Below are 144,179 nucleotides of genomic sequence, written 5' to 3'. Positions count from 1 at the left end.
CAATCTTTAAAAAAAAACGGGATTGAAGCAGTGAGCTAACATCTGTCCCAGGTTAAATGGCAGAAAATATTTAAACTGTAGCTGACACCCAAGAGAACAAGTGTAGATAAGGACAAATCAGCATGACTTTTCCCAGTCAAGGTGCTGTTTCCCCAGTCTCTTAAAATGCTTTGAAATAATGTCAACACACATTTAGCTATTGGTGACTCAATAGACACTATATAATCAGATGTCTGAAGTTCTTTACAACATCCTTTACTAAGTACCCATAGCAATCTCAGGACAAGAGGACAGGTCCTTTTATGAATTAGTAACCAGTTAAGAAGCAAAGGAACAGTTTTTATAATAGAAAGAAATAAAAAGTGGGATGATATTGGGATCAGCCCAAGGGCTGGTTCCAATGTCGCCCCCACTGTTTGTTTCCTTCCATTATGAAAACTGTTCCTTTGCTTCTGGGGTAACCAGTGAAGGAGCCAGAGTGGCAAATGGTACCAAACAATTCAGGGAGATGAATTCTGAAACAGCCTGAGAAGAACGCAAGAGACCCCTCTTAAAATGGGCCAGTGACCTCCAACTGGGTCTGATCTGGTTGCGACTACTTAGGATAGAGAAAATGGAAAAGTTAAGTTAGGGTCAAACTAGACGAGCTGTTGGGTGACTGGCACTCCCTGAAGTTTTTTTTTTTTTTTTAAGGTGACTACACAACCAACTATTGATTAAAATCAGCACTGTGGCTCATCATATTCTTGATGCAACTGTGTTTGAATACTGTATGGGCAGTTTCAAAACATTTTAGTTAAAAGACAGCATTGGACAAGGCAAAAAAACAAACAAACCTGAGTTAAAATGGTCAGCTCTGATTGGGGGGAGCATCTATGTGGAAAAGGCTTTTTGTTTCAATGGAAGATGATGAGGCAACATGCCCAAGGTCTCTACAATAACGAATAGCTAGGGATAAGATCACACCTTCGGATTAACGTCTGGGTACATTTGAGTTCCCTTCCCCTTGATTTTTTAAGCTCTCACGATATTTTCCTTTATTATGTACTGACAATATGCATGCGCTGTTCTTTTACACAACAGTTCACGAAGAGCTTCACGTTAAACGTTTAAACAATTCTTCTCCTTTTACAAAATGACGGCAAACGTTTAGATGTCTGTGAAATGAGGGACACGGAGGGCTTGCTGAGCACTTTAAAGATGGGTGGGTGACAGTGACGGACACTACTGCGTTGTGTGGTGTCATTTCATACAGTTCAGTTCCACGGCATTACGGCAACACTGGCTACTTCATCGGAGATCACAGAGGAGACACACTGCCCCCCCCCCCCCAGACACGCTGCTGGGAGTCTCACAGGTTACCTTTGTGATGAAAGTGCTCTTGAGGGACGTCCCCAGACCGTGTGGCCCTGTCTGCTTTTGCAGCTGCTGCTGCTGCAGGTTCCGCCAGCCACAACTATTGGCAAAACAATAGTTAAAAGCCCTTTGCAGTTTTCCACCAGCATGGCTGTAGCTGTAATTGGCATGGATATTGATTTCCTGCCCGCCTGCCCACACACAAACATACACAAACACACACACACTTTGCAACTATCTCTGGGGTACCCGAACAGTAAGGCTTTTGCAATTCTGGCATCCCGGAGCATTGTGACAACGCTGCCGAGCTGTAAGAAATGAGATTCGATTTCTTCCTGCCTCCTCCTCCCTTCCCCTCCTGCTCGCTGTAATCGTTTCATTTGGGGGCAGAGCAGAGGGAGACACACTTGTCCTGACGTAGTCATGAATATTGCATTGGCCGAGAAATGATGCCGTGTTTTACAAGCCTGTCTACACAAAACCTATCTACCAGCTTCCACTGTGATGACCGATGAGGCATTATGGGATTGTTTCAGAGGCTTCCTTTCCAGAAATAAAGAATTGTTCTAACCTAGAGCACACTGAAGGCATTCTGTGCTGTCGAGACCTTAGGAAACCACATGAAACCAAGCCTTAGATACATATACTTTAGCACCAGAATTAGGGACTTAAATGCACAATATGCACAAAGCAACCACAGATGGTAGGGAAATAGCGGCAGTAGTATATTTGTAAAGTATATATCTCTAGAGTGGAAATTACAGTTTTAACTGATATAGATCAGTATCATTAGTACATACCACTAAAAATAATCAGGTAGGTCCAGCTGCCTTTGCTACTCAGTCTCATCCAAAACATTCCCCATCCCATGTATTTTTCTTTTTGGTAAAGGCAGTTCTCATGATTTTAGCACGTCAGAAAAGTTGACTGGCTGTATCTGTACATATTAGGTAGGAATCAAACAGTGGAGTCTTTCTCCACTGCAATGAAACTTTACCCAGAAGAAAAGGTGAGTTCCACTACAACTTGGCTCCACCAATAGAGAAACCCGCCAATGTTGGTTTCTTCTTCTTTGGAATATTCAAAATGAAGCTGGCATAGGATCTGTACCTTTTAGCAAGGTTGCCGATTTGCAAGCATTTATTTATATACACTTCATGCTCTGATTTTGCTCAAATTTAATATTACGTCCCATATTGTAAACCTACATCATATGTAATTAACCACTTAAACCACATCCTTTTAATTAAATGTAACTACTTTTAAAGATTTTTAATTTTCTGTGCATCCCTGCAATTATGTTAGCTGGGGATGCGATATAAAAGAAATGAAACGAGGGATTAATACAAGATGACATTTTATTTATTTATTTATTTATTTATTTATTTATTTATTTATTTATTTATTTATTTATTTATTTATTTATTTATTTATTTATTTATTTGCCAACCACCCCTGAGGCTCAGGGTGGTTTACATAGAACAATACAAGGATGGTCTGTATTGAAGAATTCTAAACAAAGTGAAACAAACAATGCATAGGGAGAATGGGAGATCCATAAAATAAGAGGATCTGATTGCCTGTTCAACATTTCGCCATCTGGACATATAGAAATAGAGTCCAGTCTGTATTCATGATATGCATTGTAAAACCATAACATTCTGTTGATTGTTTTCCTTTATACTTCCATGACTCCTTGCTAATAGGAAAAACTCAAGACTGCGCTTCAGGGAATAATCACACTTCGTGAACGATTGTCTTATTGAAATAAGTGGTTTTAAATTAAAGTAAGACACTGCATTGCTTTTTTAAAGTGAATTTTCAAGGTCGCTTGCAGAATAATCCTGAAAGCACTTTTTTTTTTGATTAAACACCAAAACAGGAGTAGAATTCTGAGTAGACCTGTTTATGATTCGTCTCCTAATGTGTGGACTCATCCTCTTTGTCTTACAAAACCCTCTATTTATAGCTTTCCCTTAATTTATGGGAGAAATTGGGATGTTAATCCACTTGATTACGAATGTGTAAATCAGGAAATGGTGCAAGAGTGTAAATCAGAAAGGATTCCAAACGTGATCTTGTGCATTTTATATAAGCACAGGATCATAACCTTTTTAAAGATGTGGTAACACATGTCATTGAAGCAAGACTTCTTGTTAAAGGGCAGGAGTTGAGGTATCTGGTTTTGCACATCAGTTACTGAATCGTGGTTACTGAATCATGATTTTGAGTACTCTGTTGCAAGATTCTACAAATGCTTCATCCTGCATCACCAACATAGTTTGGAGGTAAAGAGAATTCTTGATTTCTCTGATTTATAGTACCATCCTGTTGATGGCTGGACAGTGTGCTGCTTCTTTTTGGGTTCAGTCAGATCAGGTGACTTGAAGAGCCAATAAGATCCCAGCCCCATCTGGCCTAATATAACTTCTAACACAGATCTAGCATCTTCTTACAGCTGCTATACACAGTCTGAACTTGCTAACCCAACTACCGTGATCTGTCTCAATGCATTAAAAAAAGAATGCTTTTTTAAAGAAAAGGAAACCAACACTGCAACTATTTTTATACTATGAAATACCCAGGACTAGGGTTGCCATGTCCCCGCCAGCCACCAGCAGGGGAGGATGGAGGGGAGGGTGGCCAGATCCAGGTGGGGAAACTCTTGGAGATATAGGGATGGAGCTTAGGGAACACAGGGGCTTCAGTGGAGCAGAATGTCATAGAATCCATCCTCCAAACTATCAATTCTCTCCAGGAAGATTTATCTCTGTAGTCTGGAGATGAGCTGTAATTCTGGAGAATGCCCAGGTCCCACTGGGAGACTGTAATCCATACCTGATCTCAAACTTGTTACACAAAGGACAACTGGTATGCAAAATCCTATAATCATGGTTTAACAACCATAACACATAGAATTTGGCCATTAATGAGCAAGGTTTATCTAATTGTAGCATATACCTGTGCCTGTTCATGTGGATTATGTTAGAAGTTCTTTTGCAGTCCATCTAAAAACCTTTCCTTCTCCAGTCCTCAAAACCACCTGATTTTATGTAAATCAGAGAGCCTCGATATTACCACCCTTGCATTCTGTATTTTACTTAGTATGTACACTATACCTGCCCCCTCCCCTTACAGATATGGCCTACATCTTCACTCAGATATGCAATGCACAGTACCTGTGTCGTTAGACATCACGATCATTCCAATTTGGGCATGTCTGCAGTTGTCATCCTAATTCTTGTCCGAGCGGTATTGCAGAAATTGATTTTAATGCCTAATAGCACTCTGTCTGCTCTCATCTTTGTGATCTGAGTACCATAAGAATTCCACACAAGTTCTTCAAGAAAAATTGGGGATCCTCCAGGCTCCAGCAGAGACATAATATGTACTATGCCAAGACAGGATCAGATTACAAGTTGGGCTTCTCTGTTAAGGACTGAGAAAGAAAGGTTATCATCTAAGGAAGGTACAACCCAATCCTATGCATGCTGGCTCTGAAATTTCTTGCTAAATGGAACGGGGCTTAGTCTCATGCAAATGTGCTTCTCATTGCAACTGATACATCCCTTTAAATATTACCTCCTATTCTAAGATTATCCTGTTTTCCTGTTTTTTGAAACATATTTTTGAATCTGAACATTTATTGTACAGTAGCATTTTGTGATGGTTTAGGGGGTTCTCCTGAAAAGCAGGGTCCAAATTTTAAAATAAACCAAATAACATAATAATAAATTGTAGGACAAATCGTAACAGGAGACTAGGAGAGGAAACTGGAATTCCTGTAGGATTCTGTTTTGGAAGATGCTCTTTGGAAAACAAGCACCTTATGCTTGTAAATGTTCTCTTATTTGAACTGGCACTGGTGCCCTTATTGCAAAGTATATTCAGTGAAGATTCTGATTCTTGCTTATTTCAGTGCAATTGTTCTTAATTAGGTATTATCAGCTCAATATATCTTCTTAATAAGAGACCTACGAAAGGCTATTCTCTGCCCTGTTTACAAGAAAGAATCTTGCTCAATGTGTATATATGCTCCTGAGTTCAGAGAATTTGGTATTAAAACATTCCCTTCCCCCCTTCTCCACTTTTAAAATAACAAACAGAAATGTTTCCTGACCTAAAATCTTGCAAAACAGGTAATTCCCCTGTACAATATATTTCACGCTTCCCTGGTCTCTGACAGATTAGGGTAAATTAAATTTCATGCTAACCCATCTGAGCTGGGAAAGCTCTATTAAGTTTCACTGAATACAGATAATTACTACAATTTTTAAACCCTAATTGCACAATGCACAAATATGGTGGGGGAAGGGGGAATCAGACCAAGAGTTCATCGGATATAGACTCAAGATATATTACATTTTCAGTAAAGAAGCAAGTGGGCATCTGGCAAGATTTTCTTTATGGACAGTTCGTATATATGGGTATAATCATTAAGTGGAGGGAATACAAATAAAAACAGGCTTTAATGTTTTTAAAAGCTGGAGGGAGATTCATAAACCCATTAATTTTTTACCAAGGCGGTATTTGCTATAGCCCAGCTCTTTCTCTGCAATAAATTCAATTGTCATACGCAAGCTATATGTAGCCAGATGCTGAATATGCTGTATCCTATTGCCCAAGTTAGCTTTTTCCCCCCTTAGCATCTTTTTAATATAGTCTATAAATTGATTGTAAAACAAAATCCACCCCTTGCACACAAGGAGACCACTTCCCATACAGTTATGGGATTAAATATGAACTAACATTTCATTAAATATGAACTTACATTTCTTTGAAATATTCAAGTACTGAATTCAGGGCTGCTTAAAAAGAATGCGTGTGAATTCAGCACTAATTATGAAGGCAATTTCTGCTTGCGGCTTCCGTTCTGCTACCTCATTCCGCTGCATGTGTTGACAGGCCTCAGTTTACAAAACAGGACAATGTTGGAATAGATTCTGGGACAGAAAACAGTCAAGTCCTTTCATCTTTGCAACTCCATCTAGGTTTCCTGACTCCCGATGCAACTTCTTGAAAAAGCCCAGTTATGGGAGGGTGTGTGTGTTAATGACAACAAGTTTATTAATAATGTATAGGTGTAAATTAATCCAGCTCTGCTTTGCAAATTGTTCTTTTGCTGAGCCTCTTGCCATCCCCCCCCCCCCCCCCCAATCCTGTGGGCTACAGAACTGCCTTGACTGCACCAACGTCCTTGTATTCTTGTGTGTCAGACACAAGTCTCAGCTACACAATCTCCTCTCAGGCCTTGCTTCTGGGCCCTCTTTTTATTTTGGTTTCCTTCCATCAACTGCCATCCTTCTGGACCCTCTGTCCCTTAGCTCTCTGGGCCTGCTGCTTTCTCAACTGCCCATCTGTCATTCCCCAGAATAGCCCACAGTTTAGGGCCAAGCAAGAAACTGGCTTTTTTAGTGAGCATAGTTCTGCTTCATGCAGCAGCCTAACTGGAGAAGCAGCAGACACATGTGCAATTTCCAAATGTCAGTCCAGTGGCTCCTTTAAAAAGAAAAAGAGTTGGTTCTTATATGCCAATTTCAATACCTGAAGGAGTCTCAAAGCGGCTTACATTCACCTTCCCTTTATTCTCCCCACAACAGACACCCTGTGAGGGAGGTGAGGCTGAGTGAGCCCTGATATTATTGCTCAGTCAGAACAGCTTTATCAGCACTGTGGAAAGCCCAAGGTCACCGAGCTGGCTGCATGTGGGGGAGTGGGGAATCAAACCCGACTCGCCAGATTAGAAGTCCGCACTCCTAACCACTACATCAAGTTTTATTCAAGGTATAAGCGTTTGTGACATGCACACTTCTTACATCTTCAGTAAAGAGTCTTAAAGGTGGATTCAAACTTTGTTCTGTTTCTTCAGACCAATATGGTTCCCCCACCTCAATGTGCTATTTCCGATCAGGAGGCTGAAGCCCCTCCTCCCCTGTGCCATCGCTGAGGCCCAGTGGTGCTTGGGAACTTATATCTCAGCAGCTGCCCCCCAACCTGTTAGAAAGGTAACACCTAGTTTGCCCTTGAGACCCTCTTGGCTAAGGACTCAGTGATCTGGGCTTCTTCCCATTGACAAGCATCCTTAATTCTGTTCCATAAATCACACTTGCTTCTTACATTTGTTAGAATATTTATTCCTACTCCCCCGCCCACCATGCGACTTAAAGCAGCTTACAGCAGGGGAGGGGGGGAAACCCTATGCGAATACAAGAGAAAAAGAGAACAAGTAAAACAAAACAAACTTCTGCATGCCACATGTGTCCTTCAGATAGCTCTAGAACAGGGGTGGCTAAACTATGGCTCTCCAGATGTCCAAGGACTACAAGAGTAATCCTTAGAGCAGGGGTAGTCAAACTGCAGCCCTCCAGACATCTGGAGGGCCACAGTTTGACTACCCCTGCCTTAGAGTATGCCTAGCAACAGTGTTGCCATGAAAGGAATTGCTAGGAAATCTATCTCATGTTGCCTAAAAACCTTGTATGTAACCTTCAGACGGGGGAGAGGAGAATGGGTCATTGTTGGCAAGTCTTGAGGCTAAGATGCTGAAAGGAAAGTAAGCCTAGGAGGTAGTTGAAAGGAAATAGCCTTTTCAGAAAGGAAACTGGCTGCCCACCCCCAATCAGGATACTTCCAATCCTGGTGGAAAGCACTCTTCTGTCCCCAGCCTTCCCGCCAGCCAACAGTCTTTCTTCATTTTGCTTACAGTCAGTTTCTGGATTGGAGAGGAGACAACCCATCTTGGACACCTTGTCACCTCCCTTCCTTGCCTCTATCAAAGTGAGTTTCTGGGTTTGGGGGCTGGGGGAGATAATGCATTGAGGAAGTGTTCCATGCTGTCTGTCAGATGTCGCCTTCTTCCTCCCTCCCCTCCCAGCAAACCAACGAATGGGTCAGGGCCAGGAGCCAGCTTCTGGGTTCCTATCTTTGTCACACTCGGAACCTCCACAGTTAAGAATGAGACCCAAGGAGAGAACCACAGTTACACTCTTGCATGTCTTCTTGTTTGTTTAAATCAAAGAAGCAAAACAGAAGTCTGAAAACTAAATAAAACCAGAACAAGCTAATCACAAATCGGCACCTACCATAAGACATGAAATCTGGTGTACTGTGCCACCTCCCGCATCATCAGTAATTCTAGCCTCACAATAACTAAGCAGTATTTCCGCCATAAACACATAATGAGAAGGAGGGGGAGGGAGGAGGAGAGCCCATTACAGTTTGTCTTGTACAGAAACAGCAACACTTCTGTGGTAATCAGTACAGACCACCTACTGTGTCAATAAGATCCTGCATATTTTAAAACATTTCTTTTAAAGAGCAGAATGCATGAATAGCTGACTAGAAGTCCCTCTAAACACACAAACGCTCTGTGAGCGTGTGCCATAGCTGGATGTAGTGAAAACAACAACACCAATTCTTTCTAGAGCAAAAGTGACACCTTTGAAAATTGCAATGGAAAAAGAAATCCAGGGAAGTATCATTTCATGGCCTTACTTCATTCCTTTTTGTAACGGAAGCAGCAAGTCAATTAGAGGCACTCGGCCATTCTGTTTGGTCTTCTGGCGGGTGATTCCAGTTGACTGGAACAACCTTTCACAAGCAATTTTTTAAAAATGTGTACATTGAAGAACTCTCTCCTCCTGCTACCAGCTCTTGAGAGTTGTTGAGGTATCGTTAAAATGGCAGCCTTCAGCTCTTCTGTTTAAAACAGAATAACCTTGCTAGCCTCAGGTCAGTTATTCCCACCTGCAGGACAGATTGGCACAGGAAAAGGTTACAAAGATGTCTCTCTCATAAAATGAGGGTTCATGGATACAGTTTTGACTTTGCAAAGGAATTATAAAAAATTAACAGTGACAGTTTTCAAAGGACTTACATCTGGGAGTCTGAACTTCCAAAACACAAGCCCATCACTTTGGTTTTTAGATGCAACCTGCCCAATAACGAAAGACAAAGGAAAGGAGGGATAGGAAACATAGGATGGACCAAGTGTTTTACGCCATTTACCTCTAAGCAGCATTAAAGCTGTCCTTAGAAGAGAAAGCCATTCTCTATCCATGGCCAGAGACCTCATTAATGGCATTTTGTAAAAGGACATTGACAGATTAACAAATATTACTTATGGCACATTTTAATACCCTGACTAGTGATCAGTCTCTCTCTCTCTCTCTCTCTCTCTCTCTCTCTCTCTCTCTCTCTCTCTCTCTCTGCATAAGATTCCTCCTCCCCCCTTCATTTTGTTTCCATTGTATGGCAGTTGCGGTTGCCATGCTGTCAGTTGTGTTGCTATGGAGGTTGGAGGGTGTGTGTGTGTTTGCGTGTATCAAAAGGTGATTGGTTCACTTGCCAGACTCATGTTGAGGTATTTCTATGGTGAATGATAAAGATAAATAGGTACATATTCATAGGGAACCTCATGTACAGAAGGAATGCATTTGATGCATATAATGGGACTGACATTGGTGCGTGCAAGGGTGGGGGAGAAATTTGCACCTTTGTATATGGAAAGCCTTTCTAAATATAGATTTCTATTCTTTAAGCATGAGAAAATTTCCTATAGCGGCAAAATAACAATTGCATGGTCTGCTAAATTACATTGCGTCTGCAGGATAACGACAGAGTCATGTGCCTCATTCCGCAAGCTCGCCTGTGGACTGCGTTTCCCTTCGTCTCTTAATCCAATCATTCTGCTTCCAGATACCAAGAAACCCTCTTCTCAGGTGCAAAAAGGCCTTGATATCCAAGCTATAGCTAGGTGTATTTTGCATACATTATTCCTGTCTGCCAAATGACTGAGATGTTTAGCAGAATTATGTTAGGCTTAATATTAAAACCAATCAATCTATAATTGAACCAATTAAATCAATTGCGATATTTGAGTGCAGGAGATATATCATAGATATTTAATGCTAATAACAATACCTCATGCTATAGGACAAATCGCAGCTATGAACTCCCCCAGATGGCAAGGGAGCCATGTTTTCCCTCTCTTTGGACTCCTTTTGTGACTGCAAAATAAAGATTAAAGCAGGCCTTGTGGAACTTATTCTGTGGGGCATGCAAGATCTCTTTCACTTGGCTTTTAGTCAGTTGGTTTATGTGGGCTGCCTTCTAGTTGTATTTGGATTATATTCTGTTAGTCACCTCAAGGCTGCCTGGTAGCAAGAGGTGGCATATAAAGCTCATAAATAGCGATACCTGTTTCCCATGCTGCTCAATGTGATATGTGATGAGGCCTCTATACATTTTAAAAATTATATTGCATAAGCATTGTAGTGACTGTCTTTTGGGTCTGGAATACAAGAACTGTCCTAAACATGCCTCATCAATAATTACCTTATCTACAGCAGGTATAGCTAACTTCTGTTTTCTAGGCAAACCACTGTTTTCCAGGCTGAGGGCCCGAAATATGTTTTGACACACAGAGAAATGCACAAAACCTTTATGGGTATTCAGGCTCAATAACAAAGTCAGTGCAGTCTAAGAAATAAGAAGGATGTGTCGCCGGGCGCAGCTGGGCATTACGTACAAGACACAAGGGGGGAAAGAGAAAAAGATGGTTGACCATTCTCTCTCTCTCTCTCTCTCTCTCTCTCTCTCTCTCTCTCTCTCTCTCTCATACAACATGAAAAATTTCTTCTGATTTCTCCTTATGAGTGAAATTTTGAGAGTTTTTTTTTAAATCACAACTTAACTTTAGTAGAGCTACCAGATACCAGATAATACTTGTTTCAGAGGCCAGGCTGCAAATGTGGCCTAGACTGCTGATGGAATGGCCACCCCCAACCTATAGATCTGGTTGACAGTGAAGGAGTGTGAAGCAACAGCCTCATGCAACAATATTAAGATGGAGACTGTTTCCCAGACTTAAGGAGCTGTTTTTGCACATCATTCCAAAAGACGAGCCGCCATCCAAAGTTGGAGGGAGGTATTCAGTTTTAGCTTCAGGCATGGAAATAGCTGAAGCCAAGAGATCCTATCTCCACTTCAAATTCCGACTGATAGGGGATAGCCAAGTTGTGCAGAGTCCAACGGGTTACATCAAAAAGAGGAAGGAGTTGATGAGAAAACCAGGACAAGAACAAGGGAGAAAAGCAATGTGAGCCTCACCTCTACTATCATGTAAAGGACTAGTAGGAGTCTCTGGGTTGCAACTTGACAAATCTAAGGTGGTTGAGTTGCAGGAGAAGGATGTATCATATCAGCTTCTACACATTTTAAACAAAGCTGAGATACAACACAGGAAGGAGGAAGTATACCTGTACGCACCTCCAAAGGGCTATCCATAAGATCATAGAAGCCTTAATGGATCAGACCAGTAGTCCAGCATCCTGGCTCACACAGAAGTCACCCAATTCCTCTGGAGGGCCAATAATCATAGAGGCTGAGGCTTTTTGGATGTTGCCTGGCTCTGGGATTCAGAGATTTAATGCTTCTGAATATGGAGGTGCTCCTTAGTCATCCACTGATGGACCAATTCCCCATGAAACTATTTAATCCCCTTTTCAAGATGTTTATTCCTGTGGCCATCACTATATCCTTTAGAACTGAATTCCACACTTTTAATCACTAGATAGCTACCAGGGAACCATTCAAGGGAACAGATTAAGATGATGCTACAAATATCTCTAGTCTTCCATCTTGGAATCTATTTTAAAGGCTCCATTGTGACAACACGGGGCGTATTTATATGGTGATTAGGAATCCAAGGCCCAGTTTCATAGCAGCAGAGATGGGTTAGACTATTCAGGTCATTAATATTAAGGATAAAGTACAAATTACACAGTTAATATTCATCAGATGCTTGTGAAATTGTATAGCACATAATTACAATGGAAGTTGTAAGAAATGGAAATGAATCTTTAATCTGAAAAAACCCTAATTGTTTCATTAAATATTTAAAGTGCACATTTTGTACCACATTTCAATTTATACATATACTAATTCAAGTTGTATTATTGTATTCCCTTTGTTAGATTAGTATAAAATCCATGTTAATAGCTATTAAAGAATGACTCTTAGATTCAGCCTCTTGATTAAAAGCTTCCATTTTATTTATCATCAAGCTGCATTTATGGCTTTCATTACAATTTACAATAGTTGCCCAGATAATGCAGTTACAAATATGGTTAATTTTAATAGAAGCTATTGATTACGGGGGTGGGGAGGAGTAGGAAAAATATTATTTGCTCCAAAGCACCATTTCATTTAAATTACATTCTGCGTTTTCTAATTGGTAACTTTTTGGTGCTTATTTCCATTTTTCTATTTCTATTGTCACATCTTAATTCCTTTCTCCACATCACCCTGCCACCTCATTTTTCGGCACTGTATCTGCTTCCTTTTTGATATTTTATGGGTTTTACATGGCCTTGGGAAAAAGCAGGAATTGTTTCTGATGCAACATTTCTCAAATTCTAAACAAGCATATAAGGAAGGAGCTGAAAAATGTAATGTGTGAATACCCAATGCAGGTTCAGAATGCCTAGTAAAGCTTCTTGGAAATTCGCTGCTTTCCGGGCATCTAATTTTAAGAACCTCGCAGGAAGTGCCTTGCTGATTCAGACCAAAGCTCCATCCAGTTCAGTGCAGTTTCAAACAGCTGCCAGCCACAGTTCACAGAACGGAACAGAGACGGTCGTCTCCTGGGATATTTTCTCTAAACATGAACTGTGGTCGTGGACCACGGTTACGACTTGCAGTGGCTCTCCAGGATCTTGCATAAAGGTCTGACACATCAATAGCGACTGGAGATGTCAGGAATTGAACCCGAGACAATCTGCATAAAAAAACAAATTCTCTCCTACTGATCCATGGCCCCATTCATAAATTTGGAAGGGATGCTGAGAATCTGGATGCAGTCAATTCACAAACTGATTAAAGGGGATAATACAAACTGGTGGGCTGGGGAATGATTAAATCCAGTCAAAATAGTTTCTGATGTGTGCAGTGTATGATAACTGTCTTCATCTTATATACATGTCCCTCCCCCTCTGGAGTACTGATAGCCAAGCTTCCATTGATAAAACACTGTTCACGAAAACAAGCCGAATACAGTTGTACCTATAGTTGTATTTTTTCACGTTGTTTTCATCAAAGTGCAGGGACACATGAGCACACAAAAAGACTCATGATTCAACCACATACATGATCATATCAACATTGGTTTTTTGCATTGTTCTCTCAATAGACACAAAAGAGCCTCTTGTGGTGCAGGGTGGTAAGGCAGCAGAAATGCTGTCTGAAGTTCTGCCCATGAGGCTAGGAGTTCAATCCCAGAAACCGGCTCAAGGTTGACTCAGCCTTCCATCCTTCCGAGGTCGGTAAAATGAGTACCCAGCTTGCTGGGGGGTAAATGGTAATGACTGGGGAAGGGAATGGCAAACCACCCCATATTGAGTCTGCCATGAAAATGCTAGAGAGTGTCACCCCAAGGGTCAGACATGACTCAGTGCTTGCACAGGGGATACCTTTACCTTTACCTTTATCAATAGGCACATATGTACTGGTAATATATGTATGCATTCATTTATTGTATTTGTGTATTTATGCTCTGCCCTGCCCTTCCAGAGGCTCCAGGCATCTTACATAAGCAGGGATGGCAGTTTTTTAAGGAAAGGAAAACTGGAAGATGTGGAATTTGCTGTGGTTCGGGGGGGGGAGGAATATTTTGTAGGAATTATAAAAAATTCAAGAAGTTTTGACCCAGATGAAAACATTATACTGAAAAACGAAAAGAATGCAAGGTTAAACCTTTATGTAAACATCATCATCAGAAGGTATAAAAAACAAATAAACTAAACCCATCAGCTGGTTCCAGCTCTATCTATCTACATGCAACACTCTGCAATATGAGCATGTAGTTAGTTCTCAGGGCAAATTCCCCCACCCCCAGGATGACAGAACCAGCTGTGACAGCAAAGAGATTAAATAGCTGCCTTTAAGCAGCAGCAGAAGAAAAAATGTGCTGTGCAACTACAACTCCCCAAATGCTTTATAGCAGAGCTCTGAGAATGAGCAGCATATCCGCCAGCAGAACCCAGAGGAAATAAATTAAATGCTGCTGTCCCGTTGACAGACAGACAAGCCTCCATAAGAGTGAGAGAGAGAGAGGAAGAAGTCCAGGTGTAGTCCAATTTGTATCCCTGTGTTCCCAGAGCAGATTACAATTTGCAGTCTATTGACAACCAGGAGCATCTTGAGCTGGGTGTGGACCAGTGCCTTTCAGATTCAATTAACCCTTAAGCCTGCTGGCATTTCCCAGACGATCTGTCAAATGTACGTTTAGGAAGATATGATTGCAGGATCCCAAAAAAGGGGTAAGTAGCCAAGGTTTGCTAACGTGTTGTGAATTTATATCTTTTATAACCTTGAAAGAACAGCCGGTGGCTGCATAAATATTTCCGCACATCATTCAAAGCAGGTTGGATCAGGATGTCTGCGGTGTCCTTAGAGAGGTGCCATGTTGCAGGGTCAGTCTTTGGATCCATATCCACCCCTCCACCTCACTGGGCGTAATGCATGGTTGCTTATTTCTGCAACACCCAAATGTAGGATGTTTTTTTAAAGTCTTAGGAATCCTCTGATCCAGGAACACCAGATATTGTTTTCTAGGTGACTGGGTGTATGGAAAGAATTCCCAAGGGGGGGAGGAGATTCTTTCCATATGCTGTGAAAATTAGGGTTGCTTCACACACCAGCAGGTGTCCAGCTACATGGTTACTCCAGTGTAAAAACATTTCCAGTTGCAGAAGAAGGTGAGGTTTACTGCTGATTCCTCCCTCCCACTACCAACCCCACCCCTTTGTCCCTTATGCTGTTCCCAACTGTCCAGGAGATCTAGCAAACTGCAGGAGGAGGTGGATGTGGGAAAGTCCACAAAATCCATGGTCAGATGGCTACAAGCCACTGGGTCAGTTTCCACATATCTAACACTACAGTACTGTGTAGAGTGCAAAGGATTCTACCAAAAGCACCATGCTGACATGCTCTCTCCTCCTTTATCCCCTTCACAAACGCCACTTGAACACTGCGATGTCCTCTTTAATGCAAACCATAATTTGTCATTACTTCCCCACGAGACAGCTATGGCATCTAACTGTGCTGCAAGGTGGTTAGGAGTGTAGACTTCTAATCTGGTGAGCTGGGTTTGATTCTCTGCTCCTCCTCCACAAGCAGCCAGCTGGGTGACTTTGGGCTTGCCACAGCACTGATAAAGCTGTTCTGACTGAGCAGTAATATCAGGGCTCTTTCAGCCTCACTTACTTCACAGGGTGTCTGTTGTGAGGAGAAGAAAGTGAAGTGAATGTAAGCCGCGTTGAGACTCCTTTGGGTAGAGAAAAGCGGCATAGAAAAACCAACTCTTCTTCAAATGTGGGTTCCAAATTCTAGTGGCTTTAGCTGATGACCTCCACCTGAACGTAGACAAAGGTCATGCTTCTTTGTTGCTCCTCCTGGATCTGTCTGATGCCTTTCATACAGTGGACCATGCTGCCCTACTGAGGCTTTTGGAGGCAGAAGTAAGGGATGTACCTTAGACTAATTTTAATCATTCCTCATGAATTGGACTCAAAGGGTTGCTTCTTGTGACCAGCTATCTTCAGTTTGGGAGGTATCTTGCGGAATTCCTGAGGGCACGATCTTATCTCCCATATTATTCAACCTCTATGTAAAACTTTTGAGAAAAATATTTCATAGCTTTGGAACTGGATGTCATCTATATATAGTTGACACCCAGCTTTACAACTATCTAAACCCCCTGGTTATGCAGTAGGTTGACTCAGCCTTCCATCCTTCCAAGGTGGGTAAAATGAGTACCCAGCTTGCTGGGGGGTAAACGGTAATGACTGGGGAAGGCACAGGCAAACCACCCCGTATTGAGTCTGCCATGAAAACGCTAGAGGGTTTCACCCCAAGGGTCAGACATGCTTGCACAGGGGATACCTTTACCTTTATGCAGTAGAGGTCTTGAGCCATTGCCTGACTGCTACAGTCGAACAGATGAAGGCAAATAAATCAAAACTAAACCCAGACAAGGGGAAGTGATGCTGGTTGAAAAGACAGATGTCTTGAAGGATCTTCTGCTTCCCACTTTTGATGGGGTTCAGCTAACACTTGCTCAGTAAAATGCCTGGGAACAATACTGGATCCAGCATTGCTGCAGAAGGAACATGGCTGCAAAAAATGCTCTCTTCCAGCTCAGTCTAGCCTGCATAATGAACTGATTTTTTAAAGTGAAGGTAACAGCTTTTATTTATTTATTTATCATACTTATGATCTTTTCCCTCTTTGAAAAAGTGCTTAGATTACAAAACTTTCTGTGATCCTCAATATGAGCTTGTGTCCCAAATGCTTCTATTCTTTTAAATACAAAATTGGACAGGCCCTGGAATTAGATCTATTATTGCTGTTGTTGTTGTTATTATTATTTGTATTTATTACTTGCTCTTTCTCTTTGGACTCAGGGCAGACTCATCTCTTGCCCTGCTGGGGAATCCCCCTCCTACACAGCAAGAATTCTTTCCCCTGAACTTGGTGCGTAGCCCCCTCCCCCAAATCACAAGCTCTAGCAGAAGAATGACTTCACCCTCACTGGGTATTGCTATAGGCCTCCTTTAGATAACTTAAATGAATCACCTGTGAGAAATTAACACTAGTATACAGATCCCTTGGAGAAAGAAGTTAGCTATCCCTGATCAAACAAGCTTATGATTTCTCGGGCTCTGTATTTTGAGACAGATACTCCATTATGAAAACTGTATCAAACTTGGTACTCTGCAAAATGCTGAGATCTCTTTTCCAGTCAGGCTCCATCAACGGTTATTATTCGATGGCAGTTTTCAACCAGTTGTTTTTCCATCTAGGGTCACTGTTTCTAGATTGAGCGAGATGCCACACATAAATAGGTTGCAAACTTGGCTGAATTGTAGACATGTTGTGCCCGTGGCGTTCTCCTCGGTTAGTAAACAAAGCTTTATCCAAGAAGGTTGACTTGCCATGCTCTGGATAGCGTTTCGCTCTTTGGCTTTATCAAGGGACTTCAATTTTCATATTTTGAAAAACAACTTCAGTATAGAGAAGTAATCTCCTAACAGAGAGTAAGATAGTTTCAACAATTGCTATTCGTAGGTAAGGGCGTTCCAGACGCGATAAAGCCAAAGAGCAAAACACATTGGGATTTATATAAAAGAATAAAGAAGAATGGAAGTTTGAAGACTCCATAAAAGTCATTTTTGTGTATTTGATTGGCCATATTGGTATCCCAGTGCCACTGTACTTGCCCTGCATCTGGTCCTTCACTCGGTCCTACCCCTCTTACTTTATTCATGCTCTGGATAGCGGCAAACCTAGTTTTGGGGAATCATGGGGTAAGATACATTGGACTGGCCTTGCACCTTACTCGTATACAAAGCAAATACATTATTTCAAATTGTGTTTGCATGTAATTCGTGCCCAGTCTTCCTTTCTTCCTTCCTCTGCTTCATATTTTCTCAGTTGCCTTTTCTGGTACCCAGATTTGGGGTCAGCAATGTCAGACTTGCATAAAGTGCATGCATAAAAATGAGAAAGCCAAAGCTGCAAAGCCTTCTATCTCCTTTATTACATTATCTTACTATATGCAAAATGGAATCAAATCCAAAGTTACAAAGCCTCCTTCAGTACACCGTTGACTGTATTACAGAGAGAGGATTACACTTTACAAAACAGAAAAACGTAATCAAATACTTCCACAATGCGTTTGCTTATACAACCAAATAGCAATTGGTACTTATGTGATAGGTGGCTCAGACCCCCTTGCATCTGGGGCGAGACCCTAAATAGACTGTGGACTTGTCAGATGCTGCCTGAATCACCCTCCCAATAGTGCCATCCTAAGCAGAGTTAGGCAGTCCATTGAAGTCAACATGTTTACAGGGCTTTCACTATAATTCCAGTTGCTGCTGCATTACCACTTTGGCTGTCAGGACCAGTCAAGGATGGTGGAGAAGGGTAATTGTAAGGCAGAGATGAGGATTCTCTACCAGACTATTGCATCTCCAGACAGAGAGAACATGAATTACCTGAATACCGATAGCAGAAAGCTCCACCGGGGAAAGCTAGCCTTGGCCCTGTGGGTCCTGGGGCTTGCTGTCTGAATGCACCACCATTGGCTACAGTGCAAGGCACAGTTTTCCATTTCCATCACTGGCTACTAAAACCATCCTGCAGTGGCATCAAGATGTCTGAAGCAGGATTTCATGAAATGGTCCAAGGAGAATGCTGCCAGCAGTTCACCTTTCCTGAGTAAACTCTGAGTCCACAGGGTCAGTTATCTAAGTTATCATTCCCATTATATTGTTGTTGATTAAGATTCAGAACCACTGTTGGATTATTGTTGATGCTATTTTTGACTGTTATATGTTAGGTCGTTCCATGTATTGCTCTGTGACGTTATATGTAAACCGCCTTGAGCCGTATGGAAGGGCGGTATAAAAATCTGAATGAATGAATGAATGCTGCACATCTTAAATATAGATTTTTACAACAGAAACTGTAAGGGCTATAAATGTTATCTCCACCCAGAGGGAGAGACATTCCTTCGTTCTATCTTGGCATTTCACAAAGGAGGGGCATGCATGTGTGAACCTGCCCTGCAGCTGCATAACCACATCCAGCCTGCACACATTCAAGGGAGTTCACAGCATTCCACATTCCATCAATTCTAGGAGAGATTCTCTCCCACACATCAGGGACGGCAAGACAATGCTTTTGCCAAGGGCTGCCTAGCCTGCTCATGCTGTAGGTGGAATCTGAATCAGGGACTTCCCACTATCCCTCAAAGGGATTCTTAACAGGAAAGGCAATCTACCAATGGGGAGGGGGGGAGAGAATTAAGAACTGGAGAGGCCAAATGGACCCCTGCCCACCACTTGAAAGGGCTCCTGACAACCGGGGGATTGTTGCTTGAGCCCATTTGCCCTCTGCCCAAAGGGTACAATCTTAGATTTCATCCTCCTCTGGCCCTTAAGGAAGTGATACACCCTAACAGTTTAGATCAGGGGTAGTCAAACTGCGGCTCTCCATATGTTCATGGACTACAATTCTCATGAGCCACTGCCAGCATTTTCTGGCAGGGGCTCATGGGAATTGTAGTCCATGGACATATGGAGGGCTGCAGTTTGACTACCCTGGTTTAGATCCATACCGCATATAGCCCACTGGGAAACTTGGGACCGTTTGCAGTTCTCTCGGCCCAGCCCCATCTACCTTCCCCTGGGGTGTCCGTCCTGGGGAGAGCCTCTTTGAGACCCCTTTGGATCGTAACAAGCAGGGTATTAAAAAACCAACTCTTCTTCCTAGATGCCTGATGTCTGACGAAGGGTGCTTGCACTCGAAAGCTCACGCCTTGAATAAATCTTTGTTGGTCTTAAAGGTGCTTCTGGACTCTGATTTTATTGTCCTAGATGCCAGGATCTCACTGAGTGGCCAGTTGAGATCTGTGTACGAAATGCAGAGCAGCCTATGCACACCTTCACACACCTACTTTTAAAAAGTTGCCTGGTGGAGAGCATTGTTGTTGTGCTCTGAATCTTTGTTCCACTAGTGGCGTTGGGGGCATTTTTGGGTGACAATGTTGCCTATTTGATGGGTGGCAGGGGATCAAAGGTCCAGAGCCACTGGTCTCTCAAGCAGGTATAGGTGCCAACTGCATTTGTGTCCACCTCGCCTCGCCGCCCACCCCCCGCGCTCCCCCACCAAGCTTATTCCGAGGGCAGAGCGGAGACCCCGCCTCTTGGGCGCCAAGAGTGCTTAAGTCCGCAAACCCGGGTGGGCGGGGAGCTCGCCAGGGGGCGCTCTTTGGGCGTGGCCTCGCAGCCTCCGAGCAAGCCGCTCTTGAGAAAGCGCCGCGCGCGCGCTCCGGGATCCGTAGCCAGTCCATCAAAGGGCAAGCAGAAAAGCGGATTTGCGCGGCCGGCCCCTTTCAGTGTCTAGCTGCCCATAAGCCTCGCTTGTTATTGTTGTTATTTTGAACAACAGGCACCCCGAGAGAGGGCGTGGATCAAAAAAGAAGTTGGCCCCAGGTTGTTCGTACAACCACCTAACCTCGAAACAGGGCGATACGGCTGCACCGCTTTGGGCAAAGGCGTTCTTCAAGCAGCTGGGCGAGGGCTCTGAAGGAACCGCGGTCGAAAGTGAAGAAGTCGCCATCTGCGCGTTTCCCGGAAAACGCAGGAGAACAGACTAGTCGATAGTTTTATTTAAAGGAGCCCCCCCCCCCCCGGTTCCTGTTTCAGCGCTGGATTTTGTGAGCCTTTGGTTTCCTTTTGCAACATCAAAGCTAGTTTTCTTTTTCAACAGACGCAGGTCCGGCCGCGTCCAAGTTGCGGCTCTTCCCTGGCGTCGCAGCGCAATGAAGCAGGAGCCCGTGTCCGGCAGGAGGGCGCAGGCTGCCTGCGAGCCAATCTTTTGCGACCCGTGACTTTGGGCGCCTCCATCGTAGGCAACTTTCTGCAGTTTCGGGGGAGGGAGAGCGGGCACTCTCCCGGCAGGGCGCTGGAGTGGGCGTCAGAGCGTTTTTCAGCCCCGCAAACGAATTTCACCCTAAAACCCTCTTGGGCTGGATTCCCTATTTGCTGGGCTGGTGGGCTCGCCACCGCCTTATCTCCCCTCCGCACCCCTGCATCGCCCAGGCTAAATGCAATTCTATATGCTTGCTGTTTCATCATGCCAGTCGGTGAACACCCTTTTTAAACACGCAGCAGGGCAATGCTAAGATTATGACACCGACTGGTCAAAAGCACATCGAAGAGCGACAGGCGTGACAGTCCCTTCAGAGCTCCTTTGCCAGACTTCAGAGCTGCTGACCAGTTCGGGTTTCTGCAAAGGCCGCCTATTGATCCGCCGGGCCAAGCTGATTTCTGGCTTGGAGTTGGTCTCGGCCGCTCACAATGTCGACTCGACATCAGCCATCGATTGCAATAAAAACGGAGGCGCTGCCAGCTTTTCCTCGCTCCGCATTAGTTTCTTCCCTCCGACTGTTTCACGTGTTCCGATGGGCCTCCCGCTTCCCCACCCGACTCTTCCCCCTTTTAACAAAATATAACCTGGGAAACATACATGCCTGTCCTTGTTTCTACAGGCACAAAGGCTATGGATAGGAACCCGTCCACGTTTTCTCGGAACTGGCCAGGAAAAAGGAGAGTGGGGTGGGGTGGGGGTCTCCTGTGCCCACCCCATTGAAATGAACGGCCGTGCTCCCGCACAGGTCTCGTTCCTCTGAAGGAGACTACGCAGGAACTGTCCACCGGATCGTGGCCTAACATTTTCATAGCTTTTAAACGAGGCTCAAAACCTCATAGGACGCCTCTTTCCTCTATCCTCCTCTTGGTCGGAAGAAAAGTTTCCGCAGAATTTTTCTTTCCCGGCAGACCCATTGGGGGGCGGGGCGGGGCGGTGTGCGTGCCGCCCTCCTGCAAGGCCGGGTGCTAAATCGTCCACCCTCCTGATCCGGGGCGCTTTTAATTGGCCTCGAGGCCTCCCTGGGCATTGGCACCCTCCTTGCAGCAAAGCCCTACACAGCCAAAACATTATTGCTACAGAATTGAAATGGGAGTCACAGCAGTAAGGGCTTGGCGTCGATGGAGGGCGCGAAACGCCTCGAGGTCCGGGCGGGGAGACCCGTTCGCGCAATCTTTCTTTTTCTTGACTGAAACCCAAACAAAACCATCCGAGAGGGAAGGGGAAGCCTCCTTTTCCCTTCGCGCAGGGAAAGCAATTATGCTTGCGATGATGAATGGCGAGAGTCCCCCGCCCATGCAGGCCCTTGTCGCGCCACCAGCGCCAATGCTTTTCATGTGACCTTTATCACTCGCTCGCCAGCGCCACGAGAAACCCGACCCGACCGGCGCAGCCTGGGCGCCCTTCGGCCTCAGGAGGAAGCCGGCCTCTCCGGCCGCGCGTTCCATTCCCGCCTTCCCTGGCCCGGCGGCGTTTCTGGCCGGCCGTCGGGCGAGCTCCAGGGCGGCTGCAGCCAGGAACGGCCCTTGCATTCCCGGCTGTGTCTTTCGCACGTTAAGGGCTGCCTGCCTTATTTGCTATTAAATCGTGATCCTACAACGCTGGGCGCTAATCGTCCAACCTCGTGAGCCTTTCCCTGCGCCGCCGCCACTGGCCTTTCCGATCTCTCCCGTGGAGGAGCACGGCAAGGGAAGAGGGCGAATGCAATCGGAGTTGGGCGCCTGGCGACGCCTAGGCCGCTTGGAACCTCGCCTCGCTGGGCTGGCGCGCCAGGCAAAACAAGGCCCAGGCCTACCCGCCAGGGAGCCTCGCAACAGCCAGGTTCTCAGCCCTCCACGCAGGCCTCCTGACCGCCCTTGACCCCAGTCTTTGGTCGTAGGGCCTTTCCTTTGGCTCTGGACCCGGCCACAGCGTTGCCTAACAGCCCCGGGGGAGGCAGAGTCGCCTACCGACCAGAAAGTAGGCCAGGGAACAACATGGCACTCAGCCTCTTCGGAAGAAGGGCTTAGAAAAACCCCTTTTCAGCCAAAAGGACTGTGCCCCAAGGCCAGTTTCCTCTGACAGGGAACTGTGAAGTAAAACAAGTGGGTGGAATTTTTAGTCTGCCTGGGCGACAGAAGCCTGGTGGCACCTCCAAAAAACACATTTCAGCAACAAGCATCTCCGAGCCAGAGTTCCCGTCTTAAAAACCCCCAAATGTGGCTAGACTTTGAGGTGCCAACGAAGACCTAAGTAAAGCAGTGCCAGTAAGCATAAATAGAGCGTGCTTCTGTCACCAGTCATTTACAACTATAGCCCCTCCTCTAACACGGCTGGGAAGGGTATTTTTGTGTGTCTCTGTGTGTGTGTGTGTCTTCCTCTTCTACAAACTGAACACGGAATTCCCAAAGGGGCAATTCTTCTAGAACAAGTTTAGCTTTGAGTGCCTTCCAAACCTTTTGGTCCTTGCCTGCTCAAATCTCTCAATTTACATAGCCATTTTCCTCCCACACCCAAGGTCAAAGAATACACATTCCAAGGGGGCAAAGTCTTGGGCTATCCTATTCGTATATGACATGACCAATTTAAAACTGCAACAGCCAAAAAGATGAATTCAGAAGCTTCAAGAGGAATGTGTAGGGGATCAGATATTTAAAAAATGCTACCCTTTGTCAGTGACCTTGTTAAATCTTCCTTCCAAGTCTTGCATAGGGATGGCTAATAGTCAAACATACTGTGCTACTTCAGACGAACAGGGCTATCCACTTGAATCTATACCCCACGAAGGCAAGGAGAAGAAATGGTGGTAGGTCCATTATGGGAAGTGACTTGCTGGCCTGTGCTCTTCTTGCTTAAGCGTGAGATCTATCCTAAGGAGTGATAAACCTTCAAGGGTATAATTCTGCTCTGCATTATTAGAGAAGTTATACCCTTTGATCAAGGGAAGGAATCTCGGGTTTTGGACAAGTCGCTCTTGACCTTACTTAGGAAGTTCTGTACAAGCATAGCAAATGACAGTGCAGTATTGAAAGAGGGTGAAATGCGATGTTAAATGCTAATCTGGTGATGTTTGCATTTTTATCTTGGATGGATACGTGGATGGGTCTCTTTTGGGCGGAGTGCTATAAGGGGGCATGCAGCGTTATGCTCGATGCAGGCAAATGGATGTATAGGAGAGGCACACGCATTTGTGCACCACATCCTGCTCCTGGTTTGTCTCAGCTGCGGCCAAGGAGGGGCAGCACAGCACGCTCTTGCAAGGGCTGGCTCTGCTGAATTTTGCCCCCCATGCTGGCCAGCAGCTGGAGCCTGACACGCGTCTCCTCTGAAATCCCCAAGGGATCCCCCACCCCCGCGGACCGATTCGGAAGCCAAGGCGCATTGGCTCGGAGTCGCGGCTTCCTTGGCGTCGCGGGGTTCACCCAGCCACGCCCGCTCCCATCTAATCCAGGGAGCAGACCCGCAGCTCGCAGGCACCGCATTTCCTCTCCCCCGAGGCGCCATTGGGGTCAAGCGACGGGCCACCGAGCTGAAAACCCTCCACGCTCCCCCAAAAGACCCGGGGGTTGGTGGGCTCTGAAATCCCGTGTGGGTGGGTGCTCAGCGGAGGGCCGGGCTCCAAGACCCTGCCCTGGGGTCCCTGCATGCCCCTTGCCCCCCTCCGGGAAATCTTGGCCGTCGCTCCCCCGGAGGTGCCCTTCTCGGCCCGCAGCATGCTCGGGTCCCCCCTCCGACCCCCGTCCGCCAAGGGACACACGGAGGGCGGGAAGAAGGAGCTGGCATGTCACAGGCAGCCGGGCTTGCAAGCCAGCCATGCGGCCGGCCGCCGCCCTTGCATTAGCCGCCCCTCCACCCTGAGCAGCCGGGGAGTTCCGGAGCCGGCTGCGGCGTGGCTTGGGGGGGGGGACGACGGGAGGGGGCCGCTCTTCCTCCGCCCGCCGGGGGAACCACCCGGTCTGCAGCGGAGGGCGCAGCGCTGTCACCTGATCTCCCGGCGCGCCGCCCCTCCCTTCCCCCATAAGTAAGGAGGCAAGGGAAGAGTCTGGTCTATGACACCGCAGCCCCTCCCTGGCTGGAGCGCCGCCGCGGGGCACCCTCCGCTGCTCGCCCTGGCTGCCGCCGTCAGAGACGCAGGAGCTCCCGGGCGCTGCAGCCGCCGCCCCTGGACAGGTGAGTCCGTCCAGCATCGCCGGGCGGGAGGGAGGGGGGGTAGGAAGAGCCCCCTCGCTCTGCAGCTCGGCATCCCGCAGAAGCGGCGGCGGCGGCTGCTGCGCGCTAGGAGCTTGCTTGTCCCCTCCCCACTCCGCTGTTGAGGCCGGGGTCCTGAAAATCCGGTTCCCGAGGGACTCCAGAGCCTTCCCCTCCGCGGATGAATGAGGCCAGGCCAATATTGTGCTGGAGAGCAGCCCGCCTCGTCTCCCTGGAGCTCGACTTGGCTTCTGAATTGAAACGCTCACTTCCTTGTCAACGAAGGTGAGGTCTCCATCTCCAGTCATTCTGCAGGCAAAAAATACCACAGGGGGTTGTGTCGCTTGGCTAAACAAAAGTTTTTGATGCCCGTTCAGAAACTGGTATTGTTTGAAATAATATCTAAAATATATACTGTGAAGAGCCCCACTCGTGTTTTCTTGTGCATTTCATAATTACTTGATGGATGATTTTGAGGGGCACTGCACCAGTTTTTAATGGAAATGTTTGAAGATTGGGGAGAGGCAACAGGAAGCGTTCCTTTCTAATGAGTCCCCAGATAGTCAGTTGCGATTGTGCTCCAGAACTGTCCTTTAAGTAATGACAATGCAGAATAGCATGAAAGAGAAGCCTCATCTTTCATACAAGGAAGGAAAGTGGAATGAAGTTGACTTATCCGTGAAGAAGCACTGAAGGCACACAGTAAATAAGCTAGAGGCGACTCCAGTAGCAATTGAAGAAACTAACAAGATTTTTCAGGGCATAAGCTGTTGCCAGTCAAAGCTCTCTTTGTCTGAGAAAGCTTTTCGCTCTTCTCCTTTGAGAAACAATCCATAAAAATCATAGCTTGGCTAGGAACTGAAGTTCTGCAGGCAGTATCTGCAGAGTGTACATGGGCGAGTGAAATCTAGGGATCCTTGGGTGTGCCCACAAGACTCTCTTTCACCAAGACTGTCTGATGGTTACCCTGTCTGGGCTGCACGTTTAATGACTCCCAAATGAAGCTACGAATGGCCCAGGTTCCATTCTTTGCCTAGCCAACATTTGAAGCCTGTAGAACAAACTTATGGGGTGAGGTGACACCCCGTACCTGTGACCTTCATAGTGATGAAGTTAAAGCGTTGCTGTCATCAAGAACTGTTTAAGTTCAATAGAAAATATGGAACCCTTTTAAAGATTTCCCCCCAAAATTGGGAGCAAAAGGAAGCATAGACCTAGGGACCCTAAATTCGATTGAGTTGTGTTATGACCATCACATTTAAGTCAGAGAGAAGAAGGGATGTGAGGTGTTTATTGTCCTCTTGATTTCATTGGGATGCTGAAAATCACAGAGCTATAGTTATTGGTGTGAAGAAGGCTTGGCTTTGCTTCAGCGATGCTTGCAAAAAAGTAAAAAGGGATCAGGCTCGAAATTGGTATACTAGGTTGTTAATAGTATTATTATTATTAGTAGTAGTAGTAGTAGATTTATTCCCCGCCACTCCCTTGCGGGGGTCATTTTTATGTTAATCTTTTAAGAGTGTGAATGTTGCATCGGAATGATTCTGTTGGGCTGTGATGCCCAATCTATTCACCGAAGAAAAGCTACAGGTTTTGAACAGCAGTGGCTTGGTTGGTATCAAAGGTATCAGGGCAATTTAATGCGCTGCATTATAGATGTTTTTTTTATTGCAGCTTCACTATGGATTGTACTGTTTTATTCATCTCATCCCAATTTGTATGAGAAAGAAAGCCAATGTGGGCTGGCCTGCTTAGCATGCACTTAGCAGGAAGGAAATAACATTGAACATGCACTGGGTAGACTTTCTTGGCCTGTTAAGTGCAGAGTGACTCCACAAAACCATAATTACCTGTGTCAAGCATCCAATCCTGTAATTATGGCTGTGTATGCAGGGTGAATACAGTGCAAAGGCTAGGTGTCATGAGAAGTTAGGCATTAATTGGGTAAAACTCACATTGCAGTTGGCTTTCAGTCTTTTGTTCTTTGAAGGAAAGCTTTTCAAAAGTCCCTTGACCACATTTTAAGAAAGCAGATCTGAAGGTATTTATTTTGCAGGACTTTAAGCGACCCATTTTCTAAAGACTCTTTAACAACGTTCTAATCCTGGATATAATTGCTCTGAAGCCTGAATCTGTGTGTCTAAATCATGTGTGAAAAGATATATCATGAATATAAATTTCAGTATTTACATAGAACATCAGAAAACCCCTTTGACTGAGAATAAATCACCACCAGAGGGAAATGATTGGGAGGGGTGATGCTTTAAGGGTGCTGATGTCAAAAGGATGAAGTTCCCGTAAAAAATATTCCTCTATTTCAAGATTTACAGAATAGTCCTAAACAGAGTTAACCATCTTCTAATCTAAGCCCCCTCACTTTTATGGATTTCGAGCAGTGTAATTCTTCTTAGAACTGGCCGGTTTAGAGCCCTTGGGAGTATTCTGTCTCTGTAGGCCTGCTGCTTTAGAATGTTCCAGAACAGAACGGCTCCTCATGTTGTCTTAGTGAATAACACTGGGTTATGGATCGAGGCATTCCAAAACACCCACCTATTTCTAAGAGGTAATTCCAGCTGAATAAACAATTAGCTCCTCAAGCTGACACAGCAAATCCAGGCAGTGGTATTCCTGATGCAGTGGAGCTCCTGTAGTACAGAGATGGAAGCTGTCTTCCTTATTGAACTGGATAGAACAGGAGAAGGTATCAAGCCATGTAAAATTATACTGGCTTTTCTGGGGAGCTATGAAAAACTGTAGGTATATTTGATGATTTTTGGAAAACGGCAGCTTCTTGGCTTTATTTCCCTTCTTTAATTGATGTTGGGAAGCGTAACTATCTTGAATACCAGTTAGCAAATTCTGTACAGGAATACTGTTAGGACCAACCCAGAAGAGCAGTTTTTGAGTTTGCCAGAATTTGGTTGAGAAGCTGTTGGAGTGCAAAGAGAGGAAGAAGAAGAAAAATGGCTCCGACAGAAGCTCCGCTTTCCTGTAGGATCAGAAGACATGTTCTTGCACTTTTGATTGTACCCAGTGCATAAACAGTCTTGTCACATCATGCTGTACGGGAACAAAGAAACAATGGCTGCTGTTTCCTATGGAAATAAAAATGCTGGCAGTTGTGTAGACATTTTTGTGGGGCCTGATAAGAGATAACACTTGCTTTTTGAGATCCGTTGATATGTAACTAATATGTAATCCGTTGATATGTAATCCGTTGATATGTAACTAGTATATGCATACTAGTAGTGTGTGTGTGTGAGTGGCTAGGTACCTTTTGGGGATTTATTTCCTAGACTGATTTGAAATATGATGCATTATGGTCTGACTATGAACACTGGTTTAAGTGATCTCAAAGGCGTGGTTATGCCTAGTGTGATAGTTTTTGACTTTGAAGCCACGGTGTCAAAAACAGCATTTGAAAGAAATGTGGGAGAACTTCATTTATTGAGATGCAAGCCCCTAGGGTGCATGGAGCTAGTTGTGCTTTGGAATTCTCAATCAGCTAGCTCTATTTTTTAGAATAAAAAACAAGTAGCTTATTGTGCCTTAATTGTAATTGTCATAGGTCCCTAGAAATGAACAAATGGAATTCAGTAGTCTCTGCTGGACTCTGTGGTGTCCATCATGCCCACTTTCACCAAAGTCAACGGGGTTAATCTGGAAATATGAGTGCAGCAAGAATTAGCATATATTCTACCATCTGCCTTTAGCTAGTGATGTTACCAAATTTTGAAGCTCTGCCATTTTGACTCCTTTGTGCAAATTGCACACAGAATTGTTGCACCATTTCCCCACATCAGATTTTTCTCATTAAAATTTGTTCCTCATTTAAATTTGACGTTATTTTTGTATGTTGCCACTGAAACAGGCATAACCACCTAAAGAAAGAAACAAATTGGAACACCGGGAATAAAAATGATCCAGACCTTACAACAACATAGAAAGACTATTAGAAATGAAAAAGACTCATTCTTTACCTATTCTTCATGGAATCTCTCCGAAGAGCCCTGGGAAGTTCCCAGTGGGAACTATAACTCTCTGAATAGCTGAGAATTTTATGATGGACATCTGCAGGACCCTCTTAGAAATTTATTTCCAGAGTTATTTTACATTCATACTACAACGTCCACCCAGAGAACCACGCTATATGCACAGCCACTGTTTGATCTAAAACACATATCTAGAAGTGGAAGTTGGAATTTAGGCTGAAATTAGTTTGTGTGAATACGTATTTTTCATATGAGGGCTGCCAGCTTTCAGATGCAGCCTGGAGATATCCTAGAATTACAGTGGATCCCCAGACTACAGAGGCCGATTCCACTGGAGAAATGCCTACTGCGGGGGTGGGGGGGAGGCAGGTCCTGTGGCATTATATCCTGCTGATGTCCCTTCCCAGACTCACCCCCCCCCCCAATCTCCAGTTTTCCAACCCAGTAGAGTTGACCCTTTTTCGTATTGAAAATTGCACATTTTCACACAGAGGTGTGGGACTCTGCTGTCTGGAACTGTGAACCCGGTAGCTCTTAAGTACTGTCTGTTTGGTATTGTTATTGGACAGCATCATGAATCAGACACATTAGTATGTTGTTTTAATTACATGGTAATTGGAATGCCAAATCTGAGTTTATAGTTGAAAAGAATACACACTAAAACCATGATTCCCATTCTGAGCTACCCAGGAAGAGAAAGCTACAAAATTATTATTTAAATTATAGCACTTTTGGAAAACATCTGCCTTTATGAGCATTTGATTTGGTTAAGAGTTCTTCTACTCATTTTCACTTTTACGCCTGTTATCTATGATGATTACATAGTTGGTTTCTATTGTTGTTTAAGTTGGCAAGATAGAGATGAGTGGGCCTTATTTTCATTGTGTGTCGCAATTCAACTTTGGTGGTTTGTTTGTTTTTAAAGATGAGAGTTTTTTTCCAGGACATTGTCAGTGTTTCAATACTTGTCAGCACCATATTATTTAATAGCAAAGATAAGACCGGTCTGTTTGTGTTGTTTTAATTGTCTGTTTGTGCATGTGTAATTTGTTGACTTTTAAAGAATTATAAATAGCTAATGAAGTATTTTCTAAATTTTTCGGGTCTTTAGATTTAGAATCCTATGTGCAGAAGTAGAAATGCAGTCAGAACAACGTACTGGTCTTATCACTGCAGTAAGAGCTGAAAGGCTCTCTTTGACCATTTATAGAGGGGTCTCTGTTCCTCTTCATCTGTGTTTCACTAAAAACATGAATGGTTCATAATACACCTTTTTTGGAATGCTAAGCAATGCTTATTCTCACAAAAATGAATTAATGCACTTCATGCATGGTTACTATATGAAGAATTTGCGTCTCCCATTATTTTTTGCAAACACACTGTTCTGTTCTCAGATAACAGCATTCATTTTCAAAAGCACCCAAATAGTTAGAATCCTTAAACCATTAACTTGCATTCATCAACACTGATGTGTTTTCCGCAGTGACAAAGAACCAACGTTGTCTGCCTTTGCTTGCGTCTGTTTTTTAAAACTTTTGCTGTTTTTGCTGTTGTTGCGGAAGATTGGGTAACAAGTGACGGATCTGTGCATGTGGCTATACTAACAAAAATGGTAAGCAAGTGGACAATTTAGTTAGCAAATGGTAACAGCAGCACCAGAAGAAAATACGACCTGGCTTGGAGAGAGCTGGGCGTGGCACAATGTCTGGCAAAATGGCTGAGATCAAATTATTGTCCACAAATCATCGTTTTGCGTGACCTTTTAAAAGGCTGAGGAACTACATCTTTCTGTTGCTTTGCGATATGCTGAAATACTAATGTTGCTTTAGTTTGTATCGTTCCCTGATTGATGATACGTCTTCTTTCATGCAATGCAAATTAATCGTGTTATTACAAGTGGGATGGGGGGGGGAGATTTCATGTATGCTTGGCTTCCAGTGCAATCCTAAATAGACTTACACCCTTGTAAGATAGTGCAAAAGTCCCATGGCATCTTAAACATTTATTGAAATGTGGTGTAACTCTCTTTAGGGTCACCAGGCTAGTAGACTGTGCATAACAGTGGAATAGGCTGCCTAAGGAGGTGGTGAGCTCCCCCTCACTGGAAGTCTTCAAGCAAAGGTTGGATACACACTTTTCTTGGATGCTTTAGGATGCTTAGGGCTAATCCTGCGTTGAGCAGGGGGTTGGACTAGATGGCCTGTATGGCCCCTTCCAACTCTATGATTCTATGATTCTAACTAATAGTCTCAAATTAATTAAAAATTTAAAATGTTCTCTGTTTGGAAATCTGGTTCGGAGAGTTCTGGCATTGCCAAAAGGTTATGAGACATCTATGCAATTAAAATAAGTACCTTTCCCTAAGTATTATATGATAATGTGTTCAGAATGAAATGTTACCTATGATAAAAAATGAAGGTTTCTGCATTCACTTGTGTTGCAACAAAACTTGTGCTTGCAGGCCCTATTTGGGAAGCGACTCAAATTTCAATCCATTTTTAATTTTAAAAGACCTTGGTTGGAAGTACTAGTGTGACTATGCAAAATAATAAAACTAGAACAAATTATTGGAGTACTACAGTAGTAGTAGTAGTTGTTGTACTAGAAGAAGAAGAGTTGGCTCTTATATGCCACTTTTCTCTACCTGAAGGAGGTTCAAAGCAGCTTACATTCGCCTTCCCTTTCCTCTCCCCACGATAGACATCCTGTGAGGTGGGTGAGGCTGAGAGAACCCTGATATTACTGGTCAGTCAGAACAGCTTTATCAATGCTGTAGCGAGCCCAAGGTCACCCAGCCGGCTGCATGTGGGGGGGGGGGATCAAACCTGGTTTACCAGATTAGAAGTCGACGCTCCTAACCACTATACCAAGCTGGCTCTTGTATCCAATATGTGTGCCTTTCTGCTAGTTCTTGTGAATCACCAGCTGTCTCTTCATAATAGTGAACCTTCACAGCCCTGCCTAAGGTAATGTATAGTCCTCATTTTGGAATAACACAGCTGGCTCTGTAGAACTCCTAAAGAAAGGATAAGAATTATGCAATGGGGAAGTTCTGTTTATAATTCCTCAGTCTTGTAATTCCAAGTTTCACACAGCCAGAATGGTACGAACAGATTTTAGAAGAGAAGAACGTTAGATAACATTGGAGAAAAACAGAGTCATTTATGATTCTGAGGCACCAAGGAAGCTAAGACGGAATTCTCAACAACTTGATCAAAATACTGATCCCAGAATTCTTTGAGAGAACCAAATACCACACACATCACAAGACTTTATTAGCGTGATAAAAGGGACAATAGAACGAATAAAACCATTATGTAGAAGTCAAAGGACGACAATCAAATTATTAGAACCATTGTACTAACATGTTAATTATGGAAGTAAACAATTCTCAACTTTGAAGTTTAATAGCTGACAAAAACACTGCCTCCCCCCTCAATCAATACAGGGTTCTGGCTATCCATTTAAAAAAGTACTTTAGCCTGGTCAGAAGACCTGGCACACCTAGTTAAAAAGGAGGATGAAAATTTGACTCAAATCCTTTCATAAAATGGACAATACAAGACAATACAAGACAGATTCAATACAACATGCAAGACAGATTCAATACAATTCAATTCACATGGACAAATTCCATTTTCATAGGGAACATTATTGAATCTCCCAGTTAGCAAGGCAGAGGGTAAAACAAACCAAATACCAACAGACTATATCAGTCTATTGGTATAGGTTTGTAGCATAGATGGAGACTTCCTGAGTTCCGCCCATTCAAGAAAAAGACTGGATGCTGTGTTTAGAACACTCTTGGCCCTGTTCATCATAAAAATGCAAAACTCTGTAAATTTTTAAATATAACTTGGAAAGGAACATGAGCTGGACTTCTATTAAAATATATTTGCCTGTAGCCACTAGAATGAGCTGCTTTCACACTTTAGGTGGAGTTGCCCTTGAAGGTGACTTCAGTCGATATAAACCACTGCAATCTTTTGCTAACTGGTATGAGTCGCTGGTATGAGTAACTGGGAAGGGAATGGCAAACCATCCTGTATTGAGTCTGCCAAGAAAACGCTAGAGGGCGTCACCCCAAGGGTCAGATGTGACTCGGTGCTTGCACAGGGGATACCTTTATGAGTCGCCATGAGTTTTTTGTGCCCCTTTTGAAACTACTTCATTGACTTTCTGTTAGTTTCTCAACTTACCTATGAAGCCTTACAGGACCTGAGGTTATCCTGTCTGAAGGACCACTTCTCCATCTATGCACCCACAGCCTTCTTCTAGCTGTGTCATTGACTGCCAGTTTCCATAGCCAGGCTGATGGCCTTCCCCAAATACTCTGGAGTAAGCTTTTTAAGAGTCAAAGATCCCTGATGTCGCAGGAGACTTGACTTCTGAAAACTCATAACCCAGAAATCTTGTTGGAGTCTAAGATGCTGCTAGAGTCAAAAGAAGCTGTTTGGCTGCAAGCCAGCATGTAACTCTGATCTAGGGAATCGTGGAAGAACCTGGGCTGTACTTTGTCCATTTTTAATCATATTTTTTTAATGATCTGATAGCTGCCTCAAACATATGGAAAGGTGGGGATGTTGCTTATGCTGCCCACGAGGAAGCCCAAAGAATCTGCACAGGGCACTGCACAGGTGCTTCCTCACCACTGAAAGTTTTGCTTATCTTCTTTCCCCTGTCTTGTAGAACAGAGGTAGTCAACCTGTGGTCCTCCAGCTGTTCATGGACTACAATTCCCATGAGCCAGCAAATTGTAGTTCATGAACATCTGGAGGACCACAGGTTGACTACCCCTGTTCTAGAACACCCCTTTCCTAGCATTTCAGAACTGCATTCTAGTGTTTTGATCCATTTGGCTAGCTTCTGTTCTAAAATCTATTTCCCTGCCTGCCTTGGTCTTAAGTGAAACCATTGGCTGGTCTCAGCATGGATTTTTCTGGGAACAAAAAACGTATTAATTTTTTTTTCAATTCATAGAATACTTTTCAAAAGTAACAGTGTGTTCATTTACTGGCCCTTCCATCTCAGTGGTGCACTTGTAAACCATGTGACCCGTCTTGAGCTACCCAGGAAGAGAAAACTACAAAGATGTTGTTGTTGTTGTTCGATTTATTGCCCGCCACTCTTGGATATGCCAGCTCATGACGGGTTGCATACAAAATTCAGTATAATAGTACAATCCCCAATTTAACCCCCCCCCGTTAAAACCCCATAAAATTACAAAAATAAAAAACCATATGGCAGAAACCATATGGTTGTGGTTAGATCAAGAAGCTTGAGGAAGTTGACAACAGCTCTGAGTAGTAGCAGCATGTTCCTTTGCTCATTCATCCTCTGCCTCCAACAATTTGAGTTCTAAGGCCTCCATATTTAATTTCCACACTGAGCAGCCATGCACTCCCCTGAGTCAAGAATCCATTTGGGGATTTGCTTCATTGGAATGGTTGATTCTGCACAAGAGAACAGTAGTCATCACCTCTTCCCTCCTTACACTGTAAGCCCAAGGAAACCCAGCTGGACATGGCTTCAGTGTCTTTAAAGGTGATTGGGGAATGAGGAGGGAAGGAGCGCTAGCTTGTCCAGTTCCTGGATGGCAGGCCCCACAGAAGATTGTGGTCGAGGGCATTATATGAGACCCAGCCAAAGCAGATAGTCCTTGGCTACATGGCTAAATTGATTGACTTGGAAAACACCACTTCATCAGTTCAAAACTGTGTATGATATGAAAAGATACATTTGCTACACTTTTAAAGATTTAAAGAGAATTTAAAATTCGTAAATCAGCTACAGTACGGGGTCTCTTTATCTTGGCTTGGAACGAACCGAGTTTCACATATGCAAGTCTACGTCTTGAAATTAAAGCATGGCCATCTTCTATCCAGTGCAGAATTAAAGACTCTCCTATGTAATGGGGAGAGTCAGATGGAATTAACACGGCAGAATTAAGGTTAACTCCACCAATGCTGAAAGGATTATTTGAGTGCGGCTCTTTGACCGCAACAGAGAGTCATGTCAGCACACCAGTGGTTGTGGGCGGAGACCAAGTACTGTTACCACTGAAGGGTCTGAATGAAGTGGCCCTTCAGGGTTCTGGCTTACAGCCCTGCAGAGGCAACTCAGCTTGGTTTGTTTCCGGGCTAGTGAAACATCACAGTCTGTTCCTCATAACCCTATTGCTCATCCACTGTAACCTGCCACCCCTTTGCCTTCACAGAATCAGCCTCTCGGTCAGATGGCTATCCAGCCTTTGTTTAAAAATTTCCAAAGATGGAGAACCCACCACCTCCCGAGGAAGCCTGTTCCACCGAGAAACCGCTTTGACTGTCAGGAACTTCTTCCTGATGTTTAGACAGAATTTCTTTTGAATTAATTTCATCTCATTGATTCTGGTCAGTCCCTCTGTGGCAAGAGAGAACAACTCTGCTTCATCCTGTACATGACACCCTTTTAAATACTTTAAGATGGTTATCAAATCCCATCTCAGTCGTCTCCTCTCCAGGCTAAATAGACCAAGCTCCCCCAACCTTTTCTCATATGTCTTCGTCTTGGTCTTATTGTGAGAATAAAATGGAGAGGAGGAGGAGGAGGATGGAAACTGATTTGGGTCTCCACTGGGGAGAGAGCTCGGGTATAAATGAAGTAAATACATACAACTCCAAAGTGTTTTTGTTTAGTTTGAAGATTGTCTCAGTTCAAGGGGACTTGCGTCCAAATAAGAGTACGTCTATATAAGTCAATGTACTTTTGCCCTACAATTCATAGATCAGTCCTAAGCAAAGTTGTGCCTTTCTAAGTCTGTCCTTCTGCTTAAAAGGATGCAGTTCTGTTTAGGATTTGCACACTTTTCTGACTGAATTCACAAGCACTCTTCAGCTTCTCTCTCTCACTATTGGTGAAAAATAGGCAGTTTTAAACATGCTTCTGCTAGGTTTCTGAATATATAGGAAGGTTGATTGAGTAACCTTTTCTGTACTTTAACAACAGATTTATAAATTTGGATGGGAAGTCAAACAGGAAACTGCTCTGCAGAGTCATGTTGGAGATTTATGGACTGTTCTATAAAGTCTCTATTAATTACAGAGGGATATATTATTGTTACGGCAACCAGTTAATATACCCATTTCTTCAAGAAATGCACAGACTTCAAAATGGGAAACTTGATCTAATTCTGTGTTTCTTTGTGATTTTTGGAAGCAGTCCACTCTGATGCCCTGAAGTTTTAGAGCGATAACTTCATTATTGCTGTTTTATTTATTGATATGGTATAAGCACCCTGAGCCTGCTCACAGGGATGGATGGCCTATAAATGAAATAATAATAATAGTAATAATTTCTCCCAAAGTAATAATCTCTCCCAAAGATCTGTGGTTGGCTGGAGGGCCTGTAATTTGTCTACCTCAGCCTTCTCCAACCTTTTGACCATGGAGGAGCCCCCTGGAATAATTTTTCAGGCTTTGAGGAGTCCCGGAAGTGGTGTCAGTTAGCCCTGCCTTCCTGCTATGCCCCTGGAAGTAAAACGTCATCGGAAGTAACGTCACCAGCCATGTTAACAGGCAAGCTCAAGGAGGACTGAGGGTGGAGAGCCAGGAGGTAGTTTAAAGAGGGAGAAGGTGTGCAGACATTGCAAGGGGCTGGTTCCCTAGCTTGTGGTCAAGTCTATTAAGGTAGGAGGGAAAAGGCCATGGACCCCCTCTGGAGCGCCTAAGGACCACTGGGGAACCATGAACTCTTGGTTGGGAATCCGTGGTCTAGCTAATCAGCTCCTCCATATTGGGTAGTGGCAGTTCTTGGAAAATTTCCTTAATCTGTTATGTATCCTGAGATTAAGCCGCAAGACATTCGGCTGCACTCTCAACTCATAGCAGCCTGCGCCTGTGAAATCAAAAGGCCATTGCTGGTTCATTTAGATGTTGCATGAAAACAGCATCTGAGTGTACAAAACTCTACTTGTTCTGCTGTGATGAATTGATAACTGCCTGTTCACCTGATCTCCCTTCAGCTAACCTTCACTGTGGGCAGCTCCACTCTCTGCCACAGTTGGTGCGAAAAGAAGAAGAGTTGGTTTTTAAACCCTGCTTTTCACTGCCCAAAAGAGACTCAAAGCGACCTACAATCGCCTTCCCTTCCTCTCCCCGCAACAGTCATCCCGTGAATAGCTGGGGCTGAGACAGCTCTGACACGACTGCTCAGTAAGAACGGCACTACCGGGACTGTGACAAATCCAGGGTCACCTAGCTGGCTGCATGTGGAAGAGCGGGGACTCAAACTTGGCTCGCCAGAGTAGAAGCCACCGCTCTACTTGATAGTGGTATAGTTCTGGGCCACCCAAATCCATCCCTGCTCACCTGCAACTTTAGCATCAGATATGTTGCTTATTTATGATATTTTTAGATATCTGAGCAGTGGGAACAGCTCTACCCACCAGGCCAGAGTGACAAAATTCTAATCTATGCATGTGCTATAGCATTGCAAATTGAAAGTGGAAAACATGTCCTCTTTGAAAACAAATGCGATTTTGAGTGCAGGACACGGCGGTTGCACCCAAGTGTTGCCAGCACAAGTGCAGGAGATGGAGAGCATTATAGTTAGCATAAATGCTCTAATCCAAACTTTAGCAGGGGCTCATGGGAATTGTAGTCCATGGACATCTGGAGGACCACCGGTTGACTACCCCTCCTCTAATTAACCTGATGTCCACCAATGTGTTTCCTGATGCCATTTGCTGTCCTGCTTCCTGAATCATTCCATAGTCTTTCCTTTTCACTTTCCAGGTTTCCTTTCTCCTTTCTTTGCTTCCTTTTCTCTCTGTGTCTCTGTCAGTCACTCCTACTCCCCAATATAGTGTGAAAGTCCAAAGAAATGGGGTGTGTGTGTGGGGAAAACAGGATTTACACCTCCTCTGCCAGAAATCCTACTCTAACTTGTTGTAGATATTCTCACTCATACTCACACATCCAGGTGTACTTATGGACTACAATTTATTTAAGTTGGGTAAATATTAGTAAGCTCAAGCCAAATATATTATTACTTGAAAGTTGTCTGGGACTATTTAAAAAAATCCTGACCCTTCCCCCATTTCATTTGATTGAAACATAAATTTTAAAATTCATGTGGGGAGGTGGACTGGGAAAAATCAATACCTAACCCCCTCAAAATGCATGCTCAAATATATTGAAATATTATATTTTCCCTACCCTTCGAGATACAAAAACACTGAAATGTTTTACCCATGTTAGCCTTTCTTTCAAAATTCCAAACTAATGCACAGTAAATTACTTTTATAGATAGATAATCAATAGTAATCTCTCTTTGTTCCACAAGGAACTTTTTAGCAGTGGAATAGAGTATACTGTTTTTAATTATGCCTCCTCCCCAAAATTAAATCTGTTTTGAATAAGTTATGTGAATCTGCTACTTATTTTTTGCTAACACATTATATGTAGATGACCTAGAAGCTTCAATTTTTACACAATATGGCAGCTGGGATTCTGTCTGGAATTAGCCATGTTGGAATGATACACACGTACACGGAGCTGGTCCAGCAGACTCCTGACTCCCGACTCCCCCGAGAGCCCGTTTTTTTCAATTGAAACATAAAAATTACCATTGCGCATGCACATAGTTATATACGTCTGCTTTTTGTGCAGCTGTCAGCTGATACATTGCTAATGATACATTGTTAGCTACGAGCCCCCTATTGTCTAATATTTGAAGGTTAGACTCACAGTAATCACATCATGCTCAGTGATGGACATGGGCCAGGAGGGTGTGCTCTCACTGTAGCCTTCGTCAGCACAAAGACAAATGAACCCTACAAGCCATATATAAACTCTGTGCTCTGGCATCTCACTTGTTATCCATTTGCTTCTGGGCTCAATTCAAGAAGAAAAGTTGGCTGCTTTTCTCTAACTTAAGGAGTCTCAATCACCTTCCTTTCCTCTCACTGCGACACGCACTTTGTGAAGTAGGTGGAAGTGAGAGCTGAGTGAACTGTAAGTGGCCCCAGGTGCCTTCGGATTGGGCCCTTACCTGGACCGGCCCTGCCCACTCTCTGCCCACTTAACCCTTAACCAATTATTTATACTGCTCCCTGAGCAGTTTAAAGATATGATCATGTAGACCTACCTCCCTTCCCAAAATGGCCAATAATGGGCCTGGAGGGGGTGGGAAAGGGAGGGGCTCTGGGTGGGCATGTACACAGCTATGCTTCTCAACAATATTCTACACAGTCGCAAGACTAATGGGGTTTCTTGAAGCCTGAAGAATGTTTCAGGGGTTTCTCAACGGTAAAATAGCTGAGAAAGGCTGATTCAGATAGTGTCTTGTGAGAGAACCTGACCTGGTTGGCTCAGGCTAGGCTCATCTTGTGAGAACTCAGAAGCTAAGCAGGGTGGCCCTGGTCAGTATTTGGATGGAAGGAGGGAAATTCAATGGCCACTATGCAGAATCGAGCAATGGCAAACCACGTCTGAATGACTCTTGCCTTGAAAAACCTACAAGCTCATTGCAAGCCGGCTGCAACTTGATTGCACTTCCCTCCACCATTTTGTAGGACATGTTTGTTCTTGAGGGCTGCTGTGTGTGATCCTTGTATGATTGGCTGATGGTGTTAGTTATGGTGGTGTTGTGTTTAATCTTATTGAAAACTGGCGTTGCATTTGTAAACTGCCTTGGATCCATAGAGACAGAGAGAGACATAAATAAATTGCAAGACAGAGATACAAATACCTGCTTAGCCAGCTATTCGGCAGTCTTTCTGAAGCCCCTCAGACTTCTGAGACAATTTAGTCAGACATTGATGGGCTTCAGACAACCATGGTTTGGAATCCTGACCTGCAAGGAAGAGGGCCAATCATAGTTTGTGCTTCAGTCACAGCAGTAAACTGCGGGTTGCTATAAAAGTGGAGCACTTAAATCTAACTTGAATCTGACTTGTATCTGAGGGGGTGGGGGGAGGGAACACACAGATCACCCTTTCCCCGGATCACCCACAGCGTCAAAGGAAGGTTTGCCATAAACTGCCCACTTCGAAGCCTGTAATTGCAGTTCTAAGGACTAGTTACTTAAAAAAAATAAAACCTGTGTGCTCAGGATTCTGAATTTGGCATCCAGTACTATTTCTGAATATATAGTAATCTGGTACTGTAGAATATATAGAGCTTTTTGCTTCTTCTGTTCAGCTATAGATGTATTGGTCAAGACATGCATTTAAAATGTCTGAAAAATAAAATGGGAAAGGCTAAGAAATGCATAAGATTGCTCAGTCCAGTGTGGTCCTAAGGCCATTCAGGCCAGTGTGAAGTTAGTGCACATTGTTGAAAATAAAATGCTCCATATTAATAGACAAATTTCGAAGTTGACCTTTGAAAGATGTTGCTATAGAATTTGAAGCATTTATTTTTGGGGGGTGGGGGAATATGTCACTGTTGGAGACTTTGACAGTTTTTGCAAAAATAAATCATAAACTTCAAGCATTCTTTGGTTCTAACTAATCAGACAACATTTTAAGGGCAGGTTCCTAATGCAATTTCTCTTAGTATTAAACTCTGGTAATATATCAAGCGGAACTGAAATTGAAATAAGCTTCCACAATGCCACTGGACTGTTTACATATTGGAATCCTTGGCCTTTTGCAGCAAGTTCCTACCATGGGAGGTGGGGGATCAAGGCTAACGCCATGATATACTGACTCAGTCCTTCACTGATCCCTCCTGGGACTCTTGACCTCACGCCCAGGCCATTGTGGACTTGACTCTTGGTCAGCAGAACAGGCCTCACAGACTTGAGCTGCAGCCACAGCTACCACCAGGACTGCAGCCACTGCCAACGCTGTGTTCTTGTAGACCCCCACAATAGATGAGCTGCCCAAGGGTAAGTCTTAGGGTAAGTCAAGTTGCCACTCCTGGACAGCCTCTGTAGTTGAAAATTAAGTGGGACAAGGCACATCACCTTCAAATAATGAAATAGTGCTGACTTTCTCTGGAATGAAAATATGAGTGTATGCACGTGTCATAGTGTATGACACGTGCTTTCCATGTGTAGCTTTGTAGCTTTCCATGGTAGCTTTCCATGGTACAAACTGTGTAGCTTTCCATGGTACAAACCCAGAAGCATTATTATGTCTCCCTTGGTTTTATTCTGCTACTCTGCTCAGAGAATAAATCATCGATTAGGAAGGCGCTGGTGATCATTCCCCTCCCTACAGTGGTCCAGTTCAATTCCTAGAGATACAAGCTGTGTCATACAAAGTAAAGGGGGATAAAGTCCGTTGTCTGAATTGTCCTACGCAGTGGCAGGGAGTCTGTTGCCCCATCACTGCATCTGATCCAAAGTCCAGGGGCATGGTAAGATTCTCCACACTATTGATGATGCATTTTCAATGGACTTTAGAAGTAGATTTTCCTGGTTTGTGTAGGAAAATCCAAATGCAAAAGCACATTGAAAGTGCACTATCTAACATGTGCGGAATGGGCACCATCTTTCCAAGTAGTACATATACGCTGCGGTAAATTGCCACTTGGCGTATAATCATCTGTATCCATTCATAATCTGCTGCAGTCAGTAGGTAGCAAATTCGAGACCTTTATGTGGGGAGGCATTTCTTACTAAGTCATTATAGATTATTGACTCTGTCTGTGTGTTTTGGAATTAAGCCTTAAGTACACATGCTGGATGCTTGACAGATAACACATTTTCTGTTTAATCTGTGGACAGCACAGCATGCATTACCTGCTCAATAGCCCATCTCTTTTCTTAACTGTAGCCGATCGGTATCACCAGAACTCTCTGCCTACCGTGCTCCATTTTCTATCCCTAGAGCTAAGATGGTAGCTACTTGTGGCAGATCTCCCAGGAAGTACTCAGAATCAAATTTTTCTACAGCTACAGTCTTGTGTGATTCCCAACCGGCTCTCTTCCCCAGTTCCGTATTACTTGTAACAGAGCAATTGAAGGCCAGCTGAAGATGCTTGCACATGCTTTAAACAACGGCGCAATGATCAACACAGCAACTGATCCATCCCTACTGTGTCACTTCCTCCATCTCAGTGGCTCTTGGCAGGTATCTCCATAGTACGATACAAAACAGGAGCTACTCTTCCCTATTTGCTAAGGCAGTGTTGGGAACTCCAGGGGAGCTGTTGAAATCCAAGCCTTCTCATCTACTCTTCCCTCAAATCCACTTTAGGTATGATCTTCCCAGAACAATGGGACCCAAGCAGATTTAGGGAAACCTGTCGCAGAACTGGGGAAAACCCAGAAGGTGGGTTCATTCGTTAATATGTTATGCAAAAGCACAAATAAACACTGCAAGCCCTTGGGTCTGTGGGAGGGGGGAGGAGCAAGATCTCTGTATGGAAGGAAATGAAGTTGCATTTTCGTTTGCTTAAATGTGCTGAATTGAAGTATCCCTTTGCGGGGGTGGGAGTTGCGGGGTACGCTGAGCCACTTGGAATGTGTGAGGATCAGTTGTGTGTATCTACTGCCAGCCTCTTTTTGACAAGTCCCAGAAAATGAATTAGCTCAGTATGTGGAATCAGATGACTGCTCAGTCTGTTTCTGCCTTGTTCACGTGACTCCACTTCAATCAGCTCTTGCCACGAGATGGCCGCTAATGTCACGTTGTGGCAGCAAACAAACAACCGTGTGCCATGGTGTGCTTCTAGAAGTCAGAAAGAAGGGAAAGAGGCGTGTTCTAGTGGGGTGTTGTAAAACTGCAGCAGAAGTTTGACTTCGTTTTCTTTTCATTCATGATAGGTATGTTCTAGCAATAGCTAGAAGATCTGATGTTTGTGAGGAGCGAGTGTCTTTTGTGAAGAACACGTAGCCGCGTCAGCCACAAAAATGCCAGTGCTGAACATTCCAGTGCTGAAATCACCTTGTTTACCAAGAATATTTCCATAAACACAGGCACTAGAAATGTTCTGTCTCTCTTTTTCTTTAAAAAAGATTGCTAATGCATCCTAGATGTTCCATACCATACTGAAATATTCATGTGCACACTAGACTAAATATTGGAATAATGATATTGCCAGAGGCTTGGGAAATAGCTGGAAGGTCCAAAACTCCAAACTTGGTTGCCAAGCAATTTGATGTATGTTGAATTAGAGACCATGTCATCCCATCTGTGGTAGTCTTTGGCTCAGGGACAAACAAAACATTACTGTTAAAGAATTGGATTCTGGGAACCCGTGATACTTATAGTAGCCCTGTGGAATGGCTTCTTGCAAAACAAACAAAAAACAAAAGGGGAGGAGAAACCTAATTTGAAATGGAGTTGAGAACCTGAGAAGGTTGAGAAAACTACTACTTTGTATAATAAAAACATATTTGTTTGAATTTTATTTATAGAGTTCAAATATATAAAAGTATTTCTTGCTAGGTGCGAAGTCGTGTCTGACCCATCGTGACCCCATGGACAATGATCCTCCAGCCCTTCCTGTCCTCTGCCATTCCCTGGAGTCCATTTAAGTTTGCACCTACTGCTTCAGTGACTCCATCCAGCCACCTCATTCTCTGTCGTCCCCTTCTTCTTTTGCCCTCTATCGCTCCCAGCATTAGGCTCTTCTCCAGGGAGTCCTTCCTTCTCATGAGGTGGCCAAAGTATTTGAGTTTCATCTTCAGGATCTGGCCTTCTAAGGAGCAGTCAGGGCTGATCTCCTCTAGGACTGACCGTTTTGTTCGCCTTGCAGTCCAAGGGACTCGCAAGAGTCTTCTCCAGCACCAGAGTTCAAAAGCCTCAATTCTTTGATGCTCGGCCTTTCTTGTTGTCCAACTTTCATAGCCATATATTGCAACTGGGAAGACCATAGCCTTGACTAGACGCACTTTTGTTGGCAGGGTGATGTTTCTGCTTTTTAGGATGCTGTCTAGATTTGCCATAGCTTTCTTCCCTAGGAGCAAGCGTCTTTTAATTTCTTTGCTGCAGTCCCCATCTGCAGTGATCTTGGAGCCCAGGAAAATAAAATCTGTCACTACCTTCATTTCTTCCCCATCTATTTGCCAGGAACTGAGACGGCCGGATACCATGATCTTTGTTTTCTTGATGTTGAGTTTCAAGCCAATTTTTGCACTCTCCTCCTTCACCCGCATCAACAGGCTTTTTAGTTCCTCTTCACTTTCTGCCATTAGAGTTGTATCATCTGCATACCTGAGGTTGTTGATATTTCTCTCTGCAATTTTGATCCCAATTTGTATAAAAGTATAAAAAGTATAAAAGGATAAAAACAGCAGGGTCACACATGACACATGAGTCACACATATAGAAGTTAGTTCTGTCCTAACATCCAAAGGCCTAATGCACTTCAACCTCTAGAGGTCTTCCTCAGAGGTCAATATGAAGTACACAATTGTTTTAGAAAAACACATCATCTAGCATCTAGTGAGATGAACAGGACCATCGTAAATCTGAAAGCCTCTGATAGGGAATGTCCTATTTCTAGGCACAGTGTAATTTTTACTGTCAATCCCTCCAGTACCCCAGTATTTGTTTTGGCCACCTAAAAAGCCACAAATCTTGCTTTCGCCAACAAACAGAGAGTTTGTAACCTCCTTCATCTTTTCGGAAACTTCCATCACTGGCAAAGGTCAGGCCTATCCCACTGTCAGCAAATCCAGAGTTCTGGATGATGATGTCCCCTCCTCTGACCCAAGCCCCATGGTCATTGTTTTTGTAAGCTGTTAGCCTATCTATCAAAGCAGCAACACAAGGCTTCTCAGGATCTGCATCTTGATGGGGCCAGAACCTTGCATTGTTGTCCAAACAGAGATACTCGGATCTTCAGCACTCGCATCGGTGGTTTTGCCAGCTTTATCAATTAATAAACCAGCCTTAAAATTGGAACGAACTTTATTGTTATAGACAATTCCTAGTGGTGTGAGTTCAGCTTTGGTTTGAAGAAACAATCCCTGAGATTCTCCTGTAGGCACCTTGTGAAATAAATACAATATTCCAGCATCCTGTGAACCTGCAGCTACATTATTTATAAGGCGATTGTTGGGATGAGCAATCCAAAAGGTTGAAACAGCCATGCAGTCTGTCACTGGCAAGTATTTTCCATACACTCGATCCCTGATAGCCAGGTGCATTGTGCTGTTCCCGTCTGTGGGAAGCAGCGTGCCTGGTTTGCTGACTAGTCCTAAGTTATGAAAAAGTATATTTCTCTGTTCGATGCCATCCTCCATGAAAAAAACAATGGCCTAGTATATCATAGCCAATGCATAGATATACATAAAATATGTTTTTATATTTTTATAAATGTATATATACAGATAAGGGTATTTCAAGGGGCTGTCTTCAATAACCTTCCGTGGTTTTGAACACCTGCTATGTGTTCTTACGTGCCATTTGACATCCAGTGGATATGCATGTGCTATTTGACATAAAGACGCCTATGCATATAATCATAGATGCATAGTGCTTTTTAAAATGCTAACCCTTTTGCAATCATGAGCCTTGATCCTTTAAAAATTAATCTCAAACCTGATTTTTTTTTGGGGGGGGGCTTTAGAGAGTCATGCTTTGTGTGTTAACTGAGAAGGATTTTTTTTTTTTGCTTTGCCTGGACGATTTAACACATATTCATTGCTCCAGGCAATTTGCTTTTATAAAATTTAAAAATCCCATTCCCGGGAGAAGGGAGAGGGAGATGGGTGTGAGGGCAGGCACTGCAGGCGGAGATAGTGCTACTTCGGCTCCACACATTTCCTTGGTGTGTGGCTTGTTGGTTCCTCTCCTCTCACTTGTGCTACAGAATTTGGGGAATCCACTTTATGCGATTCCCCAACTAGCACTTTAAAATGGAGGATGTAGCTACCAGTTTGCTGTTGGGATGCAGGATGTTGACCACATTGTGAGAAAATATGGTGTCTTCAAATGGTAATCATTTCGCTATATATTTCGGGTGCAGAATGGCCCTAGGAGTTCCTGTTCCTGTGCAATGACTGCTCATTTGTGGGGGGTTTTGGTAGTTGCTCTGATACTTTGGCACAGTCTTCCAGAGGACATCAGAAGTACCATGTCCCTTCTGCAGTCTTGAAAGGGATGTAAAACTAAACATTTTATAAGGGTTTTTGGTTTCTCTAGATGAGTGCATTCAACACTCTGTTTTTAAGGGCACTTCTTGGACTCTATTTTAAATGTATTTATTGCTGAGTATTTTAATAGTCATTCTTTGAAAAAAAATTGGTTAATGATGTATTGCCTTTATAATTGTCACCTGCCTTGGGCTTTAGTTTTGTGGAGACAAGCATGTCTATAAATACATTTTAAACCTATGCTTTTCTTCCATTGTGGCTGAAACTGTCTGTTGTATGCCAGCTAAGGGTGCTTTTCTGTCTCCTTGGGAAGGTTTTTGGTGTTGAAGTTTCACAAAGCTCCCCCCAAACAAACTTGTATTTTTAGAAACGCCACAAGACACATTCGGTGGAAATCTGCCCCATACACAGCCTTTGCACATAAGATGTACATTTTGTGAGGAAGGGTGTCAGACCTCTAGTTTTCACGCCATCTCTTGCAACACATGTTCGGCAATCTTTTCTATGAATTTTTGCAGATAATTCGAACTGGCAGAATTCATGCCGCAGTCAACCCATCCCCCAGAAATAACTCAATCCACCCCAAAACAGCCACTCTCCACAGCCCCGTCCCAAATTATGGAGAAGGAGAGGGGCTGGGAAGGGAAGGGGAAGTTGCTGAGCCAATGGGTCCTACTAGCTGAAGAATGCAGTGTGAGGAGTGGTGACAGGAGCAGGATGGAGGAATAGCTATCCTAGCCACCTATTAACATGCACAGTTGGGGTGAGACGGGGGACCCTTTGCACCATCCTCATGTCAGGCATGCCTGTGGCAGCGCACAGAGCTGCCAGCACTTAGTTGCAGTTACAGTTTTGTTTCACAAGGTGTACCTGGTTAGAACGAGCACAAAACCCAAGTACTTCATATTTGTCACTCTCCCACTCACCAAGGAAGCAATGATTCCTAGGAGCCATATAAATAAACAAGAAAATAAGCAGGGTTCAGTGTCCCAGTGTCCCAGTTTCCATTATTTGGACTCAAAAAGGCTATTTTGCACTGTATGTATTTTGGTTTGTCCAATGGTCACCACAATGCCTTGGAAGCCATTTTAGCTGAAAGGTTGCCTGTAAACATCAGTAAATTTGTGTGCATCGTCTTGTTTTACGCACAGTGCAGGTACTCCCATGCACAGGAATTTTTTTCTCCAACTGTAAGCTCTGCAAAGGTAGACTGTGACCTACTGATAGTGCATGCGTACTTGCGCAGTTAACTCTTAGATGCAGATTTGACCACGTTTTTTTGTAATGCCTAGAAAGGAGAACCATGCCGGTTACAAAATGGCTGTGAAAGTGCTTGTTGCCACCGGGGAGTAGGGGAGACAGTATCGACAGAGCCGGTTCTTTGTATGGACGAAAGGGTGTGGTTTAGGAGCCAAAGGATGGGCGAAGAAATTGCTCTTTGTTCTGCAGTCAGGTAATGCAGGTGGCTTGTGAGAACTACCCTCGTTGTATGATTGAAAATATAAATGCCATTAAAAACATACCCCAGATTTAAAATAAAAAGTGCTGCAGATTTCAACGAAAGAATGACTCACCCCGTAAAAATGCAGCAATTGCTCTTCATGACAATTTCTATCGGGGCTTGAATACGTTACTGTTCTACAGGTTTTTCTTTCAATCAGTTTTGTTGCTGTTTTTCGTACTAGTTATATATTTTTTTTCCATGGGAATCTCAGTTCCTTGATATAATTCTAGATTCCAGAGTAATATTTGTTAGTTGTGTCATGATTTGGGTTTAACTGGGCGGCAGCGGGAGGGGGGAATTATGTATTTTTTTGCTATGCTTTCTATATGCTGTGGAAATACAATCTGGGTAATATTTATCCTCCACTGACACAGGAGAAAAAAAAATAGGTGGAAAGCAAATTGGTTGCACCTAAGACACTGGATGTGAGGAAGAAACGAACAGATTTTCATCTGTTTGTCAAATATGAGAGTAGGGAATCCAAATGTGTCCAATTAATATATTTCATGTAGTTTAAGGAAAGTGCCAGAAGTCTCTACACCCTCCCGGATCTTTTCTGGGGTTGCATTTTACTCTAAAATGCAGTTTAAGTTCTATCTACTGAATAAACAGAAGAGGAAACAATGCTCTCTTAAAAAATAAAAGAGGGTATTGCTTCCATTGTAAATTCCCTGTGTAAACCAGGACAACAAATCACCTTTGTTTGCACAAGCCAACACAAATGCCCTGAAACACAAATAAGTTCTTTGGAACTAGCATTCCTCCTTGTCTGCTTCCATGAAGCCTTCTCAAGTCAGATTCCATGGTTTAGAAAACCTTGAGTTGGGGGTCACTTTCCAATTATTGTTTGCACTCCTGGTTATCATTTTGGGAGTGAAAGAAGGCACGCCATTTTCTAACAAATTTATCTTTCATTGGTGTGTGCAGTGACTTCCTGGCCTGTGTAGCACGGGCCGTTCATCATTTCTCAGTCTAAAAGAACCTTTCAGATCAGTAACCTCCTGTCGAGAGCTAATTTTCTAGCAGTCAAGTTCTATCTGGATAAATAATTAGAGAGCGAAATGAAGGCCATCGTGCTGAGGCTGTTTTGTCAGTAATTCAGTTAATACAGTCGATCCCTGTGAGATTTTGTTCCTGCCGGATACTTGTGGTGACAAGCACCCTCCAAAAATCTATAGAGGCAATGGGCAACAAAGCCCATTGGCTTGCATTTGTCTTGGAAGAATTAATGACATTTCTCACGCATTCGTCAGAAGTGAACCAACAGCTGCATCTTACATCTGCAGTAGGGAGATGCAGGCTGGCTCATGCCAGGGCCTCCTGCTCAGCCATAAACAGCCACAGTGTAAATACATTAATAGCCTGGAAGATGCATTGTCTGCTTGCATAAGAACGTGCAACATTTAAAAAATATATATATATATTGGATGTGCAGGGTTAAACGTAAATATTTGTCTTTCCTCCATAGGATTAAAAAAACGCTTTACTACCAATTCATGCATGCTAAATTTGGCTGCAAATTATTTAGCGCAGCACTAGTGATGCACACATGCACGTTCCCTTTAACAAGGAGATGGTCTTGTGAAATATCTTCCACTGTAGCTGTCCCCTTGCACAGAGATCGAGTAATTAAGCTGCATTATGGATGCAAAGCCCTGAGGAATATGCAGTAGTATATTGACAAGCGGCAACCCTTCCGCGGACTGCTATCAAAGGGGTGTTTAAAAACCCTTTAGTACACTTGTATTCCCCAGTGCTGACTTCAGAACATTCTTAGAAGGATCTGAGTTTAAAAAGGGTCTAGTTTGTGGGATGGGTACAGAGCATGTATGTCTTGGTGGGCTTTAAAGCGTGCTTGTCTTACAACACCCTCCCGGGAGCATGCCAGCTACCTCAGAAAATCCAAACGTTAAGAAAAACGCTGCCTAGGAATATTTCACAATCACATTCTCTTATACATCGGTGACATTGGAAGCCTTTTGTCACTGGGTCACTCAAAATATATTCTTCTTTGACTGTCCTTACCATGTCGCTCCCCGCCCTTCCGTTTTTTTTCTTAAGCAGTATGCAGAAAAGACATTCCTGCTGAAGTTTCGTTTAATTCTAGATTCTTTGCCCCCCCCCCGTTTATACAAGGAAATGCTCTCGATGGAACATTGCAGACCTGATACAAAAGAGATGGACTTATTCCCCAATAGCTGTGTGACAGGAAGTTGTTGCCTGCTTGTCTGTTCCATGGCCGTTGTTTGCTGCCCAGAATCGATTCCTGGTGACCCGATCGGTGGTATAGATAATGCTGGGGTGGGGTACCGGTGGCAAGTACGAGAGGCGGTGGTGGTATCCGATCTGCCGGTGGGAGGACTGCACAAAGCAGTTGCCACCCCGAGAATGTTTCCGAATGCCGAATTTCCACGTTATTGGAAAGGGGAAAGATTTCTTTTCGATATAATGGAGCCATTAACATCTATTAATAATGCAGACAGGGTAAGTAGCTGGAGTTGGAGCTCCCGAGGGGCTTCTTGAAACAGATGTGCACTGTATCTTCCTGGATTTGATGGCTGCTAGGGTCGAGGGGGTCGCTGTGGTTCCTGTTTATTTCCTCTGGCAGTGGTTTTCTAATTTAAGCACCTCTGTCTCCTGGCTACAGTAGCCAGCTGTGATGCAGAGGCAAGGGGGTGTGTGTGGAGGAGGGAGGGCTGGTGTTCAGGCACTGTCAGCCTGGTACCTAAAAAAGGGCATCTGTACAATCGGCAGCCCCTCCGCGTGCCACTCGCAAGCTGACTTCCCTCTTTGCATTTTTTTTTCCAGAGGCATTTTCTGCGGAAGCAGCAGAGCGGCTTTTCTTTTGTTACCCGTCACAGAAAAAGGTAAGCGCCTTTCTGCTACTGACTTGCACTATTACTGCGGTGTGTGTGTGTGTGTGTGTGTGTGTTTGCTGGAGACGGGAGATAATTCAGCTTGTAAAGGGAGCCTGTGCCCGTACGGTATCATTTGACACACAGTCTCTAGGAAGGCTCAGAATGGAAATTTCCTTGTCTGCCTTTTCTTCCTTTTTCCAAGACTCTGCATTTCACTTTGAATCAACTCTCATCTTGGCAGCTGTTCGGAACAGACAAGGAGAATTGGGGGAACCAGTTCTTTTGGAGCTACTCCTTCCGAGTGGGGGTAGTGGTGGAGGTGGTGGGGGTGGAGGTAGATATTTTATTTCCCTTAAAGTTCCCGTAAAGGTTTCTTTGTGTATTCTCAATCTAGAATTTGCCTGTCTTGGAATCACAGAACTGTCACTGTGGCTAAACAAAGGCTTTTGTCACGAGCGTGCCTTGCTAATATGGTTTGGGTACCGGCAGTGTTATTTGCTTGATTCAGGGGTTAGACTTGATGTCAGGCAAAGAGCAGATGTAAATGTCCCCACTTGGACACAGCTGGGTTGCAGCATTGTCTCATGCGCTCCCCGTACAACGCAGAGGAATGCATTTCTGGAGAGAGTGTCAAGAGGCATGTTTTAAACCCTGCTACTATTGCTGTCGCTCGTTCAGTCCCCCGGAGCAACCAAATAGTGCTGGAAGTTCAGGACTGTATAGAGTAATAACATAACTTCGGTGATAAGAGCAGCGTGATTTCTGTTATAATCAGACAACCGAACACAAGTCTTTTGTTGCAAAGAATACTACAGTATAGAAGGGAGGTCTTCTGTCTACCGAGTTAATTTCATGGTCTTGAAGCAATCTATGCTTATATTTCGTTCGTAGGAGCATATGTTATTTCAGGTTGTGTGGAATGATAGGATTTTTCTTTCTTTAGGCGATATACCAGTTAATTATATTTGCATTGTTGTCTACAAAAGGTTGTTAATTGGAACTATAAGCATGCTGTCGAGGGACTAAAAAAGACCTAGGCTCCCTCTTTCTCTGCATCTATACATTCTCTTTCTCCTTAAGCATCACTAGGCGAAAATTGTTCCCACATGTCCCAGTAAAAAAACAATATGCTGCATCATCATCAACAAATGTGTTCAATGAACGCATTCTCTGAAAAGTTCTTCTTTACTTTGCAATTTGTTCATGTCTTTAATTTACAGATGTATGCGTTTTCCTAAACCTAGAAGAGTTCTGGAGTTCTCTCCATGCTGTATGTGCTTTGTTTAATTTGCAGATATCGCCAGTGCATGCAATTCATGTCTGTAACGGTCTCGTATTTATACTTTGGGAGCATAACAAAGAAATGCAAGGAAAATATATGCATTAATATATTTGAAGGGCGGTCTTCAGAAATCACATTATGCACTCATTTCAGACTTTAAAAAAATAACATGGATAGTAATGTAATGAAAACAAACCTTTTAGATACATGTCAACTAAGCAATAAAATATGCACTTGTTTTAAATTGGTCCAGCGACTCCATGTTATTACATGTCTCTGATTGCTAGCTAAATTAAACACTGAATCACAAAGATCAAACGCCATTTTTTTTTACTGGGAACCTTTGCTATACTAAGCTGGACTTTCAAGAATAGTAAAGCTGAGCTGTATGACTAAAAATGAGATGTAACAATTTGGGTAACAGAACCACTGGGCACAGACCAAAGGTTGTTCTTACCATAAAGGGTGAAGTCAATGGTACATTTTATTGACACATTCAAAAGGCAAAATGCTGTCATCTACTTTGAATGGCAAATGAGTTTTAGAATGAGGTGCTATTTTGGAAGAATAGCCTATAAAGGATAAGATTAGATAAGCATTTATTTTTAAAGCATTAAAGGTGCTTTGTGTGTTATACCTAACATTATGCCCCTAAAAGTTTTTTTTGTTTGTTTCTAGTGGAATGGACCACAGTTAATGACCTTTGGGGTAGGGGTAAGGAAGAACTGGGCCTCAAGAAATAGATGATTTGATTGTAAATTCTTGTTTGTTATTTGATGCAAAACCAACACCCACTCTCCACATTTTGTCCTACTCTGAATTTACAGACCAATGTTATCAATAATACTCCAAATAATACTCCAAAACTGATTGCTGAAGGATTGACCCAATTTTCAGAACTGCTCAGACTTTTCAGAGCATTTTATTAATGTTGTAATTTTTAGCAACGTTGGCTTTCTGAGAGAGAGTTAGGATCAAATTCCTGTGCTTTTAAGATGGATGGATCTTTCTATATAAAGTATGTGCAAAATGTTACAGAGTGATGCATATGAAAAAATCTAATTTTTAAGGGGAAATTATGCATAAAGTCCTAAAATGCAATAAAGTAGTAATGTTTGCCTCAGTCTTCTTTTCAGCATGTAGAAAATTTAACTGAGATAAAGAATAAATAAATCTAGGAATTATAAGTCATTCCTTTTGAGACGTCTATTACTGGAAAAATACCTTCTATAGGAAACAAAGGAAAGATCCCTTTTCCTTTGTTAATATCATTTATCATCTTTAATTCATTAGCTGCTGGAGATGGTAATTAAGACATTTGGATGTTGTAACTTCTGTAGACGGATAACACATAAAATGTATTATATATGTAACAGTGTTTACAGTGGGTAGAGCATTATGCTATAATATTTTTTCTATCCCAAGTAAAACTAGATTCCTATTCCTAACACACCCTGTTCCACGAAAGCACGACCACACGTAAAGAAAGGGGTTTGTTTGTCTTCAGCTTTGTAAAAACACATTATGATAGGAGAAGAAAGAATAGAATGGGGCCACCTGAAAGAGTGATAGTGTAAGAGGGGAACCAGCAGTCACTGAGAGAAGAACAAATTGTTTTTCAGAAGCAACAAATGATACATGGAAACCAATTCCATTTTACTGCATGAAATGCAAACAGTGCTTTCTTTTTAATATGGTGCCACCAGCTGATATTTAGTTTAGGGGGGGGAAATATGTTTTTCTTTCATGAAACGAATTTCTGGCAAATTTCTTGGTGAATGTCTTTCCAATTTTAAAATATGATAACCAATACTGCATTCTTGTATATCTGCCTCCCTCCCCGCCCCTCTGGGTTTCTTTCTTGCAAGACCCATCATTTCCAGGAACAAAACAAGTAAAACATTGCATTTTATAGTCTCTGATGTTTAAATTTTTATTCCTCCCCTCCCAGTTCTTATTTAACCAGCATTTCAAAAATAAGTCACAGGCCCCTTAACAAAATTAACAAAATGTGTAATGTGCTAATATTTGTCTTTGAATGGGGGGGGGGGTCAGTGGAAAACAAAATAGTTTTGCCTTTAAATGTGAACAACTAAAGTCTCTTGCCATCACTAGAAACCTTCCCTTTACAAGCTAAAGAGAATCAAGAACCTTTTCCACTTTCAACTGGATCCTAAATTCCGAGTTCACCAAATTAACATAAATCAATCATTTGTGGACATTCTCTTGTTGTAAAGCTGCCATATTGCAGGCACCTCCCAGCTGCAATATTCAGAGTAGCCTTTATTTGGTTAAACAGTGCCTTCATCATCCCTTTAAACCTTCCAAAAGTGGCTAGTTTATCTGTATCTGGAATAGCTTTTTAGTTGTACCCAAGGAATTACTCAAGATATTACTCAAGAGAATACTGCTACAATAATTCCTAAATGAGAATACTGCTTCAGTCCTGCAAATTAGTTTTTTTCTTATGGTACGCCTTGCATAGGTAAAGGTATCTGGTGCTGGCTGGAGATCTGTGGCCACTTTACAATTTCAACTCCATTTTATCAATACTCTTCACATAAGCACACTCTTTACTATCAAGGGATATCTTACATGTGCAAATGATCCATAAAAAATATTACAGAATATACAGGAGCTTTCAAGTCTCTTCAAACAATGATGTTCAACAATGAAATGATTAACTCAAGAATTGAGGTGTATCCTGTTTTGGATGGAGTCTCAGTTTCTCTCAAGGAGGCAGGCTTGTAGGCTGGGATGCCTCTGGGTGTCATGCCTGCAGTTGGATAAGTAAGTGGCAGGAGTACCTTTTACCAGCTTTGGTCTTTCCTAGACGAAAAAAAAAAGATCTTACTACATTGGTGCATACCCAGGTAACATCTGGGTAAGATTATTGCAATGCTCTCTGTTACCATTTACACACTGGGAACTTCACTGCCCCAGCTCCCATGCAGGAGCACAAATCAGGGATGGATGAGGCGCACAGGGCCAAATGCTCCCCCGTGTGGGTGCAGGAAGAGGTGGGGCATCCTGCCATGACTAAAACTCCGGCCTGATATGAACCCTCCAGTGCACAAACGGTAAATATGGGGCTATCCTAAAAGAGTATTTGGAAGTTACAGTTGGTACAGAATACATGGCCAGAGCACTGACTGGAGTGGTTGTAGGGACCATGTCACTCCAGTCTTGCTCCATCTGCAGTGATTCCCAGTTTGCTTATGGACCCAACTCAAGGTACTGGCATTGACCTTAAAGCTCTATATGGCTTGGGACCAGCATATCTTAATGCCTTCTCCCATATGAACCTACCTAGCCACTAGAATTATCTTCAGGGGTCCTGCTTTGCAAGTCCCCTCATCTGATGGCTGACAATTGGCAACCCAAGAAATGGCCTTCTTGGTCATGAAAGCAAAATTTTGGAATTCCCTTCCTAGGAAGCTTTGTCTATCCCCTTCTATCATTGTCTTCTACCAGAAAGTGAAACATTTTCTGTTTTGTTTGCATTCCTTCACTGACTCTCCTGCCTAGGGATGGGCATGAATCAGCCCACAAACTAAAGTTCATGACTAATTGTGTCCGGTTTGTGAAGTGAAGGTCATGACAGGTCAACCAGCATGAACTGTCCACAAACTTTCAAGCTGTTTGTAGAGGTTGGTGCCAGTTTGTGAACAGACCCATCTTCAGATTGACAGTCTGTTCAATCTCAGAGCAACAGTGGGGTTAGAACTTGGAGGTCATGTAGAGGAGTATCTGTGGTAGGTCCTCTGAGACCTTGATGTCTGTAGCTTACACAGGATCCATTCTATACACTCCTGAACCTACACCTTTTAGTAGGACTTCCTGTCAATGATAGGCAGTCATTTTGGCATGTGCAGGTTCAGGAGTGCATAGAACTGATCCTGTGCATGCTAGAGACCCATTATGCACGGGGGTTTTAGCGCACATTCGGGGTGGAATAGCGGCGACTAAAATCACGGATAACGCACGGAGCCGGCTGCAACCGGCTGCAGCTTCGGTGCATGCCACCGAAAAAGCCACGTCAGTGAAACGCGGAAGAAAGCGCAGCTTCCGGGTGAGCGGGGCGCAACCAGAAGCGGCGCCCGGATCGGCGCGTGCATAATCGGTTACTCTGGGTTTTGCCGCCGTCGCGCCCCGCCCCGTGTATAACCGGTATGCGTCGCGTCTTCCCCCTCCGCGTTTTCCATGTGACCCGAAATCGCCGTTTCGGCGGCCGTGCATAATGGGCCAGAGACAGGCATTTCCAGTTGACTCTCCTCTATCTGTTCACCAAGTTTGGTGAGAATTGAATTTATGGGGTCCAAGCTACACCCCCCCCCAGAAGGTGCCTCTAGGATAGTGCTTTCTGGGGAAATGACAGGCATCCCCTAAAAGTTTGTGATAGCTCGTGGTTCGCGAACCAGGTATGCTACAAACCATGAACCAAACCAAACCATGTTTTTCCAGTTTGTACCCATCCCTAATCCTGCCTGTTTATGTGTTTTATTTAATTGTTAGTTGTTATTTTAAAAGCTGTTATTAGTGGTTGACCTTGGGAAACTTAAATTGGGTGGAAGGGTAGCATAAAAATGTTGTAAATCAAGATAACTCACACATTCAACTGAAAATCTCAGTCCATCAAGAAATGACTTCCATATATGAAATGATTATTCCTAAATGAAATCTCAGCACTATTACTTTTATTTTACCATTAGTGTCAAGCTGCTAGTCTCATCGTAGAATGTCTAGGAAGGTACATGCATGCATGAATTGAACCATTATATGGATGTCAGTGTACATGGTCCTGTACAGAAAAGTACAAGGGAACAAAAGAAAAGGTCCCTGTGTTGGGGAACATCCAGGGTACATTTTGACAGGACAAATGAAAACTAACTCTACCGTATGTATTTAGTCTGTCTTTTAAATAGGGATTAGGACTGTGGTGTCTAAAGAGAGCTTTTGAGAAAGGAACTGTATAGTGAGAGGAGTGGCACCAGTGATGAATCTTGGTGAGATATTTATATGGGAGTGGAAACTTGGAAAATGACATGGCTTCTAGTCTGTTGCACCTAAGATCAGATAAAAGTTCCATTTAGTCTAGCAATCTGTATTACTGTTGCCCTGGATGGCCAACCAACATTTTTGAAGCCAAAGCCTTCCTCTGAGACTGTAGTGGCCTCCTGTCATCAGTATTCAGAAGTTTTGTGCTTTGGAATATGGAAGTTCTCTTTAACAACTTGGCTAGTGGCCTATGATGACTTAAGGGCCAGAGGAAGAGAACGAAGTGGGGCTATAGCTGTGTCAGTGAAGGCAAAAGTCTTGATCCTAAATCAAGTAACTGAACATCTATAATAAGTTATATAAAGAAGAGAAGCAGAGATGGGACCAGTTAAACAGATCTGGAACTTTGCTACCCTCAAGTCATTGTAGATTTGATCAAATGAAAGCTCTATTTAAAAATGAATTTGCTCCATTTTTAAAGAAACAGATTTGAGTAAAAAACAAAAGATCTTTTTCTTCTTAAACTTGGATAATGGGAAGAAGACAAAGAAGATGGATCAGGCATGTCTCCTTATTTAAAGAAAGGAAAGGGTGGTTCTGACTCCTGTGAATCTTTCCAAATATGGAACTAGAGGAAGGTAAGAGGACAAACTTTGTCTGATCCATGTGACTTTGGCCAATACTTCTAATAGCCTTAATCTTGTGGATCATTCAGGCCATTTTGTGGGAAAGTAAGACAAAGGAACGGTCCTTTCTTTGATTGAATGCTAATATGGCTGGATCCATTTGTCTCTAAACTTGCACTGATTAATTGCTAAGAGGCTTTATTATTGGTCATAACCAAATGATGGGTGAAGCTCAGCTGTATCTGATGTGTTTTCCTCAGTAATTGTAATGAGACTTGGTGTGGCCCTGCTTGCTTTGACATTTCGTCTGTCTTTAGTAATGATAAGTCAAGGACAAGAAAAATAATTGTTTTGTAATGATGTTATTGCAGTCCCTCATTGAGACTGTAGAAGGGGAGACAATCCAAAATGAAAGGTGTGTGTTACAGAAGTATCACATGGCCTCAAGTGCCAGCCTCTTACTCTCCTGCTGTGTACTTTCTAGACCAGGGGTAGTCAAACTGTGGCCCTCCAGATGACCATGGACTACAATTCCCAGAGAATTGTAGTCCATGGACATCTGGAGGGCTGCAGTTTGACTACCCCTGGTCTAGACCCAACCATCATTCCCTGTATTCCTAGGCAGCTGTGAATGAGTTGTACATGCCTTGCTGGGTGTACATAGAAAGACCACCAAGTAGCACCATGAAATGTAAAAGAAAGTATAAGAATTTACCTTGTTGCCAGAAAGTTTTCCAGAGTGACAGTGAAAAAAGAAAAGAAAATTTCTGTTTTTTCCTCTTATTACTGTATAACAACACACAATGGAAGTCAAATTGGATTGTATAACACATGTAGATCATTACTAGTTAAGAGTACTTCTTCTGTAGATAAGTCACAGACATTCTAAGAACTGCCATAATTTTTAAAAAGCAATACAATAAACTCTTTCGTTTGCCTAGTCATACATATTGAGGAAAGAATGCTAGCAGATCATTGAACTATGGCATGATGTAAGCCACATGTACCCCACTCAAGGTGTTTGACCTCGTTGCCACCAGTCTAGCTTCTGTCCTTATCCCTTATGAGAGGAAAACCAGATGATACACTGAATTTGTGATCAGCTCTCATGACATTTGTATGAAAAGCAATAACAAAGAAGGATTGAATTGGATTGGGACCACCGTGCTAGGGGATGGAAATGAATAACCCTCCTTCTTGGTGATTTCCTCAGTGTACATGTTCCCAAGCTGCGGTTTGATCCATGAGGAAAATGTATGCATTACACTCACCCAACCCCATCACAGACTTGACCCAATGTGGAAGACTTAAAAGGCAGTTGTTGTGCCAGGCTGTATTATTTGGGTAAGGCAAGCAGCATTGAGCATTTCCATGGCTTTTGTCATCTTCTCCTTCCTGCTTAACTGATTACTTCCTGTGCCCTCCCTCAGTCTGTCATTTCTCTTGAGGAACCCAGAATTAATAATCACATTTTAATAATTAAACTAGATTCAAAGCCCGTTTGTGAGAATGGGCTTTGAAGACCCCCCCCCCCGCTGCCGCCGCGGGCTCTTTCCCCCCTCCCCCACCCCGGGCGCAGGAGTGCCACCGCAGGAGGCTCCCTTTGGCCCGGGAAGCTCTCTCGCTGCGGAGAGCGAGCTGCCAGACGTAAAGGGAGTGGGTAGCCCTCCCCCTGCATCAGCACCGCTGCGGGAGGCTCCCTTTAGGCCCAGAAGCTCTCTCGCAGCAGCGAGAGAGCTGCTAAGCCTAAAAGGAGTGGGAAGGTCCCTCCCCCGTGGCAGCGCTGCTGTGGGATCCTCCCAAGAGGCCAACTGCTGAAAATAGCAGCAGAAAGCCACTAGCGGGCTGGGTGTGCGGAACCAGTCTGGGTGAGGGCCCAATTGGGCCAATTTGGCCCTCACCCAGACTGGCCATGCCCACTCTCCACCCACTAAGGCCTTAGCTTTTTATGTAAACAGTGAATGCTGTTTACAGATGATTTGTTTTTAAAATTGTCAACAATGACTTTTGGCTTGCTGCTCAGTAAATAGCAGTCCTTCCTCATGCATGGAACAAGAGCTGATAATGGCCCATTGATTCAGAAGTGCCAGGAAAATGGCCAGTCAGGAGATAACAAGTAATTAATTAGGAACAGTGCCTTTTCTTAAGGGAAGTTATTTCTGAGTAGTAGGATCTTGTTTGAGGTGCTATGTAGAGCTCCTGTTTTAATGTGACTTCTAGCTGAATGTGAAAAGGGGATCTTTTAGCAGTTTAGTAAGTATGGAAGCTTTCTAGTTTGCCCATTCAGATTTATCTTCATACTATTTTGATGCTAAATACTGTGGTTTTATACAAAAGTGCTCCTGTAAATACATCAGTTCCCTCTTATATAAAAGTCCATAACTGGTTGCCTGTCAAGGGGGCAGCAAAAATGGGTAGAGGAGTTTGTGCATATTTTGGGAGAGGATATGCAGAAAAGGTATCCCTCTCATAAGAGCCCAGCATGTATTGGACATGCTGATTTCTTTCCAAGACACATGGGATGTTGGAAAGTGACTATCAAATGAAGGGGAGAGGGGAACTGATATCCTCAATTAAATATTCTAAGCCTTAAGAGACCCTAGCTTTATGGAGAGGGAGATGGGGGTTGGAGAGAGTTCCCAGTTGCTTTTTTTTCACCTCCTTTGTCATATGTTGTTTGTGGGCACATGTCTGTCCAAGTCTGCTCAAAAACTAAAGCAGAAGAATTCATCAGTATATCAGTATATCCAATTCTCAGCATAGCCTAGTCTGTGGATACTAAGGGCATTTTCGCACCCGTTAAATGTAGTGTAATGTTTGCCAAAAGAAGTCGCAATAATCCAGCCCCTCCATATGATATCGCCGATTGGTTTCCTGGATTGATTGACAGGCAGAAGCGAGATGCATATAAGGCATGTTGCTCTTTTCCGCCATTTACAGCACCAGATGTGGAGGGTAAGACAGACAAAGGCGAGACAGCAAATAGAGAGGAGGGGCTGGGAGGTGCAATAAACTTTAGCGCTTTGCCATTTAGCTGGTGTAACACTGTTTTTACTGATGTGCGGAAATTGCCTAAAATCCAGAGACCGGTGCCATGAACAGACAACGAAGATCTTTCTATAAATCTTAAAAGCCCAGGTTTGCATAAAAATCTGAAACTTAAACAAAAATGAATTGGGAGATTAATCCCCCCATTATAGAAGCAGTATGAAACAACTTTAAGAAATGATAGGATTGTGCACAATAGATATATTTTAAAAATTGCATAAAATATCAGTGTACAGAGAATTGCACAAACTGGCAAATTATCTGAAAGCCTATTCAGATTGATGATAACACATTTCAGTGACTTGCCACTTTTTTTTTCTCAGCGGAATATCTAGAAGATAGCTTAGAAGTCTCAAATTGAACATAAGGCCATTTTGAATTCATACTGAAATACATGATGGGCAGAGATTTCCCTGTTAAAAGCAGATTCAGACTATGAGGAGACTTAAGTACTGTGAAGTCAAACAGGCTTAGACAGGTGTTACTGTTGAGTTTTGTACTGTAGAATTAGAGTAAGTGACATTAGAACCTGTACCCCAGTCACATGTTACATATAGGACCTAGTAAATATTGTCTTGCTGGATAAGGCTGATCCAGTGTATAAGGACAGCAAGCAACCAGTGGCATCTGTCTGCCAATATGAGGAAATGGTACGCCGAGTATGAAATACTGGGTCTGACCCGTCTGAAGTCCATGCAGGGGGATTACCAAGGCATCCTTCAGGTAAAAATGCACAGTTCAGGAATGGCACTTGACAGACCTGTTAATGGACTTCTGGAAGGTTTCCTTTATGTTCATAGCTGTATAAAATGTATGTTGAAAAACACAGCAAGACAAAAATGATGGGGAAAAGCACCATTGGGTTGGGGGGGGGGGGGAAATGACCAGTGGAAATTGCAACAGATGGAAGGGGGGAGGGTCTAGTTCAGCATTCCTGTAGTTCCTGGGATGGGGTGGGGGTAATTCTTGTTCCTCAAGAGCAGCATTTCCATGGTGGTGTTTAGGCTTGCAGAAGGAGTGGGGAAAGCAGGAGCATTATTGTTATTGTTATTTCATTTTACCACATTTATAGCCAGCCTTGCTCACTAAGACTTAAGACCCAAAATATGAAAAGTAGATCTTGCTTCACTGGTGGTAATCCCTTCCATCAATAGAAGGCATTCTGCTGTATCCAAGTCAGTGAGTCACTACTGCCCCAAGGGGTAGGGAACTCTATCGTGGTAATGCCTTTCATAAGAAACAACCCAAAGAACTCTTTATCAGGGCACATACTACCCAAAACAAATTAAAATGAGAGAAGGAAAACAAAATCAGATTTTTTTCAGTTCACATACTTAAGACCTGGTTATGCTGCATTTGCTATGGGCACTGTACTGGCTTATAAGGTGCTTATTGTTTTGAATGGCCGGTTGTGTCAGAATACAGCACAGGGCATGCTCTTTGTTGTAGCTTGTGTAGTGGCTATAGAACGTTCACCCTGGCCACCAGTGTATAGAAAGGATCTACAGTCTGATGTGAAACAGGCAAGAAGCCATGTTAACAGCTGTATTTCACTCCTATTGCTGCTCTGCTTCCCAACTTTCCTTTTGTATCTGTGCCTCAGTGGACATGTTTGAGAAGCTATACTTCATTTTTAATAAGTTTAACCTGGTTCAGTGGAAACGTTTTGTCTTCATTGTTAGAAATCCTACTTGCCTCTCTACCAACACGTGGACATAGTTCTCCCTCCTAATTATTGTTACAAAACAGCTGGCTTGGCCAAAGAACCGGAAAGCATTTTTATTTATTATTTTTATAATATTTTATATTTAACAATATTTTAATAATAATAATAATTAATAAAGTAACATATCCATCAAGTTTTAGATGCTAATTTGGCATGCCTAATGGTCATGTCCCTGTATTACCTGACTGCCCATATAACTTATGTAAGGAATTGTTTGTAACATGTGATTATAAAAGATCAAATTGTGGCTAGAACTGCTGGAGAACTTTAAAAAAACCCTCTGTTTTCTAAGTGATGTAAAAGTTCAGGGCAAGTTTACTGGATCAGTTTCCTTTGGAGGCAGGATCTCTGTCAACCTCTTAGATCAAGGATCCCCAACCTTGGAATTCAGAAAAAGTATGGTAGGTGCCCCCACAAAATGGCCGCTGCAGGTGGCAGAGCCAGCCACAGAACTGCTGCCAAGGATTACCTTCAGTCACACAGTGATGTGTTGGGAGCTGCTGCCAAAGTAATAGTTTGAAAAATCTGAACAGCCAATCAGAAGCCTTGCTGGGCAAAAGTTTTACCTGGCCTCTCCCACCTTCTAAAGATGCTTGGTGGGTACCAGGAAACGATTTGGTAGGCAGTGCTAATTCCAAAGCAACATCAATAGCACTGAAATCTCAAGATTGATTTTGGCTGTGAAGACCCAACATGTTAAATCTGTATCCTTGGCCAAATTGAAGCTGCATACCTTGTTCCCTTCATCATGCTACTATAGGGAAATGGTTGTGTCATATTCCAGCTATTCCAACAGGGGTAGTCAACCTGTGGTCCTCCAGATGTCCATGGACTACAATTCCCATGAGCCCCTGCCAGCAAACGCTACCCCTGGCTTAGAATACCCAGAGCTTATTAAATGGGACCAAATTTTCACCATCAAATACCCGGCTAGACAAAGAAACTAGACCACAGACCTTTTTCTCAAAGCATAATGTAACAAAAAAGCTATAATGCTAAAACCAGTAGCTTAGGTACTGCTCAGGATGGTAGAATGACTTTATAAATGTGTGTTCAAGGTTACAGGACATCTGCTGTTTCTGTGACTGGAGAAATAAAACTGGTTCAACAGTGGACAGAAGACATATCAGTGTAGAGAAGTGTTTGCTAATGATTGTGGAGCACTTTTGTTATTTGCCGAGGAATCCTAAATATTAGTCTTTGCAGGTGTGGCCATAATAATGGTATTGGCAAGATGAAGTGAAATGTGACTTGGAATGGTATTTCTGTGCAACAGAAAAATGACACTGGTGGTGATCTGTGTAATTATGTACTGTCCAGCGCACTTGACAAAAGGCTCCTATAGTACCATCACCTTGACTGACAGGTTTGGCTATGTAATTTTTTTCTTGATAGCTACTTTTATTGTAAATGGAAATGCCTTCAAAATGGGATCTAAAATTTATAAATCAATAAAATGAGATTGCCACTGGAGCATGGTCCACATTGAGGTCAGCTGTCCACTGAGGTCAACAGAAGGTGTCTACATTGAGATCAGCAGAAGGCAAAGGACATGTTTAACCTTCAGTTATATTGGGGAAGGTCAAACTGGTGGAGCTGAAATACCTGCTTCTGTGATCCCAAGGTAAGAGCCAGAAACAAGTTTTGCCTGTTCTAAACTACCTTAGAGCTGCTTTGGTTCAATTCCTTCTTTACTTTCAGAAATTATTAAGAAACAAAGCCATTTGTATAACTTGAACTTTTAAAATGCCACCCTTCCTGCAAGGAGCTCTAAGAACTGTACCTGGTACCCTTTCCCCATTTTTGATGTCATAATCCTGGGCAATAGCTTAGGCTAAGAGTGATGGGCCCAATGGCATCCAATGAGCTTCATGGCAGCATGTACCTGACAGTGCCATCCTAAGCAGAGTTACACCTTTCTAAGACTGTTATAGTCCATGTAAGTCCACAATCCTAGTCTATTATATCATGCTGGCTGTGCATTGTCCCACCCTCGTTTCTGTTTGTTGGTCACAATAGTGCAGCAGTTCTCAACCTTCCTGCCGCCGTGACCCCCACCACTGCTGCGATGGCGGCAGCAACCCAAAGGGGGTTGTAGAGTTGCGCGCACGCTGGCAATCGTGGAAGGCCTCGGCACACACATAACCCTACGACCCCCCTTTGAGTCACCGAGGCCACCACCACAGAAGCAGATAAACCAGCGGTTCTCAACCTTCCCCTTTGGGTCACCGAGGCTGCTGCCACTGCCACCTCAGCGACCCTGCTGAAAGGGTCAATTGACCCCCCCTGGGGGTCGTGACCCCCAGGTTGAGAACCGCTGCAGTAGAGTGTGACAGGATAGCAGAGACTTTTGTTTGTAGAAATCCGGGTCGTGATTCAAGGCCAACAAAGGAGAGTTTGGCTTCAAGCAATGGGTAGTTGGTCTGTGGAACGTGCTGCCATGAAAACAGTGGCAAGGTCCACTGGCTTTAATCGGAGACTGAACAGGTTTACAGAGGATTGCCCAGTGGATGCTGGAGAGCAGTCAGTGGACGTGGGCTCTTGCCAGTGGGTTCTGCTTGTTGCTTTCCCTGTGGCCCCATTGGAAACATGCTGCTGGACCAGTTCGACCATTGCTCTAATCCAGGAAGGCTACTGGTATGTTCTTATGACCTGAACCTAGTGCTTGGCATGTCTACAGACGGTGCATTTGGAGATTGTGTCCTTTCGCCATTCAGTTTGTTCCTAGACACTTTGCTTCGATTTCCTCCTTAGGAGCTGTATTGAAAATGGCTTTCCTTTTGTTCGTTTGTATTGAAGTTATTAATTATGCTTCTCTTAAAGCACAATCAGGTCATCACATGCCAAAATTATCCTGCATTTGAACTCAAAGAAAATAACATGTCTTGAAAAAAATACACACAGAGCTATCCGTTTAAGGTCAAAATGCCTGGTGGTTGTATTTGCGTGGGAAGAATAAAGAAAGGAAAATTGAATACACACAGCCTTTCCCCCTGCTTGCTGCTGCTGACTGTGTGTACTTTGAGCTTTTTTTTTTTCATTCTGTGTTCAGACGATCAGATTTTGCAACTGGTTTGAATTATGCAAACTGAGCACACTTGCATTTTGTTTCTTCCTTTGCATAGTTTTTCCATTTTTAAACATAATTTAATCTGGGTTTTTTTATAAGTGTATGAGGACCCTGCAGCCAGCAGTAAAACTTATTATGTCGCTCTTCCGGCTTCAGAGATCTTTACAGAGGATTAGCACACAACTGAAAGCATCCTATGCAGCAAAGAGGACTAGACACTTAATTAGTTCATATTAAAAGCTGAGATTCTGAGAAAGGAAATCGACATAACACTGTGCTTTTGCTTTGAACTTATTCTGTCATAGTATAGGCACAACCTTCACCATTGCTGATGCTCTGTGTTATGGATTCGTGCTGGGTGATGCCTAGAGTTGTCATCTGATTGGTAGCCCACCATCCTCATCACAGTAAGTTACAGAAGTAATTGGCCAGAATGGGGACCCGCAGAAGCCTGTGGAATAATTGGGGTGGGGGGGAGAGGTTGGCCAGCATTTCTCAGCATTGCTGACTAGAGATGCTGTGAGAGCTACACTGAGAAATTTGAGTTCTCCTACCAGCCTTATTTAGAACCTCTTGTGGCGCAGGGTGGTAAGGCAGCAGAAATGCTGTCTGAAGCTGTCTGCCCATGAGGCTGGGAGTTCAATCCCAGCAGCCGGCTCAAGGTTGACTCAGCCTTCCATCCTTCCGAGGTCGGTAAAATGAGTACCCAACTTGCTGGGGGGTAAACGATAATGACTGGGGAAGGCACTGGCAAACCACCCCGTATTGAGTCTGCCATGAAAACACTAGAGGGCGTCACCCCAAGGGTCAGCCATGACCCGGTGCTTGCACAGGGGATACCTTTACCTTTTTTTTACCAGCCTTATTTATTTATTGAGATGGAACTATTGCTGCTGGAGTGACTCTTCCATTTATCTATGGCAGGGGTAGTCAACCTGTGGTCCTCCAGATGTTCATGGACTGCAATTCCCATGAGCCTCTGCCAACTGGCAGGGGCTCATGGGAATTGCAGTCCATGAACATCTGGAGGACCACAGGTTGACTACCCTTGATCTATGGGGAAAGTGCTCTTCCCAATAGCAAATGGAATGAAACCACCTGACAAAGTTTTGCTCTTCTCCTTTGCTGTCCTTAGGTGCTGTTCCCAAAAGGAAATGGCTGTCCACCTCAATTATCCTGCAAGGATGCAGGGAAAGTTAGGAATTGCCGAGGCTAACCCAGTCTATTTATTTCCCCTCCACAAGTTACTTGCATAATTGAAAAGGAAATGGCCTGGTGCATTTTCCCAACCCCCACCTCTTCCACGCCCAGAAAGATCCATACTAATCAGCAAGGTTTTGATGGTGGCGGATGTTTTGATTTGGAGATGTAAGGTGCTTTGAAGTACATCAAAGAGTTACTGAGATCCTGACAGCCCTCTGTTTTCTCAGGCAAGAGAGCCATAAAATGCACCAAGAGGTGAGAGAGCAGAGATGTATTTCCACAGAGAGATAACCATTTGCCGGCCTTCCAGGGAAGGCAAGATGGATAACGGTTGTAAAACATGAGTTTTATTCAACATGCAAGCCTTCGCGTGCACAACATACTTTGTCTGATGTAGTGTGCTGTGCACCTGAAAGCTTACCCCTTGAATAAAACTTAGTTGGTCTCAAAGCTTCCATGGGACTCAGACTTCGTTCTGTTGTTTCAGACCAGCATGGATACCCACTTGAATCTGTCGTAAAACATGATCTGGTTATTGAGATGTGTAGGACATGTACCCTAGGTTGATTAGGGCTCACTTCCCCACATGAGCAATTTCTTAAAACTGAATTTGGGGAGGCTTCCCACCAGCAAATTTGGGAAGGGTTAGAAGGTTGAAACATCCATTATTCAAATGCTAGAGGTCGAAATCCCTTTCTTGGAGGAGGTGAGGTCATGATGTGCATTGGTTCATTGAGGGAGGGCCACTGGAAGTAAATCTTCTGTACTGTTCAGTTCAGTTTAGCTTAGTGTTATGTTCTCCTGTTCTTTTCAGTAGATCTGTAACCCAACAGACACAATGGTATTATCCTGTTTAGTGCAGTCTATAGTGATTAAGCCTTTTCTTGTTTAAGAGAACAGAGTGTGACTCTCCTTGTGTGCCTTAGATCACTTGCACATGCCAAATACAGACATACACAAGAGAATGGATGAATCAACTGGGAACAGTGTCCTTTCTAGTTGCTCAGAGGCAGTCTTTATTAGCGTCTCCCCCAAATCACTGGTCATGGGGGAGACTGGATTTATAACTTGCAGTGATGGCATGCTTTACATGCACACAAACTCGCAGCATGTGGGTAAAAATATAAAGACCCAACAAAAACCCTTGACTGCCTGTATAAATTGATTAAATGACTTGTAGCCCATACCTAGGATTTCAGCTCTGTCACCATGCTGGACACAAACACCTGCAGTACTACATTCTGTCTGAGCCTTTAAGTCTATACCAAAGAAACAAATGTTATTGATATATTGATGATTCATCATTTGCCTTTCTCGTTGACACTCAAAGCAAATAACCAAATAATTTTTAAAAACTGATAAAGACCAGTATAATACATGCAATAAGCAATGCTATAAAACTGGATTACATCATTAGAAAAGAATGAAATAAAACCAGGATTATCTATGCAGTTAAAGAAGAGAGAAGGTGGGGGCGGGGAGGGGGTGGAAGAAAACTGTCAAAGAATTTTCACAGGCAGTTAAAACTACAGCCTCATTCCCAAGTCAAATGTTATACTTATCCAACAAATTGTGGAAGAGAAGGAGGTCCAGCCTTTGGCCTTTGATGGGCCTGGTGCCAAGAACATCTGGGGCCTGCCAGAGTATGAGAGAGACTGGCTAAGCTGAGACTCTCTTTACCAAGAGTCTGTCCACTTTGACCTCATTGACAGGAAATAAACACATTTGGAGGCATGACAGGAGCAAGCCTGTGTTACATATTTTGAAATAATTGCTTGCTGTTGCTTTCCAGTCTGGTCAGAGTTCACTGGTATGCATCTCCCAAGAACTGTTCCATCTCACCCTTAGTGGAAAAATGCATGTACTTTAAGTGCTTCCCTGAACCGGGGTCACTATTTGCATTTCAAATTAAAAAGTCACCCTTTTCCCCATCTTTTCTTGTCTTTGACAACATATATTTAAATTTTTGAAAGCCCCTCCCTGCACATGCACGCACGCGCACGCACGCACACACGCACACACTGTCCAGCATGGAGTATAGCAGTATCCAGTTACAAACACATTCCCTAGACTGTATTAAGGGGCATATCTGAGCTTTAGTCACAGAAAGTATATGATGTCCAGGATCTTAAGAACAGTCTGAATGGATTTGCAGGAATCCACAGGTTTGGGCTGGCCTACTGGGCAGCCACTGCAGCTGGCCAGTACCTGTTTCTGCCTGATAGATGCAAAGAACTGAAAGCCGAAGAAAGTCTCCATTGCTGCTTTTGGCCTGTATTGTTGGCAGGGGTTCATGGGAATTGTAGTCCATGGACATCTGGAGGGCCGCAATTTGACTACCCCTGTTCTACACAATGGAAACGGTAAATGATCAATTAATTGACTGATTGGCTGGCTCTTGCATCTTGCTTCTGCACCCACTGCTCTGAAGGGACATGTCACCTCTTCCAAGGTTCCTTGAAGCCTGAAAAATACTTCAGGGGTTCCATCACAGTCAAACAGTTGAAAAAGGCTGGCCCATATGCTTAGAAAATTCTTCTGCCTGTAGATTCCCATCCCCTGCCCACTGAGGTTTTGGGAGTACTGTCTTTGTCTGAGTACTGTCTTTGTCAGAGTTTAGATCGGTGTAAGGCGCAGGGCCTTTTCTGCAGGGACATTGTTACTGTGGAGAATGTTTCCCAAGGACACCCACCAAGCCAGCACTCAGTAAAACATTTTAACATAAAAGCAAGCATAGCTGTTTTGATGTCATAAATGTTGGGGGAAATAAACTAGTGATTCCCTGGTTCTGTTACTGTTGTACTTAAAGCATGGTTCTAAACTAGGTACGGCTGAAACACCACACGGCTCCAGAACCCCCCTCCCTCCCCAAATGCAACAACTTCTGTGTAGCAGGAAGTCCTTCATGCCAGTTCTGTAGACTTGGGACGTGGGCACAAGGATCCAGTGATTTCTAATGTAGTTGCTGCATGGTTGCGGAAGTCCTGTCAGACTTGGGGCATAGCAGCCTCAACACAGCCGCTCCGTCTTCTGTGCTGCTCCATGCCGTCAGATGGAAAAAGAAAAGAAAACGGAAGTCTCCATTGCTACTGCCCAGTAGATGCAGATCTTCAGGTGGTACAATTGAGGTGGAACATCTCAACCTCTTTCCTTTATTTCCTTATCCACAAACTTCAGAACTAGCTGCATGAATCCAGAATTAGCTGCATGAATCCTGTACAAATGCTGATTAATTGCTTTGGTTTGAAAAATCAGGATCGCTGCTGGAACCTATTGGTTCCCTTTGTGATAGTGAAAACGTGAGATAGAGAGTGGATGATTCAAAAGGTGTTCCTTTAGAGCAGGGGTAGTCAACCTGTGATCCTCCAGATGTTCATGCACTACAATTCCCATGAGCCCCTGCCAGCAAATGCTGGCAGGAGCTCATGGGAATTGTAGTACATGAACATCTGGAGGATCACAGGTTAACTACCCCTAGAGGACAGATTGTGGAAGTTCTGCTCTTCCTGCACCTCACATTCTACTGCAAAGCCCGTCGTTTTCTGGGCTCCATCACCAACGGATTGACCCAGTAGGAATATTCAATTCTTACTAGAAGACAAGTTTTCCATTGTAATAGAGAAGGTGGCTGAAAATTTCGCCACAGTTCTGCAAGACAGAACTCGCCCCTTCAAGAAATAACTTTTATCTTATATTCCTTTAGGATGATGTCTGCATAATGACTTTCCCTCTAGTTAATTTCATTAGCAACTATTAATTTGTATATTACATGTGCTATAACTGTTTAATTTAATTTAATTCATATTCTAACTTTATCTTGTTAGATCCATGTTCTATTTTTAACTTTTTGTTATTAGTATCACAGAAATCTGTTTATTCCAAGTAGTCTGAATATATCTGATCATTATTATGTACTTGGATCATTGTTACTATGCCATTAAAGGTATTTGAAATTTGAATTTGACTAAAACAGCCTTTCTGGACTTTTTTACCATTGAGAGCCCACTGAAACATTCTTCAGGCTTCAAAAAACCCCCAGAATGGGTGCAATCGTGCCGAGAAGCATACCTGTGTACACGCCCACCCAGGACCCCTTCTCTTCCCACCCCCTCCAGGCCCATCATTAGGTGTTTTGGGAGGGGGTGGCAGTTTGACATGACAATTTTAAAAAATGTTAAAAATTAATTAACTCCCACCCATTCGGGAAACACTTCCAGGGACATTAAGAAATCCTAGGTTTTCATGAAACCCTGGTTTGGAAAGCCTGAACTAAACAGATACAGGAAGCAAGAATATATATGAAACTGAAGGTGTACAGGGGTTTATTCTACCAGCCAGTTTTAGTAAATTATTCCTAATTTAAATTGTTTTGCTTGCTGGTTAGTGTTCAGAAGAGTTCAAGTGACTTCCTTATAGCCAGGGACAACTTATGAAGGGTTTGAGAGAACAGGAGGACTAGTTTCAGCCCCCAACTCATTGAACTGGCCTTTCTCTTTGTTTGAGAACATGCCCACTCACGCGGCATGCACAGTGGCATATATATTCTGCATGGGACACCTCTCCCTCTTCTCTCACACATCTTTAGTCAACCTTTAGTCTAAGCATCCACTAAGATACAGTGAATTTTTCTAAATTTGCCTGACAAAATGGTATGCATTTTGTAATCACAATCGTCATGTTTTAAACTTTCTCTCTGTGCTATGTGATTTTTAATCTGGTTCCCAATCTAGGTTCCAGGTTGTTGTTGTTATTATTGTTTTTTGAAAGATAGGATTATAAATGTTTTAAATACATACAATAATATAAAACTCCATGTGGCAGGTGGTGAAAGCCATAATTTTTCCATGCTATTTGCCAGTATCCTATGAGCTTACTTTTATCACTTTTTATTATTTGTTGAGGGAACACTTTTAGGTTCTCTTACCTACTTTCCCAAGTGTTTAATTTCTGTTCAGAGAATTCCTTGGAGAGTTAATTACTCTATTCTTTTACCGTGACCTTGACTGTATTTCATATCTGAAGGAAATGGCATTTGGGTTTTCTAATTTAGAAGTACAAAAGAGGTTGAAAGAGACAGGACTAGTACCTGAATCACATTGTGAAAGAGCCACTGGTGTTAAATTATAGGCTGTGGAAGCTGGAACTTAAGATAACATTATTGGACTTTCGCATTAAATATGATTAATGGGGCAAAAAGGAATATTATTTGGGTCACCTCATGTATATATTTATTTTCACAGGAAGGATTTCACAACAGTGCTACAAAATATAAATTGTTAGGTTTCTTTAAAAAAAAAAGCTCGTAAATTATTTTTTGATTTTCCTGTAGTTGGATGTTTTCCTCATCTCTGAAGATCCACTGAGACAGAGATGGACGAGTTCTATCACATTTCCTCCAGTCTTGGGATAATGCTTTATTATGGAAGTGATTAGAAGAGGAAAAGAAAAGTTACTTACAGAAATGATGGTCACTGAGCGGCCCAAAACTCACAAGCAAAACAAATTATCTAAAAAATTATTGAATCCATCTACTTCTGGAACCATTTTGAATGAGGCTGCGAAGCTGTAACAACAAGATGTACAACTGAATGTTTCTTCTATATCTCCCCCCATTGCTGCCAGATGTCCCCATAGCAGGAATATATGTATCGCCATGTCCTCCTCCCCATGATCAGGGGCCTCTACGTTTCATAGACATTAACATTTTGAAGTCTGCATGAAAACACAACATTGTGTCATGCACCAATGGCATTCTTCTCCTCATGGTGCCTTTTCCCACCCTTTTCTTGTGGTGGTTCCAGTCCTCTGGAATGGCCTGCCTGAGTCTAGAGGTTGCCCTTGTCTGCTACATTTAAGCATGTAAAACAGTTTTAATCCAGAATACATTCTGTAGGCTTTCTCAACCAGGATTTTGTAAAACCCTCGAGTTTCTTGACGGCCCTGGAAGGATTTCCCGAATGGGTGGGAGTTAATTAATATTTAATATATATTTTAATTTGTAAAGCATTATTGATGATATGGCCATATATTGTCATGTCAACCTGCCCCCCCCCAGTAGCCAATGAAAGGCCTGGAAGGGTGGGAAGGGGAGGAGCCCTGGGTGGGTGTGTACACAGCTGTGCTTCCCGACCATATTCTGCTTGATCATACCACTTCTAAGGTTTTTTGAAGCCTAAAGAATGTTTCAGGGGTTTCTCAATGGTAAGCTGCTGTAGAAGGTAAACTGGTTCAACAGATATGACGGTTCCTTCCAACTCTGTGTATTTTTAATTCTATGTTCATTTTTTAATTCTGCAGGCTTTGTAATTTGTAATTCATCCATTTTAAATCTGTGAACAATCAATATACAAAAGAGTGATATCAATAGATAAAAATAGGATCACAAATGAATTTGATGAATCTGTGAATGTTTTAATCTTGTTAATTGAACTGTAGCATTGTGTGTACTGCATTGTTACCCACTGGGAGTCTATGAAGATGGGCAGGATAGAAACATTTTAAATAAACACGCATCACTGGATGCCAGGAGAGGAGTGGGAAGTTTACCACAAAATGTCCCCACTGTGATCATTGTTACATTTTCTTTACCAGGTCCTGTAGAAGGATTTCCACTTCAAGTAAGGTATACATCAGTGTTCACAGTGATAATGCTGTTCCTCCAGCCTAAAAGGATGGGATCTCCACCTTACTTCAATATCTCGCTCCATGCTATCCATGGTAAACACATCTTCTTCAGTATGCATATGTATTTTTTGTTGTTGTGCTTTTGAAAACTTATCACATTTTATGCCTTCAGATGGAAGAAGAATTTAACAGGCTCACATTTCATGCAGCGGATTGTGCGGGGTTGTCCTAACTATGTTTCATTTAAATATTTTTAAGCCTTCTGTTTTCTTTCTAAGAGCAATAATCCATGACCCTTTCCCCCATTTTATCCTCATAGCAACCCTGTAGTACAGGGGTAGTCAAACTGCAGTCCTCCAGATGTCCATGGACTACAATTCCCATTAGCCCCTGCCAGCATTCACTTTCGCTGGCAGGGGCTCATGGGAATTGTAGTCCATGGACATCTGGAGGGCCACAGTTTGACTACCCCTGCTGTAGTAGGTTGAGTTAAACAAGAGCAATAGGCCAAAGGTTATATAGTGAGCTTATTTGTAGAGTGGGGATTTGAACCCACAGTCAGTGCATTCAAAAGGACCACAGCGACACACTGGCTGTTGATAACGAAGCCTTTAATAAAAGTTGGATGTATTGTTTATTTTTTATTTATCATTACCTTTTTTATAATGCCCTCCCTTACGGCTCAGGGCGGTTCACAGCATAGATTGGTATACATGTTCCAGTATGAAACAGTATACCATGTTCAGAAGATCAGACTTAGTAAACTGTATCAATATCATTAAACATTTAATCATTAACCCTTAAAAATATGACCATAACCCTACATAACACTGAACATTTAACTACTAACCATTTAATGTTTGACTGTAACCGGACAGATTGGTCAAGCTGAAAACTGCCCCATGATGTATTCGGATACCTTGATAGGAGGAGAGTTCTGGAGGGCCCAGTGAATGTTATCAGGTCATCAGCCCCTGCCAAAGAATTGGTGGAAGAGTTCTGTTTTGCAGGCCCTGCGGATTTGTGCTAGTTCTGGCAGGGGCCAGATCTCCTCTTAACAGTGCTAAAGGAATTTCTTATTTAAATGGAACCCCCTTAATGAAATTTGGACTTATGGTAACAGTGCTAAAGGAAATTTATGTTTAAATGGAACTGTCGTTTTGCCCATAAGGTACTGACAAAAATACAAATATGTAGTCTCCAGTAGATTTTCATGTACAATATTCTGTGATATGTAGTTGCTGAGTGTCACTCTACAGAAGGATTCTTCTTAGAAGATGAGTTCTACAATTTAGGTCAAATACCATTTATATACGCACATTATTTCATTCTTATTTCCTTCGTCCTTAATAACAATAATATGCACCATGGGTTACATTACACTGAAAACAAATCGCATGGCCATGCCTGTTCCCTAGGGTTGGGTGCTTTGGCGTCCAAAGTGGCTGTTTTGCTCTGTACCTGTGTTTGTGTGCCCACTGGTGCGCCTGCACTCCCCCGTGCCATGGAGCTGGCTGCTTCGGGTGCAAACATCTGCTTTGGACACCAAAGTGCCCACTACTTTTCCCTACTTCTGTAGACATGCAATATCATCCAATGTTGTCTAATGTTATGGTATTTCTACCATTTTTCATGGCTAACCCAAAGGAGGAGTTTGAAATATTTGTAGTGAAATGCAAAACTGCGTTGCACATTGCAGGTTTAAACAGTCTAATGAGATAACACAAGGAATGTTATAACGAGGAAAATGGAGATATAACAGGAGACAGGAAAATCCTTCTGTGTGTCCTAAGCAGAGTTGTGCCTTTTGAGATCCATTGACGTCGGTGAGCTTGGAAGGGTGTAACTGTGCTTAGGACTGCACTGCTAGTCAGGTGAAATATAGTTAGTTATAAATGGAATCAAACTGCTTGTGATAATTTCGCAAGCTAGAACTGTACAAAAATGACAAGGATAGGAGTGGGGTGGGGGTGAGATAGCCAGTGAATCGCTCAGCAGGAAAATGGAAAGACTTAGACAAGCTGTTTTCTGCTCCTACATAGGGCAGGGGAAGGGGGGGAACTGCTGTATTCTTGAAAAGATGAGAGCAGCATTTCCCAACACCGCTGCATCACCAGCTGCAATAGGGAAGCTCCTGCTTAAAAGGTTTATAATCTCCTGAATGAACCAATGTATATATGTATTTTGAAAAAGGAGAAAAATAGGATGGCCATTTGGATATTTTCTCCTCTTTAAATTAGGTGTTCTCATTATTCACTTTTGGAAACTATTTCCTGTCAGAAGCAGTCTGCATTATTTAAAGCGATTAAAAATGCATAGCAGATGTACAGGACTGAATTTAATAGAAGACTGGCCTTTCTCTGTGGCCTCCTTACTCCACAATCTGATTCTTTTTTTTTTTTTTGGCCTGATTTTACATGGTGATGCACACTGAACATTCCTTATTCTCATATTTTATTCCAGCTCAAAAGCATGAAGTATTCAAGCATAACATACACATAGTCGCATCATTAAAACAAACAAAGTCCAACAACGTGGCAAGCTTTTAGCAGAGAATCGTTACGTTTATTTGTAGCGTTCCTGTTTTATGTAAACTGCCCTGAGTCTTTGGGGAGGGTGGTACCTAAATATAAAAATAAATACTAAATAAGTACTTCAAAGCTTTATGCGGGAGCTGTCCATAAAGACACCTGTGGAACAGCCATAAAGACTGAATATTAAGTGTTTCAGGTTTGTCCACAGAAGCACATAGCCTACACATGTTTTTGTAGCTAGGCCGCCAGAACAGACCTAGGTTAGCCGTTTGGGGATCGTGAAAGAAAGAAGGAGCTGCTCTGCTAAATGGCAAGAACTTTCCCAGGATAATTTTTTCTCAGCACAGGTCACTGGGTGGCTGGTTACATGCCTGCAGTCTGTTCCCATTTGGTAGGGATTCCAGCCATACAATTCCCAGAATGAATAAAAATTAGAGATGTAGTGAAATAATGTTACAAGCCAGGGATGGACAAGTTCTAAATTTGGGGGGGTGGGGGTGGAATTTCCGCACCTGTTAAATGTAGTGAAATGCTTACCTTATATAGTCCTTATATTCCGGGCCCTCCATATGACGTCGCCAACATCCAGTGTCTGGGCAGTAACCGGCTTGCTACATCTTCCATTTTAAAGCACTAGTTGGGGAATCGCATAAAGAGGATTCCCCAACCTATTTAGCACTAGATAAGGGAGAGCAACCAGCAGGCAACCAGCAGAGAGAAGGTATGGATGCTCAAATGTGCTAAAGATACCTGCCTCGTCCTGCCCTCACACCTGCCTCGCTCTCCCTTGTTCCCTGGGACAAGAATGTCTTTTTAAAAATGGCTAAATTAATGAGGCAACAAACAGGTGGATAAGTATGCAGGTGATGCCAGAAATAATTTCCCCCCAAAGTTGTAACACAAAACATGCCTCTCTAAAGTCTCCCCCTCCCAAAAAAAATCAGGAACAAGATTAATTTTAGAAGTATCAAAACTCGTGATTCTATAAGGGGGGGCGTTCAAAAAACACTATGCATCTATTATTAGATACATAGATGCATCTATGATTAGATGCATAGACGTTTAAACCGAGAAGTGCGAATTTTTTAAAAATTAGCGGGCATCGTGGGACTTTTAGAACATGGAGAAAGGGGATTGGTTGTCTGGATTGATTGACAGGTGGAAGAGAGTCATGTATAAAGCACGTCGTTCTCTTCCACCATTTCCAGCAACGGTTGTGGAGGGTGAGAAGCGCAAAAAGGTGGCAGACAAGAGCAAGACTGCAAAAAGTTGAGGAGGAGCTGGGAGGTGCGATATGATTTAGCGCTATGCCATTCAGCTAGCCTAACACTATTTTTAACGATGTGCGGAAATGCCCTTGGTTTGGGAAGTGCATTTTGAATTGTGGACTTTTCTAAAAGGTGTCCAGTAGTAAAGCACCCTTTAGCATTGGCAACTTCAGGACCTGAGGATGAATTCCAAGAACTCACAAAAAGAGAAGTATGTTAAGAACAGGAGCTCCAGGTATTTTACGTACCTCTAGCAATAATTGAATCTAGTTTGTTGATATAGTTCAGCCATCTTCTTAAAACTGGGGGCAGATTTATGCTTTTCACAAGGTTACTTCATGTATACATGAATCTGGATATTTAGGGTGATAGATGTGGACCGGAACCAGTGATTTGCCCAGAAATGAGTGCTCTTGAAATACAAAGATGATGGAATTAGCTTCCCTAAATGGCATCTAAAGTTAAGGGATTAGATGCAACCTATAGTATCTCAGCTGGTCATTTATATGCATTACTGAAAGAGGAATGATATATTAATATCCCTAAAACAACACATTCTTATCATGCTACTGTCAGGATTGTAGAATCTCTGTCATAAATTAGCCTGAGTTCCTCCATGTCAGTTATATTACTAGATGGGGCCCGGCGCCTGCTAGTCCCGGCCTTGTAGTTTGTAAGCAATAAAATAGAATAGTGATGTTATGTTAACCTTATCTTGTTATGGGCGGAAAGGGTTGTTTGTCACCTCTTTCAAGGATGGGAGTTTGGAATCCTGTTTTGCTTTCACATATGTCTTTTCTCACTCACCTCCCCCCCTTGGGAACTGTCAAGTTTTGGGCGGGAGAAATGTATTGATAAGCTGAGGCAAATCTGGCTTCTAGTCAGATTTGACTTTTCAGTCCATTGCGTGTAGTGCTAATCAATAAAACTATTTTTCTTTTGAATAAGTTTTGTTGTGAGTTTCCTGTGCGCTTGACATCAAGTCAAATCTCACAACTCCTTTCACCTGCAAAATGCAGGGCGAGGGACATACTTTTTCTGAACCGGGAGAGGGCCTGGATTGGGACCTCTCCCAGGCCGAAGGTACTGGTGCGGGGCCGCCCAGCTCGGCCATGATGCGGGCTGTCTCGGGGGCAACCCCGGGGCCCGAGGAATTTTTGGAACGTCACATCACCCAGCGCAGGCGATTGTCAAAATACGACCGCCCTACTGGGGATGAACGGTGGCCGGAGCACCTGGGACTGCCTAGCTACGCGCTGGAGCCTGTGGGTGAGACACAGGACTTGCAGTACAAGCTGGACAGGGTGACTAACTGGCTGCAGGACCTCTCGGGTCGGCTGGATCCGGAGGAGAGACGCCGAACACAACGCCTGCTTAAGGACGTGCTCGGTGGGGCTGCACACGATACCAGTGCGCGGAGAGAGAGCGGCGGGTTTGCACTGCAGGAACACGGCATGGCGGCCGCGCAAGCAACGACGGAGGCGGCCGAGGCGCTGGCCAGAGCCCGGGCTCAGCTAGAAATCGAAGCAGAGGCGGAAGCACGCGCAAGAGCGCAGAGGGAGAGAGAAGACGAAGGTGAGGAACGAGAGGACGAAGGCGGCGCCGGCGGCGACGGTGCTGGTGGAGACGGCGCGGACGGAGGCGAGGACGCAGCAGCGGCGGCAGCGGCACGGGCAGCGGCGGACGTCGCGGGAGCCGAGGCGGCGGCAGCAGCGGCGGCGCGTGAGGCAGCGCGAGCGGCCGCGCGGGCGGCAGCAGCGGCGCAGGCAGCGGAACGAGCGAGAGCGGCGGCTGGGAGAGGGCGAGGCATTGGCCGGGGTGCAAGACCCCCGGCCCCGGCCCCAGCACCGGCGGACTGGGGCCCAGGGCGCCTACCTGCCCACCTCCGTGGAGTAGAAATGCGGAACACCTATAAGTTCAAGGCAAAGTTTTCTGGGGACCCCTCCGACTTCCCCACGTTCCTGGTGCACCTCCAAGCCTACATGATGGACATGGGGTTCACTTTCCAAGACGACGCCGAACGAGTGCGTTTCGTGGGGCAAGCCCTGGAGGGCAAAGCCGCCAAATGGTTCGTGGATTTGTACCGTTACCACCCCCAAGCTACCCGCGACTACAACCATTTCATGAGGGCCCTGCGCCAGATGTACGTGGAACCGTTTGAACGGGAGACTGCGGAGAAGAAACTCCGGGCTCACCGGCAAGGAAAATTGTCAGTGGTTGAGTACGCCAGGGAATTTAAGGAGTTGGCTTCCTCTGTGCCGGACTGGACGGAGCCCCAACGTGTTCTGGCGTTTGTGGGGGGCCTCAATCCCACTCTGGCTGACAAGTGCCTCCTCCTGGAAGACCCACTCACTGTCGAAGGGTGGGTCCAGCTGGCCGGAGAAATGGAAAACCGCTTGGAGCGGGCCTCAATGGTGCAAGCACTGGCCGGGAAAACCATGGCGAAGACTTCCACCCCGGTGAAGACCAAGCCCCGAACCAAATTGGAACCGGCGGAGCGCACTCGGCGCATGGAGAAAGGGCTGTGCTTGGGATGTGGCCAAGCCGGGCACTTCCTCGCACACTGCCCAACGAAAGCGGCATCAACCCCGAAAGCTGCGAGCGGCGCCCCATCGAAAGCCCCGCCTGCCAAGAAAACCACCACGAAGAAAAGCGCCAAATCCCTCCTGGTACCAGTGGCTGCCGTACCGGCGGTGGACGACTCGGAGGAGGGAAGCGGGCTGGAGGACGAGGATCAAGCTGAGGAGCAGTCGGGAAACGAGGACGGTCTGCTGTAAAGGCGCCCCGCCAGCAGGCCGCCAACAGGGGCAAACGCGTGGTGAGTGATTCCCCCTTGCTACTCCTACCGGCCAACCTTTCTAACCCCAGGTCGGGAAAGACGGTGGGAATCCGCTGTATCGTGGACTCGGGGTGCACCCAATCCCTAGTGAGCCCGGCACTGGCCGAGACTTTGGGGGTGGGGAAGGTGGCACTGAAGGAACCCTTGCCAATCACCCAGTTAGATGGGAAATGCGCTCCCGGAGGGGAAGCTACGGCAAAAACTCGCCCCATGGACTTGGACATAGAAAAACATTGGGAGCAAATCCAACCTTTGGTGGCCCCTCACTCTGCCTTCCCTTGCGTGTTGGGGTTGGATTGGCTGAGGGAACACGATCCCCTTGTGAAGTGGAAGGAAGGGACTGTGGAATTTACCTCCGCCGCCTGCGAGCAGCACACGCGGCAGCAGGGTCCTGCGGGATCCGGGGTGGTGGCTGCTTTGGGAGTAGGGGTGGACGCGCTCCCTCCTGAATATCGGGACTTTGGTGATGTGTTCGCGGAGGTGGAGTGCAACCAGCTCCCCCCCCCACCGCAAAACTGACTGTGCCATCGAATTAAAGAAAGGAGAGCCTCTCCCCAAAGCCAAACTTTATTCCATGAGCCCGCGGGAGATGGCAGAGCTTAGAGAATTTCTGGATAAAAACCTAGCAAGGGGTTTTATTAGACCCGCCACATCTTCCTTGGCAGCCCCGGTCCTTTTCGTAAAAAAGAAGGACGGTTCGCTGCGGTTGTGTACCGACTACCGCGGGTTGAACGCGGTCTCCACCTGCAACGCCTACCCGCTTCCCCTGATAAAAGACTTATTGGGCCACTTGGGGAAGGCGCGCGTGTTCACGAAACTGGACTTGAGGGAAGCCTATTACCGAGTTCGAATCAAGAAGGGGCATGAATATTTAACGGCTTTTAATACGCCCCTGGGGCAGTTTGAATACACCGTAATGCCGTTCGGCCTCGCCGGCGCTCCGGGCGTGTTCATGAATATGATTAATGAAATTATGCATGATTTATTGTACCAAGGGGTGTTGGTTTACATTGATGATATTCTTGTGTATTCAGAGAATGTTGAGAGTCATGCTAAGCTGGTCCGCGAAGTGCTCCGCCGCTTGCGGAAGCACCACTTGTTTGCTAAACTGTCAAAATGTGAGTTCCACCGCGATGCAGTGGAGTTTTTGGGGTTCCGGGTCTCCCAGGCGGGGATCGAGATGGACCCTGGCAAAGTGCGTGATTTGCTGGGGTGGGAACCTCCCCGCACTAGGAGGCAATTACAAAGTTTCCTAGGATTCGCCAATTTTTACAGGACCTTCATTCCCAACTTTGCCAAGGTTGCGCTGCCCCTCACTGACTTGTTAAAAACCAAAGGGGGGAAGACAGCTAGCCGACCTGGGGCGCCTCTCCCTTGGACTCCCTCCTGTCAGGAGGCATTTGACAAGCTAAAACTGTTATTTACGTCTGAACCTGTGTTGGCCCATGCCGACCCCTCTAAGCAATTTACAGTACAAGTAGATTCTTCGGACGTAGCAATGGGGGCCGTGATCCTCCAAGAGGGGGGGGACGGGAAATTGCACCCCCTGGCCTATTTATCAAAAAAATTTTCAGCTGCGGAAAGAAATTGGGCAATTTGGGAAAAAGAGGCGGCTGCAGTGAAATTGGCCCTTTCCACTTGGCGGCATTGGCTGGAGGGGTCAGCGATCCCGTTTGTCGTCTGGACAGATCATAAAAACCTTCAGGCACTCAAGCAGCCCCGCTCGCTTTCGGCCAAGCAAATGAGATGGGCGGAGTTTTTTGCTCGTTTCAACTTCTCCCTAAAGCATCTTCCTGGCAAACTGAATTTTTTGGCGGATGCACTATCGCGCCTGCCTCAGTACAATGGCAAACGAGACCCATTGGTAGATACCGTCTTTACCCCCGCCCAACTGGGGATGGCCGCTGTGACGCGCAGCCACACAAAGACTGATACGCCCATCCCAGGGGGCTGGGTCCAAAAGGAGTTGTCAACTGACCCAGAGTTTTGCTCCCTCCGCCCTGATCTGTCTGAGAAGGGGGGGCTCTTTTTCAAAGGCGAAAGACTCTTTGTGCCTGCCGTGGCCCGGGGAAAAGTTTTGAAACTTTGCCACGATGCAAAAACCGCTGGACATTTTGGTTTTGTGAAAACTCTGCACCTGGTCAGGAGACAGTATTGGTGGCCATCCTTACGTAAAGATGTGGAGAAATATGTGCAGGGGTGCCCCATTTGTATTGCCTCGAAACCAATTGGGGGCAAGAAAAAGGGACTTTTGCAACCACAGCCCACCCCCTCACGTCCATGGACTGATGTGACTATGGACTTTATTACAGACCTTCCCCCCAGCCAAGGGAACACTGTCATATGGGTAGTAGTGGATGCTTTTTCCAAACAGGCTCATTTCATCCCCTGCACGGGCGTGCCCTCAGCACCAAAACTGGCCTCTCTATTTATTAAACACGTGGTACGTCTGCACGGGATCCCGACACGTGTTTTGACGGATCGGGGCCCCCAGTTCGTTTCCAAGTTCTGGAGGGAGCTTCTTAAACTATTAGGTGTGGAGCAAGCCCTCACCTCAGGCTATCACCCGGAGTCAAATGGCCAGACCGAAAGAGTAAACCAAATCCTGGAACAGTATTTACGCTGTTTCATCAATCACCAGCAGGATGACTGGGTTTCCTTGCTGCCACTTGCTGAGTTCGCCTATAACAATGGAGTCCACTCCTCAACTGGGGTATCGCCTTTCAAGGTGGTGTACGGAACTGATTTAATGTCAGCCCCCACCTGGGGACTTAGCTCCACGGAGGTTCCTGACATAAACAAATGGGCAGCATCCATCAGTATCGGCTGGCCAGAGATCGTTGCTAGCCTCAAAGAAGCCAAACATGCCTATAAGGCTCAAGCTGATAAAAAGAGGGTACCTGCTCCTGATTGGAAAGTGGGTGACCTAGCCTACCTGTCTACTAAGAACCTAAGGTGTCAGCAGAAGTCCAAGAAACTTGGCCCAAAGTATGTGGGGCCATTTAAAGTGGTGAAACTGATAAATAATGTGACTGTGGAGCTAGCTTTGCCAAAAACTTATAGGAATGTGCATCCGGTTTTTCATTCCAGCCTGCTGCGAAGAGCTCCAGCCCCGGACGAGTGGCACCCTCCTCCATCTATGCCTGTTCCAATTTACATCGATAAGGACACCCACTATGAAGTCAACCAAATCTTAGACTCTCGATTGCATAAGGGTCGCCTTCAATATTTGGTCGATTGGAAGGATTTCCCCTCTGGGGATAAAGAGTGGGTTGAGGCTGGGAATGTGAAGGCACCCCGCCTTCTCCGGGCTTTCCATCGAGCATTCCCTGATTGTCCTCGCCCGGTTGATGCCGGCTAGGTGGGGGAGTGAAGTTAGTTTTAATGCGGAGGGATGTCAGGATTGTAGAATCTCTGTCATAAATTAGCCTGAGTTCCTCCATGTCAGTTATATTACTAGATGGGGCCCGGCGCCTGCTAGTCCCGGCCTTGTAGTTTGTAAGCAATAAAATAGAATAGTGATGTTATGTTAACCTTATCTTGTTATGGGCGGAAAGGGTTGTTTGTCACCTCTTTCAAGGATGGGAGTTTGGAATCCTGTTTTGCTTTCACATATGTCTTTTCTCACTCACCTCCCCCCCTTGGGAACTGTCAAGTTTTGGGCGGGAGAAATGTATTGATAAGCTGAGGCAAATCTGGCTTCTAGTCAGATTTGACTTTTCAGTCCATTGCGTGTAGTGCTAATCAATAAAACTATTTTTCTTTTGAATAAGTTTTGTTGTGAGTTTCCTGTGCGCTTGACAGCTACCTTTATAAAATTCTTAAATATAAAGCAACAACATTTATCCATTACTTTATATTACTTTTTTTTTTGCCCAAATCCTTGTAACAAATAACCAAGGGCTGGTTCCTATGTAGGTCTTTAAAAATCTATATAAGTGAGCCAACCATTTTAGGGTTCTGCAAGCCTGGTGCTCATGAGGAGATTTTCCTGCAGAAGAAATCTAATTTGACAAAAAAAAACACCTCAGAGCATTAAGAGCAACACTACAAAAAAACCCCCCAAAAAACGAAATAGAGTTTGGGCTGCAGTATTGTTGTAGCAACAGCTGTCACTTCCAGAAAAAGGAGCTGAGAAGGAGGGAAGCAAAGCTAAAGTGGTGGGGGGGTGCAGAAAGCAAAGCTGGAGTCAGAGGGGAGAACAAGTTAGGTCAGTAGGGCTTGATGCAATTATAATAGCTATGGACACCTTTTTAATTATGTCTTTTTTGTTTGTTTGTAATCTTATTACCTGTTTGACATCATAACTTCCTCATGTAAAAATGTATACAAACATCCCTCTTATCCTTTGTATACATCATAACTTGTGTATCTTTTTATCCTAAGGGGTTTGTTCTATATTGTTTTGTACATGTGCACTCGCCTTTTTGTGTTTGTTTTAATTCGAGACTTAAATGTTTTCTGCCACAACGGACATTCTCTTTTAAAATAATAATTTCCTTATGTTGATGCAGCAGTCAAAACGAGGAAGACCTAACCTATTAATTTTGCTCACACTTCCAGGAGGTGATGAACTGCAAAAAAAGCATAAGAAATCAGTGCGTGTCTGTATAATTAACATAGAGATACTGAGTCGTTAGACCAGAGATACTGTTGTGTAGCTGCAACCCTGTGCTACAAAACCATTTGTAATAAAATTTCATATTTTCCCATTAAATCGAAGTCCCCAGCTATCTCACCCTGTTAATGGTAGGAAAATGGGAAGCACATCCTTTCATAACGTTCTTTCCTCAGGCAAAGTGCACATTTTCTAGGATGTTTTCTGGGGTCTTTGCTGCATGCTCATTCTTCCTGGGAAATCGCATTGAGCACAGCTGAAGCCACTCAGGTGTCCACTTTTGTCTCCAGAAATAGTATTGGGAATGTCCTAGGAATTCCTTCTGTGGTTTTTATTTAAATCTGTATCCCCGATTAATGGCAGTCATTTACTTCTCCTCTCTAAATTAGAAAGTCCATGGCACTATTCTAGGCAGGGTTCTGGATGGTGCTTCACATCCATGTGAGATGTCTCCTCAGCTTTGGACTAACGGTCCAAAAGTGTGAGCGTGAAGTCCAGATGAGGACCTTGTGGCCTGCTCATTATCCCCTTGTGACTTGGGATTTGGTCTGGTCATTAGTCTACACATGCAGTAGGGTTCTGGAATGAGCACTTTTTGCACATGTTCTCCTCCTTGTGAACCATCTAGTATAGATAGGAAGACTCTGCTAATGGCACCCAGCCACCAATTTTTCATAGTAGAGGGACTGTCCAAGTGGAGGCTATTCACATAGACTGGTAAACACAAGTTCACCTTAGAAATTACAGATGCGATAAGGCTGGCTGAGTGAACCAAGATGATTCTGGGAAAGAGGCAAAGAAACTGCATCATGATGTTTCTGTAATAGTTTTAATTGTAGAGAACTGGGTGGATCCATGCAGCCTTTTTTAATGCACAGTGTGGTCCTGTAACAAGATGCATCAACGTAAAAATAATTTTCTGTAACTTTAAGGAATAAGACAGTATATGCAGCAGCTTTAAGCCTTTGTTATCTGAAAACAGATGGCTAATAGTTTTTATCCGGCATCTGCTGCTAGCCCTAGTAAGCTTATACAGGGTGGCGTATGTTGTAGTGACTTCATTGTAGCAGTGTTGCTTGGAGTTGAAATAAGTGCGCTGCTCTTCAGTCGACAGCAGTTCAGATGTGAAACATCATAAGATTCATTGAGAGGTCTACAGGTGTAAATCAGCTCTGTCAAGCATTTTTTGGGTCCCATTTTGTGATCAATGCATTGTTTATTACCACTCCTCCCTTCCCTCCCAGCCATTGGATTGAAAATGGTACATGAACCGTAGCCACAACAAGCCATAGCTGTACTCCAGTATTTCTGGGGAATCAATGAAATTAATCATCAGCTTTCTATCTGATATTGAATCGGTTCAGGTAGCGGAATGATAAATGAGTTTATTATCGGAATGGAATCAACGTGAAATGATAACTGAGGCTGGGTATTAAAAACACTTTCGATTTCTGTACGCTCAACGCTTGCATTTTTCAGTGCCGCCTGCCACCTCTCCCTCCTCTCCCTTCCCCTTCTGTCATAGCTCTGATTAAAAAACAAACCCCAAAAGATCTACACTATACTGGAGTGGTCAGATTGCAAGCAGTGAGCACACAAGAACAAATCTCACTACTGCTGTTATTATATGATTTCCAAGAGCCAGGCAGTGGTTCGTGTATCCAGGAGGGCTTGGGGAGTGTGAGGCTGGAATGGAAACCTCCTCAGGTATGTTGCATACCTTGATGAATTTCCAAATCAGTTTGGACCATAGCAGAGAGATCACCCTTTCAGGGTAGGTGGAGAAAATAAATGATGGCGAGATATAGTCTTTTTAATTGGGGGCCTTTGTAAGTATTTGTGCCACCCCTATATAAGGGTTCAGAATTCACATATGCTGAACATACGAAGCTGTTTTATACCATGTTAAAATCAGACGTCCAGTGTCACCTTAGAGCAGGCTTTCTCAACCAGGGTTTTGTGAAGCCCTGGGTTTGCTTGACTGCCCTGGAAGGGTTTCCATAATGGGAGTAAATCAATTTAGTAGATATATATTTTAATTTGCTAGGCATTTATCGGGTGATATGACCATATATGGTCATGTTGACCTGCCCCCCCTCCCCAAATGGCCAATGATGGGCCTAAAGGAGGGGAGGAGGGGAGGGGCCCTGGGTGGGCGTGTCCACAGCTATATTTCCCAGCCATAATCTGCACGATTGCACCGCTTCTTTGGTTTCTCGAAGCCTGAAGAATGTTTCAGGGGTTTCTCAATGGTAAAAAGGTTGAGAGAGGCTACCTTAAAGGCTAACAACATGTATTCCAGCAGCCTCCTCTGAGTAATTAGTTTGCCCCATTAGTCTATTTGTCCGTGTAGCTGGACTTGAACAGCAGCAGCTCGGGTAGAGAGAAAGGTCTTTTTCTTTACCTAGTCCTCTAACTGGAGATCCCAGGGAGTGAGCCTAGGACCTTCTACCCAGAAAGTCTGTGCTCTGCCATTGTTACAGTCACTCCCTATGAAAGGAGTCTAATGAAATAGCATCAGTTCCTCCTCTGTTTGCAGATGGTGGAGCTGAGAAGCCATGGCGTACCTAACACCATCCATTCAGTAGGAACAAAATGAAGAGTCTTAGACGCAGTAGAATTCTATTCCACATTGTTCTAAACACAATGTTGTTATTGTGGGGGTTTTTTAAAAAGAGGACAAGTGAAGTCGAAAACCAAGCGATAGTTGTCACAAAGGTACTGTGTGAAAGCTGTAAAGATTCAGATTTCTCAAAACAGACAACAGCCTTCATAGGCAGGCACGAGAGAACACAAAGAGCCGTTGGTCTTAGAGGGAAGCTGCAGGAAAAGAAAATGAAAGCCAGGAAGCAATTATTCTGGTTTTATACAAGATGAAGTAGAACTGTCTCCTCTGGACACTATAGAGTCATGGCAGTCTGACTGAATTCCATCCATTTGTCAGAGGCACATCGCTAATCAGGAGGGAAGCAGCGCGGCAGCCTGGCCTAATGAAGTTTGTGCCGTTTGAGCAAGACGGATAGCTGTGGTTTCACCAGGCACCACTTCGTTAACTCTCTGGCTGCAAACGCAGGTCTATCATATTCTCTTTAATGCACCAAGAGGATACATTTGCCGTGGTCCAGGCCTTGAAGAAGAAGAAGAAGAAGCAGAAGAAGAAGCAGAAGCAGAAGCAGAAGCAGAAGAAGAAGAAGAAGAAGAAGAAGAGTTGGTTCTTATATGCCACTTTTCCCTACCTGAAGGAGGCTCAAAGCAGCTTACAGTCGCCTTCCCATTCCTCTCCCCACAACAGACACCTTGTGGGGTGGGTGAGGCTGAGAGAGCCCTGATATCACTGCTCGGTCAGAACAGTTTTATCAGTGCCATGGTGAGCCCAAGGTCACCCAGCTGGTTGCATGTGGGGGAGCGCAGAATCGAACCCGGCATGCCAGATTAGAAGTACGCACACCTAACCACTACACCAAACTGGCTCTCACAGTCACAGAGGGAGCAAGGCAATGTCACCACCTGGACCATCCCGTTTCCTTTTAAAGCAGATTTCCATCACTGACCGGTTGAGATTTCTGAGAGGGCTCCTCTGTAAGAAAGCTGTTGTTGTAATGGCAGGTGCCTCCTCAGGATTTTTTTCTGGCGAGTCCTGGCCAGGACTCTCCTGGGCTGACCTTAAATACGTGATAAGACATGACGCGGAGACTAGGAAGACAGAAGCTTGCATACTATTTTATTGGACTTACCTTATTATGTGAAATGTGTAAAAAATATTGTTTATGAACCACCTGAATAGTCCTGCAAGTAGATTTAAGATCTTTATGCAAGGATTTGTACAAGTGGTTGATGCTTGTGCTGGCCTCATTGTGATGTACTGCATTGGATAATTTTTGCAGGTGTAGAATGGATAAGGTTGCATTTGTCGACATTGATTGTAGACATATAATCCATATTTATAATTGGCCTTTCTAAACATTGGGCTTTTTTATCAGAGAAAAACCCTAAGAGTCAAAATCTGTTCCCTGGCTGGGCTGCTATGTGCATCGTCTCTCAAAGACAAGCAAAGGGACAACTGCTCCAGCATTAAGCATTTGACGGAGCCTTTAACCAAAAGCAGCTTCATTTTGCAGTGCCTTAAAACTTAATGTGTTTGTGTCTTAAGTTCCATGAATTCTGCTTCTGTCACTAATGCTGCTGGCATCATAACGTAAGGTGACCAGATTGTCCCGCTTTTGGAGGGACATCTGGGGGCACCTGGCAAATTGTACTTATGTTGGAATTAAATATATATATATTACAACACTGTTTTTGCATTCTATGCCTTCTGTGAAGATTTTTGTTGTTCCATATAGACCAAATTTTTAATCAAGAACCCCCCCCCCCCCGGTCAATGGTGTCCTGCTTTACCAATGTTAAAATCTGGTCACCTTATCATAAGGAGAAATCACATGAAGAATGTACACCCCTGCTTTGTAATAGATTTAGTACTGTACACAAGTAAGTTCCTTCTGAAGTCTGCTCTGAGATAGGAGGAAGTTAGAACATGAAGACAGAAACCATAGACTCATAGAATCATAGAGTTGGAAGGAACCTCCTGGGTCATCTAGTCCAACCCCCTGCACTATGCAGGACACTCACATTCCTATCGCTCATCCACTGGAACCTGCCACCCCCTTGAGCCTTCACAGAATCAGCCTCTCCGTCAGATGGCTATCCAGCCTCTGTTTAAAAATCTCCAAAGATGGAGAACCCACCACCTCCCGAGGAAGCCTGTTCCACTGAGAAACCGCTCTAACTGTGAGGAACGTCTTCCGGATGTTTAGACAGAATTACTTTTGAATTAATTTCATCCCATTGGTTCTGGTTCGTTCCTCTGAACAGTCGTTTACTGTTACAGGCACTGAGTAAATGCCTTCTTTCTTTAGGGTTAGTGTCCCTTTGTAACCGTTGAAATATGTGTTAAAGAAATGTAAATGATAAACATAGTATGTGAATGAAAACGTAGCTAACGGTCACAGGGTAAGTGGAGATGACTGATGATACTGTATAATGCATGATGTGTCTGTTAGTGTTTTGGAGACTTAATTTCAGCGTCTTGGGTAAGGATCGAACTACTTAATAAATTATTTTCTGTTGAAGCCCTCTGTCTCTGTTGAACCCTCCTTGGAACATTCCAAAATTTTCCCTGTCACATTCATATATCTTCAGGCACAGGTGTGACTTCCTTCAGCACCCCCATGTCTGTGAAGAAATATGCAAGAAGGGCCCCCGAGGAGCATTATAAATGGTTGCCATCTGTTGGTTTTCTGTAGATCTAATTAGTGTAGAAGTGTTTCTTTGTGCCATTCACTCCTTTTTGAATTTCAGCCATAATGCTGGGCAGTGGCGGATGATAGCTACTGCAGCTCAGTGGCCGTGTGACTAAATTGTGAAACTGAAAACTACCAAGCACACTTTAAGATCTTAGCTCTGCCATAGCCTTATGGGAGCTGCTCTGTCTTTGCCATCAACCTTTTGTATACAATGTGAAGTTAGTAATAGTGGACCTACCCTATAAGGTTGTTGTAAGAATTAGAATGTACAAATAGGACTGGGGATGGAAGAATGCTGACTTCACTATGTCTACTACATTGCTCCCCTGCCACTGGGATTAAACCCAGTTTTTTAGCAGCCAGCCATGATGCCTGCTGACATCTAAGATTCTTCAGGGCCTGCATTGTTTGGAGAGTGAAAACCATGTAGGCTATTCCTCCCGTCCCCCCCCCAAAGGAGAGCAGATATGGGAAAGAAGAAGAATTGGTAGAGATAGATAGAATTGGTTTTTATACCCCTCTTTGCACTACCCAAAGTGGTCTCCAACCGACTTACAGTTCCCTTCTGCTCCCCACAACAGACACCCTGTGAGGTAGGTGGGGCTGAGAGAGCTCTGCCAGAACTGCTTTGTGAGAACAGCTCTAACAGGATGGAGACAGGCCCAAGGTCACCCAGCTGGCTGCATGTGGAGGAGTGGGGAATCAACCACAGTTCTCCAGATTAGAGGCTACCACTCAACTACTATCCCGAAGAAAATAGATAAGGAGTTTGTGTGGTAGATAAGGAAGAAAGGAATGCCATGAGGAGGAACTGAGCAGTGCTGTTCCAAACTATGGCTACATTAGCCAGATAAAGTCAACTTTCCCCTCAGAAGAATAGGCTTGTGTCACAGGAAGTTTTCATAAAGAGTTGTACGTACAATGCGTGTTTAATTGAGTTTTTGCATATTGATCATGACAGCACTGACGGAACACCCCCTCCTGCTTGCTTTTCTGCAACAACCAGTGTTGCTAAATCATTCAGGCCCGGTTTGCTGATGCCCTCACCTAAGCCTTTACAATTATACCATCTGTGATATTTAATTAATACTTATATTAAAAATGCATTGATCCTGGTTCACACTCCTCAAATGTAGTTAAAGGAATAGAAAGGGGGTTGGTAACAGAGGAACAGACTTGCGACTAGAGAGAGAAATAGGAATAAAAAGGAGTACACCATTAGGGAAACAGAAAAAGGTGGCTGAAACAGCATTGATTGAAAATGAAATGACGATTTAGAGCTGATTGGGGTGTGTAGCCGTGTTCTGGAGCAGCAGCACAAAGGTTGGAGTTCAGTAGCAGCTTTAAAACCAACAACTGTGTTGCTCTTAAAGGTGCCACTGGACTCAAATTCTGTTCTGATGATTTAATACTGTCATGTAAGTGTTTTCCAATTGGGTTGCAGTGCTGCTCTCGTGAAACAATCCTCCCCCAGGTGAAACCTGCTGACATACTGGGTAAAACTTGCCCTGATTGGCCCTCAGTGGTGCCCGATAGGGAGAGGGTACTCCCCCACTCAGGGCCAATTGCTGGCCTTCCTGGTCCTCCTCCTCCTCCTTCCGGCCTCTTTTGTGCAGTTACCAGGGTGGAAGAAGAGCTGGCCCCACTCCATGGTACTGCTTCATGGCAAGATGTCCATGGTAAGCCAGGATAGCAGGAGGAGGGCTGACCCCAGTGGGTGTGCTTGCCCAGCTGGACTGCTTTGCTCTGCGATGTCCATATTGGGCCAAAACTTGACAAGGGAACCTCGTTGCCTAGGAGCAGATGCTGGATTTGGTTTTACTTGTTATTTACCTTAATCCTTTAAGTTTATGATGCTATAATTTCTAAGCTGCCTGAAGCATTTTCCCTAGAGAGCTGGCATAGAAATGTTTTCCAAATAAATAAAGTAGCAAAGGCAACTGCAATCTCCTCTTGCATGAAGCAGTTTCCCCCCATGGGCTGCGTAACCAGTGTGGTTTGAAAGACTTGGTGGTCTTCGGCAGATGATTCGGGGATTGGCACCCTGGCCTATGTAGATGGTTACTGCTCACCTTCAGGTCTTCATTGACATTAATTTAGGAATCCAAGGGAGCCACAGACCCACAAAACACACAATTGTGAATCAGGACACTTAAATAACTAACTGTGGAAAATAGGTTACAGTCACAAGTCAGCGACTAAAAGCTCACGTGAACATACAAATCTATTTTTTTATTGACTCTCAGCCCCTCAAAGTCACAAAGTCACACAGACCGGCAATTGGCTTTCCAGAGTCTCAGGCATGGAGATCTTTCACAATACTTCCATTTTGATCCTTTTAACAGGAGATGCTGGGCATTGAACCTGTTCTGCATACCTTCTGCATACCAAGTAGAGAGCTACTGCCCTTCCCAAATATTTCCCCTTCCAGGTAATATTGAGAGTGAATGTCAAACTCTCCTCCATGGCCCAAGCTAATTTCAAACTAACAGTGATTGTTTTGGAAGGCCAGTGAATTTTTGTTTACTATTGGCACTTCTGGAGGGGAAAGTCAGTTTCAGAAAAGAAGGATGTCAAGCAGAGAGTCATCTTATACAGCCAGCAGTCCATGGCAAATGTCCCCCCCAAATATAATTGATCTATCCAGCTTTATTTATTTTATTTTACATAATCACTCTTTTTTTTCCATTTCCTGAGCCTCCGGGGAGGGCGGTATATAATATGATTGATAGATAGATAGATAGATAGATAGATAGATAGATAGATAGATAGATAGATAGATAGATAGATAGATAGATAGATAGATAGATAGATAGATAGATAGATAGATAGATAGATAGATAGATAGATAGATAGATAGATAGATAGATAGATAGATAGATAGATTTTGGTTTTGTTCCAGGCTTCAAGGGAGCACTGAGCAGATATGGGTAGTGAAAAAAAAGGGGGGGTCATTTTATTCTTATTAAAAGTTTTCTTTATTTGAAGGCATATAAGATAAGGTTAAATTCCATGCATAAAAAGTCCAAAAGAAAAAAGCCCACTTTCCTCCCATCCAAAATCAACCAATTCAGTCAGCCTTCGTGTATACAATAAAATGCCACTCATTGAAACTAAATTCTGATATTTCATACAAAGATCTCAAGTAGGTTCATATTAGCTGGTACAAAGGGTTTCATGTTGACCGAGTGCTGGATTTTATTTGAACTGACGTAATTAATCACAAGAGGGGCTTTAAATTAGGCTGGAAAGGAGCAAGAACAAAAGAATACCTGCTACTTGGACTTCTGACTTTCCCCCCCTAGAGCTTCTATCCTGTTGCTTTTAAGTTACTCGGTATTCAGTGGCAGCTTTTCGGTGGATATTTGTATGTGGGAATTTATACTGTTTTTAGAAAAACATTAGTTCCCACCTTCAGGTTATTATTATAAGAGTCAAGAATTTGTATATGCTGAAGAGAATAAATTCTTCCCCCTGGAAAGTGATAATATAAATGTGAGGGTAACGCAAGCTTACAGATGGTACATTTCAAAGCACAGTATTTCTAAACAAAGCCGGTGGGTAAAAGAGACCACAGATTACATGGTGGAATCAGTCTTTAGGGGAATCAGTTTTGGAATAACCCTTTTGTGCTATGAATACTCTACAGCAGGCTTTCTCAGCCGCTTTGTGAAATCCTGAGTTTTCTTGATGGCCCTGGAAGGGTTCCCCACCCCACTCTGCCCAGTATGACCAATGATGGGCCTGGAGGGGATGGGAATACGGCAGCTGTTCTCCAGGTAGAGCAGCTGCCGTATTCTGCATGATCATGATGCTTCCGGGGATTGTTGCGGTCTGAAGAATGTTTCAGGGATTTCTCAATGGTAAAAAAGTTGAGACAGGTTGCACTGCAGGTTTAGGTGGGCCAATTTGGATGGAGATGTGGGCTAGAGCAAGACCCGAGGCCCTGGTATACCAAGCACATGTGCAGTTAAGGCAAGAGGTAACTGAACGGAAATGCAAATTCACCCAGTAGTGTATCCTTAGCTGGAAGTAGGTATCTTTCTGTGCAATCCTAAGCAGCATTACACCCTTCTTAGTCAATAGAAGTCAAAGGTATAACTACTTAGCATTGCACAGTTAGTGAGCAGATTTTCAGGATAAAGACATTGGCCTGAAGCCAAAGAACAGCTTGTGCAATGACGTCTCCCATCCCACCCCCTTCCTTAGAATCGTAGAATCATAGAGTTAGAAGGAGCCACACAGGCTACCAAGTCCAACCCCCTGCTCAATACAAGATCAGCCTTAAGCATCCTTGGGAAGTATCTGTCCAGCCGCTGCTTGTAAATTGTTAGTGAGGGGGAGCTCACCACCTCCTTAGGCCAATGCTGAACTACTCTGTGAAAAACTTTTTTTTGGTATCTATCTATTTTGCTGTCCTGTCCTCAGCTACCAACAGGAACCTTTCCTTGCCATCTAAGTGACAACCTTTCAGCTACCTAAAGACAGCAGCTGTTGTGCAGCCCCTCGTGATTTTGAAAAGGCATTTCTGTGGAATGAGGATGGATATGGCACAGGGGGCTGCATCTGTGAAGCAGAATAAGTGGAAGCTGGTGACCCTCGCAGTAAAAGTAGAGGTACTGTCCTTTGAAGTAATGTTGTCTTTGGCTCCAAACTATTGACAGGTAAAAACTCAGGACTCCATAAACCATTACACTACTCATATACAAGCGGTTTGTAAGTCATTAAAAGGGAATAGAAATATCGGATAGTACATTATGTCACTTTGATTGATTGATTGATTGATTGATTGATTGATTGATTGATTGACCACCCCTTGCTGTGATACCTTGGGACGGTGATAAGATTATGGATAAACTGCAAGATATGACCAGAAAAGGAAAGGTGTCAGGGAAGGATTTAAATTTTATGGATTATTACTAGAAATAGTAGTAACATCTATAAAAATACTCACTGATAGCCTTTTATACCCATGCTATTCAACTGCAGATTTCAGAGGTATCCTAGTGCTATATGAAAATGCTCTGATAAATATTTGGATTGGTATTCTAGGTCTGAATTAAGAACATCGATGAAGTGGAATCTGTGGGTGCACATTAGCCCTTGAAATTTTAATCCCTTTGCCCACCCTGTCTCTCAAATATAGATTCTGCAGTTGCTTAGTTTGTGGGCCTAATCACATATTACAACATGCTCGTATCTCCTGTGTGCTGGCTCTGGTTCTGCAAATTCTGTGCTCAGAACTCCCATTCCTGGAATTACGCAAACTCCAATGGGGAATTAAGTTCTGAGAATAGAACTCCAAGAGTAAGTCTGTCAAAACCAGGGATATAATGACTTTGTAACACATGGTTAAGCCATGAATCAATTTTTGCTTCTCTTTTCAGGATATTTATATTTATTTTCAAAATGATTCAGTATAATAATATTGACTAGCTCAATCTTTGTTTCTGTCGTTTTACCCAAATTGTGTATTCCTGGGGGAAATAAATGTAGAACTAAACTTCATACAGGGTAGCATGCATGGTTTCTCCTACGCAGCTTCTCAGTGTAAGATAAAGCTGTATCTGAGGCAGCTCTCAGAGAATTACATGAATTTCTGATGTCCATCTTGCAGATTTTTCATTTTGCCCATCCCCCACCTTCATAGCCATATCATCGCTGTGGGCCTGAGGGCTTCAATCTTCAGTCCCAGTTAAATCAATGGAGCTGCACTGATTTGCACAGCAGAATACTACGATCACCCGTAATGTTTTGATTTAATAGTTTAACATTTAAACATCCCTAAATTATTCAACGCTACATCCTCCAGAGAAGTCAGCTGGATTTTGATCTGCCAAAGTGTGTGTGTTATTGTGACTCTGATATTTTCAAAAGTCAGAAGCCATTTAAGACAAAAAATGTTCTGCATAAAAGACGGATAGTTTCTTACACGTGTAATTAGACGAAAATAATTGCTCAGAATTTGGAACTGATATGGAGCAAGGTCTAAGAAAGATGGGTGGTATAAACTAATATTCAAAGGATTAATTTACTGGGAAATATTTGCTTAATTTCTACAGAAGTAACAGATGGGAAACAACAGATCCTGCAGGCATCTTGTTCTACCAGGAATGCAGGATATAACAAAGCGACCCAGCATACTAGATCTGGGGTCGTGGACAGCGGGTAGCAATAAGAGAGAGATCATCAAGCTGCTGACAACTCACATGAGGAGTCCCAAAGGGAGCAGTCCTCTTTCCAATCCTATGTAATATCTCCAGTCCTATTTAATATCTTCATGCACCCTCTTGGTCAACTGGTACAGAAGTTCAGGATAAGATGTGATCAATATGCTGACACCCAGCTGTTCCTCCTGTTGGATGACCTCCGCGACCCTCCCCAGAAGTATTAGCTAGCTTCCTGGAAGCAGTGATGAGGTGGCTCAAGCCGAGTCATCTGAAGCTCAACCCTTCAAAGACAGAGGTCCTATGGCTAGGCAGGAAGGGTCCGTGTGAGGAAGTGCACCTACCCAATCTGGATGGTGTGCAGCTATCAGTGGCTCACTCTGCCAGGAACCTGGGCATAATCCTGGATGCTTTCCTCTCAATGGAAGCTCAGGTCATGAGAGTAGCACAGCTGGCATTCTACCACCTTTGCCAAGCCAAACTATTAGCACCCTGCTTGGCCCCGGAACACCTAGCCATAGTGATCCATGTGACGGTCACCTCTAAACTGGACTTTTGCAACTTGCTGTACGCAGGCCTGCCCTTAACCTTGATCTGGAAACTTCAGCTGGTCCAAAATGCAGCAGCCAGGGTCCTCAGCTACACCATGGAGGTCCCACATCTGGACCATCCTCCAACAGCTGCAGTGACTACCAGTAAAATTCTGGATCAGGCTAAAGGTTGTGGTAATCACCTTCAAGGCCATACGTGATCAGGGTCCAGTGCACCTGAGGGACTGCCTTTTTGTCTACCCCCCTCAAAGAGCTTTGCGTTCTGCCACCTCCAACTGGCTTGTGATCCCTGGCCCCGAGGAAGCCCGCTTGACCTCAACCAGGGCCAGAACCTTCTGTGTCCTGGCTCCCACCTGATTGAACAAGCTCCCAGAGGAGATCAGGGCCCTAACAGAACCCAAACAGTTCCACATGTCCTGCAAAAGGGAGCTCCTCCGCCAGGCGTTTGGTTGAAGTTGACTGGAACTAGCAACACCCACTGGGCCCCTGAACCTCCCTCCCAGGAATCCATGCACCTGACTTGATTGTTGTTCTGTCGGATTGTTAGAGAGCCAGTTTGGTGTAGTGGTTAGGAGTGCTGACTTCTAATCTGGCATGCCGGGTTCAATTCTGCGCTCCCCCACATGCAACCAGCTGTGTGACCTTGGACTCTTCACGGCACTAATAAAGCTGTTCTGACCGAGCAGTGATATCAGGGCTCTCTCAGCCTCACCCACCCCACAGGGTGTCTGTTGTGGGGAGAGGAATGGGAAGGCGACTGTAAGCCGCTTTGAGCCTCCTTCGGGTAGGGAAAAGCGGCATATAAGAACCAACTCTTCTTCTTATTATTATTCTCTTGTCCCTGGCCCCAACCTGGTGGAATGAGCTCCCAGAAGAGCTGCGGGCCCTGCGGGATTTGTCAGTTTTCCGCAGGGCCTGCAAGACAGAGCTCTTCCGCGAGGCATATGGTTTGAGGCCAGGGCGACTCCTGGCGCTGTCAGCTGTGGATCTCTAGCCGAAACCAACTAAGTCCGTCGCTCCCAGATAGAGAGTAATAGACCTTACTGGACTGGGGGAGGGGAGTGGGTTATTATCCGCCATCGCGATATTGTGTTTTAATTATGTTTTAATGGGTTTTTATGGGATTTTATTGTTTTTATGAATTTCTGTAAGCCACCGTGAGACTTTGGAGAGCAGCGGTATATAAATATAAATAAATAAAATGATCATTATCATTACTGTTGCCGTTATTCTTTTAAATATGAAAGACTGGTTTGTGTTGAGTTCCCCTGAGCCTCAGGGGAGGGCAGTATACATTTGTAATGAACGAACAAATGAATGAATGAATCTCTTCAGACTTCTCTGAACGCACATACTATAAATAAGAATGCTTTACTGTTTACCACCCCCAGAAGCTTCTAGAGTCATGCCAATTCATTCCTTCTGGGAACTAAACCATATCTCTTTAGACAGAGGCTATTCTTAAAGTAAAGGACTCCAGATGTTTTTTCAAGCTGCCTTGGTATACAGGAACTGAATTCAATTTCCAAACAGGTATACATTTACAGGAAAAAATACTGATTTATTAAAAAAGAAATGTTTAACTTTGCTTGAAATCTAGCCCATTAATTACAGAAAGGAAAAACTTAAAAGAGAGCCACCCAGTTGGAACAGAATCATCCCCTGTTGTATTGCTTTCTACAGTATTAACAGTCCTTTCTGGGAAAAGCTGGGGACTTTATTTGCAAATATAACCAAAATAACTGGGTTGGATGCAGTGATTCCATTAACTGAAGAGGCATGCTCCATTGATGGAAGACTCCTCACTTTACCAAAGGGAGATGTTGGATCGAATCCATTTACTTTACAATATTTGCTTTGAGTAAGGTGACCAGATTGTCCCACTTTTGGAGGGACATCTGGGGGCGCCTGGCAAATTGTACTTATGTTGAAATTAAATATATATATATTACAATACTATTTTTGTGTTCTATGCATTCTATGAAACTTTTTGTTGCTCCATACAGACCAAAATTTTAATCAGGAACCCCCCTGATCAATGGTGTCTTGTCACCTTAGCTTTGAGTGAAAACATTGCTGCTCATTTCCATGGGTATCTAATTAATAGGCTTTAAAATTAAGCTGTCCTCCTCATGGAAGAACCACAAGCTGCTCAAAGTTTGAAATCACAGGATACGATTGTTTTCTTTTTTTTGGATGAGTGATTGAAAGTGAACATGATTGAACAGAGAGCTGGGGGACGAAGACGTTCGCAGAAGGCAGGGAAGTTAAAAGAACAGATACGCTTGGCTTTGGGTAAAATGGGGAAAAAGTGAAGAGTCATTCTGTCTAATTGGGTGTGATTAAACCCTGCAATTCTGAATGCATATTTATTTCCAATGTACTAGCAGCACTGCATGATCGCTAGATGCAAAAGAAAGGTCGAGTCAGAGAGGAGTCATATATCATTTTAAAAAGCAGAGTTTGTTTGGGGGTGGGCTTGTTTTAAGGCTAGCTCTATTAGGAAATAAGTCTGATAGACTTTTCCACAGGAAAGACAGTTCTGGCTTTTCCTTTCCTGACACCCTAACTTGATGACATTAGAAAGTCCTTTGCTAAGTGAGCCTCCCTTTAAATTTTAGGCAAAAAAACCTGTTCCTGGATCCAAAGGGGCACTGAATTAGCTGAGGAGGCAGCTAGCTCCTTTTCCAGCAACTTCAAAAATGGAGTGAGTTTTTCTCCTTTAAAAATGCAATATGCCAGCAAGGGCAGTTGAACACCCCGCTGCCACGCACACCTTATCATCCCGCACTCCATTCCTTTCAAACTTTTCTCCCAGTCCAGGTGACTTCCCATAGCAGACTCTGCCTCAAGCACCAGAAAAAATGTAAGCGTACGATTTCTTCCCACTGGCCTATGGATTTCAGTCATATTTTTAAAAAAGGAAACCCTACTCCCACCCACAAACAGGGACAATGGCCTGTCTTCCCCCCTAGCAGGCGGGAAGATTAGGGAATCCATGTCAAGAAAAGGGGTCATCCACTTAATGCTTTGACATGAAATTACAGATGTAGAGAGATCTTAGGCCCTGGATCAGTAGTTCTCATCGATCATCTGATCCTTTCGTCTCTGTTGTTTGTTGCATCTCATCTGGTTTGGGGAGTGTGAGAGTGAATGTGTTTTACCATACAGGGATGGGAGACGCATCATGTCTAAACTTTAGGATATGCAATATAAATATCCTCCGTGTTATGTCTGTAAGGTGGGTGGGCTGCCTATTGCGGGAAGGAAGGGTAAAATCCTGAACATCTCCCCGCCCACACACACACACACACACACACACACACACACAAACTCACATCCTGCCTTTCAGCTAATAGCAACGAAATAGTGTCTTATCTTCCACGGGGTGGGAGGGGAGGGCAGGTAGTGTACCAAACCTTCTCTGTCTGTGCCTCTCCACCTGCTTTGCCCATCTAACATGCTGTGAAGTGGCTATGTCACACTTAGAGCTGTCTGCTATGTCTCTCAAGCATTCTATGGGACACACAGGAATCTGCCTTATACAAAGTTATTGGTCTGTTGAGGTTGCTATTGTGACTCTCCAGCATCTCAGGCAGGGGTCTTTCATGTCACCGACTACCTGGTCCTGGAGATGCAGAAGATCGAACCTGGGACCTCCTGCATGCAAAGGAGAAGATGCTCTTCCACTGATCCACAAAACCACTTCATTAAACAGTAGTAAAATCCTGCTGCTGCTTCTGGGGTGAGCTGCATTGTGATGGACACATGGAAGGGAACACACACACACACACACAATGGCATTTATTGCTTACAACCCAAAGCCGTTAGAAGCAATCACAAAACAAACCATCAGGCTGGCTGGGCAGTTTTGAAATTTAAAAGGGTTTGGGTTTGTTTTGTTTTGTTTTGCAAACAACAGCTAAGAAGAAGCATCCTCTTGAACAGCGCCTGATTATGGAAGAGGGTCTTCTCAGTGTTTTCTCAGTACAAGCATCACTCCTGCCTGCTGCTTTGCTCCTCTTCGTTCTTAGGTCTTCTTTCATTCAGCCCGACTTTTCTCATAAGCTCAAAGCAGTTTTTTTCCATCAGCTCCCCCCCCCCCTCCAAGCCCCCGTCCCGCTGTGATTGCATGATTGTTGCTGTGTGTTTTTCTGAATGGTATATCTTTAGAAATTTTAAGTGATCAAGCCGCTTTTTATGGAGGGAACTGTTTTGGGGAAACTGTCATTTTCCTTTCATGGGGAAGGCAGCCTCTCGAAATTGCAAGCTGAATGGTACCCGAGTGCTTTCTGCGCCTAAGTAGGGACAGCTGGTTACACAGTTCAGAAGCAATTGGTGTCCAAAAGGCAGCAGTCTGTGCTGTCTTTCTTTTCTCCTTGGACAATTTGCCCAAATATACAAACTGATTATGTGAAATACAGTATAGCTATTAACCAATAGCGCAGAATGGCTTCTGTTGCTTAGTAACCTAACTCTATTGAAATAAAGGAAATAAAAATAGAAAATATACATGCCCACTGCCAAGCAAAAATATTCTAAGCTGCAGCAGTAGAAGCTGGAGTGGGGGGGGGCAGGGGTGCTGAATGTTATTTTTAATTGTGTAGCTTCATCAAATGTATCACACAGGCCAGGCCTGTTGGTTTGTGCTGGGACTAAATATACACGCAGGGGCGTATATAGGCTTGGGTTCTGTTCTGCCGGCTCAAGGACACCCCTGAGTGTGGGGGGAGGAGGTCTAAACATTAAAGGAATAAAGGGCATGAATGGAGAAGAAATTGAGCTCAGGAAGGAGTTGTTTCAGCTGCCAGAGTAGCTGTATCTGAAGGGCCACCTCTCCTGGTAGGAGCCCCTGATTAGGGTTGCCAGCTCTGGGTGAGGAAATACTCGGAGACTTTTGGGGGTAGTGCCGGGAGTGGGTGGGATTTGGAACAGGGAGGGACTCAGTGGAGCATAATGCTGTGGAGTCCACCCTCCAAAGCAGCCCTTTTCTCCAGGGGAAATAATTTCTGTCGCCGGGAGATGAGCTATAATTCCAGTCTTCAGTTACATCAGGGTTAGTCAAACTGCGGCCCTCCAAATGTCCATGGGCTACAATTCCCATGAGCCCCTGCCAGCATTCGCTGGCAGGGACTCATGGGAATTGTAGCCCATGGACATCTGGAGGGCTGCAGTTTGACTAACCCTGAGTTACAAGAAGCCACCTCATTGAGAGGTGGACCACTGGTGCATCAAGCTCTCTGATAGAGCTCTGTCACCTCATCTCCTACCAGATCCTTTTAACTGGGAGTGCCAGAGATTGAGCCTGAAATTCTCAGCATGCAAACCAGATGGTCTGTCAGTGAGACACCGCCCCAACAATTCTTACCCCAGACTGCCTTGAGAAACATAAACGGTGATAGCTATAAAAGTTGCACTTCCAAAGATGTTGAGAGAGCGCTTCTCCGCGGCTGTTAACTGGGTTTCCTTGACGAGGTGGGTGGCGAGGCGCTCCATTGTGCCAAACATAATGCGATGCAGTGCGCCTTCCGCATGCACCAGGCTTCTCGTTCTCCTTCCCACCGCCTAAGCTGCATGGTCAGAAAGCAAATATGTAACCATACACAAAATATTCTAGTCCATTTGAATAATATACTGCTGCCACTAAGAAGAGTCAGATCAGTTCCCCACCCCAAGAATTCAAATTATAAATGAAGCTTTTATTGTTGTCTGACGAAGTATATGATTGAATGTGATGCTAGGGAGGAAGGACAAAACATCTTCATCCAACGCCGGAAGGATTGTACCAAATCCAAGAGAAAGAAATTCCATTGAAACACAGTTGTAATTAGCTTGGGCCATTGCAACCAAGATAAACACAGCAGAAGCTGTTCTGGGGCTTTGTGATATTGCCTGGCAATCAATAGAGCAAGTGTGTCCAAACAAAGGAGGAATGCACACACTGGTCATTGATGGTTTTGTATTGAACTGATTTAAACTATATTAATGCGAGATTATTTTTGGCCCCGCATTTTTTGTGTAACCTAGGAAGGGGGGTTAATACAACGTCACGAATTATATGGTTGCCGTTGTCAGGTACTTCCCCAATACGATTTTATACTTTGGTTTTTAATATGCTTTTTTTTTTTTTTTGCATTCATTTTTTAAAACTAATTGACACTGCAGCTGAATTTGGAACCTCTGGAATGGCACCCCTGCACTTTTCCTCTGGTGAAAAAAGGGACCACCAAGGAAGCTGTTCTGAGCATCATGGGGCCTACGTGGAGAGATGTCACATCAGACAGGAGCCCCAGTAAGGAGAGGATTTAGTCTGAGATTGTGTGAAAAGAGTGGCTGGATCCAATCCTCTGTCCAGTAGCAACACAAAATTCCTGCACAGATTTGCAAAGGAGGTTCTCTGCAGCTGAGCAGCCCTAGTAACTTGTGCCAAAACGCTGTTTATATAGCAGTGGAGCCAACATTCAGCAGGGTTTCTCTCCTAAACCTCCTGTTGCCTATTCCGCTGCTGATCGCTTTCTTTACCCGCTGAAAGCCTTGTGCCATTCCTTTCAGCACTGTTGGCACTCACGGCAGAACCTGCCACGAGGCAGCCAGCTGAGACAAGCTCCAGTACCGAGGCTCCTCTCATTCCCATGCAGGAGGTTGCCCTAATGGGGGCAACTAGCATTATTCTAACACCGGTAGAATTTGATTTGCAGTAGTCCATGTGTCACAGCAGGCTGTTCTTCTTCCCCACATTGGCTTCTACAACACCCGTTCAGGAGCCTAAAGGTTGAGCAGCAGCAGAATAGGTAGAACTATAAAAAAATTAAAATGCAAATATTTATTACAAAACATGTGCACATATAAAACTTAAAAACATCAATGTATATGTTGCTCTGTTGCACAAATCCAAAACCTTTTGACACATGGATAAATGACCAAATAACCAAATGTGTTTCACCCCGTCCCCCCTTGGGGTCTTCTTCAGTGGTCTAATATTTTAAGTGCACTCATGTGATGTAATAGGGACTATAAGGTGGTAAACATTAGTCCCACACTATTGGCTCCCACACCAATGAAAAGTATCCAAATATATCTCTTGGCCCTCCAATTAAAATATTTATTCTTCAAAATGCCATCCTTGTAGATGCCCTCTCTGTGCCCAAGTGTATTCTCATGTGTCCATTTTAATTGGGAGGCTCTAAGAAATATATTTGGATATTTTTCATTAGCGTGGGAGCTCTTATTTAGTCATTTATCCATGTGTCAAAATGTTTTGGATTTGTGCAATAGCGTGTGATACACATTGATGTTTTTAAGTTTTATATGTGCACATGGATTGTAATAAATATTTGCATTGTAATTTTTTAAATACTTATACCTATTCTGCTGCTGCTCAAGCTTTTAGGTTCCTAACTTGGGCACGCAGGTTGGGTGACTTTGTTCCCTCGTTTGTGGTTTCGTTCCCCAACATCTAGGCAATGCAACTTCAAAAGCACATCTGTGTGCGTGCTGTTTGGAATTCTTGTGTTTCAAGTGATAAACCCATGCGTGCCGGTCTCCCTGTGGTTAGAGGAAGGCGCAAGACAATGGCTTTTAATGAACCCTGTTCTCCGTGATGAGTCAATAGCGCTGTGAAGAGGTAAAGCACCACTCGATGCCATCTGATCACGCATCTGTTCTTCCACTGGAAAGGAAGTGTCAGAGCAGAAAATTTGCTGACATCGACACAGATGACAATGTCAGCGTGGAGCCGAAGTGGCAAGGAAATGAAGACGTTGCTGCAATTAGCCGATATGATGTCTTCGGAGCGGAGATGCTCTGCTTTGTCACACAAAGCATACCCTACCCCTGCGATCCCGTGCTTTTCTTGTGAGTTCCGGAGCTCACGTACTGACAAGGTCTGCTCCATTCATTTAAATGAACCTTGCAGCTCTGTGAATCAGATCAGCCAGCTCCATTGAGACGAAAAGGGGCCCCTCTAAGACGTGGAGATTGGAGGGCATTGCTGCAGCTGAAATTCACTGGCTTGGGTTTTATTTTGTTATGGACTTCTGTGGCTGGTGTTCTTAAGATGGGCCTGGCTCCACAAATTAGTGAACGACAGACACCATCAGGCACTCATCCATGTGCAAAGCTGCTGCTTTTAGAAAAAAGCACAAATTAAGACAGCTGAAGTAATGGAACTGGTTTAATGGCTAAGATCTAAAGAACTATAGATACAAATGGGTATCAAGCACTCTTCGTGTGCTTGCACTCGAAAGCTCACGCCCTGAATAAATCTTTGTTGGTCTTAAAGGAGCTACTGGTCTCTAATCTAAAGAACTAGCTTAGGTGCTCCCAAAGGATTGGACGTGCCCTCATGGGGGAGATGCCTTTTGCCCGTTAAAACAACCAGCCTTCATTCTGTGCTGTAAAAGTCCCCTGAGTTGCATGGCGGGCGGGGGGCGGGTGCATGTGCATAGGTGTATACAGGGCTGAAAGGAGTAGGAGAACAGAATTCCAGATGCCTTCATCTGTAGTACACCCAGAGGGTGCACTGGCATAGGGCTATACGTTGCAAGGTTTATTTGGAAAGCCAGTGCAATCTGGTGATGAAGACCAATTTTGTGCACTCAGACCAGTGAGGTGTGTTTCAAGAAACACAGTTCTAGTGTAACATGGAATGTGTAGCTGTAACAAAATTTAATGAGCTGGCTGCAAAATACAATATAAAATGTTTGAAGTCAGGATTATGATATTTTATAGAGAATGCCTTGAAAATTATAATTAAGAGGATGTTGGGGAGAAATATTCTCTGCCCGATTTGCCCAGTAATGTATGATTTTTGATATTGTACAATCAGTTGTATGGTTCAACTTTTTCTTCTGTGTCCCTTTTATAACGCACAAGCCCAGAGTGCCTTGGGCACGTGATACTACAGGAAATGTTCTTGTGATCCAGCTAATTATTTTTAAAAATACATTGGCCTCCTCACATTTTCCTAAGGGAGAGGCAAATGGTTTATTTTGTTGTGACTTTACACCAGGGGTATTCAAACTGCGGCCCTCCAGATGTCAGTGGACTACAATTCCCATGAGCCCCTGCCAGCCAATGCTGGCAGGGGCTCATGGGAATTGTAGTCCATGGACATCTGGAGGACCACAGTTTGACTACACCATCAAACAGCAAGGGATTGATAGCAAAAGTGAGCTGCGCTGCAGGAAAAGGAAGAGAGTGCAGAAGATTCCTTCTGAAATGAAATTCCGTATCTTCAATTAATGACCGGTTGGGTGGCTACACGGAAGGCTGAACAGTGTCATGAAGACAAATTAGAGAGCCAATTTTATTCCAGATGGAGTTTTAATGCTGGAGAGTTATTAAAATCACAATAGTTATTTATAGCTCTTTACTTTAATTCAGGCTTTCTCAACCAGGGTTTTATGAAACCCTGGGGTTTCTTAACAGCCCTGGAAGGGTTTCCTGAATGAATGGTAGTGTGTATTTTGTATATAATTTTTATATTTGTTAAGCATTTATCAGGTGATATGACCATATATTCAAGGTTGACTCAGCCTTCCATCCTTCCAAGGCCAGTAAAACGAGTACCCAGCTTGCTGGGGGGTAAATGACTGGGGAAGGCACTGGCAAACCACCCCATATTGAGTCTGCCAAGAAAACGCTGGAGAGCATCACCCCAAGGGTCAGACATGACCCAGTGCTTGCACAGGGGATGCCTTTACCTTTATGACCATATATGGTCATGTTGCCCCACCCCTCCCTCCAAAATGGCCAGTGATGGGCCTGGAGGGGGTAGGAAGGGGCGGACCCCTGGGTGGGCATGTCCACAGCTCTGCTTCCTAACTATATTCTGCATGATCGCACCATTTCTGGGGGTTCTTGAAGCCTGAAGAATATTTCAGGGGTTCCTCAACAGTAAAAAAGTCGAGAAAGGCTGCTTTAGATGCTTTGCTCATTAGTAGTTTTATGGGTCTTTTTCCTTGTTTGTTTGGGTCTTTTTGTTTCGCAGAAGATGGCAGGGAAGGGGAGACTTACATTTATTTATTATCCATTATTATTTATGTTATTTATAGTCTGCCTTTTGTCTTTATCACTGAGACACAAGGCACATTACGCAAGGTAAGCCAATGCATTCAGTAGGATGAGACATCTAATAAGCAATTTAACATGACGAGGATTACAGAAATCTGAATAAAAACCGAAGTTAAACGTGACATGTTAAGCAATGCAAAAAATGGCATTATATAAATAAAACACAGTGAGAGCAAGATAATACATACTCTGCATGGCGGTATAGGCCTCAGTCCCATTCCCACTGAGCAGAATGATCGCGCTTACTCAAAATGTCCTGGGTTTCCTGCCTCCAGTTTGATTTGCCGTCACCATTTTACCTGGAGCTAACACTGGCGCTGCTCATGACATGCCTGACATTCAACAAGTCTGACGTTGGACAACTTTACATACCTGCCTGAATATGCATGGATTTTCTTTGAATCTTCCTAGGAGATTTAGATAGCAATGCATGACTTTATCTGTTTATTTATCTGTTTATTTATTTGTTTATTTATTTATTGCATTTTTATACCACCACTCCCAGCATAGCTAGCTCGTGATGGATTACATCCCATAAAACATACAATAAAACATCGCTAAAATCCCATAAAAACTTAGAAGCAAATGGAACTGCCTTCTCAGGGGGTGGAACAGAATGGACATATTCCTACTTGGATCAGTTAAAAGTATGTTGTCAATGGCCAGATGAGGAAATTGACTATGGTTAATTTAAGAAATTAATTGTAGAGCAAGTTAATTCCCATTTTTTGCCCGTCTTTTCTCCCAAAACAGAAATGACTTTATTTTCCTTATTACCTTTGCTAGCTATTAATACAGAACTTTGGTTGTTGGATTTCATTTAACCTGTTACCTGTTCTGAATATAGAACATCCCTACCTTATTGGAAGGTTTACTTTATTAAGCCTATCGCAAAGTTGCAGCCCTGCCATGTATTTGTGTTTTGCATAGTTATGTCCTCATTGCTCTTTTTTGTTAACAAGCCAGAGGAGAGTTTAGAAAATCAAGCTAATTGTGTGCTGAAAACGCTGTAGGCTAGTCTTGAATGTTTCTGTGATTAAGATTTGCTAAATTAGTTAATTTTTAATGTTGGAAAACATTCTGTGTATCTGTAATTACCCAAAACGGGCCAGAATAATTTTAAGAATGCAATATTCATCAACTAGGCCCTTCAAAGAATTGTGGGAGGAAAGGGGAACTGTTTAGAAATCTTAACCTCACCTCTTCAACTTTTTAGGAGTGCTGGAGTTGTGAACAGGTTCACTTTCCCTCTTTTATTGATTCTTAACTGTTTTCAGAAGTCCAGTCTTCAACAGGTCATTTTTTTTCCTTTTGGTCAATCTACAAAATCATATTTCCCCCACATATCCCTGCCTCTTTAAAACACACACACACATTTGGGTTGGTCCTAATGAAAGGTGTTATATGGCTTCTGCTTTTGCTTTCATTATTCCTATTTTACATGTTCCTGGGATTTCAGAATCTATGGATGAATTAAGGCTTCATTTGTACACCGCTATAAAGTGACCCATACTGGTGGTTCATAAGCACTGTTGGGGTGAAAGGTCTGAATTTGGCCTGGCCTCAGCAATAGAGCATTTTGTTTTCCACGTAAAAAGTCCCAGGTTCAATTCCCACCATTTCTAATCAAGAGGATCAGGTAGTTTAAGGTGACATGAAAGACCTGTAGACCCTGGAGAGAAAACTGTCCACCAGAGTAGACAAATACGAACCCTGACAGACCAGTGGCTTGACGGTATAAGGCAGCTTCAGGGTATGCAGGTCCATGTGAATGTAGAAAACCATCAGCACATTTGAGCCAACCTAAAGACTGTGGTTAGCTATCTCCCCCCCCCCCCACATATGCATTCCAGTGAAGACTCTATTTTCCAGTTCAGAATGATCCAAATAACCACTTACTGTCTGTAGCCTCTCACAGAGGAGAAAAGAGTTACTGATGCTCGTAGAGAGATTTGCAGCACAGATGCAAATTGTATAATTCAGAAAGCAATCCTAGACATTTACAATCCTTTAGACATTTACAAATCTGTACATCTCAAAGCATGTCACTCTCAGATGTCCGTCCCAGTCCCCACCACTTCTGTACTGCAGTAGAGTTTACCTGTATGTATATTGAAAAGTTGGGGAGGGGAGATCTGATTTGCATTCACTTGGGCAAATTAAGGATGGATGGGCGGCCTAATGCAAACAGAAGGGACTCAAATAGGACGAAGAATAAAATTAACCGTGTGGCTGTAGAGCACAATGTGCCCTTTGGAATACGTCCCTGTCTTCAGAATGCTGTCCGTGCCAGCTGGTTTCTTGTAGCATCTTTGCTTCTCTTTGCCTCATTGGGTGGAGCGTAAATTAGCTTTTAGCATGCCAATCTCCCTTTCATTTCTCTAATACCTTCCTGTACACATGAAGGTAATTACAGCTCTCCCTCCCTCCCCCACGCCCCAGACTGTAGCATGCTCCTTTACCCTGTTCTGTTTAGCTCCCTTGCCATTTATTCTCCATTAGTCTGAGAGCAGATAGCTGAAACAAAGGGGAAATATCAACACTTGCTCTTTTGCCTATGCACTTCCCTTTGACACAGTGAAACAATGAAATGCACGCTTGAGATCTTGAAATATTTGGGAACTTTTAAAATTATAGCCGATAAATGCAGAGAAGTCCGATGAAATTCATACAAGCGCTGAGCCCGCTGGGCGTCTTTGTGATGATGCCGTTGAGAACTGACTGTCAAAATTCCCCATCAAGGAATATTGTAACCTAGCAATTATGCGCATCTATTAACTGAGCACCCGTTCTTTCCCCAGCTTGCTTTTGTGACTTGGCTTTTCAGTGGAAGCATATATCTTACATCATGGAGACGGTTCGGGATCCACAGACACGCCTCCCCAAAGCAGATCCCATCCGATAACAGCTGATTCAAAGGCGGGTCTGAGGTATCTCTGTTGATGCTCTTGTCATGAGGCAGAGATGCCCTTTTTAATTTTTATAGACAATGGTGCAGTGAAGCAATATATGTGAAAAGGAGAAAACAGACTGGAGTTGTTTTCCCATCTGAGTTTGCTGCACAGCCAGTTCCACGGTTGAAACGGCTTTTCACTTGAAAACGTGACTCCTTTCTCCAGCAGAGCTTGTTGTTATTAAAAAGATTTATGTAAAGTAGCCTCTCTGCTGATTGCACCCAAGGTGGTACATAGCAACATACATCCTTCTTCTCTGTCTACCCCACACACCTTGGTTGGAGTGTGGTCACTGTTAATAAAAGCAGCTCACCTCATAATACGGTATGTTAGATTGGACTTAGTGAACAGCCATGAGTCTTCCTGTGGACCAGCCTCCCTCTCCCAGTGGAATTGCTTTCATGGGCTTGTTGCGGGGACAAAATGATAGGAAACCCATTCCCCTTGTCCTGAGCTCCTTGGAGAGAGTGACCGATAAAACAATAACAAAATCTCATTAAAAGAAAAATGTCACTATTGGATTGGATCCAGCAGAACATTTCTGCTGAGGGAAGGGAAGTGATTTCCCCTGATTTGCCCCACCCCTTCCTCCTGCAGACCTCTGACCCCTGCCCCCCAAGACCTGCAGCAGTCAGGGGGAAAAAATCCTGCTACAGTGAAAAAACATGCCTTTCCCCAGCAAAAATTTTCTGTAGGATCCAAGCTATCATTTGCCCAGGGCACTGCCATCACCACTAAAGAGGGCCATGTGTGCACATTCATGCTCCCTCTATCTCATCCCTGCAAATTCAAAATCTGTACATTTAGCCTTTGTGTCGAGCCAAGTGCCCAGACACATTAACTGCTAAGAATTCCCATTATTTTTGCTGAAATGCATTGAAAGTCTGTCCGTATATCTCCCTCTTCTGACGGTGAGGAAGGAAAGAACATTGCACACTGAAGACTAAAAGAATCCGGCCAGTATTTTGTTGTTTGTGTCTTCCCATAGAACATTTATCTTCCCTGGGGTGAACACCTCACTGCTAATGGTAAACGCCATGGAAAATGAACCACCGCCAAAGCTGGAGGCAGCAGATAGAACAACACTTTTATTGTTAATTATATTGAAAGCATTAAAACGGCTCTTTGCAAGCCTCGTCTCCTGGAGGCTGGGTGACTTTGGCCTTCTGAAGGTGTTTAAAAGCCACCAGTGTTTTGCTCATAACATTCCAGCGACAGCTTGGGGCTTGGGTCAAGTTTTCAGCTTCTGAAGAAAATCTCTAAATGATTTGCATGGTCAGTTCTTTTGTTGGCCAAACAAAAATATTACAGCATTATCCCTGCAATGGGTTGATTCCTTGACTTTGCACTGCGATAGCATAAACATAGATGATGAGGTTTATTACAGAAATCCAAGATTCCCTGCTTGTTTTTTTCCCCTCCTGAATGCAATTTCCTAGTCCACGTTAGCCTATTTATTGTATTTGTATGCCACTTTTCTCCCCAAAGGGAGCCATAGTAGCTCACAGAGAGATACCAAATGCAAAGTAATTAATACAATGAAACAGAATAAATAGACATCCCTGACTGATTCTGAAAGATGAGGCTGTGTAATAGGACCCAAGTCATTGTCTACTCACATGTTCTATGGAAACCGTCCTGAGCCTCAAGGGAGGGTGGTATATAAATCTAAGAAATAAAATAATAAACAAGAGCCCTTGGCTCGACCTGTAGCCATGCCTGGGATTTAGAAGAAGAACGATGTTGTTTTTTGTAACCCGCTTTTTACTACCTGAAGGAGTCTCAAAGCAGCTCACCATTGCCTACCCTTCCTCTCCCCATCTACAGGCAGCCTGTGAGGCTGAGAGAAATCTGAAGGAACTGTGACTGGCCCAAAGTCTCTCTGCTGGCTGCACGTGGAGAAGTAGGGAATCAAACCCAGTTCTCCAGATTAAAGACTGCTGCTCTTAACCATGACGCCAAACTGATTCTCTTTATGCACCTGGAAGAAGAAGATAATCCAGATATTATTCAGTTGCAACCATATTGCTTCCAGCGAGATTTCCCTCCCTTCTCTCATAATTACAGTGTGAACTTTGACATCACTGTCACCAGCCGACATCACCTACAGGGCTCCTTGAAGCCTGAAAATTTATTTCAGGGTTTCCTCTACTACTATTATTATTATTATTATTTAATTTTTAGACCGCCCTTCTCCCAATAGGTCTCAGGGCGGTTTACAACATAAATAGTTAAACACAATAAAATCCCCATTAAAACCCCAATTAAAAGTTACATATCACATATCACATAACATATAGCGGCGGTGGTCACAATTCTGATCTTAGTTCAGCCTGGTGGAGAGAATAATGTTCAGAAGAGGGTGGCACCAATACAATACATCTAACCATGATCTCGGTGTTAGAGATCTCAATATTGGAGGGGATCCTCTGATGGATTAGTGGGAGAGCTGCCCTGGCCTCAACCATATGCCTGGCGGAAGAGCTCCGTCTTACAGGCCCTGCGGAAAGCTGGTAGATCCTGCAGGGCCCTTAGCTCTTCTGGGAGCTCGTTCCACCAGGTTGGGGCCAGGACTGAAAAGGCCCTGGCCCGGGTCGAGGCCAGGCGAACATCCCGTGGGCCCGGGACAACCAGTAAATTCATACCCGCAGAGCGGAGTGCCCTGCGGGGGGCATAAGCAACCAAGCGGTCCTGCAGGTAGACGGGACCCAGGCCGCGTATAGCCTTAAAGGTCAATACCAATACCTTGAATCTGATTCGGAAACAAACTGGTAACCAGTGCAGATGACGAAGCACCGGCTGAATGTGGGCCCTCAAAGGTGTTCTAGTGAGGACCCTGGCAGCCGCATTTTGGACCAGCTGTAACTTCTGAGTCAAAGACAAGGGAAGGCCCGCGTAGAGCGAGTTACAGAAGTCTAATCTGGAAGTGACCGTTGCATGGATCACTGTGGCCAGGTGTTCCGAGGACAGGTAGGGCGCTAGTAGCCGGGCTTGGCGAAGATGGAAAAATGCCGTCCGAGCTACATTGGTGACCTGAGCCTCCATAGAGAGGGAGGCATCAAATGTCACTCCCAAATTCCTGGCAACTGGTGCAGGTGTTAATTGCACCCCGTTCAGGCATGGGAGGCGCGCTTCCTGGTCCTGCCCAGCCACAGGACCTCCGTCTTGGAGGGGTTGAGTTTCAGGCGACTCTGCCTGAGCCATCCAGCTACCGCTTCCAAACAGCTGGCAAATGTATCCGGGGTGGAGTCCGGCCGGCCGTCCATTAGGAAGTAGAGCTGGGTGTCATCCACATATTGGTGGCAACCCAGCCCATAGCCCCGGACCAGCTGGGCTAGAGGGCGCATATAGATGTTAAAAAGTGTGGGAGAGAGTATCGCCCCCTGCGGAACCCCACAAGGGAGCTCACAAGGGCTCGACATACTCTCCCCCATCGCAACCCTCTGCGTCCGGTTCTGGAGGAAGGAGACCAGCCATTGAAGCGCAGTCTCCCTTATTCCACCTTATTCCAGACGTGGAGTCCAATAGCACCTTCAAGACCAACATGCACTTGAGTGCAAGCTCACGCCTTGAATAAATCTTTGTTGGTCTTAAAGGTGGACTCTATTTTTACAGGGTTATTGTGAGGGCAAAATGAAGGGGGGGAGTGTCCTTTTTGGGGAGAAAAGCGGTAAATAGTAAATAAATAAAACAGGGTAAATACTTTATAGGCAATTGCCTTCAAGAGCTGACTGAACCTTGGGAAAGCAAGCACTACTGGATGGCTGTGACAATTTAGCAATTCTGAAAAAATTATTATTCCGCTAATTTCTCTCCATCGGTCCACCTGTGGAAAGGTGGCTGTTGTTTGAGGCTTACGGTCCAATTTCCTGCTATGCTCAAGCTGTTTCCTGTTTTGTTGTTCCCCACCAGTGTGTCAGTCATTCTATAAATGGTTTTTGTGTGTGGGGGTGCCTCTCCTATCACGTTGTACAGAGACCAAAGTGTGACAGACAGCTAATAGACTTCTGCAGGAATGCAGAAACCTAACAAACTTCATAAAAGCAGCACAAAGCCACTGAAAAGGTGCCCCCTCTGGATATATGGGTTAGATGAAAGGGTATTTATTAGCTCAAAGTGACCCATCTCTTCGAGCCAGTGAGAGAAAGAAGAGCCCGAAACCAGGCTCCCTAATGATATTCAAGAGCAGTCTGTCATTTCAGTTTATGTCCCTGCCTCAACAGTCCAGGGGGAGCGCCACCGTTGTACGTGGCTGCAAGGCTGCTGGATGGGGAGCTGATTAATAGATGCAGAAAGATTCAGCCCAGTGATTTATCCCTTGATTTAGTGAGTAATTCCTCTAAACAATGAGCAGGCAATCTTGCCAATTGGCCAGGGTTTTTTCAAAGACACCAGCCAACTCATTATTGGAGAGGTGCAAATATTTTCTCCCAACAAATGTGGCAGAAATTCTGTATGTTTAATATATATCGTTTACAATAAGGGTATTTTATTTTAATTCTGTATGGGGGGGAAGGCCTATGGCGGGGGTATGGTGGACTGCTTTTTATGTGCATATGCCTCTGCTGGTGTTTTATGACTTGAGAATGCTTGGTAAACCATGTGATTTTAAAAATCTTGAACTCAAAGTGTTGTGTTTTTTTGAAGCTCACCAAATAGAATAGGTGTTTTGTGAAAGCAAAATGTAAATGAATAACGCCCTGAACATTTGTTTTTTACAATCTATTGTTAACACATAATGGTTTTATACTCTTGTGTGATTGGGTAGTATTATTGAACCGGAAATCCATTTTCATTAAAATGCTAAGAAGTATATTATATGCTACAGTAGTTTGAATGTTGGCATGTAGGAAAATGATAAAAAACGATATAATAATTTTTTTAAACAGAGTGCTGCAGCCTTCGAAATAACATCCCCAGCCTTTGATGCTATGAATTGTAATCAAAGGAAAACAAATATATATTATCAATCCTGCAACTATTTGAGGTTGTGGCCTTCAGTCAGGCCGAGATGTCACTCATCCACTCCTTCGTGGACGGTGCTGCTTGTGTAGAAGCCGTGCATTGCTGCTACTCACCATGTTGACAGGTTTTGGGAAGGCTTCACTACCGCTGGCTGCAATAATATCCAGCAAGTTACCTGTAAGCACAGTGATGTAGTGGTAAGAGTTTTGGAGTACGATGGGAAATAGTAACGCTCTATCTTAACAGTCCCATGACAGCAGGGGTGGCTAGGAGGGGGGGATGTAACAACTAACCACACCAATGGACCGGCGTGGAAGCCTATCTTCCTGGGGGGAGCCCCATCTGATCTTCTGCTATTTGTCCTTTTGGATTTTGTTTCCTTTTCCCCCACAGGTAAATTTGAAACATTTGTACTGTACTATAATCCCTGCATCAATCTGCTTCTATTCAGCCTATTTCAGAGTTTTGCACTAATGAGTTTATCAACACCTTAGCGATATGGTAACGTTAATCCAAGGCTTGTTCCGAAACATAGTAGCACGTGGTAGTAAAGCAGGCACGCCCTGTTTTTGCTGGCCCTCCAAAGCAAGTAGTTGGCCCACTGTATACAACAGTATGCCGGACTAGATATCTGATCCACCAGGGATCTTCTTATGCTCTTGTATTGGAGAAATTGAAAGCTTTCCATTGAAAACTAAAGTGTGTGATTCTGCAGGGCTGAAATCGAGACAGAGGCAAAACCGAAGAGCTCCCCACACATCTGTAACAATCCCAGATTACTTGTGAGAACCATAATAGCAATTCTAACTATCAGTGAATGAGCTGACCAAATACAATTGGTATAGATTTTCTCCATGTGCACTGTATTGTACAAATCCCCAAATGATTATTATCCCAACGCTACCACATCTCTTTTGCCTTTTTAAAATTCCTTTTTCTCTCAAAGACTGAGGACAAATAGAACAACCAATCAATGGAGACATGTTCTGCCTTTGGGAGATTAGTTACAAACACAGGGATGCACTGTCTAGCCTACATGTATGATTGATCTTGTAGGAGGAAATGCGGTGTGAAACTAATGCTTCATTTTATCCAGTAAGCAAAGTTCAAAGATGTTTACATTCTGCTAGGTAAGCATAGCTGTCCACAGACGTGAAGACAAATGGACTGTTCCGTCAGCACAAATTCACACCGAGGTAACGTGGAAAGCCCTCTCTGTGGACCTCTGCCCAGCCATGAAACTACAGGGCAAGAATTGCTAATTTAGCAAATAGCTTAATTGTTCCACATTATAATTAGTGTGAAATGCGTGCAAAGCCAATATGGAATGGCTGGCAAATGCCGGGCATCTTCCTTTAGACTCGGGTGCTGTAAGGAAAGGAGTTGATGGTTTGAAGTGGTCATCATTTTGCAATTCTGCTGTGTGTATTTTCTTAGATCAGACTTTTCTGGCACTCAAAGAGAAGGCCATTGATCGGCTGCCTGAAACGGCCAGTCTGCGGCTGAGAAACATCGCTTGCAGGCCTTGTTTCTCTCTTTTTAGAAAAGATAAGGACACCAATTATTAGGGCAGTGTATGGCTAGGCTTGGTCATGGAAAAATGCCAAATTCAATGGAACCAACCATCTCTACCTGGACAGTATTGAAATGGTAGCACCTTATTTAGCCATCAAGAGTTTTAGCGAAAGGTTTAATACATTTTTATTTTCACCATACTGTTTTTTTTAACTTGAGCTGGAGGATGAAAGGTTAAGCAAGAGGCAAAAGCATAAATCCCTGGTTACATCTAGACACATATGTGCAAAACCATCTGACATCAAGGAGAAGACTGCCGGTGGTCACAGGACATACTGGCTAAGAGTGGAAACTGTAAATTCAGAGGAAGATACTAGGCTCTTTCCACAGAGTTCTGTTAATGAGATTGCCAGGAACAACTGTCCAGTCAGTATTGGAAAACAACTGATGGGTACTGTCAGTCTCCATAAAACAGTTATGGCCTAATGGACAGTACCTAATGGGAAGGAATGGGAAGGCGACTGTAAGCCGCTTTGAGCCTCCTTCGGGTAGGGAAAAGCGGCATATAAGAACCAACTCTTCTTCTTCTTCTAATGGGAGGGATGGGCTGGAAGCCATTCGGTGAACCTGAGGGCTGAGTGAGGATTTCTGCTTGACCCAGGTCCAACTACATCATATTGTGTCCATTATACAAACTAAACACCAATACAGACCTTCAGTACTGCATAAGTGAAGACTCACAAGAACTTGCAGGGAGGGGACATCCCGTTTCCCTGCCTTTGCTTCCTTCCCTTTCCCTTCACTAAGAATTGTTCCCGTTTCGCAGTCCTTCCCTTCTCTGTCAATTCTCCTCCCTCTCCATTTTGCTCCCTCTGCTTTTCTGTCAACATATACAGTAATTGCTGGCGTATAAGACTACTTTTCCCCCCTGAAAAACATGCCTCCAAGTGGGGGGGTCGTCCTATACGCCGGGTGCACTTCAGCTGGGATAGACATAGCTGCCCATAGTGGCCCATAGTACTGTAATGTAATGTAACAAACTCTGTATTTTGAGTGGAAATGTTGGGTGGGGTCGTCTTATACGCAGGCAAATATGGTATATATTTTATTTATATCCCACCTTTCACTCCAACGGGGGCTCAAAGTCGCTCGGGGCATTCTCCTTTCACCTGTTTTATCCACACAACAACCCTGTGAGGTTGGTTAGACTGAGAGTATGTGACTGGCCCAAGGTCACCCAGCAAGCAGGGTTTCGAATCTGGATTTCCCGGATCTTAGTCCAGTACCCTAACCACAATGCCCTGCTGGCTCTCATTCCTCCCCTCCCATCTCTTCTCCATCAATCTCCCCTCCACTTCCCTGACAACCCTCCCTTATTGTCATTGTTTCCCCCACACACACTTTGCTCGCTACCCCCTCCCCTTTACCTAGTTCTCCTCTTGCGCCACTGAGGCTGCTCTTAGTTTGTAGGGGCCCGCGAGACTCACAGGAGGAATCCTATCCTCCCCTCTCACCTCTAGGCCTGGCTACGGTATTTGCTCAGAGCCATTCCCCCACTGCAGATCCAGGTGCAGCTCTATGGCTACGGTGTCTGGAAGCCACTCCGGGCTCGGAGCAGCTTCCAGACTTAGCTGCCAACATTGCCAGACCCCTGGATATGCTCTGCCAGTTCTGCAGGAAGGAGATTACATTTTCTGGACCTGCACAGACAATGGCCTTTTATTTTGTGAGGAAAGTTCCTCAGTGTATTGATTTAAGGTTTCAGTTTTTGCTGCAGACCTGGGGGGATCCTCCAGTTTTGCAGAACCATCTGTTTTCTGTCCTGATCCACAGATTGGCACACACTTGGCTATTAGATCTATGGATAGACCATCAAACTGATGTACTCTGTGTCCAGGGGCATAAATCTATATTAAGTAGACAAGACAAGAGTGGGGTAGTCAGCTCAGAGACTGACAATTCCTCACAGAAATAGAAAGGATGCATGAGATAAGGAAATATAGTTATCCATCATGGGCCCTAGCAACCAAGCAAGGTAATCGATACAAATTACAGCAAAAACTTTACTGAAGAAGCCGGCCATGTGCCTTCAGAATTAGCTTTCTTAAAATAACACATTTTCTGCGTTTGCAGGACAGCGAAGGAATCACGACCAGAGAAAGAAATGAGCACAGTAAACATCTGAAATAATGACTATCCCTATTAGGGTTGTAAGAGCCTCTTGTGGCGCAGAGTGGTAAGGCAGCCGTCTGAAAGCTTTGCCCATGAGGCTGGGAGTTCAATCCCAGCAGCCGGCTCAAGGTTGACTCAGCCTTCCATCCTTCCGAGGTCGGTAAAATGAGTACCCAGCTTGCTGGGGGGTAAATGGTAATGACTGGGGAAGGCACTGGCAAACCACCCCGTATTGAGTCTGCCATGAAAACGCTAGAGGGCGTCACCCCAAGGGTCAGACATGACCCAGTGCTTGCACAGGGGATACCTTTACCTTTACCTTTATCAGGGTTGGGCACTTCAGCATCCAAAGTGGCCATTCCCGCCCGAAGCAGCCAGCGCCACAGCATGGGGGGGTGGAGGTGAGGTGCTGGCGCACAGGTCCAGAGCTTCGCGGCTGCACATGTGTGCTGACAGGTGTCCCAGTGCCCGCGCCTCCCCTCCCCCCTGCACTGAACCACAGCGCTGGCTGCTTCGGGCGGAAACAGCCACTTTGGACTCCAAAGTGCCCAACCCTAATCCCTATTCATATTAGAGGCATGAAGTATAGTTAGACTTTGCTAAAACTGAAATTGGGAAGAATTTAATACTTCCTTCTTTAACCCACTTGACATCTTTGCCTTGGGTTTAGCCTTTTCAAATTATTCACTGAAGCAAATATTCCGGCAATACGTGTGACGCTTCGAGAATATTTAAGGGAAAATCTTTTTCAACCAAATCAAGTTAAATAACTTCTTGCTCTGAAAATCTGTTACCAGGCGAGACCATGTTACCTTCGTAGAGGACCCTCTGGCACAGTGGAGAGTCAGCTTAGATGTCATTGTTTTCATGTTTTAGTTGGAATTTGTAAACAGCTTAAAGTTTATTAAAGGTAAAGGTAAAGGTATCCCCTGTGCAAGCACCGAGTCATGTCTGACCCTTGGGGTGACGCCCTCCAGCGTTTTCATGGCAGACTCAATACGGGGTGGTTTGCCAGTGCCTTCCCCAGTCATTACCGTTTACCCCCCAGCAAACTGGGTACTCATTTTACCGACCTCGGAAGGATGGAAGGCTGAGTCAAGCTTGAGCCGGCTGCTGGGATTGGACTCCCAGCCTCATGGTCAGAGCTTCAGACAGCATGTCGGCTGCTTTACCATCCTGCACCACAAGAGGCTCATAACTGCCCTTATGCCACTGTAAATCCCAGTTAAGGCAATGGGGGGGGGGTCAGTCGACTCCCGGTGCTGATTGCACCTCCTCCTTTAGGATTGTGCTGTACGTCTGGTTGCATTGGAGAAGGGAAATGGAAGATGTAGCAATCCCTTCGTTCTGTGCTTCAAGTTTGGTGATGGCTGGCGTTGGAATTGGCCTCCAAACACTTCTGCTCCTTAGTTGTTGTTGTTTTCAAGAGTTGCGCATTGAGGCCATGTTCATTTGGGAAACATTGCCAGGCAGGGCTGTGAAGCGGAAGATTTTAAATCTTTCACTGTCGTGTTTGAACATACAACTCTTGCCTGGAAAGACGGATTCCCGTGTTACTCAGCCATCAGTTGATCAGGCCTGACAAAGCATTGATGTGTGCCTCGTCTAACAATTAATGTTAATGAGTCCACTAAATGGTAAACAAGACAACAAAAGAACTGTTAATGAGACCATCTTTACATGTTTGTTTAATCTGCTTCAAAAGATAATGGGTAGGGAATGTGCCATGACTTGACCAACCTCAAGTCCTTTATTGTGTGAATGCACTAAAAAAAGAGGGAGATTGGAACTGATTTTTTACATTTCCACTTCATATGTTCAAGCTGACTGAATGACATGGGGGGGGGGTAGTGTCTGAAAGAATTTGGAGGCCTTTTTAATTAAGTGTCTTGACATTCTGTGTCTGAAGGACATTGGCAGATGTCCAAATACAATGTTTGGCTCTTAAACCATTTAATTGAAACTATATAGGAGAAAGAGATCTTGGCAAAATCTCCTGTGTGTTTTTTTTAGAAAAACTATTGGATTGACCAGACAGGGCAACAAAAGCTCATAAAACAGGATTAGCAAAATGGTATTGTTGGTTTTTGGACACTGTGTGACATGTAGTGTAGCAAAGAAATTTGGCAGGATTAACTTGTGGAGGATAAAGATGTAACCGACAAGAAGAGCTGAATGATTAGGCCGCTGTTACTCAAGGCAGATAATCTTGTGCGTGCATCTTAATAGCACTAATAAATTTCTGGCTGTTGTACTTTAGATCTGCAATTACTTACCAGACTTGTTTCCTTAACAAGCAGCTGTCAGAATATCAAGAATATGTTGGCACTAGCATTTCTTCCAGTAGTTCATTAGCAAGAGTTAATGGTTTAAGGCAGCCCTTTTCAACCTTCTGACCATGGAGGAGCCCCTGAAATAATTTTTTCAGACTTCTAGGAGACCCGGACATGATGCCAGCTGATCACAACACCTACCACACCCCTGGAAATGACATAATTACCCGCACCTACACCATTACCCGCACCTCCTTTTGCTCCCTCCCGCTGCCTTTACTACTACTGTGGCAGTTCTGCCTCATACAGGCCGGAAAGAAGAGCAGGAGCTGAGCTTAGACCCCCCCCTACACACACACACACACACACACACCATGCCACTTCAGAACTGGAAGATCTGGGTTCGAAATCCCACTAATACATGAAACTCACTGGTTGACCTTGGGCCAGGTTACTTTTGCTCGGCCTAATCGTTTACACATCATGGTATTCATGAGGATAACATGGGAAATGAGAGAATTATGTTGTTGTCTCCCCTCACTGGGAGAAAAGTATGTTATTAACAAACGGGCGTAAACATTCACTGGGAGCCCCCTGCAAGAGAACAGTTAGAAGTTCATATAATCTATCCTAGTCTTTCTAGTCACATTTCTCATAAATGCTTTTTCTTACTCAGGGGTTATTTTGGGGAGAAGGAACTGCTCAAGTGAGTGAAAAGAGAGAGAAGTATTTAGCTATGCATTTGCAGAACAGCTGAATCATTTGGTGTCGTACAACATCAGAATCTTCCCATTTCTCAGAACATATCCATCTAAGTAACAGCTAGATACAAAGATTTAGAGACAAGAAACTACTTTTTTTAACTCAAGTATGTGACGCCTTTGGCCAGAGATTCCCAACCAGGGGTCTGTGCACCCCTAGGGGTCCGCAAGAACCCCAGTGGGGGTCTGCGGCCTTTCTTCTCCTGCCTTAATGGACTTGGCCACTTCCATTGCTCCCCCCTCCGGACTCCCAAACATGAGTGAGATCACTCGTGGTTTCTGTGCCTGGGAGGGGGCAGAGCCTGCATGCCTACTTCCACCTTAAACTGTCTCTCAACCCCTGACCTCCTCAAACCTGCCTGTTAACATGGGTGGTGATGTCACTTTTGGTGGCATGTCACTTCTGGGAGTGTGGCAGGGAGGCGTGGCCAGATGACATCACTTCCGGGGATCCCCAAAGCCTGAAAAACCATTTCAAGGGCTTCTCCATGAACAAAGGTTGAAAAAGGCTGTCTTATGTATACACAACAAAATTGACAGACATTGGTCGAAGGGTAGTACTTACTAAATAAGGTACTAACTTTCCAGGAAGGGGAAGAAAATAGAAACATGGGTTTATTGGGACATTGGTTTGGGTATGTACGACATATCTTATTTTTAAATTGGATTACCGAGCATACCATATAATTACTGAAAGTGCTTAGAAGGGGCTGATGCCTATCTCTCAGTTTAGAACATGGATGGTGTAGTGAATTTTCAGAGGCCAAAAAAAATTAAATGGATCTAAAATACACACATAAAACAGAAGGCAGAACATTCAAACACAAGGCGGAAGGAGGTATTGATGGAACACCAGATGAAGCAAAAAAGTTGTCACCTGCTGGTGGAAAATACTGATGGAAGGGAACAATTAAATATCCCTGGGGAGGCAGTTCCATGATTTTGGTGTTACGGCTGAAAAGGCCCTCTCAAATCACCACCTGACTAGCCTCAAAACACAGAAACACATTACAGAAAAACATACTTGGATTTGCCCTTGATAATAGAATGGGCAGGAAAGGGATGCCCGTTTCCAGAGAACTAGATGGGGGCAGTTGTTTGAAAGCACATACCTGTCACATTTATTCTTTACACTTTCACATGTACAGCACGAACAAGTCACATCACCCCCTTGCCAAGAAGTCAGGGAAGAGATGGAGATATTCATGCTTTCCTGGCATTCCAGTAAGAATGCAAAACAGTTATTTCAGAGAGGAGTACACTGTAGATGGGGGCATAATTTTTTTAAATCTGTGGATTTAATGTTTGTTTTGTCAGATTATTTTATAGTATTGTTACCCACCTTGGGTGATAAGATGTACCTTTGAAAAACGCAGACATATACCTGTTTTAAATAAATAGTCATAGGGAGAACTGAGCATTCAGGTTGGGATATCCTGACATTACTTAATAAAGAAGGCTTCGACTCACATTCTAATAACTGCCAGATCATCTGACATTTGTCTCACCCTACTGTAAGGAAGAATGGGGAGAGTGACCACAGAGCCTCATCCCCCATATCCACCCTTTGAAGAATCCCTTTAGGAAAGGGAAGAGGTCATATATCTGAGCAGGGTCATTCAGCTCAAAAGCATGCAACTTTGCCCAGCTGTTTATCGAGTGATTAATTCTAATTCATCTTGGTAAAAGATCTCCCATCACCTACTCTACAGCTTTCATTTTCCTGGATGAGCGTGGCTACAAGTACTATCCATATGCTGTGGAACTCATCTGCCAGACGTTTATTAGTGCTATTTAATATTTGATGCAAATAATTTTTCCTTCTTTGGTAATAACAGCCTGTTAATTTATCCCACTTGTCTGTTCCATCTCTTATCTTCTGCAGATTTTCCTGCCAAACTTTGCAGAACGGTAGAGAACAGCACAGAACATCCAAAAGCACCATCAAGTCCCTTCATCATCCAGCTGATAACAGGAAAATCTGAATGCTGGTATGGCTAAAATAGATGTGCTATTTCTGAATGTCTCTTGATTCCACTGAAATAAATTATTTAAATATAGCACAGAAGCCTAAAAATTCTGGTACATACAGACAGAGGTTTTTTTGGTTTTATTTTCCAGGGCAAGTGAAAACATTTTCCAGAGTATTCTGAATAGTTCCAGTTTTAGTTCTGAAATTTGACAAACTTCCGAGCCCTCCACCCAAACTTGGGTTGTGATAGTTTCAATATAGGGATTTAGAGATTTCTATAAATATGTATACTACAGATTTGTTTCTTTCCTTTGGACATCAGAGAAGAATGAGGGCCTTTTTGCACGGGGATCTTTGTTGCAAATTGTTTGCAGAATGAAAAATCGCCATTTAAAATAGTGGAATTCGTCGTTATGCATACCTGCCTTTGTAGTGGAATCAGTTGCGTTTTTTAGCGTTTCCCACAGGCTTCCGGTCTCGGCAGAAATCGCTAGAAAGGAAGCGCTATTGCCAAGCTCGTCCCGCCCCTGGCCGAAAAGCAGCCAATGGGCAGCCATTAGCATGCTCCCAAACAGCCCCTTTCCCTTTAAGGAAGGTTTTTAAAAAAAAACAAAAAAACAGACCCATTGTAACGAATCTGGGTAGATTCGTTGCAACGGAGAGACCCATCCAGCTGCCTGGGGTGTTTGAGCTGTCGTTTGATCAGTTGATCGTTAACACGCTGCCTCAGAGTGAAAAAAAAAATCCCCCCCCCCCCTCTCACGGGCCCGATTTTCGGCTGAATGGAATGTGTGAAATGTGTGTGTGAAATGTGTGTGTGAAATGTGTGTGCTTAGTGACTGAAGGGGAGGAACTGAAGCCGGGAAGCCTCTGTTTGAGCTGTCATTTGATCGTGGCCACGCTGCCTCAGAGTGGAAAAAAAAATCCCCCCTCCCCCCCCCTCACGGGCGCGATATTCAGCCGAAACAGTGTGAAAAATAAAGGGAAAATACATCAGCAAACGGGCTTCTGTGGGCTTCTTGTGACTGTAAACAGCTCTGAGGAGGGACTGCAGCCTGGGAAGCCTCACTGGCTAAACGGAGGCTCGCCGGTGCGTTGATCTCCACTCGCTCGGGGAAAAAAAAATGGCGATCGCTTCGCCGGACGTTTGGAGGACAGGCTCAGGAGGAGGGACTTTGAAGAAACCGCAACAATGGGAACGCACAGGTCTTTTTCGCTACTGTTGCAGATTGGTTGCAGGAGTGTATCGCTTTCCGGAGGGTGAATCCACTTTTTGGGATTCCCCTAAAAGCGCCACAACGAAGCGCTTTTTGCTGATTGGTTTCAGGAGTGTTGCAGATTGTCTACAACGTCGTGCGTTAAGGCAAATTAGTAGCGTTTTCAATTAGCAACCATTGTGCTATTTTGGAGCCGTGCAAAAAGCCCCTGAAAGTAGGAATTTAATTTCCTTGGCATTTGTACTCAAAGGCTATAGAAATGCTGTCTTGCTCCAGAATAAGGTAAAGCTTGACTGAACTGTTAACTAATTTTATAGTGCTTAATTGCTCTCTGTAGTCTGGAAACATCATAGTCCTGGATCCATGATATAACCCTACCAAAAAACAATAACAAAGAATAGTGTTTCAAGACATTATTGCGTTAACATTTTCCTGGGTAGATATTCAAATTTAGGAACGTTTTTCTTATAGTTGACATTTTCCAAAATGGCAGCTATGGTTACTTCAGTATTTAAAATTCACATAGGATGGCCATCTTGGTGTCAAAATATGTTTTGGAGGTCGATAAAGCAAATGCACTATTACATCCATTACAGAGACAGTCATTTTGCCTGTAGCTGCCATCTTCCAAGATGGCAGATCTTTTTTCACATTCTTGTAGAGTGCTCATATTGGTGTCAAACTGTGTTTTCGGAGTTGATAAAACTGAATATATTATTCCTCTTGTTGTAAAAATAAAATAAAGTCTTACTTTTTAAGATTTGTAGCATTTGGGGGAAGGCTGATAAATCTAGAGAAAGTTTTTGTAATATTGATTGTGTTTGTAATATTGGAACGAAATGCAGTAGGAGCATTACGTTGATTACTCCTAAAATTATATTTTGTGCTGCCTTAAATAACAGCATTATTTATTTATTTAAAACATGCATTAGCTGTCTTCCTTCCCTACAGAGTTCAAAGTAGCTTACAATACTAATAAAATGCATAAAGACACAAAACCAAAATTTGTGCTCAACAGCTAACCCTGACCAGCAGTCTAGCAGGAGCATTTAGCATTAGCTGCAGCCTCTTCAAGGATGGCCCCAAGCAGAGCATATTGCTGCAGCTCAGTCAACATGTAACTAAGGCATGGGTCACTGTGGCTAGATCTGACTGAGCCAAGAACAGGCATAGCTCACGCACCAGCCAAAGCTGGCAAAAGCACACCAGATTACTGCAGTCACCTGGCTTTCGAAGTCAACTGCTTTGTACAGTAGCAGTCCCTAGCTGCAAACCTGGCTTTTCAACGGGATTATAACCCCATCCAAGACAGAAGAGACCTGAAGGTCCTGCCTTTCTACTAATCCAGGGAATCTCACTCTTGTCAGGGTTAAGTTTCAAATTGTTCACTGTCATCCAGTTCATTGAGTGGAAAAGAAAGGTAAAGCTGGTATCATCTGCATACTGGTGAAACTGTAGCCAAAACCTCCTGACAGCCTCTCCCAAAATACTGTGTACTGCTTGATATTTATAATTCTTACAAGAAGAAGAAGAGTTGGTTCTTATATGCTGTTTTTCTCTACCTGAAGGAGTCTCAAATTTGCCTTCCCTTTCCTCTCCCCACAACAGACACCCTATGAAGTAGGTGAGGCTGAGAGGGCTCTGACAGGACTGCTTGGTCAGAACAGCTTTATCAGTGCTGTAGCGAGCCCAACGTCACCCAGCTGCCTGCATGTGGAGGAGCAGGGAATCAACCCCAGCTCTCCAGATTAGAAGCCAGCGCTTTTAACCGCTACATCACGCTGGCTCTTACTTATCTTGCTTAAACTCTTATTCTTAAAGAAAAATTAATCCCAGTATGAATAGTAATTTCATATGCAACATTTTTACAGTTCTTTTGAAGCGGAAAACACAGCAAATTGGTTTGATTTCTTTTCTATGAAAGCGATGATTTGTGATTCAAAATGAATGCTTTGTGCTTATTCTTTAATGCACAAGTAGGAATGGATTCATTGTACAGGAAATGCTTGGCAAGAGGTGGTTAGAAGAGGTTCTCTGCTCCCCTTTCCTCCAAAAAAACAAGTGGATGGATCTAACACTATTTTTTAAACCACAAATCTTATTCAAGTTACTGGAAGAATCAGACACAAAATCTATCCCCCCCCCCCAAAAAAAAAACAAGTTCTCAGCTTTACATAGTTCAGTAGTTCTCAACCTGGGGGTTGGGACCCCTTTGGGGGTCGAACAACCCTTTCACAGGGATTGTGGCAGGGTGAGCAGCGTGGCAGGGGGGGACACCACCACTGCTGCCACTCCATCTGCAGGCACCTGCGCTCGGCTGCCAGCCGCTCCAGCACCACCCCTGGAAAACAATTTATATACAGTCACGAACAAGGGATCTTCATGCCATTGGTCAGTTTTGGTTTAATTTCTGTGAAAGAACCCTTGCATAATTTTATGGTTGTGGGGTCACCACAACATGAGCAACTGTATTAAAGGGTCACGGCATTAGGAAGGTTGAGAACCGCTGATATAGTGCCTTTGACCTAAATAAATGTGATTTTTGTTCAGGGCAAAGATTTGTAATGCTGCCTCAAGTGGTTTTCCTTGAGGAACTATCCACCTATGTCTTTGATTTAAAGAGCAACAACAGCAAAAGAGGTGAGCTCACCTTACTGTCTAACTATGGCAACATTTCTTTATCTCCTGTTTTGCAGATGTGGACACTCAGGTAGCACAGCGCATAAGACGGTCCCAAGGAGCGCAAAGAACGGAGATCCAAGCTGCCTGGCTCAGTGCAACAGCTGGTGTTGTGAATCAGGCCGTCGCCAGTCCGAGAACGGCTACTTCACAACACCAGGGTTGCCCCTTGCCACAGTCAACTGCCCCGACGGCTTTTTGAAGAAAAATCTCCTGCCATCAGGACGAGGAATAAAACCTTTGTCTCTTTGATGACATACTGTTTAAAAATGTAGATTGTTTTCCGCTGCGGCAGATAGATGGCTGTTGTCAGTTACTGTAATGTTTAATCCAAAAGAAAATATGTTACTGTAGCAGGAATGTTTTTACTTAAATCCCCTCCCGAGCCTGTACAAATACGAAGGGAACATGCCCTTAAGGCAGGGGTAGTCAAACTGCAGCCCTCCAGATGCCCATGGGCTACAATTCCCATGAGCCCCTGCCAGCATTCGCTGGCAGGGGCTTATGGGAATTGTAGCCCATGGGCATCTGGAGGGCCGCAGTTTGACTACCCCGCCTTAATGCTTTAACGGTGATCTTACAGACCACTCCTCCCTCAGCACACAGTGGCTTATGGACATTCCTGTGCAACAAGACTTGTTTTAGTCTCCAGTTCTCAGTTCTCCTGGTACCTAAAATACTTAACAAGGTTTGAATGTGAAACTTGCTTGGTTTTAATGGTTCCCTTTCAAGTCGGTGTATGAACATGCTGCTAGTAGTTCTTCCCCTCGAGTGAACAAATGTGTCCTTTGATAGCAGGTACCATAAGTCCAGTAAACAAGAGAGGGATACAGTCTGACGTTCTGTTATGCCTTTTGGTTCAAAATAAAATTTGATGAGCACATAAGAGCATCCCGGCTAGATCAGGCCAGTGGTGCCTCTGGTCCTCTAAATCTGTGAAGAGGTCACATCTAATTTTTCTAATAGAAATAAAAGATCTACAGAAGAGCTCTACCAATTAGTTGTGCTTTGCAGACGCACTTTGAAAAAAGCAAAGATGAAGCATCCCACTTACATACTTTGTACAAGTTTTGTCTCATTTTAGAGTTGTTTTGTGTACATATTGCACCATTTTAGATATTTGACATTGCCGTGTTGACTTGACTGTTTTTGTCTGTTGAAAAGCAGACTGATAATTGACAGTCTGTTGAAAAACAGACTGAAAAACAGCACCAGCAGACCCTGTTCAGAATTTAGCACCAACTATGGTGCTGGTTGACCTAGGCTGCATGGGGCCAACACCAGGTTATACTTCACTAAACCTGGGGCTTTGCCGCATTCTCATTTTCATCACTTATGCAGGAATACACATGAAGCTGCCTTAGAGTAAATAAATCAGGCCATTGGTCTACCAGTGTCAGTATTGCTTACTCAGACTGGCAGCTGCTCTGCTGCTGGATATTTGAAAATGCAGAATGTTTTTTTAAAAAACAGTTGTGCCCTACAGTTCCACTTCCTGCCATTTCTAATTATTGCAAATGTTTCACCTGCTCAGCTTTTTCCACCTGTGGATATACCACAGGGGTGAAAGTGAGCCACTACGAAGTGGCCAGAATGGTACCTCCTATCTTCTGATTGATGCCTCCCAAGAGAGTACAATGTACGACCAACTAGACATTGCGGCACCCACAGGCTGGACCCGTGGATGCAATAACGTATAGTCTGGCCCTAAGAAATTCAAGCCACTCTTTTTACCCTTGGTGTATCTCCACAAAGGGCACAGGGGATCAGGTTTGTGCCCTCACTCAGTACTTCGGATGCTGTGCAGCTATAGCTGTCCTGTGCAGCTTAGGTAGACCTCTTCTTAGCAGTTTATCTGCACTGCAGGACACTTCCTCTAAACTGCTGCTGTGGGATCAAAATGATGAGCACAAGGACAAGCTAAAGCAGTACAAACCCCGATCGGTTCAAAGCAGACGATCGGCTCAAAAGCGCAGTGGATTTCAGTCTAGAGATGGCCCTTGATCAAGGGAATTGTGGTTGTTAAGAGACAAGCATGGGAAAGAAGAAATAATATTTCTCTTCTCAAAATCTATTCTCAGAGGTATGTATTGAGAGGATACAGGTTTAGAACCAGCAACAAAGCGCAGCATATCTCTTCTTGAACACCTTGCTGAACATATTTATCTGAAAGCAGGAGGAAGTGCTGCAGTTTTTGATTTTGAAACGGAGTAAAGTAAAATTCAAAGGACAATTGCCAACACAGGAGCTGCTACTCACAATTTTGCACAAAGCAAAAGCAGATTGTTACCTGATTTCACTTGCAGTGGACTTCGTACTGTCTAACTCTTTGTATGTTCATTCCCCTTTATCTGTCATTCAATAAATATTTCCAGTGTACTGTCAGCAACTGTCTTGTCCCTCCTGCTCATCTAGCAATTCGGGTGTAGAAAATCCTGGGAGATAAACAGAATATTTAGTATTGGTGCTGAATTGCACAGGAATTCTGTATGGCCTCTGTTTCAAAAGGACAACAATCACTCCCTACATTTTTTAGAAATCACATTGGCAAGCCCTTTGCTGCCCTCATTGATGGTCTTAACTCAGTGGTTAAGCACATGCTTTGCCCAGATTCAGTTCCCTGTTAAAGATTATTGGGTGGCAGAGCTGGAAAAGACATCTAGCTAAAGATATGGAGCGGCACTACAGGAGAAAACATTACTAGGACAATTGTAAGCCAATTCCGTATATGGTAACTTCATATATTCATATGAAAGGGACATAGAAAAGGGTAGAATCATAGAGTTTGGAACTGGAAGGGGCCATACAGGCCATTTAGTCCAACCCTCTGATCAATGCAGGATCAGCCTAAAGCATACAGGAAAAGTATTCAGCCGCTGCTTAAAGACCACCAGTGAAAGGGAGCTCACCATCCCCTTAGGCAACCTATTCCACTGCTGAAGTACTCTGACTGTGAACTTTCCCCCCTGATATCCAACTGGTACCATTCTACACATAGTTTAAGGCCATTCCTGTGGGTCCAATCCTCTGCTGCCAACTGGAACCACTTCTTGCCTGCCTCAAAGTGGCAACCTTTCAAATACTTAAAGAGAACAATCCCTGTTCCCTTTCAACCCCCTTGTCTCCAGGCTGAACATTCCCAAGTCCCTCAGCCTTTCTTCATATGGTTTGGTTGAGCAGAAGTAAAAGGTTACATAGAAACTTTCTCGATCTGAAAATGGGCATGGTGGAGTTAGGAGATGCCAGAGCTCACTAGCAAGCGCAACCCTTTGCAGAGTCAGCCTTCTAACCCAGTTGACTTCGGTGGCTTTAAAAATGGTGCGACTCTGCTCAGGATTACGCTGTAGGTGATCTTGGGCCAGAGCCCTCTCAGCTTAGCTTCTTTCAGCTTAGCTTCTTAGGGTTATGGCAAAGCTAAAATGGATGAGAGGACTGTATGCCATCCTGAACTCCTTAAAAGAACAAGAAAATCTTTAGTCCTGTATTTGGGGCTGAGTTTCTTGGTGGAAAGAGCAGCATACCCATATGAATAAACATTGTTCTAAAAAAATCATACCAGTGGTTTTTAAATAGCTGCAGATTCTGCCAGCCAGCTTGGTGTCTGAAAACAAAGGAAGCCAAAAAGAAGAAAGAACGAAAAAGAAAAAAAAGGACTGAATTCCCTCTCCACTGATATCGGAAGGCAGGTGGGTTACATGATAGCGACTGTGCCATATCTGACAGGCAAGGAACAGGAAAGAATGTGTAATTGAGGTTGCCGCACCAGACACAGGCAGCGCATTATTGCTGGGCCTTCAAATGACGGAGATAACGTCATCCAAATGCACAGTGGTGCTTTCAACAGTGCAGCGATGATAAAACCAGAAGACGTGAGTGAAAATATCATAAACAAATGGGGTAGACTGTTTATTTCCCCAGAGAAGGGCTCTGATTAAGTTGTCTGCCTTCTGCTTGAACAATAAAAATGTAAGCATCATTTTCTAGAAGATATCTTGGGTTTGATTCAGCCTATTTGGACGGAAAACCTTTTTGCAGTCACAGCACTCCTCCCCTCCTCCTCCTCCTCTTCCCCTCTAAAATTTCCTCGCTCTGAAGAAAGAAATGTAAGATTATTTTACAGGTGAAAAGAGAAAAATGAAGTTTGCATGTGAGTTTATGGTCTCTTCATTTGCCTTTGCACTGTAGCCTTTGTTTTCACCCACTCTTTTTCTCTGTTTTTTAATAACTTATGACAAAGATAAATTATTCCAATATTTCTTTCTACACAAGACTGAAAAAAGGGGGGGATGGGCAGGATGTATGCAACCCAATTCTATTTGCTGCTTCTATATTAAACTCAAACAAAACTCAGACATTTTTTAAAAGCTGGTTGTTTTGTTTCATTTTACCCTATACCGATGAAAATGGTTATTGATGTTGCCGCTACCTTACCAAAACAAACAATGCCCTTACGAGCCTAGCAGCTTGTGAAGTAGTAAGCCACTTTGGGTCTCCATTGGGAGGAAAGTGGGGTATAAATGAAGCAAATAAATACAACAATACATATCTAGGGCCTGGGTACCTCAGGGCCAGGGATCTGGACTAAATCTGCACGGAGCTTTTATTCCAATCCCAGGTTGATTCAGTCCCCGCTGTCTACACTGAATGCGATTTCCATTTTGATTTTGGGCAGTTTAAAATTTCCCTCTGCAACAAGCAGGATTGATCCAAAGTGACCCTACCTTTCCCCCACGATATCCTGGAGTGGATATAACCCTTGATATTTGAAAAATCAGCATGAGTAAAGGTGTAGCTCTCTGCTTGTCCTGAATTAACTAGCTTCCTCGAGCCTCCAACGCTGTAGAAAAGCCCTGATTGGCCAGGGTGTCAGTTCAAAGACTTCCTTGTTCCCAAGCTGCAAATTTTCTCTCAAAGGGGAAGGCCTAACTTCTCTCAGCAGAGTCCCCAGAAGCCCTAACTACTCTCGGCTGAGATTTGCCTCTTGGGTTTCTTTCACCTCCTCTGCTGTCTCCAATCTTCTGCCCCCCCCCCCACTTCAAGAAAAGAAAGAGGCTCTTGCTGTGCTTGCCCCCCCTTCTGAGCTTCCCTAATCATTTGCAGAACACTTTTCTGTTTCAATCGGCGGGGGGGGGGGGATAGAGGAAGACCCGAGTTCAAATCGATCTGAATTCAGCAGGATCCACAATGGATTAAACAAAGTGCAGAATCAGCTCTGGATGGGAAAAGAATCTTGCCCTTCCAGATAACACCACTTGTCGGTTTTGCAATTTAGTGCAGCAAATTTGTTTATCTTGATGTTCCAGCTGAGCATGTTACATGTGCCATCTCCACCTCCTTTCAGGGTTCTTCATGCATTGCGAGGCAAACAAGTCTGGGTGGCTCATGGTTTTTGCAACCTCTCTGTATAATCTTGGGCTTTTTCATTCTTAGGCAGAAAGGAACTGTCCCTTCAGAGGAATGGAAAGCTTTTATTTTATTCTGTTCCATTTATGTAGAGACCAGATTCCCCCCGATTATTATTATCTCCCACTTTTCTCCCTGATCAGAACCCAAAACAGTGTTTCCCATTGTTTTCTCCTCAATTTAATCCTTATAACAACCACTTTAAGATTGCCAGGTCCTCCCAGCCACCAAGCTGGGAAAGTCCTGGAGATTTGGGTTGTGGAACCTGGGGAGGACAGGGACCTCAGGGGGGTACAATGCCATGGAACCCACCATCCAAAGCATCAGTTTCTCCAGGGAAACTGATCTCTGTAGTCTGGTGATGGGCTGTAATTCCAGGGGATCCCCAAGTCCCACCCAGAAGCTGGCATCTCTAAACCCACCTTGTGAGAGCAGGTCAGGTTGAAAGATGGTGATGTGCCCAGAGGTACCTCGCAAATTCCACAGCATAACAGGGATTCAAAGCTCTGCTACACTAAAACATGCATACTAAAGAATAGTGCCATGTTATTCAAAAGCCTGATTCCAGCATTTCAATCACTCATTCCTTGTTATTTTTGTTTCTTAGTCTCCATTTCCATAAAAGCTTGAAGCAAGTTAGTCCAGAACGACCCTTTCTCCATTAGCCATTTGATGCATTCTGACTGATCTGTGGTTCTACTCTCGTGTGGGAAGACTCTATAAATGCTTCCCCCTATGTGTGTTTTTGAGCTGTGACTGAAATATACACCAATTGGTCCTTCAGGATCCCCACTTGAGATGGAACATGTGAGAAAGAAAAGATGCCCTTCAAAATTGTGTCCACTTCAGAAAGCATGAGAATTGAAGAAACTGTTAAAATTTAAAACTAATAGAAGAGGAAGTGGGAACTGTGGTGACTGGCAGCAGAACAAAATGAGACAGCCCACAGGGAAAGAAGAGAGAGCCAAAGGGTCTAACATCCAGCCATCTTAGAGATATCCACAGTGAACTGACACATGGGGGACCCAACCACAATGGCACGCAAATGTGTAAGGGGACTCAGGTATTTGACTGCTTCAGAAAGCATCATGAGATGCCTTTACCTAGCTTACAAGGGTAGAACAAAGGGCATTTCCGCATTTCGCTAAAAATAGCATTACACCAGCTAAATGGTGTGGTACTTAATATTATTGCACCTCCTGGACATTCTTCACCTTCTTGCCATCTCGCTATAGTCTGCTGCCTTTTCACGCTTCTCACCCTTCACAAGTGCTGTTGGAAATGGTGGAAGAGAGTAACGTGGGTTATCTGTGATTCTCTTACGCCTGTCAATCAAGCCAGGCAGCCAGTCCTCTTTCTCCCTTTTGTAAAGGTCCTGTGATGCCTGCCAATTTCTTTTTAAAAGTAATAGTTCTCTGTTTAAACACCAACGCATCTAATCATAGATGCAAAGTGCATTTTATAACGCCACCCCTTATGGAATCATGAGTTTTGAGTCTTTTAAAAATTAATCTTGTTCCTGATTTTTTGTTGGGGGGGAGGGGCTCTAGAGAGGCATGCTTTGTGTTTTAAGTTTTGGAAAAAAAATATTTTTGGCTTTGCCTGCACGTTTGTATGTCTATTCGTTGCTCCAGGTAGCTTGCCTTTAAAAATAAAAAATCCCATCCACAGAAGAAGGGATAGGGAGCAACAAACAGAATAAAGGAGAGGGAGAGAATTCTCAAAGCAGTTTACAATTGCTGTCCTTTTCCTCTACCCACAACAGACGGGAGAGAGGTGAGGATGAGAGAGCCCTGATATTACTGCTCATTAAGGACTGCTTTATCAGTGCTGTGGCGAACCCAAGGTCACCCAGCCAGCTGCATGTGGAGGAGGAGCAGGGAATCAAACCTGGCTCACCGGATTAGAAGTTCCACTCCTAACCACTACACCAAGCCGACTTTTAAACTAGCTTTTGGGGATATTTGAAAAATAACAAGACCTGGGCATTAACCATGGGCATTGTGCAGCAGGGACTGATGGACTTGAACAGAAACCACAATTGAAGTCATACAACAAATTATTAGATAATTGAGTACACATTGGATAGAAACCAACAAGCACCTGTGGGTGGCATCCTCTATGGAAAGCCTATCAAAGCAGCCCCATAGATGAGTGATTGCTGGGCAGGAAAGACCATGAGCAATGCTTTCAAATAAAAATAAAGACAGGGTAGTGTTTGAAAATAAAGGCAGGGTAGTATTTGCACTGGAATTGGAAGAATGACAGTGTTTGGTTCAATGACCACTAGTGCTTTCCACCAAGTAAAACACAAATTCTCACCGGAAAGCTTCCTAAAGCCCCCTCCCCCAGTTCTATTACCTTCATGCTGACAACGTAACTACTATACAAATACAGGAGTCACTTCATTTCACATTACTTGAAAATAAAGGCAGGGTAGTTTTTTTTAGTGGCCACAGTTATGCTGTCTTTGTATACCTCCACTGGTTGTAATATCAACCATCAGCACCTCAGTCAAGCTCATTGGTCTCGCAGGATGCTGGGCGCCACTATCAGCTCCTGGAGCATGGACACCAGGGCCGGGAGTTTTGCAGGAGAGCTCCCTTGGGCTCCTTGTTAGAAAGAAGTCATCTGCAAACCTTCAAGTCATTTGTCCACATGCTCAGTCTGAGTGACTTGACTGAGGTTTGACCCCATTCTGACACGGACATGTAGAAAAACATACTGTCCAGTTCATGACAGATACGAACGAATTTATCCACAAAGTGCCTTGCAAACATGCCACAGTGAGCTACAGAATAATCTATCATTACATGCTCAAGGGCAATATAAAGTAGCCCCTTCAGAACATAGAACAGCTCAGCTTGGATGGCTTTGTACAGATACGATGGTAGTAGTGATGTAAGAATACTTCTCCACCACAGACCAGGCACAATAGGTGAATTCTGATCTTTGTTTAATCATATTCATCATGAGATTTCCTCCATCCTTCCAACTAAAACCATTGCTCTCAGTTCCTCAGTAAACCAGGGGGACGAGTGACCTGCAAAAGAATATAAAGCAGCAACCACATCAGCTACCTGAGTAAACCTCACATTCCAGAGACTGATGCTGAGATCTTCAAGAAGCCATAGGAATGCGGGAGCATTGACACCCTTTCCCCAAGGAGCTGAAAGCCTCAGGGCCCTACAGCCTTCACCACATCATGAAAACTGGTCAATATGGAGGATGCAGGGATGCCAGCCTCCAGATGGGACTGGGGGTTCTTGCAGAATTACAGCTCATCTCCAAACGACAAAGATCAATGCCCCTGGAGAAAATGGTTGCTTTGGAGTCTGGACTCTGACATGAAAACTCACTGAGGTCCCTGTCTTCCCCAGACTCCATCCCCAAATCTCCAGTAATTTTTCAACCTGGAGCTGTCAACCCTATCCCCCCATCCTCTACTGGTGGCTGGGGGGGGGCTTGGCAGCCCTAGGAGGCTGGGTAGTAAAACTGATTCCTGGGCGTGGGGTGATGAGGCCCCTTCTTGGAAACTCACCAGGGTCATGGAGGGTGCTGGGTTGGTTACATCAGGGGTAATCAACCTGTGGTCCTCCAGATGTCCATGGACTACAATTCCCATGAGCCCCTGCCAGTGTTTGCTTGCAGGGACCCGTGGGAATTGTAGTCCATGAACGTCTGGAGGACCACAGGTTGACTACCCCTGGGTTACATTATAGGCCCAACTGGAAGGTGGAGGTGTTACAGCAACCAGTGACAGCCCTGCCTGAGAGCAGGCAAGGAAGAGTTGTGTGGATGCAGTAGAGAGAGGAGATCGGTCTCTGCCACGGAGCCATATCTGCTGGCAATCCCACAGATGAGGCTGGTCAAGTCCCCCCTTTTTCAGGCCACAGGAGAGGCACTCTATGGGAAGGAGTGGTGCAGGAATGGAGACTTGGACTGGGAGCACAAATACTTCTCTGCTTCATTCCCAGCAGAACAACATACCTAAGGGGAGATCCTTAGGGATGACATGAAGGGGGTCTACAACAGGAAAAGCGAATCTGTGGGAACTACCTATTTCATCCAGATCGGACCTATAGGATTTATTTCCACATCCCAAAATTATATCCTGATAGGAAGGAGGTCAAAATCAGCAGACATAATAAAATGTGACATCCTCTTATAAAAGATGGAAGATTCATCATATGTCCCACCCAATAAGAGACTTCAAGAAACCTGACCTAATTTTTTACCACCACCATCCACCCAAAAAAAAAAACAACGTGAGGATTTGGGAACGACTTACAAATGCAAACTGACACATGGTGACCTAAAGACACTGTTATACAGGCTACAAAAATGAAAGAAAACCTAAATTACCGAATTCAAGAACTGACAACTACAGAAGTGGAGCTCCTGAAGAAGGGAAGGCCTTTGGCGTGTCCATCAGAGGATGGGGCAAATAACCTGAAGAGACTGCTCCCTTCTGTCTCCCACTGGGGCTTTCATAGGACAGTGTGGCTTGTTAGCCAAATCAATCTGTCACGCTCCATAGATGACCCTTGTTTTTGCTAACCCAAGAAACTGGTAGGATGAAGAGCCTGATTAAATTCTGCACAGTTTTGCTAGGTGGTTATAATCTATGTTATATTAAATCCTTATCCCATTATCAGGGTTATGCTCTGTTCTCCATCTATCCTTTCTTTTTTTTCCTGGGGTGTGATGTTCCTCCTGCCCCACTGCTGTGCCCAGAGTGGGCTTCTTCCGGCCTCACAAGGGTAAGAAGAGGAGACACCACCTCTCCCTTCTCTGGGATGGTATTATTGGGTTAAATGGGGGGGGGGGAGAAATTATTTGCCTTGGAAGCACAGAAGTTTTACATAGTACCCTGGATCCTCCATGTTGCCCGATTAAGGGGAAAATGCAATTCAGACAAATTACAAAGGTGATCTGACTCCACTGGAAACAAGAGAAAGAAATTTTACTTATAAAAATAGAAGCTCATCTGACATGACATATTCATGTAGGGCCATTTAACTTATTGTGAATTGATTAACTTCAAAAAGGTTAACTTGCTACAGCTCCAAGGCCAGGTAAGAGGGGGAAGAACAGAGGTCCTAAGTAAGAGAAAACCAAAGAAAAGCAACAGTCAAAAAGGTGCAGCAATTAACCATTGAAAGGTACCTGAGTGAGAGAATTCTCTTAACTGTTTCCCTCCCAGATCCTCTTTCATGCAGACTTACAATATCTAACAGGTACTTCCTTCTATTAGGAAGTCTCCCTTTTCTGCTTCCTCCATAGTCTGGTTGCAAAGCCTTCTTTCACATGACTATGCTTGCCCCTTTTCTCCTTGGGAACTAATCAGATCCCTCTGGACTGGCTGTTCCAATTGGGCAAATCCCCCCCTCCCTTCCTCCTTCTTCCCTCATTAGCTTCTTCTCTTTCCCTCCAGAGCTGTAATCATGCTTCGGGCCCACCTGCAACCAACGCTTGCCTGTCCCAGTTGCCATCTCTCTACCCAGATTTTGAATCCAAGAGGAAGCGCTGGGCTGAAGTGGGTGCTGCCTGTTTCCCCGGTGGCCCACAGCTAGACGGAAGTTTTGGCAGATGGCATGAAGCAATCAGATTGTTACACTTAGGGCCTGCCCTAAGTCATGCCCAGTGGATTAATAAAATTACTGCCTACAATTTAGCACCACCACAACCCAGAAAACAGGCTTGACAGGAATAGGGTGGTTATCTAAGTAGGATTCCCTACTGAGAAGGGTTGAGGCCAAAACATGTCAATCGGACTTGTTGCTTCAAGACTTGTGGTCTACCTGGTGCATGCATCAAGGCTGTCCCTGAAAAGCTCATAAAACCCACACATGATTATCCCCTCCTCCTCATTCATGTGGGAACAAAAGATACTGTCCGGTGTAGCACGGAGCATATTAAAAGAGACTACATAGATTCACAGAATCATAGAATCATAGAGTTGGAAGGGACCTCATGGGTCATCTAGTCCAACCCCCTGCACTTTGCAGGACACTCACAGCCCTATCACTCATCCACTGTAGCTTGCCACCCCATTGAGCCTTCATAGAATCAGCCTCTCCGTCAGATGGCTTTCAAGCCTCTGTTTAAACATTTCCAGAGATGGAGAACCCACCACCTCCCAAGGAAGCCTGTTCCATGAGAAACCACCCTGTCAGGAACTTCTTCCAGATGTTGAGATGGAATTTCTTTTGAATTAATTTCATCCCATTGTTTCTGGTTGGGCAAGAGAGAACAACTCTGTTCCATCCTCAATATGGCAGCCTATTACATGGCTTGGGGCGGGGGGGAAAGTGAAGGACCTGGGAGCGCAGGTTGTGCTTTCGTCAGTTCTCGCTGTTAATGGCCGTGGCTTAGGAAGGGAAAGAAAAATAATGCAAATAAATGACTGGCTACATCATTGGTGTAGTCCAGAAAGGTTTGGATTTTTCGACCGTGGCTTATGCTAGGGTGATGGGGTTCTTCTCTTGGGAGATGGTTTGCACCTCAGAAGGGTAGGAAAAAATGGGTTTGCGAAGAGCCTTGGAGATCTGGTGAGGAGGACTTTAATCTAAATTCAATGGGAGAGCGAGGCAAATTCAAAACCTAGTTTGACGACAATAACTGTAGGTGGGAAGCCTGCAGATTTACAGGGAGTGGCAGGGAAGAAGGGAACCATTAACTTACAAGCCAATTCAAAAACTAAAACCCTGGAACACCCAAATGAAGGATTATGATGCCTCTACACTAATGAACGGAGTATGAGAAACAAGAAGGACAAACTAGAACTCCTAATAGAGGACTAATAGTGGGATAACAGTCATGATTAGAATATTAGGACTGAGGGGTACAACTTATTTTAAAGGGACAGACAAAGAAGGAGGAGGAGTAGCAGTATATGTTTAGAATAGAAAATCGTGGACTGGGAAGAAGGGATTGTGTCCATGTTTTACTCTTGTGGCTCTTTCCTGCACGCCCAGGGAAATGCCAATCACCACTTTGGGGTCGGGAGGTGTATTTCCTCCAGGCCAGATTGGCCAAGGATTCTGGAGTTTTTTTTGGGGGGGGGCATTTAAATGCAACCATATATTGGAATTTGTGGGGGGGTTATTTTGCCCCTTTGAGGGAGCCGCAGAAAAAAGCTGGGGGAAAGGACCATCCTGAGGGGAAAGGAAATTCTGAAGAGACATCTCTGAAAAGACAAGCCAAAAGCCATCTGGGTCTGAGGGCAGAGAACAGAATGACCCGAGAAGGTGCCTGCAGAGAACTTCAGCCTCTCGAGATCTGCAGCTTAACAAGAGCCTGAAGAAAAGCAGCAATGACACTGCCATGACAAGAACACAGCATGCCTGGCTTCTGCCATCAGACTTCACAACACGTTTGCAAAGCAAGGCCGCTGTTCAGACAACTTTCCTTCCTCCAAATAGCCAATTCAGAGCTTACTGTGAATTTGAATAACATCATGCTGGACAGCTCCCCCAGTGAGCCCACTTTGTCATTTTCCCAAGTCAACACAAAATCAGGCCTGGGTCTCAACTGGTTTCTATGCTACTCATTTATTGCTACAAGACAAAGGGAAGAGGGCAGGGAAACAAGGCCACTCTGCTTCCCAGAAAGCAGCTCATAAGGTCATCCCACCCACCCTGGTAACACATGCTGGCTCAGGGGACTGTACTTTTTGCCCAAAGCTGCCAGAAGAGTTCCCTGTCATGTAAGAAGATGTATATTTCCTGTCATGTATATTCCCTGTCATGTAAGAAGATCATAGTCTGACGAAGGGTGCTTGCACTCGAAAGCTCACGCCTTGATTAAATCTTTGTTGGTCTTAAAGGTGCTACTGGACTCTGATTTTATTGCACCAGAAGAGTTGTTGAGGATGGGTTCATTGCTGTTCACCTGTGGCAGTTCATAAACCAGCCAAACATAATGAGGCAGCCCTGTTCATTTGGGAGACCCAGAGTCAGTGTAGTTAGAAAGGACACACCCGCTCTTAATATCATTGCCCTTCATGTTGGTAACCAGGAAATGGTGCCACTCCCTGCATTTAGGGTTGTTCCTGCTAGGGGCATCAGGGTCAGTGAGAACCAAAGCTTCTGTGGACGACACTCAGTGGCTGATGGGCAATTCATAACCTGAGTGGCAGAGAGCACTTTGTCCAGCTCTTCTTCCCCATAGGGCAGGGGTAGTCAACCTGTGGTCCACCAGATGTTCATGGACTACAATTCCCATGAGCCCCTGCCAGCATTTGCAGTTGACTACCCTTCCATTGAGTACACAGAGGCTTCAGTGAGGCTCAGTGGCCCACCCCACATTTTCGCAAAACACCATCCTGCCTCTTCTGTCACAGCTAAGCCACCCAAGTGATGAGCAAACCCAGTTTTCATAAATAAATGGGGAACTGTAAGAAATCCTGTATTATTTAGCACCATTATTTGCAGTGTTCATGGAATCAATTCAAAATATCTGATTGGGTAAAAGACATCACCAAAAAGGGGGTTCTTTTTATTTGTTCTTTCCCACTAGTTGTACAAATGCTTGGCTGGTCTCACTTTTATCGCGGACACGGATTTACACATCCTTGAGGCCTAAACTGTTTTTGCTTAGCTTGCTTAACTATGTGAAGTTTGGTTCACTCGCTTGAAGCCAAAGACAAATTAGGCTGATTATGTCAGAAAGGACATGTAGGATATCTAGGAAGTAAAACTGTGCCAGAGAACTTAGGATAAAGGAAAAGAATTGCCTGTGTTATCCTCAGGCAATGTTAGCACCAGTTGCATTTTCTGCTCTAGTCAGATTTATGTGGAAAATTACAATACTGCAAAACTCATCAGCTGCAAAATGGGAAATGTGACATAATTCTATGACTTGATTTCTTCCTATTTGTATTTCATTCAGTGCGTATAGCACTGCCTGTTCTCTGGTTCATTATCTTTCCATATCTCTCCTTCTAAATATTGTCCATTACATACATTTTTATGTTAGATATATGCTAATATTTGACACATGGCATTTTGCCATGGTGTTTGCATATGAAACAGGAAAGCACAAAAGATTACAAATGCTGATATTATTACATTCTGAGTCTATTCCTTAAATATCTAATCCCCTCCATTTTTTTGATAAATTAGAGGGTTTTTGTGAAATTCAAGGTTTTAAATAACATCAGAGGTTGTGTTGTCTCTATCCTAACCTTCACTTGGCAGATTGAACCTCACTGGTACAAAATGTGGCTGCTAAAGACCTCACAGGAACACCCTGGAGGGCTCATATCCAGCCTGTACTGAGGCAGCTGCATTGGTTGCCCAGATCAGGTTGCGGCCTGGATCAGGTTCAAGGTACTGGTTTTGATCTTTAAGGCCCTTCGTGGTCTAGGACACACATATCTGAGGGACCACCTGTTGCCCTCTGCTCCCGCAGGGCTTTGCGCTCTGTGGGTACCAACTTGTTGGTCGTTCCTGGCCCTAGAAAAGCTCACATGGCCTCTACCAGGGCCTTCTCAGTCCTGGCCTCTACCTAGTGGAATGAGCTCCCAGAAAAGCTGCGGGCCCTGCAGAAGCTATCAGCATTGAGCAGGGCCTGTAAGACGGAGCTGTGGGGGTTTTATTGTGGCAGGAAACAAGTCTAATGAATACTACTACTACTACTACTACTACTACTACTACTACTACTACTACTAATAATAATAATAATAATAATAATAATAATAATAATATGTTATTTCAGTCCATATGAGGGAATTTTCCACAGCTTACTTAGTGTTGCTGCATATGGTTAAAATCACGATGTCATTCAAGTTCTTCTCTCCTGTACTTTCTGAGCTATGTTTGAGAATTACCTTGTCCTCACTAGAACTTCACAGGCAACATGAGACAAATGGGGGAAAACAGTAACTTTTTATTTTCTTCCTGGGTTAACGGAGTAAGGATGTTCAGAAAAGAGGCTTAAAACCTTTTTAAAGTGTAAGATACATCATTTGCTGGGCTTATTCAGTTAAAGTCCTGAAAACAACTTTGGGGTCATTTGCAAGAAAAGTTTGTAAAGACAGCATTTTAAAGGGAACATTTCAGACTTTGGTACCACTTGCGAATATTATAGATTCTCTTCAATAAAACTAGTTCTTGCATCATCCTATTTACGTCTCAGTACTTTAAACTTGCGTTAGGAACCCCATCACTTTGTCACAAAGATTGCGTTACAACTGATGGGCGTCGTCTTGTAAAATCAGCAGCTCCTTTAATGTAAAAGTGAGAAGCACTGGAAGGAAGATTTCTTCCTTATGATCAGGCTTAACTGTCATAATTGGGATAAATGAGAAAGTGGGTTTCATTTACATGGACACATGTAACACTATCCATATGTGAGGAGAGGCAGAGGTCCAACATGGGGCAGATTTGGGCAAGTTCAGTTTGCAGCTTGCCTATGTTTGGCTTGTTATTATATTATTGCCACATTATGCATCTCTTTTAATGAACATCTTTCTTTCATGATATATTCAAACGGCATAAAGTTATTAATAGTCTTGAAGACAAGATTGAGTAATCATGCTAATTGCACGATCAGTATAATGCGGTGGATGGAGTGTTGGGTTTGCATATTCAAGGCCCATGTTCAAATCCCCACTCAGCCATGAATCACATGACTGTCTGCCTAACCTCTCTCAAGGTTGTTTTGAGAAAGTGTTAGAGAACAAGTATGAAACACTTTGGACATTGAAATGTCCTATGGGGTAATTAGTACTGACTCCAGTGACAAAATGACAGAGATTCTTCACTTAAATCCCAAATTAAGACAATCAACCACAAGTCTCAGACAGTCCCTGGTGATGCATATTTAAAGAGTGTAATATACATTTTAAAACAATGGAAGGACAGTCAAATCAGATTTGTGATACACATTTTGCTCTATAAATTGATAGCTTTCTCCATTAAAAAAAAAAGCAATATTACCCTCCATCTCAAATACCGTTGCATATTTCACTAAATCTTTGTCCTACTTTTCAGAGACAACTCCAAACAATCAATTTATAAAGTTACCATACAAGCTGTTCACCACATTAAAGCCATTAGCAATAAAACCCAATTGTAAGGAGTTTTTTCTTCTTCTACTGACTGCTTTTGTGTTCTTGTTGAACAGGTTTTATAAGAAACTTGTTCATAACAACATGGACACTATTCTATAGAAACGGTCATTTAAATGACTTCATTTCATAATGTAGAAAATTATAAGCATTTTAACAGGATGCCACATGTTTTATGTATAAAGGCTGAAGACTTGCTGAGAGACAACAATGGAAATTGACAATCTCAAGTCAGGATCAAATTAAATGCGATGGGAAGATCCACATGCCTGCATCCATATGCCCTTCTGTTCACATGTAAAGCCAGGGATAGAAAGGACTATTTTTAGGCTAAAAACCTGCCATCTCTTTCACATCTGCACTGCTTTTGGTGCTTGCTTCCCTTCTGTTAACATGCAAATAGGAAGACAAATACTTACAGGCGAATCCTCTTATCACATCTGGTTTGACCGCAATACAACCTTCTATATAAAAAAGGGTGGTGGTAAACATGTTGGATATCAGCACTATAAAGATCCATTGTGCATGCAGAATTCTAATTAAGTAAAACAGTTCTAATTAAGCAATACAGACATAGTGCCATAGAATCACTCTGGCTAAACGAGTCCATCTAGCCTCAAACAGGGTACTAGCTGTGCTGATTTACAACAAAATATCACAGTCTGACATTATGCTAGCATTGTAATAGACATTCATTCATTCAATTACATTTGTATAACGCCCTCCCCTAAGGCTCAGAGCAGTTCACATAGAACGTAAACAGAACAATACATCAAATTCAGTGATTATAATGAATGAAAGGTAACAGTAATAATAATAACAAACTGAAAAAAATAACATTCTAACATAGTA

General features: G+C 43.8%; 1 protein-coding gene across 4 annotated transcripts; it reads left to right on the top strand.

Moving 5' to 3' along the window:
- Positions 1–24,866: 24,866 nt before the first annotated feature.
- Positions 24,867–129,232, top strand: LOC143820582 (uncharacterized). 4 transcript variants are annotated; one of them, XM_077303575.1, is made up of 5 exons: positions 25,081–25,305; positions 50,362–50,420; positions 72,956–73,081; positions 109,141–109,269; positions 111,121–112,188. In XM_077303575.1, exons 1-4 carry the CDS (start codon positions 25,202–25,204, stop codon positions 109,242–109,244), a joined length of 393 nt encoding a protein of 130 aa, XP_077159690.1. In that variant the 5' UTR covers positions 25,081–25,201; the 3' UTR covers positions 109,245–109,269; positions 111,121–112,188. The 4 variants fall into 4 exon arrangements, 2 of the variants coding, with proteins under 2 accessions (XP_077159690.1, XP_077159689.1); XR_013225411.1 differs by lacking the exons at positions 25,081–25,305; positions 72,956–73,081; positions 109,141–109,269; positions 111,121–112,188 and adding exons at positions 24,867–25,002; positions 122,865–122,970; positions 126,865–129,232; XM_077303574.1 differs by lacking the exons at positions 109,141–109,269; positions 111,121–112,188 and adding an exon at positions 95,610–96,010.
- The last annotated feature ends 14,947 nt before the right edge of the window (positions 129,233–144,179 follow it).

This window comes from Paroedura picta, chromosome 11 (genome assembly GCF_049243985.1).
Source record: "Paroedura picta isolate Pp20150507F chromosome 11, Ppicta_v3.0, whole genome shotgun sequence".
Lineage (NCBI taxonomy): Eukaryota > Metazoa > Chordata > Lepidosauria > Squamata > Gekkonidae > Paroedura > Paroedura picta.
Note: the sequence above shows the minus strand (reverse complement) of the source record. Positions and strands in the feature narration are given on the sequence as shown.

Bases quoted from the DNA above. Each gene is read 5' to 3' on its own strand.
- LOC143820582 (XM_077303574.1), top strand. From the start codon at position 25,202: ATGAATGAGGCCAGGCCAATATTGTGCTGGAGAGCAGCCCGCCTCGTC. The intron at 25,306-50,361 runs GTGAGGTCTCCA...TTTTTTTTCCAG, and splicing joins TCACTTCCTTGTCAACGAAG to AGGCATTTTCTGCGGAAGCA. The intron at 73,082-95,609 runs GTAAACACATCT...TAATTTCTACAG, and splicing joins CTCGCTCCATGCTATCCATG to AAGTAACAGATGGGAAACAA.